This window comes from Schistocerca serialis, chromosome 7 (assembly GCF_023864345.2).
Source record: "Schistocerca serialis cubense isolate TAMUIC-IGC-003099 chromosome 7, iqSchSeri2.2, whole genome shotgun sequence".
In the NCBI taxonomy this organism is placed as follows: Eukaryota; Metazoa; Arthropoda; class Insecta; order Orthoptera; family Acrididae; genus Schistocerca; species Schistocerca serialis.
The window spans coordinates 355,895,640-356,007,033 of record NC_064644.1 but is presented as its reverse complement, the minus strand read 5'-3'; the positions used below and the strand labels follow the sequence as shown (position 1 = coordinate 356,007,033).

Below are 111,394 nucleotides of genomic sequence, written 5' to 3'. Positions count from 1 at the left end.
TTACAAAAAGATCTTTAGGGTGCAGACTATTAATTTTTTATCGTATTTAACGACATGATGATACGTAGAGTACTTGTGAGCAACGATGGTCGGTGTAATAACAGCTAGCAGTTTTGCTTAGTACTGGGGCCAACGACATATACTGGCTCCGCAACGAACTTGTGACGTCACACTAGCAGCCTTTTCCGGCACAGTTTGGGAACGCTCAGGCCCATGGAGCGTCCACAAGAAAACAATATTTAATTGAAAAAGTACCGATAAAATATCTTAATTCTGTTTCTGTGCAATCGAGAACTTGTATCTATTTAAACGCGCAGTCAACTGTTACTAAAATTCTCTGAAACAGTTGGTCGCTCTCCGCCGTGGACGGCTGCTGACACTCGTAAGACCTGCAGTGTCACGTGGTGTGACGTACCCGCCGTGGCCTGTCTTTCTCGAGGGCCTCGCCCAATGTGTGAGAGCGTTCGGTTGGACCGAACATACCTGCAAGGCAGCGGCTTGGCCACCTCGCTGGTTAGTGTTTGACTGTCGGCTACTCTACCAGTAAAGCAGGCGAGCTTTCTCGGGAAACTGTTGCTTACCTGTTGTGGACTACATGGTGAAGCCTTTTGTAATGGGCAGGAATTTTGTTCTTCATTCACTACTTCTGTAAGTAGGCTGTTTTGGTTTTTATGTTGGTAACGCCACGTAGCGCTCTACATGAAAATCACTGACTGTGCTGTGTGAAGTCTGTGACTGGTTTGCATTGTTGGAATATTTGCTATTGTAGTGTTGGGCAGCTGGATGTGAAAAGCATGTAGCGTTGGGCACTTGGAGGTGAGCTGCCAGCAGTGGTGGACGTGGGGAGAGAGTTGGCGGAATTTTGAGAGCGGACGATCTGGACGTGTTTCCATCAGAAAGAGTAAATTTGTAATACTGCATACCATGAACATATATATATATATATATATATATATATATATATATATATATATATATATATATATATGACGACTTTTGAATATTATTAAGGTAAATACATTGTTTGTTCTCTATCAAAATCTTTCATTTGCTAACTATGCCTATCAGTAGTTAGTGCCTTCAATAGTTAGAATCTTTTATTTAGCTGGCAGTATTGGCGCTCGCTGTATTGCAGTAGTTTGAGTAACGAAGATTTTTGTGAGGTAAGTGATTCATGAAAGGTATAGGTTATTGTTAGTCAGGCCCATTATTTTCTAGGGATTATTGAAAGTCAGATTGCGTTGCGCTAAAAATATTGTGTATCAGTTTAGCGTTGATCAGAATAAGTAAAGAGAGAAATGTTTGAGTTCGTTCAGTTTTGCTCAGCTGTTTGAAAATCAAATAACGTAAGAGGTTTATCAGCACAGTAATTCACTAATTATTCAAAGGGGATGTTTCACTTCTTGATTCGTTTCTGGTCTAGGTGGTATTTGTGGTCATTACTCTGATTTATGCTGTAAGCGAAGGCGCTCGTTGTATTTTTCTGCCCGCATCTCGTGGTCGTGCGGTAGCGTTCTCGCTTCCCACGCCCGGGTTCCCGGGTTCGATTCCCGGCGGGGTCAGGGATTTTCTCTGCCTCGTGATGGCTGGGTGTTGTGTGCTGTCCTTAGGTTAGTTAGGTTTAAGTAGTTCTAAGTTCTAGGGGACTTATGACCACAGCAGTTGAGTCCCATAGTGCTCAGAGCCATTTGAACCATTTTTTGTATTTTTCTGTAAGGCTGCGTTTAGCCAGTTTCCTGGACATGTGTGAGCGATTCGTGGTTAGCGTGGATTACAGGTTTGTTTTTTCGCTTATTGCCCATGTTACTAGATTCTGTGGCTTGGTTGTCTGTGTACTCAAGCCCGCGCTTTCTGTCAGCTTTTTTTGTAAAGTCAACTCAAAACTATTTGACTAACGTGTTTCCTATTTAGCTATCGCAAGCTTTGTTATAATCATTGGTGTTTAGTGTTTTATTAGAATTGTGTTCAATGCAATCAGTGCTTGCCTAACTCGTTACATTCATTGGTGTTTTGTATTTTATTAGAATAGAGTTTAAGGGGCTCCGGAACGCCCTATACTTGCAATGTTAAAATAACGCTTATAAATTACATCTTTCCTCACAAAGTATTTGAGGTAGGAAGTTGAACTTTTTACAGATTATTTATTGGAATATGGGCTACAACTTAACACAGGGATTTTACAAAATTTTAGTTCAGTTATTAAAGATGATTTTTTTTCAATTGTAATGAAAATTCACAACATTTTTTTGCAATTTTTTATTTATATATTCAAAAATATACAGTTTTTTGGAAAAAGGCTGTGTTAAATTATGCAGAAGGTACTGTGTAACATTTACTGAAAGTTTGAAACAAATATGTTTGGAAGATCCTTAGAAAACATGTAATTAGTATGAGAAAATAAAAGTTTTGGGAATCGAGCGACAAAGATTGATTAACTTTTTAGTGCATTCCAGGTCCATAGGATGGATTATCTTCATCCTCTGCAAACTCCTCCTCCAGCTTCCTCTTGTTCCTCCTCCTGTTTACTCTTGCTTGTATTTCTAGACTCTTTACAGCCCTGTCTGCAGCCCGAAGACGTTCCTTGTCTAAAGCAAGCATCGCTCGTTGTTGTGTTTCTAGATTTTGCTACCATTTTCTTCAGTTGCAGTTACTGCAACACTGTTCCAAAAGGTGGTCATGTATGAACACTTATCACATTTCAGTTGTATTTCACTAGCAAGTCCTACGTGCTTTATTATGGAGAGTTCCAGACCAACTTCACTACAATGAATACATCTTACACAGTTTGAAAAAATTCCTTTGAGAACCGACATATCAAATATTTCATTCACATCCGATTCGCCCTTAAAACATTCATAGTCTTCACTCATTGAACCAAGCTTCTTCTGTGAAGTATTTTCTTTCCCACTTTGACTGCTATGGGCAGGTGTACTTGAGAGGTTAGGCTCACTCACTTGGTTATCGTCTTTATTGTTTACAGTAATAACACATACCTTTGGCTTTCCAACATTTCTCCTTTTCTTAAAAGCCTTCAGAGGATTTCTAATAACTTTACTTTTACTCATTATTATACTTCAACAAAACAGAGACTCAAGAAACAGAATTAATTACGAATATTTTCGAGATAACGACAGAGTAAATAAACATGAAACAATCGACAATCACACCAGCGATGTATATTGAACCATCACAGGTTAGCCACAACACATACTTTATCTCACATCACTAAAATGTACCTGATGAACACGGACGTTAATAATAACACCATTTGACAGCAGTTTAACAGCGCCACAGTGGGTCACGCCCATGTAGAACACATTTCAAAAAAAATTTAAAAATAGTTGTAGTCTTCGGAATTGAATAAATTATATATCTATTAAAAGGTAATAGTCTGCAGATTCAGAAAACGCAAAAAAGTAAAAATTGAACTTTTCATGATTTTGAGCCTTTCCAGAGCCCCTTAACTCATTCTGTGCTCGCCAAACTTTGTTTTATTCATGAGGTTTTTTTTTTAATAGGTTTGTAGTGTTTGCTCACATATGTGCGTTCCAGGGCACTCTAGCCTTATTAATTTAATTCAGGAGCGAACCCGAAAGGTGTCCTCACTTTATCTATTGGCTGCTGTTGTGGTATTACCAATTCACTTTTAATATAAGCTCCTCATACGTATGTGGAAAAGGGATTATTTTGGTAAAACAGTCGGCCACCTGGTTCTAGTATATCCAAATTACTTGTTATTAACTGTTTTCCGAACTAGCGGCCTGTGTGGTAATTATCTTGACATTTGCTTATTTATCGCTTCTGCCCGCTGGGCTTAGCTGATTCCTTCTGTACATTTAGTCAGCTACTGCTGTTGTGTAATTAACTGTAACCGCTGAGTTAAACCGTTGCCTTACTTTGATAGTCTGTGCCACAACTGTGTATGGTACCGATAAGGGGAGCTTTATACACACATCAAAAAAAATTTTGCGTCACCCTCGTTCCCAGAACTCCTGAAGATAGACGTTGACCGCGGATATTACATCACAGACACAGTCCCTTTGACTTTTCAGAGATGTCACTGAACCCGTCCGAAGATGTAAACAACCATGCACGAGCAGCGCCTATTAGACCGAGGGGTCTGACAGCCGATCAGTTCCAGCCATCCCGCCAGGAAGGAGGTAAAAGCCTCCTGTTGTCTGCAGTTCACCCATGCCTAGACGTTCAATACCGCGGTTCGATGGCGTCCGCATTGTTACTTTGTGCCAGGAAGGGCTCTTAACAACGGAAGTGTCAGGCGTCTCGGAGTGAACCAAAGCGATGTTTTTCGGACATGGAAGAAATACAGAGAGACAGGAACTGTCGATGACATGCCTCGTTCAGCCCGCCCAAGAGCTGCTACTGCAGTGGATGACCGCTACCTATGGATTGTGGCTCGAAGGAACCCTGGCAGCAACGCCACTATGTTGAATAATGCTTTTCGTGCGGTCACAGGACGTCGTGTTACGACTCAAACTGTGCGCAATGGGCTGCATGATGCGCAACTTCACTCCCGACGTCCATGGCGAGGTCCATCTTTGCAACCACGACACCATGCAGTGCGGTATAGATGGGCCCAACAACATGTCGAATGGACCGCTCAGGATTGGCATCCCGTTCTGTTCACTGATGAGTATCGCATATGCCTTCAACCAGACAATCGTCGGAGACGTGTTTGGAGGCAACCTGGTCAGGCGAAACGCCTTATACGCACTGTCCAGCGAGTGCAGCCAGGTGGAGGTTCCCTGCTGTTTTGGGATGGCATTATGTTGGGCCGACGTACGCCACTAGTGGTCATAGAAGGCGCGGCAACGGCTGTACGATACGTGAATGCCATCGTCCGATCGACAGTGCAACCACGTCGACAGCATATTGGCGAGGCATTCGTCTTCGTGGACGACAATTCGCGCCCCCATCGTGCATATCTTGTGAATGACTTCCTTCAGGTTAACGACATCGCTCGACTCGAGTAGCCAGCACGTTCTCCCGGCATGAACCCTATCAACATGTGTGGGATGGATTCAAAAGTGTGTTTATGGACGACGTAATCCAACAACGAGTTTGAATCGCCGTTGATGAGTCGGACAATCTGGAATTGGTATTAGAGGTACTGGTGTGTACAGCAATCTGGAATACCACATCTGAAGATCTCGCTGTGTCGTGGTACAACATGCGATGTGTGGTTTTCATGAGCAATAAAAAGAGTGGAACTGATGTTTATGTTGATCTCTATTCCAATTTTCTGTACAGCTTCCGAAACTCTCGGAACCGACGTGATGCAAAACTTTTTTTGATGTGTGTATTCCTCTAGATTTAATGGAACTGATTTCTCTCTCACACATGAAATTTATGCTTTGAAGATAGTGTTCTGATTAGTCATTGGGCCGTGAAGTTCACTGTTTTTATAAGCTTGGTAACCTACCTGTACGTGGAGCCATGTTCACACTAAACTTAAGTTCCATCAAAAATAGTTACTAATGACTTTACGGTACTTTAATCAACTTTCATGTAAATCCTGAAGCAACTTCACTACTTTTAAAGCTTTTTTTTTACATTGCCGCCGGTCTTTCGTCGCCTTCTACGATAGCCCATTAACGCCAAATTTCGCCGCACTGTCCTAAATGATGCGTTTGTCGTACGTTTCACATTCGTTTCTGCTGTTATTTCACTCATTTTTTCTTGTCTGTTAGCGCTGACAACACTACGCAAACACCGCTGCTCTCGGTCGTTGTCCATGGTGAGAGGTTATGTGGTATTGTCAGCTCGCTCTCACCGCTATGGATCCGGGAATTTGAATGCCCTAACGATTTCCGAAATGGAATGTTCCATGCCTCTAGCCCCAACAACCATTCCGCGTTCAAAGTCTGTTAGTCCCCATCGAGCGGCCATAATCACGATGGAAACGTTTTCACATGAATCACCTAAGTATAAATGACAGCCCTGCCAAACCACTGCCCTTTTATACCTTGTATACACGATAGTACTGCTACTTGTGACTTTTGTCACTACAGTGTGTAAGTTATTACTACAACACATTCATTGAAATGTTAACTCTCTAAGTTGTCTTGGTAGACGTAACAAAAGACCTGAAGGAACAAATCTTCTAAGTTAAAATAAATGCATAAATGAAAGTAAATACTGTATGTGTCATGGACACGCGACGTCCTTGGCACTTAGTAACCAGTTGTATCTGCCCTGTGTGTCTCTCTGTCCGCTGCTACGATACCGGAAGGGTGCTTGCTAGAGAGCGTGTGAGAGTTGAACGGTGATATATGGACATGTTCGGCAAGCAGTGGGGAAGTGACTCCCTGGCAGCGGTGCGGAGAGTTAGAGGTCTACTCTTCCCTAGGAAATGCGGGTGCTCTGTTGCGCCGAACGTAGCTACAAGGGGGACACTTGGCCTGTGTTCTTGGTGCCAACATACCGGTGGGAGTTTAGCTGTCAGCTAGTCAGCCGTTGAAGGAAGCGAACCTGCTCGGAGAACCATTGCTACCCATGTTATGGACTACATGGCGAGGTGTTTTGTAATTGGCAGTAATTCTGTTATTGACTCACTGCTACTTGGTTCGTTCCACGCCTAGGTGGGGCGTGTGGTCGTTACTCTGATTTTCTGTTGTGAGCGAAGGTGATCGTTTGTATTTTTCTACCGGGCTATGTTATCTGGTTTTCTGGACATGTACGAGCGATTTTTGGTGAACGTGGATTATAGTTTCATGTTTACGCGAACTGCCCACGTTGCTGTGTACTGTGGCTTGGTTGTTGTGTACTCAGGCCGCGCTTTCTGTCGGTTTCTTCTGTACAGTCAACTCTAAACTTTTCGTCTCGCCTATTACCTATTTAGTGCTCTAGGTTGCCTTTTCTAGTTATCATCTTACATTTGTGCATTTCAAGACTTGCATTTATTAATGTGGCGGGCCTTGACTTTAACTGCCTTATTCATGTCACCACTGTTCCCGCTATTAAATTGTGTATTTTCCATCTGTAAAGAATTTACTTGCTCTTATAGTAAGCTCCTCTTCAAGTATATAATTTTGTAATCCCAGTACCTTATCAGTCCCGAAACAGCTCCCTACGGCTTCAGTATCACGGGACGGGGTTGGGAGGTCAGCGTGATGTATACTTGTGTACTTGTAAACTGAAGTATGGTCAGCCACCCTTAGTGCAAAGGCGTCGAATCCATTTACGAAATCAGTGGACGGAAATTGCATACGTTTCTTCTTGTTCGTCCTGCCTCTACTGCCCTTCATTGGCCTTGACATACTGTAGGACATCATTCCATTCGTCCCTGACCAACACGTTGCATATCCACCGTCTGACACCGATAATTTTTTACAGATTCTTGTATGTGATCCAAGTATCGAACTGTTGGTCGCCCTCTACTTCTTCGTCCGACGAAGTTTTGTAGCAGTGCTATTTTTGTTGGTTATGCGAATAACATATGGAACCTCCCTTTAGAAAAAATTTATGAATTACTGTGCTGATAAACCTCTTACGTTATTTGATTTTCAAACAGCTGAGCAGAACTGACCGTACGCAGACATTTCTCTCTTTACTTATTCTGATCAACGCTGAACTGACACACAATATTTTTAGCGCAACGCAATCTGACTTTCAATAATCCCTACAAAAGAACTGCCCTGACTAACAATAACCTATACCTATCATGAATCACTTACCTCACAAAAATCTTCGTTACTCGAACTACTGCAATACAGCGAGCGCCAATACTGCCTGCTAAATAAAAGATTCTAACTACTGAAGGCACTAACTACTGATAGGCACAGTTAGCAAATGAAAGATTTTGATAGAGAACAAACAATGTATTTACCTTAATAGTGTTCAAAAGTCATCCAGTCTTACAAATTTACTGTCTCTGTCCAGATCATCCACTCTCAAAACTCCGCCATCTCATCACTCTCCACATCCACCACTGTTGGCGGCTCACCTCCAACTGCGCAACGCTACGCGCTGTTCACATCCAACTGCCCAACACTACAATAGCGAATATTCCAAAAATGCCAACCAGCCACAGACTGCACACAGCACAGCCAGTGATTTTCATACAGAGCGCTGCGTGCCATTACCAACACAAAAACCTAAACAGCCTGCTTACAAAGCCCCCATGCTCCCCATAAAAATTTTACAAATTCTTTTGGGCAGTGGCCAATACAGATTTGAAAATTTTTTTATAATTACAATAACAAAGATATCAAATGCACACATTTATACACTGTTGTTCAAAAGCAAAGATTTTCTCACAGTCCATAAAGACAGCCCTGATCATCCATCACAGTAGTAATTGCAGGTTTTTTTCTCAAAGTCTGAGCAGCAAAAGAAATCAAATAACGTAAGGGATTTACCAGCACAGTAATTCATAAATTTTTCTAAGGGGAGGTTTCATATGTCGACCCTTACCCGAGGATACCTCACTGGAATCTTCTGATGTTTTCTTGGAATTTTTTTTAATTAGTGTAGCTATTGTTTATTGCTAGAGCGTAATTGTAGAGAGAATTTCCTTTGCAGTTGTTGTTTTTCATTGTTGTACAGTAAAACAGTTGTGGCATGCATGTAGATTTGAACCAAGTATTTCGCAGCTGCGCTTGCAATTAACTAGATATTATTTTCAGTGCTATGTTAATGTGTTTTTTTTATTTTTTGTCTTCAAACTGTGCTTTTCGTGTCATCGTGTGAAATACGTGATAATTATGGCGTGTGAAAAACGTAACACTAGGCTCCAAAGTACACTGAGAAATGATAGTGACGACGAGCGTAGCTTATCAGCACCGCCGTGTAATGAATTAACAGACATTCATAGTAGTAATTTGGTAATTGTGCATAGAGAAATGGAGAGGGCGGCAAATAATGGTGTACACAGTGAAACAATTAGTGAACAAGGAAGCATTATCGATCGATCGGTCGTCAACAGCTCGCCTTAGGATTCCGAAATGACAGGACACAATCTTGCAAATACTGTAGATTCAGGTTTTGCGTCCTCACCGTTTTCTCAAATAAGTCAAGACACATTTTCTGCTTTTCAAAATGCGAATGTTGCCGGTGCAAATGCACTGCCGAATAGCACTGAGGAACACGTTTCAGACACCAGAGCGTTGTTGTTACAATTAAATCAACAAATGGGGCAAAAGCTTCAAATGTTAGACACAATGGAAAAAAATCTTCGAAAGTTAGACACAATGGAACAACATCAGAGACGAACACAGCAACAGCTTCAAAAGTTAGACACCACGCTTGAACAAACACGTGAAGGCTTAACTGGTTCAAATGGCTCTGAGCACTATGGGACTCAACTTCTGAGGTCATCAGTCCCCTAGAACTTAGAACTACTTAAACCTAACTAACCTAATGACTTCACACACATCCCTGCCAGAGGCAGGATTCGAACTTGCGACCGTAACGGTCTCGCGGTTCCAGACTGTAGCGCCTAGAACCGCACGGCCACTCCAACCGGCGAAGGCTTAACTGCTGAGTTACTTAAAATCGAATCGAAATGTCAAAAAGTCTGTAATGACGTAAAAACACAAATTTGTGAGCATTTCCAGCCTATTTTTTCGCGTCATGAAAACGCATTACAGAATCACGAACCAGCCATAAAGGAACTGTAAACTACTGTTCATGGAAATCACGTCACCTTGCAAGCTAAAATTGACTCAGTTGCATCTACCGATTCGGTTACGCAACTTGCAAAAACTCAGGAAAACTTAAAGGACACAGTAGATACGTTTTCAACACAAATGGACACTCTGAAACTTGGTTCAGAAAAACACACTGAGGAAATCAGTTCATTATTGGAGAAAGTAGCCCAACTTTCGGATTAGTTCACTAACTTATCTACAAAGGTAGATGATGATCTGAATGACAAGACCGGTACCCTTCACTGACACAGAAGAGTATGAACAAATTAAGAAATTTAAACAAAATCAAATTAATACGTAACACAAAAGAGAAATCCGAGAAGTACAAGATCAGTTGGCACAAGTAATACAAGATTTACATATTTCAGAGGACACTCGCACTCCAACACGGGAAGAGGGACTTAGAAATACGGAAAAGCCACAAAATAATAACACAGGGCATTTCGGAAATTATGGAAGAAATTGGCAAGGTGCACCGAATTTTGAGATGGACCCACCGATACGACGTAATAATGACCAATATGCGACTCGCCGACATGATGACTTTGACTATAAGCTGTTCATTATTACACGTAAATTCAAAACATTTAAGAATCCTGGCAGGGTCGCCATATGAAACCTCCCCTTAGAAAAAATTTATGAATTACTGTGGGTCGCCATATGAAACCTCCCCTTAGAAAAAATTTATGAATTACTGTGCTGATAAACCTCTTACATTATCTGATTTTCAAACACGTGAGCAGAACTGAACGTACTCAGACATTTCTCTCTTTACTTATTCTGACCAACACTAAACCGACATACAATATTTTTAGCGCAACGCAATCTGACTTTCAATAATCCCTACAAAAGAATTGCCCTGACTAACAATAACCTATACCTTTCATGAATCACTTACCTCACAAAAATCTTCGTTACTCGAACTACTGCGATACAGCGAGCACCAATACTGCCAGCTAAATAAAAGATTCTAACTACTGAAGGCACTAACTACTGATAGACATAGTTAGCAAATGAAAGATTTTAATAGAGAACAAACAATGTATTTACCTTAATAATGTTCAAAAGTCATCATATGTATATCACTTCATGATATCCAGTATTACAAACTACCCTTTCTAAAGGACACACGTCCAGGTCGGCCGCTCTCAAAATTCTGCCATCTCTCTCCCCACATCCACCACTGCTGGCGGCTCACTTCCAACTGTGCAACGCTACACGCTGTTCACATCCAACTGCCCAACACTACAGTAGCGAATACTCCAACAATGCCAACCAGCCACAAACTGCACACAGCACAGTCAGCGATTTTCATACAGAGCGCTACGTGACGTTACCAACATAAAAACCTAAGCAGCCTACTTACACATGGCCGACCTGTTTCAGACGGTTTCTTTCAATGAACTTTGTGATTTCAAGATATTTTTATAATCTGTAAACGTCAGAATTATATCATCTGCTACACGCTCCACATTCATTAGTTGCACTATAGATTTTGCGTAAGACCTTCCGTTGAGAACATCCTACTATCTCTTCACACTGTTGTGTAAGTGTCCAGGTTTCTCAGCCATATGTTAATACAGGATATATTAAAATTTTATATTGTTGAACGTTTTGTTTTCCTGGATAGATTTCTGGACATAAATTGTGCGGCCAGCACGTAATAGCTTTTAATAGCTAGATTGATGCCTCGCTTTATTTCCATATTAGTATCGTTCTATGGTTTTACGAGTGTTCATAGACAAACAAATTCAGTAAGAGATTCTATTCACGCCTGGTCAATTTTTAGCACTGTATATAGTTCTGGTTGTATTGCTCTCTTGTATTTCGTTTTATTGATGCTCACTTTCAGTCCCATTTCTATTGCTGCCACCACGAGTGCTCTATATGTTCCTTTAGCATCTATTTCTGTTCTTCCAATGATAGCAACTTCACATGCATAAGCCCGAAACTGCAACATTCTATTGTATATTGTGCCTGTTGTGCTGATTTTTACTGTCATTACACTGAGCGACTAAAGTTGTGGGAAAGCGACATGCAGATATAAAGATGGCGGTAGTATCAGGCACACATTCGTCATTTGGACTCGTGTGATTCATGTGAAATGATTTCCGACGTGATTACGGCCGGACGATGGTACTTACAAGACTTTGAACGTGGAGTGGTAGTTGGAGCTGGACGCATGGGAGATTCCATTACGGAAATATTTAGGCAATTCAGTATTCTGAGACGCACAGTGTCGAGAGTGTGCCGAGAATACCAAATTTCATGCATTACCTCTCACCAGGAACAACGCGGTGGCCGACAGCCTTCACTTAAAGACTGAGAAGCAATGGCGTTTGCGTAGAGTTGTCAGCGCTAACAGACAAGCAACAGTGCGTGAAATAACCGCAGGAATCAATATGGGACGTACGACGAAAGTATTCGTTTGGACAGTGCGGCGAAATTCGGCGTTAACAGGCTATAGTAGCATACGACCGATGCAAGAACATTTGCTAACAGCACCACATAGCATTCAGCGCCGGTTCTGGGCTCGTGACCATATCGGTTGGACCATAAATGCCTGTAAAACCGTGACATGGTCAGATGAAACCCGATTTCAGTTGGTAAGAGTTGACAGTAGGGTGTGGCGCAGATCCCATGAAGCCATGGACCCAAGTTGTGAAAAAGGCACTGTGCAAGGTGATGTTGGCTCTATAATGGTGTGAGTGGGGTTTACATGGAATGGACTGGATCTTTTGGTCTAACTGAACTGATCACTGAAAGGAAATGGTTATGTTCGGCTACTTGGTCCATTTTCAGCCATCTGTACCGGAATTTTTATGAATGGCAATACACCATGTCACTGGAACACAACTGTTCGCCATTATATTGAAAAACATCCTGGACAATTCGGCAATTTAGTTGGCCACCCAGATCGCTCGACATTAATCCCTTCGAATACTTACGGGACATAATCGAGACGTCAGTTCGTGCACAAAATCCTGCACCGACAACACTTCCGTAATTATGGATGGCTACAGAGGCGGCATGGCTCAGTATTTCCGTAGGGACTTCAACTAATGTTGAGTCCATGCCCTGTCGAGCTGCTGCACTACGCCGGGCAGAAGGACATCCGTCATGATATTAGGAGGCATCCAATGACTTTTGTCACCTCAGTGTATTAACTTCTTTAGTGCTTTGTTAAAACGCTTACATGAGAATATATCGGCTTGCTTCAGTCCATAGTCAGTTTAAAAACTTGCCTTTAAAATTCCTTGTAACCCTGCTTTCCATACTGCTATATCGAGTTCATTCATGGCTTCATTTACCTTACTTTGTTTTATTGGGTCATATGCCGCTTTAGAATCAACAAATACAAGAGGTGTTCCATATTTTGAACCCTCTCTGTAATGTATCTACCTCAGGGTAGATGTTTGGTCAATAGTTGTAACAAAGAAGTCTGTGTTTGGAAACTGAAATGAACAGTCGGTCAGCCTCAGTGAAAAGACGTTCTATCCAGTTACGACATCAGTGGACAGGAAATGCATATAGAAACTTACAAAAAAAAAAAGAAAAAAAAAGAATTGAAGCGCTGAGAAGGGCAGGAAGGAACGAAATTATCTCACAAGTTGAGAGGGTGTGTGATGTTAACCCAGTGAATCCAAAATCGAGTCAGATTTGCGAAGAACTCGGCAGTATGAGCGCACTTATTGGTGTGACGTTGCACTCCGTCCAGGCTGGAGTGATGCACTGATTCAGTTGGGATGCGTGTGATAAACGTGTTGTATCCTCTTCTGAGCAAACTGTCTCACGACTACTGTAATTGGTCCTTGATATTCTGCATACTGGAACTGGGACAGAGATGTCCGAAATGATATCACACCTGTATTGCTGGGGAAATATCTTGGGATTTCGCTGGCCACCAGAGTACATCACCAGAGACACGTGCCACGTGTGGGTTAGCATTGTCCTATTGAAAAATATAGCAGCGTTACTGTCACACAAGAGGTAACAAATGAAGCTCCCAAATGTTAATGACATACCGTTGTGCCGCCACTGTTCCCTCAGTCAAGACCAGCAGTGACCTGAAGTCGTACTCGATGGTTCTCTACAGTGTGGCACCAGGAGGAACACCGCTGTGCCTCTCCTAAACTTTTGAAATAAAGGAGCTCTCCTCAGGTCGCCTCCAGACTTGCCAACGACAGTCATCCAGGGTCGTGCAAATCCGCGAATCATCGCTAAACACATCTACATCTACATCTACATCTATACTCCGCGAGCCACCTTACGGTGTGTGGCGGAGGGTACTTATTGTACCACTATCTGATCCCCCCTTCCCTGTTCCATTCACGAATTGTGCGTGGGAAGAACGACTGCTTGTAAGTCTCCGTATTTGCTCTAATTTCTCGGATCTTTTCGTTGTGATCATTACGCGAGTTATATGTGGGCGGTAGTAATATGTTGCCCATCTCTTCCCGGAATGTGCTCTCTCGTAATTTCGATAATAAACCTCTCCGTATTGCGTAACGCCTTTCTTGAAGTGTCCGCCACTGGAGCTTGTTCAGCATCTCCGTAACGCTCTCGCGCTGACTAAATGTCCCCATGACGAATCGCGCTGCTTTTCGCTGGATCATGTCTATCTCTTCTATTAATCCAACCTGGTAAGGGTCCCATACTGATGAGCAATACTCAAGAATCGGACGAACAAGCGTTTTGTAAGCTACTTCTTTCGTCGATGAGTCACATTTTCTTAGAATTCTTCCTGTGAATCTCAACCTGGCGCCTGCTTTTCCCACTATTTGTTTTATGTGATCATTCCACTTCAGATCGCTCCGGATAGTAACTCCTAAGTATTTTACGGTCGTTACCGCTTCCAATGATTTACCACCTATGGCATAATCGTACTGGAATGGATTTCTGCCCCTATGTATGCGCATTATATTACATTTATCTACGTTACGTTTTGCGTTGTGGCATCAACGGCATCCCGAGCATGTGACGTTAGTTTCCGAGGCTCGCTGCTGCTAGTCTCCGAGCAATGGTGCGAGGTAAGGCACAATGTCGCAGGGAGTCCATCATTTATTCTCAAATGGCAGGCGTAGACGTGAGTGGGCTACGATGTACTTCATACACTGCACGCCGCTCCTCCCTTCTGGTCGTCATACGCCGTAGACTGGAAGCTTGACGACGGGCATTCCTGCCCTCAAGGTGCCAAGCAGTCCAGCATTGGGCCACCACAAATCAACGTACTGCACGATTCGGTCAGCCGTCCAAATACAGACGCACAGATTGTCAGGTACTGATCTATCCCACACGATTACGTGGTATCTCTATGTCCTTCCCAGTGATTGCTTGACATCTGTCACTGTTTATGCCCCTTATACACGCTACCATGCTTGGTACCAAATTGATCACCAACAACACTAATTCGCTCTGGTGCTCCTTCTACCTGTCACAGAGGATTACGAGTCTAAACATTCATATACCCTCCGATGGTGTTGGCGAGTAAGAACTTAAGTTATCATCCAAGCAGGCCTTCTGTATGCTTCCTAGTTTACAAGATCAGACAAACGAAATCTGTAGGGAATTAAACGGATGATACCGGTGCAAGTACAGGATTCCCGACGTGGAAGAGTGTGCTTGCTAGCTTGGTTGAGGGACTTTCAGTCAACACTCGAGTCAACACTCGATTAGTTCCACAGGAAATTGGTGCCACGCAGCTCCACGAGGAACAGTAGTGAGCCGTGCTGACCCTGGCTTATGCGTTGCTTTAAAACTTGGCTGTTACTCTGCGTTTGCTTTCCCGTGATTATTGTGGTTATGCCTTGGTTCTTCCTCTTTTTACGTGTGGCAGCAGCGGTTACAATCGATATTTGTACCGTATACCATCTTTGATCTGGTGCTTATACTCGTAGTTCCGGCTTGGCGGTAAGCAGCCAGTCGGTCGGTTGGAGCGGATCAGCAAGCAAGTCTCCACGCGGAGGAGTCGGCCGCGTCCGCTGGGGGCTGTCGGAGCGTGTGGGGGGCTGTTCCGAGTACTACGAGGTTCGTTGCCCACCGACTCAGGACATGAAAGTTCAGTGGTGATTTTATTACCGAAGCCACGTCTGTTCATGTTGTCCCCTTGGTTGGTGGTTCTCTGTTGGCGGTATTCCTGGGAGCAACAGCGAGTGTTCGAGTTCGTGAAGATTTAGCCGCCGTGTGGTGGAATTAGCTATATTTCTCGGTTTGAAATTCAAGTGTACCAGTGGAATTTTCTGCCTTGTCGCCGTTAGTGTTCCGGTTCACTGCCCTGGTCGATGGTAAATTCAGGCAGTGTCCTTTCCTCACCTGTTGTCGCTGTCCAACATGGTGTGTAGTTTTTAAGAGCTGAATGTATTTTTGGTTGTGGACGGCTAAGTCTGTAACGTTTTGGCTTTGGAATCCTCGTATACTGGTCGGTGGTTAGCAAGTCGTCTTGTCGGTGGGTCCCTGAATGTCTCTTGGTTCTGTTATCGGCGGATCGAGTATAGCTGGGCCGACTTCTAGTCTCACCCAAGCGAACGTTAAGATTTCAAGGGCAGACCGAGCCCCCTGGAAACTTCTGAGCGCCGTTCTTATTAGCGTTTAATTGTGTATTTTAATGGCTCATAGCCGACGGTTGGATTTGGTATGCTTGTAATTGTGGTTTTAAAACAAAGGCCTTCAGCCGTTTTAGAAGTACGTTTTTCTAAACTGGCCATGTTTTACGTTGTCCGAAGATGAAGCTTGGGCCTTCTGCCTGTTGAAAATTTATTGTATTGCTTTTAAAAGCATCGGCCTTCAGCCGCTTTAAGTTTTAAGGATCTTACTTATCAAGTATTACAACTTGGAAGATATAGCTTGGGCTTTCTGCCTGTTGAAAATTTATTGAAGTGTATTTTTATAAAAGCATGGGCCTTCAGCGGCTTAAAGTTTTCAGGATCCTACTTATCAAGTATTATACATTTCTTCAGGTCAGTAAATAAAATCTTGTTGACGATGCAGCTAATACTAAATTTTTATTTGTTACTGAGTTGTAAAATAATCAGAAGTTTTAGAGTGGTTGATAATTACTACGTTGAACACACATCATATGTGGATAAACGATTTAAAATATTAAAAGATGTAATATTCCTCGACATACTCCTTGAGAACGAAAGCATGACACGGCATCAGAACAGAAAGTGGAATATTTATTTTTAACGTATATCGAAATTTTTCTTGTAAGGAACTTTAAATTCACACTATAACACGTCTGAATACATAAGCCAATACAACTGGAAATTACTCTTCTTGGAAATTAAACAAAATATTATGTCTGATAAACGTGTGCGTAGGCATCCTTATTGCGTCTGCTTTTGAATGTAGACGCTTGCGTCCCTCATCAGCGAAGTAATTTACAAATATCTATACATGAGGCTAATGACTTTGTCGTAGAGTAGTTCCTTAGCGTGGATGGCCCATAGATAGTCGAGGTGGTTGAATGAATCCAGTGATATGAGGAAGCGGCCTATGCAATTTGGTAGCTTGTCGTAAAGTCTGTCCGCATCCTGCAACAATAAACAGAAATTGTCTGAATGCACATCCAAAAAAATTCAATAACTCGAAAGTAAAACTTTTAAGTAATGGTCGTTAATGACACACATTCATACTACACAATTGGTAAAGAGAAGAGTGTCAGGTAGTCTCTACATCGACGTGAACAACCCGCAACCAACGCCGAAGTTGTTCAGGCTCTCGAAAGCGTGCATTTCGATTGTATTGACAAAAAGGATTCAAAGATGTTTTACAACACCTGTCTGAATTTTATGAGAGGCACTCAAATGAAAACCGAACATTCGCCAAAACGGAACAACTGAGTGGCTCCATTCAAAAGTAATCACCACACACTTTAAGGCATTTATCCCACTGGGAGAAGATACAATCAATTACTGTTTCGTAGAGAGCGGTCGTCCGCCGACGGATCCACAACCATGCCCTGTCTTGCACTTCCTGGTTCGACTGAAAGCGACTTCCATGCATGTCTTTCTTCGGCTCACCAAAGACGTGAAAGTAACACGCTGAAAAACTGAGCACATAGTCAGATTAGACAGTAATGGAGAAGAGAATTGGCGTTGTCCTTTTCAAAGAACCGATGTAGCCTTAACTACTTTCGGAAAAGTGCGCAAAATCTAAATTTGACCCTTGACCCGAAAAAGAATTGATTCTTCCATAATTTTTGATATTTGAATTGCTGCCTCAAACTTGATGACTTTGTTTTTCTAAACATTCTGTGCACCTTACAGCTGAAATTAAAAGAACTGCTTGTCTCCCCCTTGCTAAACCTTAATTTGTTACACTTGTGCTCCTCAGGTCAGTATGACACGGAGGGCGTAAAGATTCAGACTGTAAAAAAACAATTTTTTTGAAATATCGTCTTCTGACTGAATTTATGAGCCAAAAATTCCTTTCCTGTGCCAACCTCTTAATCTCACAGTAGCACTTTCAACCAACGTTCTCAATTTTTTCTTGATGTATTCCAATTTCTGTCTTCCTCTACAGTTTTTACCCTATACAGCTCTCTCTAGTACCATGGAAGTTATTCGCTGTCTTAACGGATGTCCTATCACCGTGTCCATTCCTCTTGTCAGTGTTTTCCACAAATTACTTTCCCCTCCCATTCTGAGTAGAACCTCCTCATTTTTTAGCTTATCAGTCCACCTAATTTTCAACATTCGGCTGCAGCACCACATCTCAAAGTCGTTGATTGCGTTCAAATTATTATAACGCACTCTCGTTAACAGTTAAATTTTATCAATTGTTGTGTGCAAAGGCAGTTCATGTTCCTATCGTAGTAATTTATCACGAAAAACGAGTACTTTCCGATGAGCAATTGGAACCATTAGTAAATGCATTTCACAGCGAGGAGGATATTTCCGAAGATGAAAACCACACCAGCGGTGACAACATGCATCCTTCATCTGCTTCAGAAGACATTCCAGATATTGATACTTCAAATAACAATGTGGAAACTGTTCAACTGATTCAGTCTAAGGACATAAAAATCACTTGGAGCTTAGAATCTTTCCCGCAAACTGGAACAGTATCTAGTTCAAAGATTTTATAAAACTGACTCCTGGTCCGACAAGATACGCTATCGCCAGAGCATATGATATAAAACGATCTTTTCAAGTTATGATGAACGATAATATGCAGAGTATTGTGGTGGAAATTATTAATATTGAGGGTCGGAGAGTTTATGGGGATAGCTCTGAAGCATTAGGTGAAACTACACTTGAAGCCTGTAATGCCCTTTTATTACTGGCTGGTATGTATAAATCATTTGGTGAAGCAACAAAGAGTCTGTGGGACCCAGAAACAGGTAGAGCCATCTCCTGCCGGAATGTCGTTGAAACCGTTCTGTTGTATCTCATGTGTGTTTCGTTTCTATGACAAGATTGATCGAAGAGCACGAATAGTAAATGCCCAGTAGTCTCCTATAGGAGTTCTCTGTGGTACGAGGGTGGAAATACTTTCAAAACTATATAATTCTCGCAGAAATGTAACCGTAGATAAACAATTGGCTGCTTTTCGAGGATTTTGTCAATTCTAACAATATATACCGAGCAAACCCTCAAATTATGGGGTAAAAATATAGACACTGTCCGATAGTACTACTTCTCACATTTTGAAGACACAAATCTATACAGGAAAATTACCTGCATAAGCACCTGCCAAAATTAAGGTGAGAGGGTGGTCGTGAAGAAAAGGACATAATGTTAGATGTGACAACTTTCTTCACATCATATTCATTACGTCAAGGACACCTCACAAGATATCTCACATTGCTGAGGTCGGTGAGAAAAAAAATAAACCTTAACTCCCTAATAATATATCAAACAAAGATGATGTTCACACTCAAAGTTATTTTTTGCTACGAATACCACGGTCACATCTTACGTTCCACGGAAGGACAAAGAGGTTGTCGTTATGAGCACAATGCATGACAGTGAGAAAATAACCAATAGAGAAGTCAAGAAACCGAAAATGATATTGCACTGTAATGCAAGCAAGGGAACAGTTGACACATTGGATAAGCTTATTGGCACCGAGAAGTGCAAGGGGAAAACCAACCGCTGGCCAATAATCATCTTCCACAATATTACAGATAATTCTGCCTACAATGCTGTGGAGGGAACTAAATCCAGGGTGGAAAAAATGTTGTTTACAAAAGAAGAATATTTCTCAAAGAATTGTGGGGAACACTAGTTACTCCTTACGTTGAACCTAAAAAAAAATGATGTCACGAAATGAGGAGTCAGCGGCCATGGTTAGAAAGATACAAGCAGGAAGTCCGTCACCAGCAAGCTCCTGTGACGGCAACCAAAACTGCAAACGTGCCAGATGCAAACTATGTCCATCGGTTTGTGACAACAAGACACCAACGAAATGTTCAAACTGTAACAAATGTACTTGCAAAGCTCACTTAGATACCTCTGTCCAAATTGTGGAATTCTAAGCAAAACTCTATGCTAATGGTTTCCGGGAGTGACAGTTTATACGCTAAGTAAAAAGCTAAAGCGCAACAGCTCACTGAGGGCCAGAACTTACATCATTGTTGAGTTTTTTGGTACGTAATACTGTAATATTTGTTTAAATTGTAACAAACCTAAATTTAAAATTATAATAATTTTTGACAGTTTATAATCATCATGTCCTTTAAATACAACACTTGATAAGTATGATCCGAAAGGGCATAAGTGTGTAGCTTTTTTAAGCATGATAGCAGGGTTAAGTGACTAGAGTGAAATTTGGAGACCTATACCGTAACCAACGTGCCACCTCGCTCGGTGATAGTCAGTTACTGTCTGCTGATGGAACTTTCTTCTGAAAACCATTTAACAGCATCCACCAGAATTGCGGTAACACAAAAAAGCCGCACGAGAGCAGCAGAGATGTACGAGGTTACCTTCACAGCCGCTAGCCAGTCGTTGTTGCTGTAAAAGAGCGCCACTTTGGCGGCGATTTTGCTCAGGTCGTAGTCTGGCGGCCAGAAGCTGCCGTACTTCTCCAGGTTGCCGAACATTCCATGGTCGTACTGGCGGAAGTGACCTGGAACAGTAAACACGCGTACCGTAAAGCGGCAAGCACTGTCAGACTGAGTAAGAGAACATAATCTCTATAATGTGGCTGTAACTAAATTTCTTGCAAGAGCAGCTTCGACATTTTAGCGAAAACTTGTGTTCCACACAAATCAGACGATGTAACTTTGAATCCGTCTTGATTGCAAAATGTTTATTCAAATGACCGGATTCGGTTCCTTTAGAACCATCTTCAGATGTGATATTTCGGTTACAGGAGTAACCCGTCCAAATACTGCAACTTTCTCAAGCTGCTGCAGGAAGGTCGTCAGGTTCCGGTTATCTAAAGTTATGGTAAAATTAATATTCTGACTCTGAAACTCCTGCTACCCATCCTCCATACCGCCTGACGTCTCTGTCTCTCTCTCCCTCCCTCCCTCCCACCCTTCCTCCCCTCCTCTCTCTCTCGCCCATATACCGTGGAGCAGGTAATATAAAATGTTGGACACTCCTGGTGTAGTCGAAATGGAAATCAAAAATTCTGCATGATAAGCAACAATACTCGGATAGAGATCTGTTCCACCTTAACCCGCACAAATGGTTCAAATGGCTCTGAGCACTATGGGACTTAACATCTTAGGTCATCAGTCCCCTAGAACTTAGAACTACTTAAACCTAACTAACCTAAGGACATCACACACACCCATGCCCGAGGCAGGATTCGAACCTGCGACCGTAGCAGTCCCGCGGTTCCAGACTGCAGCGCCAGATAACCCGCACAGGCAAGTAACAACATATGAAATGGATAGCTGAGTTTCCGGTGTTGTCAGGGTGTGTACTTATTCCAGTTCTACTAGTCCATCTCCTCTTCCGCCACACCTGCGACCATCTCTTCCTTCTCCTTCACCCTCTCTGTTTGTCCACCTCATCCTCCTCCTCCTCCTTCCCTTCCACCCAGCTCTCTCCACATTATCGCCCCATCCCAGTAGTAGGAGGTTGCTGCGTGTTAACCCCAACGTGTTTCTTTCCATGAATTAAGTAATATATCTACCAAGTTTGGTTGAAATCAGTCTAGGGGTTCAGGAAGAGCCTTTTACTCACATCTTTGTAAAAATACGCACATATAACATGTATTTCGCATACACTGGAGGAAAAAATCGCAACAACAAAAAATCATTAACGTTGAGTAATGAAATTTAGGGAATACTTTTTCTAGGGAACATATTTATGTGATTAACACTGAAAGTTCAAACGTTAATGTAAAGGCTACATGAGCACTTGCATATGTGAAATGCTGGTACGTTGATGAACGGTGTAATCGCCAGAATCTTGAGTGCTAGCATGCAAAGGTGCATGCATTGTGTTGTGCAGGTGGCGGATGTCAGTTTGTGACACCGAGTTTCGCGCTAGTACACCTGGTTGGTCAATAAACGACGCTGGAAGTATCCTCCGATGATGTCCCCTATGTGCTCGGTTAGGGACAGATCTGGTGATCGAGCAGGCCAAGGAAACATATCGACACTCTGTAGACCATATTGGACTACAACAGTGGTACTTGGGGGAGCGTTATCCTGTTGGAAAACACCCACAAGAATGCTGTTCATGAATGGCAACACAACGGGTCGAATCAAATTTGTAGTCAGGTTACGTGGAATAACGGTGAGAGTGCTCCTGCTGTCATACGAAACAGCACCTCAGACCGTAACACCAGGTGCAGATTCAGTATGTCTAACACGCAAAAGGTTGGTTGCAAACCCTAAACTGACCTCCTTGCAACCAACACACAGCCGTCGCTGACATCGAGGCAGAAACAGCTTTCATCAGAAAACATAACACAGCTCACCCCTGCCCTCCAGTGAGCTCTCGTTTGACACCACTGAAGTCGCAAACGGCGTTGGTTTCGGGGTTAGTGTAATGCTCCCTATACGGCGTCTGGCTCTGAGCTGTCCTTGAAGAAACCGATTTGTACCAGTTGACTGTGTCACCGTGGTGCGAACTGCTGCTCAGCTGCTGCTGCAGATGCTGTACGATGCGCCAGAGCCATACGCCGAACGCGATGATCCTCTCTCTCGGTAGTACCATGCGGCCATCCGGAGCCTGGTCTTCCTGCGACTGAGCACTCCTGTGACCACCGCTGCGATCAGTCATGTACAGTGACTACATTCATGCCAGAATCACGTACAGTGGCTACATTCCTGGCAAGTCTTTCAGCAATTTCGCAAACGGAGCATTCAGCTTCTCGTGGACCTCTCTCAAACTCAGTCAAGTGTTGATAATGGTGTCTTTGTCGCCTTAAAGGCATTCTTGACTAACATCAGTTCACCACGTATAATATCAAATGTAAGTACCTATCACGACCGTTACAGTGTGTATTTAAAGGAAAACAAGGTTTACATCCTCTTAGTGGCGCTACTAGCGGCACTCTTATGCTGCTATCGCAAAATGTGAATGGACACCATCTGTCAGATGTAGAAACACGCCTGCCAATTTTTGTTTATGTCACACAATTTATAGGTGCTACAATTTTTTCTTTCATCACTGTATATTTAACATATTTAATTGATATTTGTACACATATTTCACCTGTATCTCTAGGGAATTTGACACTGCAGATTTGTTTTTACGCAGCTCAATGTTTATTACGTCACGTGAACAATTTGTCGCATAACGATATACAGTATTTTTGAAAGTAGTGCAAAACGTGTAGCGAATAGAATTATTGATAAAAGTACAATAAATTAAAAATCCATGCCCGATACGGCAGTTGCTATACGAACAGAGCAAAAATGTATTAAGGGATAATTTTTTTTTCCTTTCACCATTTTCTGGGGGGGGGGGGGGGGGGGGAGGGGAGGGGGGGGGGGCGAGTGTGAGCAAGAAAAAGTCTCTTAAAGGTTTGAAGTTATACATACATCGGAAAAAGCTTAGCGTCACCTCGGTTCCGAAACCAGTACTGAAAATTAAAATAGAGATCAACATAATCATCATTCCCGCCCTTTTTATTGCTCATGAAAACCACACATTGCATGTCGTATCACCATACACCGAGATCTTCAGAGGTGGTGGTCCAGATTGCTGTACACACCGGTACATCTAAAACCCAGTAGCCCGTCCTCTTGCATTGATGCATGCCTGTATTCGTCGTGGCATACTTTCCACAAGTTCATCAAGGCACTATTGGTCCAGACTGTCCCACTCCTCAACGGCGATTCGGCGTAGATCCCTCAGAGTGATTGGTGGATCACGTCGTCCATAAACAGCCCTCTTCAATCTATCCCAGGCATGTTCGATAGGGTTCATGTCTGGAGAACATGCTGGCCACTCTAGTCGAGCGAAGTCCTTATCGCCGGCCGGTGTGGCCGCGCGGTTCTAGGCGCTTCAGTCTGGAACCGCGTGACCGCTGCGGTCGCAGGTTCGAATCCTGCCTCGGGCATGGATGTGTGTGATGTCCTTAGGTTAGTTAGGTTTAAGTAGTCCTAAGTTCTAGGGGACTGATGACCACAGATGTTAAGTCCCATAGTGCTCAGAGCCATTTGAACCATTTTTTGAAGTCCTTATCCTGAAGGAAATCATTCAAAAGATGTGCACGATGGGGGTGTGAATTGTCGTCCATGAAGACGAATGCCTCGGTCAATATGCTGCCGATATGGTTGCACTATCGGTCGGAAGATGGCATTCACGTGTCGTACAGCCGTTACGGCACCTTCCAAGACCACCAGCGGCGTATGTCGGCCCCACATAATGCCACCCCCAAAAAAACAGCGAACCTCCACCTTGCTGCACTCGCTGGACAATGTGTCTAAGACGTTCATCCCGACTGGGTTGCCTCCAAACACGTCTCCGACGATTGTCTGGTTGAAGGCATATGCGACACTCATTATTCAACATGGTGACGTTGCTGTCATGGTACCTCCGAGCCATAATCCGTAGGTAGCGGTCATCCACTGCAGTAGTAGCCCTTGGGCGGCCTGAGCAAGTCATGTCATTGACAGTTCGTGCCTCTCTGTATCTCGTCCATGTCCGAACAACATCGCTTTGGTTCACTCCGAGACGCCTGGACATTTCCCTTGCTGAGAGCCCTTCCTGGCACAAAGTAACAATGCGGACGTGATCGAACCGCGGTATTGATCGTCTAGGCATGGTTGAACTACAGACAACACGAGCCGTGTGCCTCCTCCCTGGTGGAATGATTGGAACTGATCGGCTGTTGGACCCCCTCCGTCTAATAGCCGCTTCTCATGCATGGTTGTTTACATCTTTGGGCGGGTTTAGTGACACCTCTGAACAATCAAAAGAACTATGTCTGTGATACAATATCCACAGTCAACGTCTATCTTCAGGAGTTCTCGGAACTGGGGTGATGCAAAACTTTTTTGATGTGTATACTAAAATGCTAGATGAACAAACTTACATTATATGTACACCATTGGCCATTAAAATTGCTACACCAAGAAGAAATGCAGATGATAAACGGGTATTCATTGGACAAATACAATAGCCTAGAACTGACGTGTGATTACATTTTCACGCAATTTGGGTGCATAGATCCTGAGAAATCAGTACCCAGAACAACCACCTCTGGCCGTAATAACGGCCTTGATACGTCTGGGCATTGAGTCAAACAGAGCTTGGATGGCGTGTACAGGTACAGCTTCCCATGCAGCTTCAACACGATACCATAGTTCATCATGAGTAGTGACTGGCGTATTGTGACGAGCCAGCTGTTCCGCTACCACTGACCAGGCGTTTTCAATTGGTGAGAAATCTGGAGAATGTGCTGGCCAGGGCAGCAGTCGAACATTTTCTGTATCCAGAAAGGCCCGTACAGGAGCTGCATCATGCGGTCGTGCATTATCCTGCTGAAACGTAGGGTTTCGCAGGGATCGAATGAAGGGTAGAGCCACGGGTCGTAACACATCTGAAATGTAAAATGTAACGTCCACTGTTCAAAGTGCCGTCAATGCGAACAAGAGGTGACCGAGACATGTAACCAATGGCACCCCATACCATCACGCCGGATGATACGCCAGTATGGCGATGACGAATACTCGCTTAAAAATGTGCGTTCCCCGCGATGTCTCCAAACACGGATGCGACCATCATGATGCTGTAAACAGAACCTGGATTCATCCGAAAAAATGACGTTTTGCCATTCGTGCACCCAGGTTCGTCGTTGAGTACACCATCGCAGGCGTTCCTGTCCGTGATGCAGCGTCAAGGTCTCCGAGCTGATAGTCCATCCTGCTGCAAACCTCGTCAAACTGTTCGTGCAGATGGTTATTGTCTTGCAAACGTCCCCATCTGTTGACTCAGGGATCGAGACGTGGCTGCACGATCCGTTACAGCCATGCGGATAAGATGCCTGTCACCGCAATCGCGGTAGGCTACAATCCGACCTTTCTCAAAGTCGAAAACGTGATGGTACGCATTTCTCCTCCTTACATGAGGCATCACAACAACGTTTCGCCAGGCAACGCCGGTCAACTGCTGTTTGTGTATGAAAAATCGGTTCGAAACTTTCCTCACGTCAGCACGTTGTAGGTGTCGCCACCGGCGCCAACCTTGTGTGAATACTATGAAAAGCTTATCATTTGCATATCATAGCATCCTCTTCCTGTCGGTGAAATTTCGCGTCTGTAACACGTCATCTTCGTGGTGTAGCAATTTTAATGGCCAGTAGTGTATATACGAACTATTGTGTAAATTTCACTCGGATGAGGGAACAATAACTTCGCTTAATATCTATACACACGTTGTGCGCCCTAGTTCGAAGAGAATTACAGAAAAGACGTATTTTAGTGTGTTGTTGTTGTGGTCTTCAGTCCTGAGACTGGTTTAATGCAGCTCTCCATGCTACTCTATCCTGTGCAAGCTTCTTCATCTCCCAGTACCTACTGCAACCTACATCCTTCTGAATCTGCTTAGTGTATTCATCTCTTGGTCTCCCTCTACGATTTTTACCCTCCACGCTGCCCTCCAATGCAAAATTTGTGATCCCTTGATGCCTCAAAACATGTCCTACCAACCGATCCCTTCTTCTAGTCAAGTTGTGCCACAAACTTCTCTTCTCCCCAATTCTATTCAATACCTCCTCATTAGTTACGTGATCTACCCACCTTATCTTCAGCATTCTTCTGTAGCACCACATTTCGAAAGCTTCTATTCTCTTCTTGTCCAAACTGGTTATCGTCCATGTTTCACTTCCATACATGGCTACACTCCATACAAATACTTTCAGAAACGACTTCCTGACACTTAAATCTATACTCGATGTTTACATTTTATATCCTCTCTACTTCGACCATCATCAGTTATTTTACTCCCTAAATAGCAAAACTCCTTTACTACTTTAAGTGTCTCATTTCCTAATCTAATCCCCTCAGCATCACCCGACTTAATTAGACTACATTCCATTATCCTTGTTTTGCTTTTGTTGATGTTCATCTTATATCCTCCTTTCAAGACACTATCCATTCCGTTCAACTGCTCTTCCAAGTCCTTTGCTGTCTCTGACAGAATTACAATGTCATCGGCAAACCTCAAAGTTTTTACTTCTTCTCCATGAATTTTAATACCTACTCCGAATTTTTCTTTTGTTTCCTTTACTGCTTGCTCAATATACAGATTGAATAACATCGGGGAGAGGCTACAACCCTGTCTCACTCCTTTCCCAACCACTCCTTCCCTTTCATGCCCCTCGACTCTTTATAACTGCCATCTGGTTTCTGTACAAATTGTAAATAGCCTTTCGCTCCCTGTATTTTACCTCTGCCACCTTCAGAATTTGAAAGAGAGTATTCCAGTTAACGTTGTCAAAAGCTTTCTCTAAGTCTACAAATGCTAGAAACGTAGGTTTGCCTTTTCTTAATCTTTCTTCTAAGATAAGTCGTAAGGTTAGTATTGCCTCACGTGTTCCAACATTATTTTAGTGTATCCGTTGATAAAATTCTCTCGACATTCAAGCTGCGTCAAGTGATTTAAAATCCGTGTGATTTCGGCTGAGTGCTCGTCAATCATTGTCAACTGGTGACTGTTTTTACGTTGCCTCCACCGTTCTTATAAAGCAGCGCTGTCTTCTGTGGCGTCACTGGTTCCCCCTCCAACGTCCGCTTCAACCTATCGATGACCGAGTCCCGCGAGCCATGCTTACCTATAAACAGCCGACTTTATTGGGGGTGTTATCACAAAGTTGTGACAACACCCTTATGAAGCCAGCCTACAACTAAGCAGGACTTGGGACTCGGCCATCGGAAGGTTGAAGCGGGTGCGGTGGGCGTGCAACGAAAACATTACCTTTTATGGCGTTGGAGTGGCTACCAGTGGCGTCACAGAAGGCAGCATGGCTATATAAGGACGATAGCAGGACATCATATAACGCCGGCCGAGGAGTATTCGGCCGAAAGCTAGTGGATTTTAAACTACTCTATGCAGCTGGAAGCTGCGAAACCATGCGTTCATATATTAACTGTATAATCACAAATTACAACCCGCTGTCGAATTATTGGGTTTTCTATGGGTAAATGAAATTTCTTAACAGACTTCAGTCTTAAAAATTACGTAACCATTGCACTCCTAGGTTGATTTTATGATCATATAATACCAGAATTCGGCTTAAATTGAGGTAACCTCTTCAGTTACGCTGACTTTACGTACCATCATTTTTTTTCCATTTGCTTGTGGAAATACACTGCTTTTTACAAAATAGGGAAAACGATGAAGACATCAGAAAGCTGAGAGAACACAAGCTGGCATGAAAGCATACTATAATTTATCACAGTAGTGTTTCACGAAATTACATGTTATGCTGCTAATCCTCTCGCTGTACAGCAAATATATCTGTATCCACTGGGTTTATTTAAGCCTTTGAACTCTTGTTCTCTGTTTCAGGACGTAACACTAAGCCACTACAGTCTCACCTCTCATGATCTTATGCAAAATTTCTGATCACGGTTAATCAGTGTTAAAGTGTCTAGGATAGAATAAGCCCAGTCGCACACGGCCTTGAGTAAGTGCATGTGTTACAATTCTTGGGCTGTATGCTCCTGACTTCGGATCTTCTCTAATATCAGAAAGTGCATTGTTCATAGGAGTACCAAATATATTTTATTTTTTCTAATCCATCCGACATTGATCTTTTGCGTGTTATTAGAACAACTAAAACGGTCCAGCGACCAAGTAGGTTACACGAAAACTGACCTCGACATCCGATTCAACCACAAGCAATGTGTCTCTTATTCTTCAGTTTCGTCCCTGACATGACAAATTTGTGACAAAATATAATCCTTAACCGTTGAGCCTGCTGTAACGTGTGTCCATAATGATGGGCACAGTAAGGACTTCAAACTCGCAGCGACAATTTGTTCGGAATGTTTGGAATCGCGTAGCTCATTTATTACTCCTCATTTTCCAACCGTTCTTTAATAAATCACTTTATTTCAATTGCATTGTAATTCTTGACTTCCATAGTGAACTGTCTGCTACACAACAATATTATTGGGAGGATGAAGTTTTGATTCGCTACCGTCGGATTGAAAGTTCCAGTGAATTATTTTGCCGTGACATTTACCGGTAATGCGACATAAGTAACTTACTTTCCAGTTTTGCCCTTATCATATACACAAATGTATCATTTTTAACTGCCTACGTGTTTTCCATTACTGCTAAGATTAGGATTCTTCTCAACTCTGTGATGCAGGTCTACTGAAACGTTCGCTCTGTTTCTAAATCAAAGATCGTTTGCAAGCCCTGATATACACTTAGTCGTTTGTTCGGAAGGGAGCCTAAATTTCTGCTTAATGAAAGCTGGATCTGATCTGACATGACAGGCAATTTCTATACTGCATAAAATTGCTTGGTATAGCCCGTCTCTTCGCATATCCAATGTTTTGCAAATATTTACTTTGTCGGTTTTTTTGTGTGATTCACGTTTCCGCATTTGGTTTCTCTTTTATGAATTATTTCCAGAGTTACTAAATGTATGGGAAGTCAAAACCACCTCCTCTTCGCAGCGTCAGAAGAGGTTTGTGGGAGATAACTCCTAGAAAGTAACACTGCAATTCCTGATGCGAGAGCACTGCTTAACTTGCTTCCCGACACTTTCTTTAAATGACATTCTGAAGCAACTAAATAACAGCCGATGACCAAATCGAAATATCTCAATGCAGGTAATTTGTTTGATAAAAATTCGGCGTTTTAACTAATATTAGTTACTCTCAATATCCGCAATTTGAACTTTAATAGTTTCTCATTTACTTTCACCTTACAGTGGTTCACTATGGTATGATTTATTTAGGACCCATCCACCGTATTGGAAACTGGCTGTTTTATTCCACAACGTACTGCCTTTTAGCGATGTTTTGTTTTGACGGACAACGAATGTTAGTTTCGAAGTTCTGAGTATTTTTGCTCTAATGTTTTAGTTGCGTGAGTACAATATTTTAATATAGTCGTGTAAAAGTTGTTAATAGTTTCTTAATTTTTTTTAAAAATCAGGAAACAATTTTAGAAAATTTATCATATCAATGAATGGCTCAGGGTTGTTATTCCTTCTGTATTTATTGTTATACAGAAGTTCACCTAAAGATGTGCCTTTTAGTGGTACGAAACCGGTAGTGATCTGAAAATAAAGGGCTAGACACAGCTGAAGCGGTTTATTAATATCCAAGATCTTTCAAAGCAGTCACCAGCTTTGTGTATAATCCATTGCCAGTGACATGGTACTCGCAGGATAAACTCAGCAGTGTCAGTTGTGTTCTTAGTTCGAGTGGACCGGTCTATTGCCTGACGAATCTCTTTAACAGTTCTGAAGCGAATGCCACGAAGTGCTTCCTTGACCTCAGACTTCAAATCGAAATCACAGTGTGTGGTGTGGCACTTTCCAGCCCAACAGATCGAACATATCAGTCATAACTTACGCCCTGTAGTGTAATAAATATGTAATGTACTGAATCGACTGTGAGAAAGCTAAGTGGCAAAGACATTATCTGAGAGACTCTATGATAATTATATCGTTGACTCGGAATATTACTTTCTCTGTGGTTTACTCGTAACTAAGGGTAACTATGGTTTTTCTGTTCACTTCTTTTGATGTTATGTGGAGAATTGTACAAGAGACACAATAAACCGTTATTATTTCATGAGAACAAAGGTGAGCGTCACGACCTTTATTAGTATTTTTGGAAGTACTGAAATAGCAGAATTGTTTCAGATTCAATGCGACGTGTACGGGAAGAGACGTGGACAACAGCACTCGAACCTGCAATCTCATGTTTGAATAGTTGCTGAAAATTTTCAGCCGACTCTCCCTAGACTCTTCATACGCGCAACAAACAGTAATTCTTTTAACAGCACTATCAGAGACAATTTTATCACGTTGTTACGACCTTTTACTGCGAGCATAATACATCGATAACAGACAAACAAAAAATAGACAAACACATAAAATAATCTACCACAGTTGGCGACAGATGATCAGGACACCATACATGAGCACACACACGGTTGTCATAGCAACAAAAGTTTGTATGTGTATTGTGATTAATATTGTATGATGTTAATTGTATTTTCTTTTTCATGTAACCATTTGTGACACAACGAGAGAACAAAGTTACAACAAAGGAGATAAATAGCGGAGATATGCCAGTCTATATCGCAGTTATCTACAAGCAGTATGTGTACGTTGTCATATTCTATTCTGCTGATTCGTCTATGGGTGGTAGCAAAGAGTTAAGTGTAGATAGGCACATACTTCCTTAGTAGATTAGCGGTAGTTTGTGTTACAAATTGTGTGTCAGTTCAATACGACTATTTGTCACAAAACGGTCAACTGCATAACCATTGGCACGACATTAGCTACTAAGTAAACAGTATATGTTACACACGTTTTTAACGGATCATTTAGTATTAATTATTGTGTGATTATATGGTTAAGACACGATCTCAGACCAAGACGGCTCAGTCGGGTGAAACTTTGTGCCTCAAACTAATGTGCAGGAGGTAGTCTCATAACGAACTACAGTCTGCTCGGCAAAAACAAATAGCAGAATCACAGTCGATATTTAAATCAGAGATTAATATAATGAAAACAGCTTTACAAATGCAGATTGTAAATACGCAAGAGGATCTTAAAACTAAAATAGAACAAGTTTCTCTTACGCAGACCCCTTTAATAACAAAGTTTGAAATTTTTCGGGATGACACAAGCACCTACCCGAAGCGGTTAACAATGTTCAGTTAGAATTTGATAAAGCGTCACAAAAGCAAGAGCAGCTATCGGCCACAGTTACAGAACTGTCACAGGAATTACATAACGTTACATTAGGGCAAGCTAACGTGGGTAAGCAACAGTTTACACATGAGATGGAACAGTTTTCCGATGTTTTTAATCAGTGGCTCGGTGAGCGTGATCCGCAATAAGCGGACGCTGTTGAGCAGAAAGTTCAGTCTGCAGTCACCGAAGCTATAATTGACAGAGATTCTCAGAAAGAATTATCAAACGACTTATTGAAAATTCGGAAACAATTCAAAGAAGTATTGACAGACACAGAGCTTGCATACCAAGAATTTTTCCAAGGTCTGCAAGAGGTGCGTAAATAAATTGACGATATGCGTCAGTCTGACCAAGATTATCAGTCAGTAGTCTCCGAGAACATCTACACAAGCGAGAGAGTTAATCCATCTCGCATCCAGCAAAATGCTGGTGTACATGAACATCGACATACTGACAATTCCCCATACAGCAGCGGCATGCAGGATCGTGTATCAGATTGTGCAACACTTCATATGGAGGAAAAACTTATTAAATGTAGACAATTTCCAACTTTCAATCCAGAAAAGAAAACTATTCATCCCATCGTGTTTATAAAATCGTTTAAAGTAGTTTTACCCAGGATTTGGACAGAATGACAGAAAATGAGTTATGTAAGTGGGCATATGGTAGGAACGGACCTATGTGGAGTAGTGAGGCAATAGACACTTATCTTATGTACTCAGATTTTGAGCAGGCTTTTATCGACAAATATTGGTCTCCTGCAATACAGGAAAGGATAAGAAAGCAAATATATAACCCAGAACCATATAATTCAAGACTTGGAACACTCAGGAAATATTTTGAGCGATATCTCAATAAAACAAAATATATGTCTGAACCAATTTCTTCCAAAGACTTGATTAGAGTATTAAAATCCAGATTTCCGATTGAAATACAAACAAAATTGCTGCATGTCAACGACAATAACCTGAAAGAATTCTTGACAGCAGTCGATGCAGTTGATATGCTATTAGAGGATATTAAAGCTAGGTCCTACAATCCATATGAGATCAATGGTTTAAATGAAAGGAACTATAGCAATAGTAATCACAACAACAGCAGGTAACAACACTCAAATAGCGATAATGGGCAACAAGGACAGAGTTACGGATCAAATAGTAATTCTCGTCAGGATAATGGTAACAACCAGGGTTACAAATCCCATAACAACAGGAAACAGGGAAGAAGATATAATCCTGGATATCGTCAAAATCCCAGAATATCAGGTTGGAACCAGTCACACAATAACAACAATACTCCACACAATCACAACAATAACAGCAATAATTGGAGAGATTATTCCCCAATAATTACTGATGTTAGTGATGGACACAACTTGCCTAACAATGGACAGGAAAACTAAAATCGACCAACTTAAGCCCCGAAAGGCTGGTCGGAACTTGTGAATGGGGTCATGACAATAAAATAAAATTGATTAGATACAACCTAGCTGATATCAGGAAAGAATTGCTTGAAGGTGATAAAACTTGTAACTTGAAGCCACGAAGGTTGCCACAAGGGGCTATAGAAGTTAATATTGAGGGTTTTAAATTCACAGCAATATTAGATACAGGCGCAAGTGTAAATGCTATCTCCACAGCTCTCATGAAGAGGTTACAGGAACGAGCAAATATACCGACCTTACCCGTTGCTAACTGCAAAATATTAGGTGCTGTAGGAGGACGCTCCAAGTCAGTGAAGCTACAGACAAGAATTAAAATGAATTTAGGTAATGGAGCCATTGATTGCACGTGCCTAATTGTCCCAAATCTTGTCGTAGGCTTAATTTTAGGACATGAATTACTGAGAGAGTTAAATGTAATTATTGATTTCGCCTCCAGTAAACTCATGTTGACTGTTGATGGTGTGCCTCTGACAGTTGATTTAATTCAAAAGCAGGCACTGCATGAACGCTACTGCCGTAGGATCGAAATTAAGCTGATAAAGAGAAGTTTCAGCAGGAAGATTTCTAACCCTCTAACCGAAAAATCAGTGTTAACTATAGGAGAACAGATTGATGTTAAAGTAACTGCAGCAAATGCCCTGATAGCTCAACAGAAGCATGAGTTGAAACAATTGTTGAGCAATTACACCATGGTATTTGATAAGAAACCGGGTGTTATCAAAAATTATGTGTGCCATTTAAATATTAGGCCACACAAAACTTATGTCACCGATATTACTCCATTCCATGGGCATTAAGATCTGCTGTTTAGTTATGGAACACAGTCTACAACCAGTTTAGGGAAAGAAGCGACGACATTTTCTGCTGCAATGCCCATCATTTTGGAGGACAACTCTCGGGCGCAATGGCGTACGTTTTATCTGATTTGTTCCATCGATGGGGCTGGATCGTGCAGTATCGCTCATCACACTCCCCGGATTTAAGCCCTTTTGACTTCAACTTGATTCCTAAGGTGAAGGAAGCACTTTAAGACACTCGATTCAGAACGGTTTCAAAGATACGTTCTACAGCCTTGATATTTGGCGAGCTCCGCCGTTACTGATAGCGTACCATCTCCTTCCCCTCGAGAGTAGCATATGTAAACTAGCAGTTGACTCACAGCTCTTGATCTCCTGTCCGTAGTGGATGAACTGCCTGCTACCGGCGCCTGCTGGAGCGTGGGCGAGAATCACGGGCAGCATCGTCTGTAAAAGAATACGGACACATATCAGATAAAATGCAGGCGAACACCTTGAGTTGCAACACTGAACTTTGCCCTAAGGGAGTTGGACAACTATCAGAGACAAATTAAATAAAATTTGTATTGCCTTGTATTGGCACGGAGAAGGAAAAGTTCGTCTACGTTCTTGTGGCGACGAACACGCTGAAGTCGTTTCTTGTTAGGTGGCAGGGAACCCTCCGTGCACACACCTTTGAGTACCCCAACTTGTGGGCGAGTGTGTGAGGACTACCAGCGGAGACGTCCAGTTGTGCAGCGAGCTGTTTGACTAAGTGTGTTCGCATGTTCCAATATTGCGGGAGTCACAGCTGTGTGCGGCCAGTCGGTAAGCAGGAGATCGGACAGCTTTGCGCGACCTCGTCGATGTGATGACAGACACCACGCCCAACGTCACAACGTGCTTTTGTTCACTGCCGGATCTCCGTAGACTTTCAGTAACAGCTTCTCAATATCTGCGATGCTGTGGTTTTCCATCAATAGAAACTCAATGACAGCTATCTGCTTGGAACACAACTCTGTCACAGATGTCATTTTGAAGGCTACGTACAGCACTGCCACGTATCGGAAATTCATGAAACTATAGGAGCTGAAGCGTGAATATTCTACGAAGTCCCACTACAAATTCCATATTTTTCAATCGAAATTGGCCAAGGAAAAAAATGTGTTTCATTAATCATGTTGGGGTTGAAGCTCTTTTGTCCGTGTTTGCACTAAAAATACTTATATTTTTGGATGGGGTCCGCCTTTAGCAAAACACCATTTGCTTTTTTACCCCAAACATGTTTCACTGCGATTGCACTGATGATGCAGAAACCGCAATGAAACATGTTTGGGATAAAAAACAAAATTGTGTTTTGCTAAAGGCTGACCTCATTCATAACATATGTATTGTGTTTCATTACTTATTTGACGTCCCTCATAGATAAACTGCATAAAAACCGTTTTCTACTTGTAAGCGATAGTGGGGTGAATATTTCCAGAGTTAATTAGACTAATGGAAAGTGACTCTGTTTACCTGACATAATTGAATCGTTGCGCTCCAAAATAATGAACTGGGATTGGTTCTTGCTTCCTGCTTTCAACTTCCAGCATAACTAGTTGCATAGCAGTTAACACTGGTATCAGACAAGGTGACTCTGAATTAACACTGTTTTTCGGTATAGTCTTGGATTAGGTGACAAAGAAGGTATTGTTTGGTAGTGGTTACGGAATTGGGGATGAAGAAATAGAAATCATTTGGTATGCAAACGATGCAGTCCTGCTGGCAAATAGTGGAGATTACCTTTATAAGCTTTTACATATATTTATCGTGGCAGTTAAAAACCTAAATGCCGTCATATCAGCTCAAAATATATGACCACACTTATGGAAACGATTAGACGCATGCTGGAGATGGAAGGAAAACTTATTCAACCGGTAATGAAATCTTTCAAACTCAACCGTCCAGCAGTTTAAATGTAAAAAAAGAAGTTAGAGAGCATGTAGCAAAAGCAAACAATGTAGCAGGATGTTTAGATGGCACTATACGGACGGAAAAAAGGCAATATCAAGAACGAGTTGTGCTACATAACTGAAAGTTGGTAGGCGTCTTTCTACTTCTGCAAGATGATGGCTATTGAAATTTCGCGGCAGTCGCATATGAGTAGCGCTAGTAGCACCACGAAGTGGATGCAAATCAAGTTTTCTTTAAATACACGCTGTAACGGTCGTGAACGTTTTTTGCCTTTGAGATAGGACGTGGTGAGCTAATGTTAGTCAAGAATGCTTTTAAGGCGACATGTCCGAAAGAACAGATACCATCTTAGTAAATATATAGTTAAGGCTCACCGGCCACTTGACCATCTTCTTCTTCTGTGCGAATGTACACACAGTGCCCGAACTCTTACGGGAATCGGCAACGCGCCGCGAGTAATGAGTGTAATGGGCGGGGGCACTACGAATGTAGTGCGGGACAGTATGTTGAGAATGTGGGTTTCGTGGGAGGCGTGCCACAGATAAATCCCTGCAGTCGCGCTATCCTCTGTGTCCTCGGTGGCTCAGACGGATAGAGCTTCTGCCATGTAAGCAGGAGATCCCGGGTCCGAGTCCCGGTCGGGGCACACTTTTTCATCTGTCCCCGTTGACGTATGTCAACGCCTATAAGCAGCTAAGGGGGTTCATTTCATTGTAATTTAATTTATTCCTTCTGCGACACTGCTGAAACACCTGACAGGTATATAACCACTGCACATGGATTGCTGGCAATGGTGGTCACGATAATCTAAGGTTGCAATAAGACTGGGCTCTGGACCGCCATGTGGCACCATCGAGAGAGACAATCATCGTGTTCGGCGTGGAGCTTTGGCACATAGTACTGCGTCTGCTGCAGCAATTTGAGCTGCAGCAGTTGGAACCACAGTGACGCAACGAACTGTTAAAAATCGATTATTTCAAGGGCCGATCCAGACGCCCTGTACCATGTATTCCATTGACCCCATTGCCATTTGCACCTTCAGTCGCATCAAGCAAGAGGTCATTGTAGGGCAGGCTGGAGGTCTTTTGCACTTTCTGATTAAAGCTGGTTCTGCATTGATGCCAGTGAGGGCCTTCTGTTGGTTACAAGGAGATTAGTTGAGGACATGTGACGAACCTGTCTGCTTCCTACACTTGATTGACACTTGGAGCTACAGTCTGTGGTGCGAATTCGAGTGACCGCAGAAGAACTCTTGTGGTTATTCCACCCACCCTGAATGCAAATTTGTTCGTCTTTCTGGTGACTCGACCTGTTGTGCTGCAATTCAGTAACAGAATTCCATGGGGTGTTTTCCAACAGGATAACGCTGTCGTAATCCAACATGCTCTACAGAGTGTCGAAGCGTTTCCTTGGCCTACTTGATCGGCAGATCTGTCTCGAGCATGTACGGTACATCATCAGAGCAACGAAGTGTACTAGAATGGAACTCGATACCACAAATTGACATCTGGCACCTTTGCAACGTAATACATTTACGTTTGCATGTTTCTATTCAACATTCTTGTGGTTAACCGGTTATTAATGTACAAGCATTTCTCATTTGCAATGGCTAATGTTGAACTTACATTTACCAGTGATCTCGCAGTGTTACTCACTGAAATAGGGAGAAGTGCTCCCGAGATTTCATTACTCAACATTAATTTTTTTTGGTGTTGACGTTTTTTCCGTCAGGTATTTGGAAAAACAAACATATAGGAAAATATGCAAAGGCACGAACGTACAAAACAATAGTGAGGCCAGTTTTGACATACACAGCTGAGACAAGACCTGAGCGATCAAAAACTACAATAGTTTTGAAAACATGGAAATGAAACTTCTGCGAAAGCTTACAGGGAACACAATGAGAGGTAGAGAGAGAAGTTTAAGCATTAGAAAAGGATGAGTGGACTCCTTTAACGAACGATTACATAAGAGAAAGCGCGAGTGGAACGAACACATAGTCAGTGTGAATGAATGGAACATTCCTAAAAGAAATACTGGCCGTTCAAGGGAAAGATGGAGTGACAACCTCACAGTAGACTGAATAATACTGAAGGAAACATGTTCTAGCCAAAGAAGAATGGAAGAAGAAGATGAAGGCGAAGAAGAGTTTGATACCTACGAAATTAAAAAAGAAACAGAATTAACTCAGTTTATTACATTACAGAGAATTATAGGTATTTTGACAAATGTTGAGCAATGGTAAACTAATACCTTGCCAAGCCTGTACTTAGGATTTGGAATTTGATTTAAACAAATGCGAATCAGCAGAAAACAGTTGTATTTCCGGAGGTCGTACTTTCATTGTCGAAAAGTTGGTGTTTAAAGACAGAAATCGCTACAGAAGGGTATGCATTTGCATCTATGGGCGGAGTTGAAACAATTTTGGTCCTTAAACTGGAAGCAAGTTTTCAGAATGAAGCTTGAAATTACTGAATCTCAGTAAAAATGACTCTACTGTTCGTGTCGCTTTTGATCTCGCAATTTTAATTTACATGTGAAGAGTGAAGTAACTGCAAAATTGGTTTCGTATCAAACCTCACATCTACGTCGAAGTTCGAATCAGCCGAAAAATTGTCTAAGTCCTAGGTCGCAGGCAGTAACGCCCCCGGATATCAAATCCCTTACGGTGTTCACATTGGCGGGTGAGCGGCGGCGGCACGTCGAGAGCACCACGAAAGAAGAAAATCAGAAGATGTGATGTACATGTACAGCCAACAAATGGTTACAATTTCGGAAAAAACGGACGATTTATTCAAGAGAAAGAGCTCCACAAACTGAGCAAGTCATTAACGCTTTGGTCCATCTGTAGCTCTCATGCAAGCAGTTATTCGGCTTCACATTGATTGATGAATTGTTGGATATCCAATTGAAGCATTAGATAGTCAAAATCTCGAGCTTGTTTGAGGGCCTTGCCCTTGATGCTGCAAGCTTTCTAAAATGGGGAGAAATGGGGAGACGTCCAGTGACCCTGCCGGTCCGGGCAAGCACGAAGATACTAATTGCACACCACACTCCTGTTTTCACTCACTGCAGAAGATCTTGATGTAACTGTTGAGAATTTTCGGATATCCACCGTCGGTTGTTCGGTGAGTTTATGTACCCTGATAAATGCAGCTGTGCATCATGAGCTAAGTGCTCTCTTCAGCAACGTCCTCACCATTTATAGACCACCACAGCTATTAGCAGTACTGATAGGGTCGACCAATAGTAACGTAATAAGACAGTCGATGCACTACCGTTACTCTGTGGGCCTTCACTTTAAGTCTGTGCATAGCTCTGTCAAAGTTGTTACTGCCAGCAGTCTGAAGTGCTAAATGACGAAACCATTTTCTTCGAGTCCTTTTCAGACTGCTTCGAACTCTTCTATTTATTCTCAGTTAAAGGCGATATTCCCTCCGCCAAACTGTCGAAGCGCAATGTGGTAACTGCAGTCTACCTAAGGATGTGTTAGACCCCACGGAACGCTGAGACAGCGGTTGTTCGTGGATACCCTGCATCTTATGTTCCGGTTGCGAAATGTAGTGCAAGTAAACGATTCTTTTCTGTGGGGATATAATACCTCTCAGTGTAGCTCGTAGGATACCATATCGGTATCCTCACCGAGTCCGATATTAGAAGCTCGTTTCCAGTGGCTGTGAAATCGTACAATTAAGCGACAACAGTCTGGGTGAGCGAGACATTGAAGTGAGGCACTCGGTGGCGAGTGGCCAGGTGACACGGTCAGGCTGCAGCCCAGAAGCGCAGAAAACATGTAATTTTGAAGTACAAAGGGTTTGACAATGTTGACTGGAATACTCTCTTTCAAATTCTAAAGGTGGCTGGGGTAAAATACAGGGAGCGAAAGGCTATTTGCAATTTGTAGAGAAACCAGATGGCAGTTATAAGAGTCGAGGGACATGAAAGGGAAGCAGTGGTTTGGAAGGGAGGGACACAGGGTTGTAGCCTCTCCCCGATGTTATTCAATCTGTATATTGCGCAAGCAGTAAAGGAAACAAAAGAAAAATTCGGAGTAGGTATTAAAATCCATGGAGAAGAAATCAAAATTTCGAGGTTTGCCGATGACATTGTAATTCTGTCAGAGACAGCAAAGGACATGGAAGATCAGTTGCACGGAATGGACAGTGTCTCGAAAGGAGGATATAAGATGAACATCAACAAAAGCAAAACGAGGATAATGGAATATAGTCAATCGAATTAAGTCGGGTGATGCTGAGGGAAGTAGATTAGGAAATGAGACGCTTAATGTAGTAAAGGAGTTTTGCTATTTGGGGAGCAAAATAACTGATGATGGTCGAAGTAGAGAGGATATATAAAATGTAGACTGGCAATGGGAAGGAAGCGTTCCTGAAAAAGAGAAATTTGTTAACACCAAGTATAGATTTAAGAGTAAGGAAGTCGTTTCTGAAAGTATTTGTATGGAGTACAGACATGTATGGAAGTGAAACATGGGCGATAAATAGTTTGGACAAGAAGAGAATAGAAGCTTTCGAAATGTGGTGCTACAGAAGAATGCTGAAGATTAGATCGGTAGATCATATAACTAATGAGGAGGTATTGAACAGGATTGGGGAGAAGAGGAGTTTATGGCACAACTTGATTAGAAGAAGGGATCGGTTTGTACGACATGTTCTGAGACATCAAGGTGCCCCCATTTAGTATTGGAGGGCAGCGTGAAGGGTAAAAATCATAGAGGGAGACCAAGAGATGAATACACTAAACAGATTCAGAAGGATGTAGGTTGCAGTAGGTACTGGGAGATGAAGAAGCTTGCAGAGGATAGAGTAGCATGGAGCTCTGCACCAAACCAGTCTCAGAACAGAAGACCACAACAACAACAAAGCGTTTGAAAGTACTGAGATGTTTTTGAGTCATATTCGTGATTGAATATTTATGTCAAGTAATTTTGTGAAGCAAAACTGCGTGGACTCATGGTTTTGAATAGTTTAAACATCATGGAATGTTCCGGCATACACTAGTAGACATGGCAAACTAATTTCTTGTACGTTGGTTTACAAAAGTTGAATATCAGAAATAGCCTTGAACAATTTCAGATGAAGCAACTAAATAACTGAAATATTCGTAGCGTGAAATAACTTAATGCAATGGACATATGGCTAAGCACGAACAGTGATATTGAACGTAGAAAGAATGATCATGGGCCACAAACTTGCTTTAAGTGTAGAAAGGTGCTATGGTTAGTTTCATGGATTTTATTAATTTAGAACAATCATTAAAATTAGGTCCCTACCTATATGCACTGTCCAGTCACGTTAATGTGACCACCTGTCAAAGTTGTGCCATCTGTCAAAAGCCCGAAAAACCCCTTTGCAGGTACCGACAGGGATGTGGAGTCTGGGCGACTCCAGTGTCGTGCCCAGCAGCGCTAGATTGATCTCTCTGTTGAGCATCCATGGCGCGAACAGGCCGAGCGAGGTTGTCCCACTGAATCTAAGTTGGATTTTAAGTCCAGGGAGTTTGGTGGCAATGTGTTCTTCGAACGAAATACGTTCGCTTTGAGCTATGTGACACGTGGCATTGTCCTATAGTAGATGATATCACTCTGAGGAAAACCAAACTGCATGTAGTGGTGAACATGGTCCCCAGAGGTAGATGTGTGCTCATGTTGATCCACTGTGCCTTCCAGACTGATGAGATCACCCAGGGAATGGCTGAAAACATTCCTCAGACCATAACGCTCCCTCCTCCGGACTAAACCGCTCGGACGATTGTTGTAGGGCGTTTTCTTTGTCCGATGGATCGTAAAACGTGATTCACCTGTAAAGGTCACATGTCTGACCTCCAGGTTGCGCTACTGACGTGCAAATTCCACCCTTTGTCATTGACGAACGGCAGTCAGCACGAGCGCATGAACCAGGCGCCTGCTACAGATGTCCGTACACAGCAGTGTTCACTGTTGCTCGACCCTTGGTTCATCTGGGCGATCGGTTATTCAACAACTGCACATCTAGAATGAGATTTTCACTCTGCAGCGGTGTGTCCGCTGATATCCTTTCTTCCAGGAGTGCTAGTTCTGAAAGATTCGCAGAAGAGCTTCTGTGAAGTTTGGAAGGTAGGAGACTAGGTACTGGCAGAATTGAAGCTGTGAGGAAGGGTCGTAAGTTGTGCTTGGGTACCTCAGATGGTAGAGTATTTGCCCGCGAAAGGCAAAGGTCCCGAGTTCGAGTCTCAGTCCGGCACACAGTTTTAATCTGCCAGGAAGTTTCATATCAGCGCACACTCCGTTGCAGAGCGAAAATTTCATTCTGGAAACATCCCCTAGGCTGTGGCTAAGCCATGTCTCTGCAATATCCTTTCTTTCAGGAGTGCTAGTTCTGCAAGGTTCGTAGGAGGGTTTCTGTAAAGTTTGGAAAGTAGGAGGTACTGGCCGAATTAAAGCTGTGGGGACGGGGCGTGAGTCGTGCTTAGGTAGCTCAGATCGTAGAGCACTTGCCTGCGAAAGGTAAAGCTCCCGAGATCGAGTCTCGGTCCGGAACACAGTTTTAATCTGCCAGGGAGTTTCAATTGCAGATCTATTAGCCCGTACACAACTCAGCAACCATCGTTTACCTTTATCATCTGTGACCCGTGGTACACCACGATTTCCTCGGCACCAGTTTCTGGTAGCGCCATTTTGCCATGAAGTATAGTTTAACAATGGCGGAATGCCTACAGCATAGAGACTTAGCCGTTTCGGAACTGCTTCCACCCCTGGCCCCGAAGGCAATGATCATGTCCCTTTGGGCTTCAGATATATCGCTTCCGCCGCGCAATACGATTACTACGCTGTTGTGAGCGTTCAACCAACATGTTCTATGTACCCTCCACTGCTGGTGGTGCCACCCGCCGGCTGTGAGGGGTTAGCGCACATTGAAGTCGAATATAGGCGATGGTCACATTAATGTGGCTGGCAGTGTATATAGGATTCAGTGCACATGTCAATTTAGATACACAGTTCAGTTAACAGCTGTCAGCATATCTGATATCTTTCTTCATCCATTTGCCAGAAATTTAAGTAAAGGCTTTACTTACTCACAGACGTATATTGGGCGGGGGGGGGGGGGGGAGGGGTAGTTTACAAACTATATTTTTCTTGTTATTGATACAGCCTCCATATCTAATAACAAGGAAGGTCACAGTTCACTTGTTAATGATATCTACCTAATGTCCTTTGAATGGCGCGTATCTCGAACTTTTTACCTTATCAAGAAATTTAACGCTACTGATAACTTGTATGCTTACCTTGATCAGTTCTGCTTCGTTGAAGCCACCAATTATGAACATGATATTGGCGCATATATCCTGCGTGAAAGCTTCGTCATTGCACGTGAGCTCCCCTACGAGTTGCATGAACTCACTGTTCGGGTTGAACTCATTCATTCCTATCATCTGAAGAAGCACCTGCAAAAAACGGGTTACTCGTTTAGTCATAACTGTGGTGTCACCGCCAGACACCACACTTGCTAGGTGGTAGCCTTTAAATCGGCCGCGGTCCGGTAGTATACGTCGGACCCGCGTGTCGCCACTATCAGTGATTGCAGACCGAGCGCCGCCACACGGCAGGTCTAGAGAGACTTCCTAGCACTCTCCAGTTGTACAGCCGACTTTGCTAGCGATGGTTCACTGACAAATTACGCTCTCATTTGCCGAGACGATAGTTAGCATAGCCTTCAGCTACGTCATTTGCTACGACCTAGCAAGGCGCCATTATCATTTGCTATTTATCTTGTGATGCATGTACTGTCAGACCGATGTTCACCAATTATGGATTAAAGTAAGTATTCCAACAGATACGTACTATTTTTGCTAGTCTCATATCCCTGACCTGTTCCAGACCTCACGCCAGCCTGCGTGAGCTTGAACGCGTGCCTTTCGGCTCCCTCCTAGTGGATTGGCTGTCTTGCCAGTCCACAACAATAATCTCATGGATTTAACACTTCGCTTCTGCGATTACTCTTGACAGCAGTAACTTCGACAACAGAGAACCGAGACCTACAGAGTGGGAACGATCGATCTCATTATGATGCACAAATCTTTTACACACGTTCTTGCCAGGTATCAATGCCTTTAAAGAAGTACTGTCCGAAGATAAAGGTGTACTTATCTTCGTGTTATTACACGTGATGTTTATTAAGAGTCATGTGACATTATTCCAGGATTTCAGGCTGACATCCCTCATTAAAGAGGTAATAGTTATTGTGCATAAGTATTTCAGCACTGACTTATAGGTAAGCAATATAAATATGAACTCTTAGGTTTTTTAACTGAAAAACAAAAGTCTATTGTTAGTTTTACGGAAAAACCATCTGCATACCTACCTGTAAGATACTTATGTGACTGCATAGTCCATGGCGGAAGATACCGACTCCCTGTACTGTTCCGTTCTCGTATGGATAACTCCGATTTCTGTCGGAAAAGATATTCATCACGGACTGCTTCATTACCGTGCTTCGACGGCGCGGCGCATGTTTGAAACAGCCGTACGCCTATTTGACGGTATATCTGGACCCGACCATAGACCTGATATAACGTGATTCAGTGACAAGGTGACATGTTTCCATTAATCCACGCTGCAGTCTCGATTATCCTTACGATCGTAATTCACGATGCCGTTGGGTCAACAAGTGAACACGTATGGATCTTCTACTGCTGCGTCTCGCGTTCAACAGTATGTACTGAGCGGTGTACACTAGACAACTTGTGCCTGTACCAGTATATTTGCCACAGATCGCCCGCTATGCACAGTTATAGAGCGGAAAATCTACCGACCTCGATGTCCTGTGATGGGGCGTGGATGTCCAACTCCTTGTCGTGCAGTCGTGGATTAATCGTCATTCAACCATTTTACATACACTGAGGTGACAAAAGTCAAGGAATATCTCTCAGCATCACGTCAATATTGGACCATGCTGCGTCTATAGCCGTCCTTAACCGCGAAAGTGTTGCCGGTGCAGGATTTTGTGCATAAACTGGCCTCTCGACTATGTCCCATAGATGTTCGATGGGATTCACGTCGGGCGATCCGGGTGGCCAAATCATTCGCTTGAGTTGTCCAGGATGTTCTTCAAAAATCGCAAACATTTGTGATACGGCGTATTGTCATCAATAACAATTTCATCGTCGTTTTGGATGGCTGCAAATGGTCTCCAAGTAGCCGAATATTACCATTTCCAGTCAATGATCGCTTCAGTTGGACCAGAGGACCAGTTCATTCCATGTAAACACAGCCCACACAATTACTGACCAACCACAAGCTTGCACGTTGCCTTGTTGACATTTGGCTCCATAGATTGATGGTGTCTGCGCCACACTTGAACCCCAACATCTGCTTTTACCAACTGAAGTCGGGACTCATCTGACCAGACCATGGTTTTCCAATCGTCTAGTGCGAAATCGATGTCGTCACAAGCCCAAGAAAGGCGCTGCAGGCGATGTCGTGCTATTAGGAAAGGTATCACATCTGTCTGTTGTCATAGCCCAATAACGTCAAACTGTCCTAAGGGATACGTTTTCCACATTGTTTTCTGCGATTATTTCACGCACTGTTGCTCGTCTGTTAGCACTGACAGCTCAACGCAAATGCCGCTGCTCTCGATAGTTAAGTGAAGGCAGTCGGTCACTGTGTTTTCCATGGTGAAAGATTGTCTGAAATTTGGTATCCTAGGCACACTTTTGACATTGTGGATCTGGGCACATTAAATTCCTCAACATTTCTGAAATGGAATGACCCTTGCGTGTAGCTCCAACTACCATTCCGGGTTCAAAGTCTGTTAATTCCTGTCGTAATACCATAAGCAAGTTGGAAGACTTTCCAATTGAATCACGTGAGTACAAATGACAGCTCCGCCAATGCACTCCCCTTCTATATCTTGTGTAAGCGATATTACCGCCATCTGTACATGTAAGCATCGCTATCCCATTAACTTCGTCAGCTTAGTGTAGATATTCACGACAGTAGCACACTTACAAGCTTAGCTGTTTCCGAGATGTTCTTTACCAGGAAATGGACCGTAACAATTTCCCTTTTGTCAAAATAGCTTGTTTCCGTATATTTCCTCATTTTCTGGAATAACATCGCTGGAATAATTTCCGATTCGTCTTTGCTTCCCTTACATACTTTCCTTACCCCATCATGCATCCGCAGGACCACCAGATGGTATTCATACTCGTGATGGGCAATTGTCACGATGTCTTGGCTAGCGAGCTGAGAAATTCGTACTAGCGATAAATGTGAATTTATTAGGTGATTATAATTAAAGTGCAGTTACTCACGGAGGTCCAGTGAAGGCTGTAATTATCGTATGGCGGCGATGGCTTGGTTGATATGCCAATGCGTTAATGTGGAACCGATTTACGCTGGAAACAAAACAGTTACAATTTTGGCCACCAGGTGCAAATCTGGGGATGTACAGCCTCAGTTCGACGCCTTCGGTGCTCATATTGAACAACTTTAGGAAACGGTTAAGAGTACAAGCGAATTATACCTTCCTTAGCTCTCTGACTTTCTCTGCCAGCGTTCCATTCCTTATCCATTGCACATGAAAACATTTGCATAAGTCTTTCTTGTAGTCAGAGCGCCTGATCTGCAGCTGCTGGCCAAAATTGAACCTAAATGTTTTCCAGCATAAATCGGTTCTGTGTCAACGCGTTAGAATATCTACCACGTTTAGCTGTCATACAGTAATTACAGCCCACACTGGACCTCTGTAAGTAGCACTCCGTCTTCAGGCCACGAGTGGCCTGCTGGGACCATCCGACTGCCGTGTCATCCGCAGAGGAGGATGCGGATAGGAGGGGTGTGGGGTCAGCACACCGCTCTCCCGGTCGTTATGATGGTATGCTTGACCGAAGCCGCTACTAGTCGGTCGAGTAGCTCCTCAATTGGCATCACGAGGCTGAGTGCACTCCGAAAACGCAACAGCGCATGGCGGCCTGGATGGTGACCTATCCAAGTGCCGACCACGGAAAGCGGTGTATCCACTGCGGCAAGGCCGTTGCCTACCTCTGTAAGTAGCTGAACCATAATTATAGCCATCCGTTAGTCGTAAATTCTTCCTCAAGAGCGAAAACTCGAATTTATCCAATAAATGCTGTTCCACAGGAAATTTTATCCGGTGAACTATTTTACCATAGATAGCTTGAAACAACCTTATTTTCTACGAATAAATATCTAAAATACTCGTATAAGCAATTTTCGATTTCTGGTATTGCGCATCATCTGGGAAGCCCAGTTGGAAAAGATGACGTGCGTAACAACGTTTTTGCGGAATAAAAAGTAACTAACGCAAAGTCGCATCTGTGCACTCGATGCTCTGGTGCCACACCAGTTATGAGCGGTCAACGATCCGTAAAGGCACTCGCCGCGTAAACCTATGACTCCGTTGTGATACTACCATCTTAGATGAAAGATGCGGGTACGTTTGTCTGCTAGTTAAACTGCGGTTGCGTCATGTATAGGTAGGGGTCGGGCCTGAACTGCGAGTGCCTCATTTACGACACTGACAATATCAACAAGTCATTGCGCGGTAACCATTACCCAATGCTTTCTGCTGTGTGATCCTCATTGTTTTCTTATTTTTGTAATTCTACTTTGTTAGCGCTCGCGGCGTAATGAAAACTTATAGTGTCCGAACTGTCCGCCATAGCGATCGGGAAAGAAAACCTGTCAACGTATTTCGATCTCACAGAGAGTCTTCCCCAACGTCCGAATAGAGTTTTTTTCGGTTTTATTTCTACACCACTTACACTGTCGATTATAGAGGGTGACAATAATTGAACTATATGAAAATAAAACGTAAATTAGTTACAAACTACTGCGTGCACACACTTTATTCAACACGTCACTACAGGTGTTGGGATTTCAGTAACGAAATGTTTGGTATGCCTGCCATCATTGGCAATGATGTGGCGCAAACGAATAGCGAAATTCTGCATGACTCGCATGTGTCGGAACATCGATTCTGTGATGACCTCCTGAATAGCTGTTTTCAGGTCAGCAATGGTTTTGGGGTTATTGCTGTACACGTTGTCTCTAGTACATCAGCACAAAAAGGAGTCACATGTGTTCAGATCCTGAGAATATGGCAGCCAATCAAGTCCCATGCCAGTGGTCTCTGGGCACCTCAGAGCCAAAATGTGGTCCCAAAAATGCTCCCCCGTCACAAACACTGTTTCGATGGGGCCGAGCTCCGCCTTGCATGAACCACATCTTGTCGAAATCAGGATCACTTTGGATGATGCGGACGAAATCATCTTCCAAAACCTTCATGAGCCGTTCAGTAGTCACGGTGTCTTCAAGGAAAATCGCACCGATTATTCCGTGACTAGAGGCTGCACACGGTCACCCGTTGAGGGTGAAGTGACTTCTCGATCGCGAAATGCGCATTCTCAGTCCCACAAATCCGCCAATATTGACGAACCTATACTAATGAAAGTGGGCTTCGTCGCTAAATCATGCCCCGCGGCTAACCGTGAAGTTTGAACGTCCAACAGAAAACCGTTCAGAAATTATTACGATTTTATTTCATATAGTTCAATTATTTTCACCCTGTTTCTGCAGCGTTGTCACATATGGATCGCACGTTTATGAATGCCCACAGAAGAGCGAAATCAATATTCTGCAGATTTTGTGATTATCGAATTGAGCCGGAAAAGAAAAACGACGTCGAGAAACAACTTAAATCAGGGAAGGACTCGGTTCACCAGCAAGAAAATACTGCTTGTCAACAGAAATAGTCATGCATTGAAAGCTTAAATAGAGCCAAAAGAAGGAAAACGAGCGAAGATCACTTTACAAAAAACAAATTTCGCAAAGGCAAAGGTAATCATACCGGTCAAATGTTCTTCAGTCACTCACTTTTTCTAACAGTCAATTTCAAAGCACTAAGGTTTCGTTTGAGGCATGTGGCGTGACTATCTTTCTAATTTGTACGTCTTAATCATTTACAAACTAAAATAATTTAGATGCGAATTTCGCCAAAAATAGACACGAATTTGGCCAAAAATATATGCTATATTTTCAGATCCCTAGTTAGGGCTCATCAGAGAATCTGTTTCGTAGGATTAAAGGACATGTAACTTTCAGACCATTTCATATGCTACTTTCAGTGATGCTTCCTTGAGCTAGTTAACATTAAAGTAAGAAGACTTCAGTTAATACTACAACATACAGGACAAACCTTTTGTTGGTACCAAGCAATAAATGTAGAACGACCACCAAAGGTGAAATGTGATACCTACCTCCACTTGATCTATGAACTGCGACACGATTTGCGAGAGTGGATTGAACATGTGGTCCATGAAGGCGACGGGAGCCAGGCTGAACATGACGCGGATCTTGTCGTTGTACTCGGGTCGCATTGTCGTCATCACGTAGAAGGAAGTGGTGCCCTGGGAGTGGCCAGCGTAGTACAGGTCGCTCTGGCCCGTCTTGGCCAGGATGTAGTCGATCTTGGCCGGGAGGTCGTAGTAGCTGATCTCGTGCCAACTGCACAAGGAAAACAGTGCTCCACATGGTTTGTTTGATGAGGAATATCAGTTAACTTTGTTACTTTAGTTTACTTTATGGGTGTCTCAAGGATCATATTCCGGGCAACTCGGCATGAAGTAGAATGTGTCACTAATTCCACAAGTAAGATACACTTTCTCTGTGAAAATGCTTAAGTGCTGGCAGGACCGACTGCGGACCTTTGTTGCAGAACCGAGTAGAGCGTCTGAATCAGAGGGTCAGACGGTTCTGCGAACTTGTAGGTTGCAGATTCCTCGACTTAAGCTATAGTGTGGTTGGGTTTCGGGTTTCGCTGAATAGGTCAGGTGCCCACTAACGCATAGGCGGTTACACGGACAGAATGAGCAGAGCGGTGTGGACTGGACGGTTTTTTAAATTAGAAGGTCTCAGGAAAACACAAAATAGCTTCAGTCTCAAAGAGAGCAGGCCGAACCCAGGAAGAAAGTAGATACAGGAACCATCGGTATAACAGCTGTAAAGTGTCATAGATGTGTTGGGAAAATACCAGAGCTCCAAGCGTTAATAGAAAGCATTGATGCTTAAATCGTTACAGGCACTGAAAGCTAGCTAAAGCCGGAGATAAGTTCAGCCGAAATTATTGCGATGAGCCTAACGTTGATCCGAAAGGATAGGCTTGCACAGTTGGCGGTGATGCTTTTGTTGCTGTTAGTAGTTTAGCTTGTTGCGAAACTGAAGTAGATAGATCCTGTGAGTTAGTATGGGCAGAGGTCACTCTTGGCAACCGGAACAAAATAATAATTAGATCCTTTCACTGACCTGCCAGTTCAGATGAATTAATTACTGAAAGGTTCGAAGAAAATTTTAGTTTAATTTCGAACAAGTACCGGACTCATAGCATTATAGTTGGTGGTGACTCTAATTTACCCTCTATATGTTGGCGATAATACATGTTTAAATCCGGAAGTACGCATGAAACATTATTCGGAATTGTTCTGGAGGCAGTCTCTGAAAATTAATTTGACCAGTTAATTCATGAGTCCACGCGAATAGTAAATGGTTGCGAAAACACGCTTGACCTCTTGTCAACAAACAATCCTGAGATAATAACGAGCATCAAAACGGATACAGGAATTAGTGAACACAGTGAAGTTGAATACTGTAATCCCAAATCTTTGAAAAATGAACGAGAAATATACCTATTCAGAGGAACAGAAAAAAATTCACTTTACGCCTTCCTGAGAGACAATCTCCACCCCTTCCAAATTAACAATGTAAGTGTAAACTAGATGTGGCTTAAATTCAAAGAAATCGTCCAAATAAATTAACAAACAACGGAACTGATCTCCCTTGGTACCAAAACGGGTCAAAACACTGTTTCAGGAGGAATGAAAAAAGCATGCCATATTTAAGCGAACGCTAAATCTCAAGATAAGTGATCTATTGCAGAAGCCCGTAATTTTACGCGGACATCAATGCGAGATGCTTACAATAGTTTTCACAACGAAACTTTATCTCGAAACCTGGCAGAAAATCCAATGAAGTACTGGTCGTATGTAAAGTACGCTAGCAGCAAGACACAGACAATGCCTCGTCTGCGAGATAGCAATGGAAATATTATCGACGACAGTGCTGCCAAAGCAGAGTTACTAAACACGGCCTTTTCAATTCCTTCACCCAAGAAGGCGCAGGAAAATATTCCAGAAGTCGAATCAAGAACAGGTGCCAACATGAGACATTTAGAAGTAGATATCCTCTGAGTAGTGAAGCAACTTAAATCACTTAATAAAAGGAACTCCTCCGCTCAGGACTGTACATCAGTCAAGTTCCTTTCAGAGTATGCTGATACAATAGCTCCATACTTAACAATCATATACAACCGTTCGCTCGACGAAAGATCCGCACCCCAGACAAAAGTGGCATGGTTCACGCCAATATTCAAGAAAGGTAGTAAGAGTAATCCACTAAATTGTAGGCCCGTATCATTAACGTCGATACGCAGCAGGATTTTGCAATATACACTCCTGGAAATGGAAAAAAGAACACATTGACACCGGTGTGTCAGACCCACCATACTTGCTCCGGACACTGCGAGAGGGCTGTACAAGCAATGATCACACGCACGGCACAGCGGACACACCAGGAACCGCGGTGTTGGCCGTCGAATGGCGCTAGCTGCGCAGCATTTGAGCACCGCCGCCGTCAGTGTCAGCCAGTTTGCCGTGGCATACGGAGCTCCATCGCAGTCTTTAACACTGGTAGCATGCCGCGACAGCGTGGACGTGAACCGTATGTGCAGTTGACGGACTTTGAACGAGGGCGTATAGTGGGCATGCGGGAGGCCGGGTGGACGTACCGCCGAATTGCTCAACACGTGGGGCGTGAGGTCTCCACAGTACATCGATGTTGTCGCCAGTGGTTGGCGGAAGGTGCACGTGCCCGTCGACCTGGGACCGGACCGCAGCGACGCACGGATGCACGCCAAGACCGTAGGATCCTACGCAGTGCCGTAGGGGACCGCACCGCCACTTCCCAGCAAATTAGGGACACTGTTGCTCCTGGGGTATCGGCGAGGACCATTCGCAACCGTCTCCATGAAGCTGGGCTACGACCCCGCACACCGTTAGGCCGTCTTCCGCTCATGCCCCAACATCGTGCAGCCCGCCTCCAGTGGTGTCGCGACAGGCGTGAATGGAGGGACGAATGGAGACGTGTCGTCTTCAGCGATGAGAGTCGCTTCTGCCTTGGTGCCAATGATGGTCGTATGCGTGTTTGGCGCCGTGCAGGTGAGCGCCACAATCAGGACTGCATACGACCGAGGCACACAGGGCCAACACCCGGCATCATGGTGTGGGGAGCGATCTCCTACACTGGCCGTACACCACTGGTGATCGTCGAGGGGACACTGAATAGTGCACGGTACATCCAAACCGTCATCGAACCCATCGCTCTACCATTCCTAGACCGGCAAGGGAACTTGCTGTTCCAACAGGACAATGCACGTCCGCATGTATCCCGTGCCACCCAACGTGCTCTAGAAGGTGTAAGTCAACTACCCTGGCCAGCAAGATCTCCGGATCTGTCCCCATTGAGGATGTTTGGGACTGGATGAAGCGTCGTCTCACGCGGTCTGCACGTCCAGCACGAACGCTGGTCTAACTGAGGCGCCAGGTGGAAATGGCATGGCAAGCCGTTCCACAGGACTACATCCAGCATCTCTACGATCGTCTCCATGGGAGAATAGCAGCCTGCATTGCTGCGAAAGGTGGATATACACTGTACTAGTGCCGACATTGTGCATGCTCAGTTGCCTGTGTCTATGTGCCTGTGGTTCTGTCAGTGTGATCATGTGATGTATCTGACCCCAGGAATGTGTCAATAAAGTTTCCCCTTCCTGGGACAATGAATTCACGGTGTTCTTATTTCAATTTCCAGGAGTGTATATTGTGTTCAAACATTATAAATTATCTAGAAGAAAACGGTCTATTGACATACAGTCAACATGGATTTAGAAAACATCGTTCTTGTGAAACACAACAAGCTCTTTACTCGCACGAAGTGTTGAGCGCTATTGACAAAGGATTTCAAATTGATTCCGTATTTCTTGATTTTCATAAGGCTTTTGACACTGTACCATACTAGCAGCTTGTAGTGAAATTCTTGCTTATGTACTATCGTCTCAGTTATGTGACTGGTTTTGTGATTTGCTGTCAGAGAGGTCACAGTTCGTAGAAATGACGGAAAGTCATCGAGTAATACAGAAGTGATTTCTGACGTCCTCCAAGGTAGTGTTATAGGCTCTTTGCTGTTCCTCTTCTATATAAACCATTTAGGAGTCAATCTGTGCAGTCGCCTTAGGTTGTTTTCTGATGACGCTGTCGTTTATCGACTAGTAAAGTCATCAGAAGATCAAAGAAAAACGATTAAGAAAAGCTATCTGTGTGGTGCAAAAATTGGCAATTGATCTAAATAACGAAACGTGTGAGGTCGTCCACATGAATGCTAAAAGAAGCCTGTTAAACTTCGGTTACATAATAAATCAGTCAAATCTAAAGGCCGTAAATTCAACTAAATACCTAGGAATTACAATTACGAACAACTTAAATTTGAAGGAGCACAGAGAAAATGTTGTTGGGAAGGCTAACCAAAGACTGCGGTTTATTGGCACAACACTTAGAAAGTGTAACAGATCTACTAATAAGAATGCCTACAGTAGCCTGTCCGTCCTCTTTCGGAATACTGCTACGCGGTGTGGGATCCCTACCAGATGGGGAACTGAAGAAGTACATCGAGAAAGTTCAAATAAGGGCAGCCTTTTTTGTATTATCGCGAAATAGGGGAGAGAGTGTAACTGAAATGTTGCAGGATTTGGGGTGGACAACATTAAAACAAAGAGGTTATTTTGCGGCGGAATCGTCCCACTAAATTTTAATCACCAACTTTCTGCCCGAATGCGAGAACATTTTGTTGACGCCGACCTACATCGGGAGAAGCGACCACCATAATAAAATAAGGGAAATCAGAGCTCGCACCGAAAGATATAGGTGTTCGTTTCTTCCATGTGCTGTGCGAGATTGGGATAATAGAGAAATTTTATGGGGGTGGTTCGATGAAACCTCTGCCAGGCACTTAAATGTGATATGCAGAGTATCGATGTAGATGTAGATGTAGATGTAGATTTGCGTAACGGGTTTTCGTTTTAAACTTGATCTACGACCAAATATTGTAAACGTAACCAACTACATACACACTATCTACTCAAATTTAGCAGTGGAGTGGAGGGACTTGTCAAGTACCAACAATTTCAATTTGATTTAAAAACATTAAGCATCTGACAACACCTATAACTCTGAGAAAAAATTAAATAACAGTTGTGGCAGAACGGACTAATCTACAGATATTAACCAAGTGAGTGAGTTCATTATGATACTTAAACTTTGCTGTCTAATTAGAATATAAATTCTCTATGCATCATATGATTTTCTGAATATATCACTATATTTGAGAAATCTCGTACGTAAGCAACGTTGTACTCTATCAAAGTTTTAATAACTACTTAGTTAACACAGAATTGGGTACGACAAAGTAAAGGAAGAAGCAAAGAAATTTTAATAGCTAGGAACAAGCTTACACAGAATGGTCAGACAGAGGAAAATGTCAAAAGCTGATTGCCGTAGGTGAAGGAAGACTTCTTCAACAAAAGACTTCTATTACTGAATAATAATAACCACAGCGTGTAAGATATCACGTAGTTTCTTCCGATGCTGTTGAATCTAGACATCGAAGAAACTATGACAGAAATGAAGCAAAGAGCCGAGAATGCTACTAAAATTTAGGGTGAAAGGGTATCGGTGGTAGGATTTGCTGATGACATATCTGTCCTCAGTGAACGTAAGGAAGAATTACAGAATATTCTGAATGGAATGAACAGTTTAATGAGTGTAAAATACGGACAGAGAGTAATCCAAAGGAAGATTAAAGTAATGAGGAGCAGCAGAAATGAGGTTACTGATAAATTTGCAGTGAAAATTGGTAACCACGAAGTAGATGAAATGAATGGATTGTGCTGCCTAGGAAGTAAAATAAAGTATGACAGACGGAGCAAGGAGGACATTGAAAGCAGAATAGTACAGATGAAGACGGTAAGAAATTTCTGAAAATGTCCTTTTAGAGCACATGGGTTGTGGGAAAACCGGAAGAGAAAAGAATCTAGACGTTTGCGACGTGGCGCAGTAGAAGGATGCTGAAAATCAGGTGGACTGATAAGGTATGGAATGACAAGATCCACCACATAATTGACGAGGAGATAAACGAGTGTAAGAGGACAAGGTCTTAGTATGATAGGACATGTGTTAAGACATCAAGGAATAATTTCCATGGCACTTGAGCGAGCTGTAGAGCATAAAAAATCTAGAGGAAGACAGAGATTGGAACATACCCAACAAATAACTAAGTACGTTGGAAGTGCAAGTGTCATTCTGAGATGAAAAGGTTGGCACACAAAACCAGTCAGAAGTAGGGAAAAGAACAGATGCATACAACGTTCAGGGTAACTCAAAACTTAAGGATCTAGAACTACTACTACTTAAATCTACAGATTTGGCTTCAAATCTGTGAAAAATTCGGTTTACAAAATAAGTCGGATGACTAAATAAATTAACAGCAATACACCACGAAAACCAAAGTTCATATGGCCAGTCTCAAATGAAAAGTATTAAGCGATTTAATACCTGAGCTAACAAGGGAACCTCCCCATCGCACCCCCCTCAGATTTAGTTATAAGTTGACACAGGGATAGGCCTTGAAAAACTGAACACAGATCAATCGAGAAAACAGGAAGAAGTTGTGTGGAACCATGAAAAAAATAAGCAAAATATACAAACTGAGTAGTCCATGTGCAAGGTAGGCAACATCAAGGAGAGTGTCGGTTTACGAGCCCCGTGGTCCCGTGGTTAGCGTGAGCAGCTGCGGAACGAGAGGTCCTTGGTTCAAATCTTCTCTCGAATGAGAAGATTAATTTTTTATTTTCAGATAATTATCAAAGTTCAGTCACTCACACATAATCAACTTCGCTCTCCAAAATTCCAGGACATGTTCAGATTTGCTTGGACATATACAGGATTTGACGGTCTACGCACGGAAACAATTGAAAACGTAAAAAACATATGTTTTGGCAGAGCACAGGGAAAACTGTGCGACTGTGAAGCTGTTGCATTCATTTGTTGCAGTTTATGTGAGAAACTCTTATGTTTTCAACAATTTTTTGGGAGTGATTATCACATCCACAAGAAAACCTAAATCGGGCAAGGTAGAAGAATCTTTTTACCCATTCGCCAAGTGTGCAAGTTAGGTGGGTCGACAACATATTCCTGTCATGTGACGCACATGCCGTCACCAGTGTAGTAAAGAATATATCAGACGTGTTTTCGTGTGGAGGAATCGGTTGACTTATGACCTTGAGATCAAATGTTTTCGGTTCCTATTGGAGAGGCACGTCCTTTCGTCTACTAATCGCACGGTTTTGCGGTGCGGTCACAAAACACAGACACTAAACTTATTACAGTGGATAGAGACGTCAATGAATGAACGGACAGATCGTAACTTTGCGAAAATAAAGAAAGTAAAATTTTCACTCGCGGGAGGACTCGAACCAAGGACCTCTCGTTCGGCAGTTGCTCACTCTAACCACGGGACCACGGCGCTCATCAGCTGCCATTGTCCTTGATGTTGCTTATCTTGCACATGAACTACTCAGTTTGTATAATTTGCTTATTTTTTCGTAGTTCCACACAACTTCTTCCTGTTTTCTCGATTGATCTGTGTTCAGTTTTTCAAGGCCTATCCATTGTGTCAATTTATAACAAAGTTTGAGGGGGGTGCAATGGGGAGGTTCCCTTGTAAGTAGGGAAAGACGGGCAACATACAATCTATACAGGGCGAGTATAAATGATACATTCGTTTTAAAAACTTTGTATATTCCGAAGTAGTGCATGTACAAATATAAGTAACGCATGAATAGAACAGAAAAGCCACCAAGTTTGCATTTTGCAGTATATAAATCTTCGATGAGTGCCTTTCTGATCACACGACACACGCCCAAGTGGTAGCCTAGTTCGTTCCATACCTTAACTTAGCAAACATCCTTTCTCTGGTATCCCGGTCCGTGAACCTGAAAGCCCGACGGAAGGCATGGACCTCGATGACGGCCGCTAGGGGGCACTGGCGTATTCTACGAGCCTTGTTGTAGCCACTGCAGCGCTGTCTATGGAGACAAGCTCCTCTTACCGACCATAAGGACCTGGCGGCCGCTCTGTAAAGCCAGCAGCGCAGACGCTCAGTGTGTCGTGATTTCGCCGTGCTACTGTATTGATCTCGCTACACATCGTTGATTGGTTCTGAATTCTCTACGTTGTAGGTTTGATCTTGGTTTATTCTCTGGGCTTGTTCTTCTGCCCTGTCGTCGCCGTTTCTTGTCTTCCCCTCCCGATGCCTTTTTGTTTGCTTTCAGCGGCTCGCTGTCGACGCTCTCGGCCGACCGGACAGACTGCTTTGCGATTTATTCCTCGTCTTTTCCGACTCGTGTCACTATAAGTGCCGGCCGGAATGGCCGAGCGGTTCTAGGCGCTACAGTCTGGAACCGCGCGACGCTACGGTCGCAGGTTCGAATCCTGCCTCGGGCATGGATGTGTGTGATGTCCTTAGGTTTAAGTAGTTCTAAGTTCTAGGGGACTGATGACCACAGCAGTTGAGTCCCATAGTGCTCAAAGCCATTTGAACCATTTGAACCACAATAAGTGGGGACGAGGTAAAAGGTTAGGAACGTCACATGGAAGCTCATGCGGTAGCAATTGCATTAGCAATTCCATCACCAATTTCAACAACGGACTGAACTGCTCCGTCTCCTGACAAATGATCAGGGAAGTGAGTGTACTATTCGAATGTTCCACGTGTTTTATGTTATACTTTGTGAAATGTTTCACACACATGAGAACCATCTCATTTTCGTTTCTATGGAATGGGGTACTTACATACGATCCCTAATGTAACTCCAGAGGAAAAAGTCACAAGGTTTTAGGTCAGGCAATCTGGGATGCCAAGGGATCAGAGCCACATGATCATTATCACTAAGCTCAATACAGCGATGCACAAGTTCGCCGTTTAGGTAGAGACGAACACCGATGCTCCAACTTCTTCGGATTAGCTGTCAGCTGCGGAAACAACCGCAACTGCAATAAACCAAGGCTTCACAGTCTTGTCGCAGAAGAAAAACGACCCATACAGTTTGATTGTGACACTGCACAGAAAACATTAACGTACTGCAAATCTCGTTAATGCGCCACAGCTTCAGGAGGACTTTCATTGTCCCACGCTCTCATATAGTGGCGATTAACCTTTCTAGATAAAGGGAAGGTTGCTTCGTTGCTGAAAATCAGCTCGGATGCGAAATGTTCATCTTCAAGTGCTTCGCCGGTGTTTCGCCGGCCGGTGTGCCCGAGCGGTTCCAGGCGCTACAGTCTAGAACCGCGCGACCTCTACGGTCGCAGGTTCGAATCCTGCCTCGGGCATGGGTGTGTGTGATGTCCTTATGTTAGTTAGGTTTAAGTAGTTCTACGTTCTAGGGGACTGATGACCTCAGCAGTTAAGTCCCATAGTGCTCAGAGCCATTTGAGCCAACCAAGTGCTTCCTGCATTGAGATGCAAAATTGAAGATGGCGGCCATAATCTTCCGCTTTTGATTGTTAAACGAGCTGCAGACGATACGTTCTGGAATGTATCCGCCATCGCAAAATTTTCTACACAGTTTACTGCGGTATTCCAAGTTCCTGGCTTGTGTGGACCTTGTAGTCTTTTGGACTCCGTACGAAACTTTCCCTCACTCTCTCCATGGTTGCGTCTAGAACACTTGGTCGACCGGTACTTTTCTGTTTATAGAGACAATCAGCGTCCCTAAACTGTGGATACCAATGCTTAATGCTCTGTTTACATGCGGATTCTTCTCCTTGGTTCCTCCTTAATTTAAGCTGCACTACTGTAACAGATAAACATTTCGCATATTCCAGTATACAAAATCTCTTTTCTTGCTTCGTCGCCATTTTGTCATGACGCGGCACTCTTAACGGCAGCTGGTGGACACAATAACAAGTTCAGACATCAATCACATTTGTACACCTATTACAATGGAAAATATAGAATTTGAAATCAAATAAATATTGATGGTAGCCTTATACAAGCACATTGAGGGGTGGGAGCTCGGATAACAAAGGGCGTAAAGCAGTTATTTAATCTTCCTCCTCTTTTGTTTATATCGAAAAATAAACAATGGAAGTAAAGAAAGGTTTAAAAAATTGTGTTAAAGTTCAGTTAAATGATATCAGTCGTATCATGAGGACGGTATTGATATCCTCGATGAAACTGAGGAAGAATTGCATGACAACGTGAATGGAGTAGACAATCTGCTGAGCGCAGAATATGGACTCAAGGTGAACCATTTAAAGACGAAAATATCTAGGAGCAGCAAGAATAAGTTTAGCAAAAAATGAGCATGGAAGCTGGAGATCACTTAGTAGACGAGGAGGAGGAATTCTGCTACCTTTGTGGAAAAATAACACATGACAGGCGAAGTAAGAATAATATAAGAAGACTAGTACTCTAGTTGCATCATTTAACAACTAGAAAAGGCGGCATACAGCATCAGTATAAAAACTGACTGACCGGCGGTTTATAATGCTGTCGGATGACGCTACTGCAATGGAAACACCCTTACGTAATTTACTTGACATCAGTCGAGAGTCGAGTGTGTGTCGCATCTCTTTCTGTTTCCTGCCCCTTTCCTCTACCTTTTGGTAATATTTAAATATTATTTATCAAAACTAATGTTTTGACTAATGTTTGCATACTAAAGTAACATTAATATGCACACATCAAAAAAAGTTCAGACATCACCCCGGTTCCCATAAATCCTGAAGATAGACGTTGATTGTGGATGTTGTATCATAGACACAGTCCCTTTGACTCTTCAGAGATGTCACTAAACCCGCGTAAAGATGTAAACAGCCATGCATGTGCAGCGCATATTAGACGGAGGGGGTCCGGCAGCCGATCAGTTCCAGTCATTCCACCAGGAAGGAGGTACGCGGCTCGAGCTGTGTGCAGTTCAACCATGCCTAGACGGTCAATACTGCGGTTCGATCGCGTCCGCATTGTTACTTTGTGCCAGGAAAGGCTCTCAACAAGGGCAGTGTCCAAGCGTCTCTGAGTGTTATTCGAACATGGAGGGGATACAGAGAGACAGGAACTGTTGACATGCCTCGCTCAGGCCGCCCAAGGGCTGCTACGGTGTGTACATTACACCTCAAATTTCTTCAGTTTCTCACTAGTTCATTTTTTCGAGATGAGGATGAAAAGTAAAGCCTCGGAATTTTTACGTGAAAACTCTTCAAACTTTTTACGTAAAACAAACATTTACACTCTACATCTTATGCCTTCATTTTTACATATTTATTTCTCAACATAGTCATCCTGGCGACGAACACATTTCTCCCAACGAGAGACCAGATGGTTGACACCGTCAGTGTAGAATGTTTGACTTCGTTGACGGAGCCACAATCTCACTTCTCCTTGCATCGCATCTTCACCATAAAAGTATAGTCTTCGAAGGTGTTCTTTAAGTTTCAGAAACAGCTGAAAATCGGATGGGTCAGTCGGGACTGTATGGATGTTGATTCGTGACCGTATATCCAAGGCGCTGGATTGTTGCAGATGTCGCAGCGCTCGTGTGAAGTATGACATTGTCATGGTGAAGGAGAGTGTGCTCCATGTGTGGACAAACTCTCAGAATTCGAAACAGCATTCTGTTTCTCACGTACCGACATAGTTACGTTACACACTACGATGTTCCATGCTAGGGCTGCAAATGTGTAGGCATGAAGAAAAAGATGTAGAATATTAAAAGCTTTTTTATTTAAAAAGCCTTAAAAATTTACGTAAAAATTCAGTGGCTTTCATTTCAGCACCCTCTCGTTAAAAGCGTACCTGGTACTGCTCACACTATTATTATACACTCAAATGGCAATGTATATTCTAACTATGATTGCATGTCATGATTTTATATGATGTCGTTATCGACAACAAGAGTGTCGATTTGTGTCGTATTTAATAGAATGAAAAACCAGCCAGTATCTACATGGCGGGCCAAAAAAATCTTGGAAAACATTAATAACGAAGAAATAATAAAGTATATCTTCATCTATACAGGTAAATGCATTTTTGTATAGAGAGGAATAGTAGAACACCCTACAGTGAATCTTACAGAGTTCAACAAATCTGCTTGAACGAAATGACACTTAAAATAAAACTGTGTGGACGCAATGTAGTCATGATCTGCGAAAACTGAAGGGGTCATATACTTGCTAAACTATAAAACACAAATAGATTACTACATTTTCTCAACGTCCCAAACAAGGTAAAATCTTGAAATCATCAAGGACAATGACAACTGTTTGAGTAACTGGTGCACTTAGCAGTTCACAACGCGAATCATACTTTTCTCTACCATTGTAATACAAATTTCTTTTCTGTCGCATCATAGTGATTAAATCCTAGACAGCAAAAAATGTCGTACTTTTTTTGTCTGTGCTCAATGCAGTCGAATACTGGGACGCCAACTAACACGTGGAACACATTAACATTGTTTATTTAGATGGTTATTGTTTGAATGATTTCTGCAACCAAAGTGGAACAAATTAGTTCATCTGTCTTCCAGATTATTAATTTGAATATATGGGTACATGCAGTATCAATTCAGATGTGTATACACAATAGTGACACATACTTTAGTTTAATAACTGTTGAAGACAATGAATTGCCTAGAATAAACTTTTTCGGTTTACTTTTAAATTTTAGCGACATGTAATGAAAGTCATTCTTCATTTTAGTTCTGTAATTATGACCATTACTATTCCTTTTTACTAGTAATGAATAATACGTTCAAAAATTGTGTCATCGTCAGCATAAAAGATAGTAGTGATCCAGGAAAGTTGAAAGGATTCTTTAAGCCGTTTTTTAATCATACTTGTTGCGAATAAGCACTGAAGACACCAAGGCAGTACATGTATTGCCCTTGTTAAGTACTGGTGAGGCAGACGAAAGTCGTAGAACGTAACAATACACCTCAGTTTACAGCTTACCTGAATTGCCAGAACTCGCTGTCGTCCGGGTTAATGATAGTATGGTTCCTGGAGTACTTGTTGCCACGTGCGTTTCCAAGCCATACGTCGAAGCCAGCGTCTGACAGAATGTATGCTGCAAGCAAATACAACGTTATACAAACTACTACAAAACACCTGTTTAAAGAATACAGGTAGTAGATTAACTGTTTTCACTCTGTAAACAGGAATTTATTTGATATTCTGATTTTTACGATGAATTCCAATAAATTATTCATCTAAAAGTTTTCAGTGATTATTTTTAAATTTAACTAGAATACTTAGTAAAATGTAATCCCTAGTTTAATTAGCATTTAGAATATGCAGTCATTCTCAACTACCTTATTCCAGGCGTATACTAAGCCTGCACCGTAAATTTCCAGTTTAACCCTCTGAGTTCCAGTGGTTTCTGCCCGAAACCACACCAGTGGTGTCTGCCTGAAACCAGGTCTTTATTAATTTGATTTGACGTACGAGTTTCTTTAGCCTGAAACTACAGATGTTGATACAAGACATCAAAAAAAAAATGGTTCAAATGGCTCTGAGCACTATGGGACTCAACATCTTAGGTCATAAGTCCCCTAGAACTTAGAACTACTTAAACCTAACTAACCTAAGGACATCACACACACCCATGCCCGAGGCAGGATTCGAACCTGCGGCCGTAGCAGCCTCGCGGTTCCGGACTGCAGCGCCAGAACCGCATGGCCACCGCGGCCGGCCAAGGCATCAAGTGGTAAACTCTGGTAGCGCTAAGAATGTTTTATGTTGAAGCAACCACTTTTAGCATTCAGAGGAACATCAAAGGAACAGTCGGCGCGGAGATTGTGCTATGTGTTGTAGTATGTTGTGACATGCAGTTATTTTTACAGTGATCCTATTGAGGAGGTCACCGAAAGTGAAAGTAAGTATATCTCAAGTTATTTTAAAATGAATCTCAGATCGTACTACCGCTTTAAAGGGTGATTTCAAATGAAACATCTGGATAGTATACAGTTTTGATGTAAAATTTATTACAGTTTAGGCCCATTTTCGCTTGTTACTTGGGATTATAATGGAGAGGATCAGAAGCAAAATGGCACAAGTACACTTCTTGTGGTTTTGAGAACTATCTTGAGATCGTAAAATGAACATTCCAACGTTTGTGTGTATTAGACACAAAAATACTTTGTAGCATTATCTGATCGCATGCTGGAATAACAGGTTAATACAAATGATAAGTTTTATATCACAATTCGTGATCTCTTTGCAGAAGAATACTGTGAATTAAGAAGAATGTGATTTATGTTTCCTATATAACTATTGGTTATTGTTAATTCAATTATCATAAAATTTAGAGCTATCAAAACATTTATGTACAGTGGGTAACAATAGCGAAACTTAAGAAGAAATAATATTGTTTAATGCATTATTTCACTACTGAAAATATATCACACCACTTGGATAGCTTCCCTTTTCTCTCACGTATCATAAAATGTCATTTAGATAGTGTAGGCCTACAACATTAAAATCAGCCTCACCCTGCATGAACATAACTGTTTCGTTACATCTTGTAACTACTTTCCTATTAGAATACCATAGAGCAACACAAAGTGAGATTTCAGTTCCATCCTTTTGCTACAAAAATTTTACCTGCCTCCTCATGCTTTAGTACGTACATCTGTGAGCTATTTTAGACGTAGAACATTACGTTTAAATTTTTCATTACTGAAACAAGAATATTAAAGCGTAGTTTTTGTAAAGTAGCTCATAGCTATCTACACCGCACAAGAACAGATGGAAGACATCATTTCTACAAAATTCGTACGTGACAGAGGCCAATTATAGTAAGAGAACTAGAGAGCCACTAACCATAATTTGAATCACCCAGATCTTCGAGCAGCGCCCGACGTTCTGTTTAGCCTTTTTGACGGTAGCAACTTATGGTGTGGACTGCACAAAAATACCAGAAGCGATGGGGCACCATGTCAGGACCGTTCAATCCTCGCAGGCTGACCTACAGTTACATCAATATTTGTCCTCCTAGAGCTATCAAAGTCAACGGTCTTGCCGCAGAGGTAACATCGGTTCCTGTCATATCCCCGAAGTCAAGCTTGTCGAGCGCATTTCCGAATGAACAGATGCCATCTTCATATCGTTTAAGGCTAACCGGCTGATGACCTTCAGTTCGGATGCACACGATTTGCCTGAACAGTTATGGGACTCGGTGGTCTGTCTGCCGCAAGTAATGGGTATAATGGCAGGGGCACTACGAATGTAGCGTGTGAACTATAAGTGGAGAATGTGGCTCTCACGGGGAGCGTGACGGCGATAAATCCCTGCAGTCGCACTATCCTCTGTGTCCCCGGTGGCTCAGATGGATAGAGCGTCTGCCATATAAGCAGGAGATCCCGGGTTCGAGTCCCGATCGGGGCACACACTTTCAGGTGTCCCCGTTGATGTATATCAACGCCCGTCAGCTGCTAATGGTGTTGATTTAATTGTAATTTCATATCTGTGCAATTCCCTCAATACGTTCCAAGTGTCAGCTGTAGTCAAAACAGTGTTTTGTGCTGTTGTGAGTGCGTGATGTCGGAGACAAGTGTAACCAAGGTAGTCGAAGTATTTGCTGCTTCAAAGGGGCACAGTATACAAGATTTATACCGCAGAAAGGAAAAGTGGAAAAACAGCATCCCCTAACTCACAACGCGCACAAAATATCTACTGAGCGATTGTGACAGGCGGTCACTGAATAGGATTCTAGAATGAAATTTTCACTCTACAGCGGAGTGTACGCTGATATGAAACTTCCTGGCAGATTAAAACTGTGTGCCGGACCGAGACTCGAGTCTCGTTTCATATCAGCGCACACTCCGCTGTAGAGTGAAAATTTCATTCTAGAAACAACGTCCAGGCTGTGGCTAAGCCATGTATCCGCAATATCCTTCCTTCCACGAGTGCTAGTTCTGCAAGGCTCGCAGAAGAGCTTCTGTGAAGTTTGGAAGGTAGGAGACGAGGTACTGGCGGAATTAAAGCTGTGAGGACGGGGCGTGAGTCGTGCTTGGGTAGGTCGGTTGGTAGAGCACTTGCCCGCGAAAGGCAAAGTCCCGAGTTCGAGTATCTGTCCAGCACACAGTTTTAATCTGCCAGGAAGTTTCACTGAATAGGATTGTTACGAAAAATAGAGAGGACGAGAACTCAGAATCAATGCAGGTTTGCATGTCGCAACTTCGAACTCTGTCACCATTAAAACAACCCGAAGGGACCTCCAGAAGAGCGGATGTTCAGGACGAGCTGGAATCGCAAAACGATCCATTAGGGATGGAAATGCCCGAAACAGTAAAACGTAGTGTGGAAGCCATAAAACCTGGATTATGTAGCAATGGTGTAGGCAGCCACAAAACGCGCGGTAAATTCTGCGCTGCCTCGCTCTTTGTACAGTCCACATGAATGCATACACTACACTGCGAGACGCAGTTTCAGCGTGCGCGCTGCTTGGCGGTCACGGCCAGTCTCCCCTGTCCCGGCCAGTTCCGGGTGTGCATTGTGCGGACGGCCGGGCAGAAAAAATTATTACATGCAACGTGTGTCCGGTCGCTGCTGCGCCCTTGTGGCACGTTGCACCAATACAGAACAAATTTATTTATTTATTTATCGTACGGCTTTACCAGTGCAAGTGCGGTATTGACATCGTAAATTTACATAACATAACATATAAATACAAATATACATATACACACATACATAATAATATAAACAGAACAAACACCAGTCATTATTAAATCTGAGCAAAGTTGAAATATAATCACAGCTACAGTTCGTCAAAAAGTTATGTCCAAAAGTGACAGCCATTTACTGGCAGCAGGCCTGGCCTCCACGAAGTCTCTCCAGTCACCACAAAATCTTCGCAGTGGGCAGTCTTGCACTAGATGTTGTAATGTTTGTTCATCAGTCTCACAGTCACACATTGGGTTATCATTGGCGCCCCATTTGTTCAGCACGGATTTAGTTCTCGCGTGTCCAGTTCTCACACGGTTAAGCTGGCACCAGGTTTTACGAGGAAGCTGCATTCCTGGGAGTTGTTGGCTAGGGTCCTCTATATTGTGTCGGTTAATGTCACTATTGTTCCACTTGGTTTTTCAGGATTTGTGGCAGTCATAGGTATTTCCTTGGGCAAGTGTTCTGTCGTCCCTTATTGGCGCTCTTGATTTAAGGCGATATCGACAGCGGTCATCTAGTACTTGGTGTATCGGTAGTGCTCTTGCCTTATCTGCATGATTTATTTTTTCCCATTCCTGAATTGTTGCCTTCTCTCTACGGATTTCAGGCGGAGTGATGTCTGAGAGGACATGAAGCCATTCTAGAGGTGTTGACTTTAGTGTCCCTGTAATTGTCCTCATGGCTTCATTGATCTGGGCGTCAATCTTGTTTACATGGGCACTCCTACTCCACACAGGGGCACAGTACTCTGCCACGGAATAGACGTGTGATATTGCTGCAACACGTAGTGTATTTGCATTCGCTCCCCATGTGGTACCCGCTAATCTCTGGATGACGTTATTTCGGGTTTTCAATTTCTGTCTAGTTAGTACCAGGTGTTTCTTGAAGGTAAGTGGCCTGTCAAGAGTTATGCCTAAATATTTGGGAAATTTGTTATGTTTCATTCGTTTTCCGCAGAAAGTAAAGTGTATAAACAACCTCCAAGATGGTGTCTCCCTGGCAAAGGGCTGCGTCAGCAACACGGCATAAAGTTTACACAAACGGCGACCGAACTGCACGGAGAGTCCCTCATGGTCAACAGCAGCAAGTACACCCTCAGCGAAGAAACAGAACAAATGGAAGAACGTCATTTGGTGGCACAAGTCTTGTTTCACACTACGTCCAACTTCTGGGCGGATTTAAGTCCCAAAGTGAAACCTGGCAGGGGCTCAGTGTTGATTTGGGCAGGCATATTGTGGTGAGCCGTGCGTGGCTCGTGTCCGTGCCATATCTCATTTGACATCCAGTTTTTACTGTACAACGACCTCGTTATGTTAATTTCAATTACTGGAGTCACTGAGTTGCCGCCTTGCCGGCCCGTCAGAGGCAGCAGCGGCGTTTATCGATATAAGCCCTGGCGTATCATCTTTGCTGACTGATATTACTTCCCGGTTGTCGTGTGTTGCTAGTTTGGCTCTGCCAGTCAGCTGGAAAGCGCTAGCAGTGGAGTTCGGACCTGGCAGTGTTTGACTTAGGACGCGGCAGAATTTCAGTCGGGGCGCGGTTGCAGTGAGGTCCGGACAGCCATGAGTCGCCCGACTTTTGCCGATACATGTCACTTGAGTGCGGACCACCTTGGTTGGTCGTCGGTCGGTCGTCTTGTCGGACGACGTGTATGTTGGCCGGCGATCGCTTGTGGGTTGCCTGTGTGTGCCGGCTCGTGATTCGTCCTTGTTATTGCACAGTCGCTGCCGTTAGTATTGTCTAGTCCTTCGTCCAAGTATTCGTGAAACTGTCTGTAGATTGTGATGTCGACCGCTCAGTTGTTTTAGTGCTGTCTCCGTGCTGATGTGTGGCAGTCGGTCGGTTGGTGTGGATCAGCCAGTAAATCTCCGTGGGGCGCAGCGGGCCGGGCCCGCTGGCAGTCTCTACGCAGTGTCGGAGTGTGTGGGAGCTGTTTCGATTGCTACGAGCTTCGTGGCTCACCGAACCAGGACATCAAAGTTGAGTGGTGATTTAATTACCGAAGCCAGACCGTTCACATTTTGCCGTTGGTTTTCAAGGTTGGATGTTGAGGGTATTCCCGTGAGCAACAGCGAGTGTTCGAGTTAGCGAAGGTTTGGCCACTATCCGGTGCAGTTTAACTGTATTTTGGTTATTTGAAGTCCAAGTGCACCAGCGGAATTTTCTGCCTTGTGGCCGTTAGCGTTCCGGTTACGTGTCCTGGCCGCTGACGTAAAATTAAGGCAGTGTCCTTTCCTCACCGTGTTGTCGCTGTCCAACATGGGTGTGTAGTTTTGACAGCTTATGCATACTCGGTTGTGGGCGGCTACGCCTTTTACCTTTTGGCTTTGGAGTTCCTTGTGTACTGGTCGGGTGGAAAGCAAGTCGTCTTGTCGGTGGGTCCGTTGACTGTCTCTTGGTTGGGTTGCCGACAGATCGGATGTATCCCCTAAGCGAACGTTAATATTTCAAGTGCAGACCTACCCCCGGAACCTTGTCAGCGCCGCTGTCCATACTGTCTTTTATTATTGGTGTTTGATTGTTTATTTTAATGGCTTATAGCCGATGGTTTCAATTTGTATGCTTTTATATGGGTTTCAAATAATGGACTTTCAGCCGCTTCAAAACTGAAAGTTCCTTAATTGTCAAGTCTTGCATTGTTTGGGCCTTCAGCCTCATATAATTTTTTTTTTTTTTTTTTTTGTAAAGCTTTGGGCCTTCTGCCTTTTGAAAATTTATTGTAGTTGTGTTTCTCAATAATTGGCCTTCAGCCACTTTTAAATTTAAATTCCTTAATTGTTAAATCTTACATTGTTTGGCCCTTCTGCATTTGTAAAATATTGTTTAAAGATAAAGCTTTGGGCCTTTTGCCTAACAAAAATTATTTTAGTTGTTTTAAGAAATCGGCCTTAAGCCGTTTTGAAACTAAAGTTCATGTCTTTCAAGTATCAGACTGTGTGGCGCCTTAGCCTAATTGAAGATGAAGCCTTCTGCCTTGTGTGTGTGTGTGTGTGTGTTTTTTTTTTTTTGTTTTTTTTTTTGTTTGTTTGTTTTCAATTAATTTTACCTGCAGTTTTAAATCATGGGCCTTCAGCCGTCTTTAAATTAAACTTGTTTGCTTCTCGAGTGTTAGAGTTGTTGGGCCTTCAGCCAAGTTATAGAACTTACTTATGTGAGGCCTTCTGCCTTCTAAATGTTCTGTTTTGAGTCTGTGTTTTAAGTTAATGGCTTTCAGCCGTTTTTAAATTTAAGTGCTTAAGGTTGGTTGGTTGGTTTGGGGAAGGAGACCAGACAGCGTGGTCATCGGTCTCATCGGATTAGGGAAGGATTGGGAAGGAAGTCGGCCGTGCCCTTTCAGAGGAACCATCCCGGCATTTGCCTGGAGTGATTTAGGGAAATCACGGAAAACCTAAATCAGGATGGCCGGACGCGGGATTGAACCGTCGTCCTCCCGAATGCTAAGTGCTTAAGGCATAAGGTAGTGTGGTCTATTCAGCCAATAACTAGGTTCAAAAATTTTTGCTGTATTGTTTGGACAACTGAATAAAGTTATATGTGTTTAAGTGTAACTGACAGCCCCTTTATGGCACCGTTCCACAATTCCAACCGCCGGCTGGAGTGCCCGTGCGGTTCTAGGCGCTACAGTCTGGAGCCGAGCGACCGCTACGGTCGCAGGTTCGAATCCTGCCTCGGGCATGGATGTGTGTGGTGTCCTTAGGTTAGTTAGGTTTAATTAATTCTAAGTTCTAGGCGACTGATGACCTCTGAAGTTAAGTCGCATAGTACTCAGAGCCATTTGAACCATTTTTGAACAATTCCAACTACCTCTTCTGTCCCACGGACTTAAGCAGGGCCCATGGTTACTGCCAAGGATTATGTGACCATTTTGGCTGATCAGATCCGTGCCATGGTACAGTGTTTATTCCCCAATGGTGATGCTGTGTTCCAAGACAAGACTAACTGTCCATCGTCTAGTACTGGATTCGTAGAACGAGGATGAACCACTGGATCTCCCTTGGCTACCACACTCGCCAGATCTGCATGCTGTTGAGCATTTGTCGTCTTCTTTGAGGAGAACGGTGCGTGGTGGCTATCGACATCCAGCATCGTTACCTGAATTTGGCATCATTCTTCAGGAATAATGGTATAAGATACCCTTGTAAATCACAAGGCTCCTCTATTTCTTTATTTCGAGTCGAAGCTCTTTGAATGCCAACGGATTCCCTACACCCTATTATGGGCGATAATGTGTTTTTCGTCCTTGCTTATTTTTGTCCACCTCCTGTATAATTTAGAGGTATAGTTTCTTTGTACCCTCGATTGATGCTGAGCAAAAAGAATTTCGAATGAAACGGTTTACATTTACAGAACAATTGTGTTTATGTGACTCTTTTGTGAGAAGCAGTTAACCAAACAATGTAGACTGTAAGCCGACAGGTCTGCGCGTTGTTGATGATGCGGCGCCTTACCAAAAGCCTTGTCAGGCCCCATGACCACCCAGTCTGCGGCGCTGGACTCGAGGCCGTGGACGAGCAGGATGGGGTAGCCGGACGGGTTCTTTGCCTTGGGGCTGGAGGGGTCCGGTACATGCGCAGAATGTAGCCGTCAGCCGTCGTCGCGAAGTGCTCCTCCACTGGGTAGCCGTACTTCCGGATCAGCTCGGGCTGCAACCAACGACGTACAGGGTCCTTAGGTCACAGGAGAAGGTCAAAATCGCAGTGGTGTCATCGCTCTGATTCATTGCTGATGCCGTTCAACCTTAGCTGAGAAAATAACACCAATCAGTATAGAGCTGTTGGTGGGCAAGTGTCGTTGCACGTTGCTAACACAATAGACTGTTCACATTTCGCGGGGTGCTGGTTGCCGCCGTGGTAGCTCGGCGTGTTCTCTCAGGAGCCTAGCCACTCTATGTAGTGAGAAAAAAAAAGAAAAAAGCTGGGTGAAGTTCTCAACGATTTGATTTGAAAGGTGTCATGCGACATCAGCACAGAACCATTGACAAAAGGAAGACGAAGAGACAAACCGAAAGAAATAAGACGTAAAAGGTCTCGCTGCGTCTAGATCCAGGTCGGAGATTCGCTTCTATCGAGGACTAGGTGTTTGTCTTTCAGTAATCCTCTCTCATCTTCATCGCGATGATGTGCAAGTTGCCGAAGTGGTGTCAAATAGAAAGATTTACACCAGCCGACTGAACAACCCCAGAGAACAGCCCCATGCGAACATTTCGCCACAATAGAGTGGCCGCCTGAAGCTGTGGTCATGAAACAACATTAACAGTCAATAAAAGGAAAAGCATTTTCGCGAGACGTGAAGACAACGTATGAGATCTCCTGGTCACCAGTAGTATCGAAGTTTTTAACAGGGAATCACTAGTAACAACCCCGGTACAGCATCACTCAGTACGAATGTTGATAGTAATGCAGATACAGGAAGATATTTATACTTGGTACGAGCGACAAACAACGCATTTCAGATTTACAAATAGTTTTATGCTGCGGGCATCTGCAGCTGAAGTGATCCATATTTGATACACAAACCGCTTCCAGCTGCACATGAACCTTTGTTTACGGGAACACGAACGGTTTCGTGATATTAAATCACATCGCTATGTGCTGTTACCCTCAACAGAAGGGTGGAACGTTGACTGGACGGCGAACGGTTGGGGGGATGCCTTCCGCCGCTTCCTGATACGATGTTAATGCTGTTTTAACACGTCAATTTTCCCAATTGATGAATTTGATTCGTGACCCCCTGCTTGTTGCGGATAACATCATTTTATTTAACGAAGATTGATTTCTGTCCTCCACTTTCTAGGGGTTGCTGTTTTAGCGACGTTTGTATACTTGAGGATGTCCAGTCTAAGAACCCCATCGGGAATGGGTACCAAACTGACCAGCACTATTCGAAAATCGGTCGAACGAAGGTTTTGTATGCTCGTCATAAATTGAACCATTAAGAAGTTTCCGAAAGAATGGCAGCTTTACGATAATGATTCGCCACATACTGATGAACCGAAATCTGGAAACGAATTTTAGTTGCTGTCGTTATGAGAGGAGTTAATAATTTACTGAAGATGGCTTCAATGGTTAAAAACATGCACAGGTTAAGCGAACGTCTTTCCCTCGTGGGTGGCAAAAAATACAGCAGAACAGCCATTTCGACGGTAGGGGCTGTGCCGAAACAGGAAACTAGTGCGTCAGAAATAATATGGATACTTACTACGGCGCAGCTGATAGGCCTCATGCTCGGCGTGAGGATTTCGGTAACGGTACGACTTGTCGGGTATTCGAGAAGTACTTTGGCTATTGTCTTCAACACGTGGCGAAACCAATGTGAAACCACATACAGACACCGTAGGGTCAGGCGGCCACCCCTCAACCCGTCATTACAGATGTCGGACATCGTAATCTGGGAAGATTGGTTAAGCAGGACAGACGGCGAACTGTGGCGGAACTAACATCAGACTTTCATGCTAGGCAGAGAATAAGTGTGTCTGAATACACAGTGCACTGAACACTCCTAAAGACGGACCACCGCAGCCGACGACCCTTGGATGTGCCAACATTAACACCACGACGTGAGCAACTACGACTGAAATGGGCAAGTAACCATTAGCACTGGACGTTGGCTAAGTGGCAGAGCATTGCATGGTCTGATGAATCCCGATACCTTCTTCATCTTGCCGATAGGAGTGCGCGAATCATTCGTCTTCCAGGGAAATGGCTATTTCTCACGTGTAATGCGGGACGAAGACAAGCTGGTGGCAACTTCATTATGCTGTGGGGAACATTTACACGAGCATCCATGAGTCCAGTGGAGTTAGTGCAAGGCACCATGACGGCCAAGGAGTACTCTACAATAGTTGGAGACAACGTACGCCCCTTCACGACGACCGTGTTTCTCGATGGCAATGGCGTTTTTCAACAAGATAATGCTCCATGTCACAAAGCCAGGAGTGTGATAGAGTGGTTCGAGTGACCCAGTGGTGAGTGTCAGCTGATGCGCTGGCAACCCTACTCACCAGATCTGAAACCTATCGAACACATGTGGAATGTGATTGAACGTGGCGTCAGAACTCATCGCCCCCTCCACGGAATTTACGAGAATTAGATGACTAGTGCTGCAGATGGGGTCCCAACCACCCCCACCCCCCACCCCCCCACCCCAGCGACCTTCTAGGCCTCATTGCTTCCATAAAACGACGCGTCGCCACTGTTATTCGTGCCGAATGTGGTTCAAATGGCTCTTAGCACTATGGGACTTAACGGCTAAGGTCATCAGTCCCCTAGAACTTATAACTACTTAAACCTAACTAACCTAAGGACATCACACACATCCATGCCAGAGGCAGGATTCGAACCTGCGACCGTAGCGATCACGTGGTTCCAAACTGTAGCGACTAGAACCGCTCGGCCACGCCGGCCGGCGCTGAATGTGGGCATACCGGCTATTAGGTAGCTGGTCATAACGTTCTGTCTGATCGGTGAATGAGGGTGAAACACAGAAATGTTATGGAGTAGATTATTCAAAGTATTGGAATATATCGGTCTAGACAAGCCTTTTTCATTCGATCTGTTCCTAGTGCAGCAAGTTTATTTATTTGGAAAGTTAAGGGCTTAAAAACCACTTGAAGATCTCAAGGAAAGAGAGAATTAATTTATCTTCATATGCTGTATACCTCTTTTATTGACAGATATTTATTTTAACACCAAATAAAGTACGTGGGAGGTTTAGGTTTCCTAGATATTTAGTAGCTTAGCCAGCATCATAAACTTGAATATGAAACCACAGTGTGCAATACTCTTGATCTAATTTAGAAACTAACTGAAGTGATGTTATAAATTAAAATCAACTGTAATTTTGAAGATTATCGATTTTTTTATTTTGTTTTTAGTTTATGGCAACGGTCTTGCCGCAGTGGATACACCGGTTCCCGTGAGATAACCGAAATTAAGCGCTGTCGGGCGTGATCGGTACTTGGATGAGTGACCATCCAGGCCGCCATGCGCTGTTGCCATTTTTCGGGGTGCATTCAGCCTCGTGATGTCAATTGAGGAGCTACTCGACCGAATCGTAGCGGCTTCGGTGAAGAATACCATCATAACGACTGGGAGAGCGGTGTGCTGACCCCACGCCCCTCCTATCCGCATCCTCCACTGACGATGACACGGCGGTTGGATCGTCCCGGTAGGCCACTCGTGGCCTGAAGACGGAGTTTTTAGTTTATGAAACGGGGAACAGCGTTTTGAATATATCAGGAAAGCAAAATTATTTTTCCATGTCTTCTACTAGATACCTCAACCGTTCGTTGATAGAATAAAAACTGAAATTTATGGCGATAAAATTGAACAAATCACGTTCTAATCTCGAATTACGTGTTAATTCAAAATAAACAGGAGATGGCGATACAGTGATTTCATATTTATTTCGCAGCTTGAGAATTGGCTTCTGACATAACGCCCATTTACTTTCCTTTTTGACGTGATTCAACCCAAGTAGACGTGTAATATTTCTGGCCTGAATAATCATTACAGTTCATTGTCGAGTTTTAGAAAGTGCTACAAGTGCGACACACCCCCTCTTGTTATGTTATTTTATCGCATGAGCAGATGTAGAGATTATGGTTTATACTTTTATCTATACATACATCTCTGTGCCCTCCTGTCTTGTGAGAATATTAAGTTGAAGATAATATAGAGATTATGGCTGTCTTGTCTTGCGTGGAAAATTCCTCCAACCGCGTTAGATTTTACAGTGATAACATTCATCGCACACTAATTGCTGTTTTCATATAAGAAGTTATCTGCCGTTGGGTTTTCCGAAGACAGTGATTACAGGAAATGCCAGACATAATTACAGGAAGGAAATTCAAGTAAAAGGACGTGTTTATGCACCAAGAATTGATAAAACAAAAGATTCTGGTGTGGTGTCAACAGACGTTCCCGAGGTATCTACAAATAAAAATGGAAACAACAACTCTTAGTACTTCAAGAGTTTCTAGCGTAGTACTTTTCACTCTATTCGAAGCCATTAAACAACCACGATCAACTTACTTCTAGCAGCGAAATGGATCAAGTTTCCTGTCAGACTCAAATAATACCTCTGTGCTTACACTCACAAACATATTACACCAACGATCAGGATTTGAACTGCAGTGCTGGCCGTAAGACACACTCTCTTATCTCATTAGTAAGAGAAAAGCAGCTGGAGGCTGTCCTGAGAATATAGACAAATTAAAAAGGAGTATTGCTATTTCCTGTCCATTTACTGAAACAGAGGATATGATTCGCTTAAAGCTGTATTTGCTGTGCGGGGAAAGAAAAACTCACGTTTCTCCTACATTAGAGGAAATCATTTGTGTGTAGAAGAAATCAGTTGTGTGTAGTTATTTTATCTTTTGACTCAGTTTAAAAAAGTATAATAATACTGCTTGTTTTCCTTTTTCCACCTCTCTTCTTTCAGAATAACTTTTTAATTCTTCCTATTCTTCTTTGTAAATACCGTCGTATTCTCCTGGCAACTGTAATTACTCTTAGTTTAGTTTCTGACAGTTGTACGCATTTTATACAGCTGACAAATTATTTTAATTAAAAATTAGTCATCGACGTCCTGCCTGTCTCAGCCAAACTACAACGACGACAGCTTCTAAATTACATTTGTTTCCTTGACCAGAAATGTTTCACAATACCGTGAAGCTATTTGCATCTGTGGGTATACCTACATTACAAAAATAACTTTTAGTGCATGCCACAAACATTCTTCGTTGTGTGTATGCGAAGATTTATACATAAGCCCCGAGAGAATCAATAACTATTTGCCTATTTGCATGTAAACTATAGACCGAACTACCAGCAGTATTATTTAATTATTTTTGGCATGCTGAAGACAAAATAAAGTTTCTGTTTGGTACAAGTCGTCGGCATACGGGTAGATGCAAACAGTTTCACAGGTTTTCGACACAAAGGTTGCTGCGTAATCATTACCTCTTTAATTTCATAGTCGGAAAAAGCCATTGACACACATATGCTGATCTAAGTTTTGTGCCCTGATAGCAACCTTTGCTCAAATATCTTCCTGAAAAAAAACAACGTAGAACTCCGACAGTTTCGACGTCAAACAATTTCTTTTAAACAGGAATTACATTGCAGATGGATCAGATCCATCTCCACACGCACAGGGACTATTTCAACTGAATCAGCAAACATTGATGAAAACTGTCAGAAAACCGATGGAAGATTGACAGTGTTCTCAAAACGTCTAGAAAACTATCCTTGTAATTCTTTGAAACTAAATCTTCAAAATTCGCCTTTTCTTTGACACCAGTGAGTTTATGTAAAAAGACTGTGTTTTTGTCATAATGGGTTCACTTCACAATGCGATTTTCTTTTTAAATGTATCCCCTTTACATCACAAATAAGTTACTTCTCACCTTGCAACGTATTACTGTGGGCAATGTGCAGTCATGTCGACTTACAATTCGAGTTCTGCAATCCATTCTCCATATTCTAATTTTCGTTCCTTCTTTCCATTTTCCCTCAGAAATCTAAAACTTGTTCCATGTATGGCCCTTGACTTAACCAGCGTACGTTGCAGTAATATACACTAAAGCCCCAAAGAAACTTGTATAGGCATGCGTACGCAAATACTGATATGTAAAGATTTAAGTGAGTTTGAACGTGGTGTTATAGTCGGCGCACGAGGGATGAGACCCAGCATCTCCGAGGTAGCGTTGAAGTGGGGATTTTCCCGTACTACCATTTCACGAGTCTACCGTGAATATCAGGAATCCAACAAAACATCATATTTCTGACATCACTGCTGCCCAAAAAAGATCCTGCAAGAACGGGTCCAACGACAACTGAAGAGGGTGACAGAAGTGCCACTCTTTCTCAAATTGCTGCAGATTTTAATGCAGGGCCATAAACAAGTGTCAGCATGCGAACCATTCAACAGAACATTATCGATATGGGATGTCGGAGCCGAAGGCCCACCCTTGTACCCTTGATTATTGCACGACGCAAAGCTTTACGCCTCGCCTGGGTCCGTCTACACCGACATTGGACTGTTGATGACTGGAAACATGTTGCCTGGTCGGACGAGTCTCGTTTCAAATTGTATTTAGCGGATGAACGTGTGTGGGTTTGGGGATAACCTCATGAATCCATTGACCCTGCATGTCAGCAGGGGACCATACAAGCTGGTGGAGGCTCCGTAATGGTGTGGGGCGTGTGCAGTTGGTGTGAAGCTCTTGTTAGAGCAAAATGTCTGCTGACGCTTCCTGGCGATGCTTGTCGTTTGAGACTGGTTCTGCCCCTGAGAGTCATCTGAAAGTAGGCACTCTGTGGCGTTCGTATGTAATGTATGTTGCCTATCATCCAGTAACATGCTCTGCATGCAAAACAGGTGAAAAGAGGTAGGCCGAGGAAAACTGAAGTTCCTGATTCTGTTCAAAAATAACTTTCTCCGCTTAGAGACACTCATCGATATGGTTTTCTTGTTGAAACTCACTCTGTCAATTTGTTAGGGTACTATGGCTACGTCTACATCATACTCTGCAAGCTACCTAGCTTCGTGTGGCAGAGGGTACTTCTGGTGCCACAAAATGACTCCCCCCCCCCCCCTCCCCCATGCCCTGTTCCACTCGCGAATGGCGCGTGGAAAGAATGGTTGTTAATAATTCTGTGTATTAGCTCAAATTTTTCGAATTTTCTCGTTGCGGTCTTTTCGTAAGGAAGTAGTATATGACCCAACTCTCCCCGGCAAGTGCTCTCTCGAAATTTAAGTAGTAACCCTCTCCGTGATGCACTGCGCCTCTTTTGTAGCGTCTGCTAATGGAGCTTGTTGAGCAATCTCTGTAACGATCTCGACCGACTAAACGACCGAGCGAGCTTGCGCTGTGCTTAGCTCACTGGACTCGCATTCGGGAGGACAACGGTTCAATCCCGCGTCCGGCCATCCTGATTTAGGTTTTCCGTGATTTACCTAAATCGCTTGAGAAAAATGCCGGGATGGTTCCTGTGATAGGGCACGGCCAATGTCCTTCCCCATCCTTCCCTAATCCGAGCTTGTGCTCCTCTCTGATACCTCGTTGTCGATGGGACGTTTAAATCCTCCTCCTCCTCCGACTAAACGAACCCGTGGCGGAACGCACCGCTCTTCGATGGATCTTCCCTAGGTTTTCTACCAGTCCTACCTGGTAAAGATACTAGACATGAACAATCGGTCGAACTAGCACATTATAATCCACTCCATTCATGGATGAATTACGTTTCCTTAACATTCTTGCTATGAATCCGTCTGGCACATGCTTTTCCTATTATATGTTTTATGTGATCATTCTACTTAAGGTCACATTGGATAATTACTCGTAGATGTTTTGCGGGAGTGTGCTGCACACCTGGTAGGTAGACTCCGCTAGTTCGGTTAAATCTCGCCGTCTCAGGGACGACAAGCACTAAAGGAGGCCTAGCGTCGTTGGTAAGCATCAGTCAACATTTTCTCTATCACAAAAATTGTCCTCTATGACGGGGTCTATCACCACTAGACGTTTGTCGCCAAGACTTTGAAACATCTTGTATAAAGAATGTCATGTGCTTCAGATGCTGAGCAGCAGCATTGTAACCGGATACTTCAGATTCTTTATTTTATGAGCATTCTTCCACTTATTCATTTTGAAAGAAAGCTGCGTTTTGTGTGGAAGATTTCTTTAATTCTTCCTACATTTCCTTGCGATCGGACGATGACGATGCTTTCTTATAGATCGCAGAAGTATCACCAAACACTTTGATAATAGGGGAGAATGTTCTACCTTGAGGATAGTGCACCTAGGAACAAATGATGCTTCCTGATCAGTGTTTTAATCAGGTGACCGTTTTCAGAATCACATGAAGAAACAAGCATTAGAGACAACCATAAGCAGTTTCAGGCATTTTCTATAGTTTTTGTTGTTTTGATACATGTTGTGTTTTGTGCATCATTTGCAAATTTTTCAGTTCTACGCACTCAAGTATTGTATAATACGTTAGACCTATTTGGAATATATTATTGAGTCACAGAACATTGTGTTGAGTAAAATTCAGTTTATTTTTAAAACTAGATGGAGTATGTAACGTGTGGACGATTAATACCATGGGAAATTGTGACACTTGCAACCGAAATGAGTTGCTTTCATCTCTTAACAACTTTATGTGTCTTGAAACTGAAAGTTTGTGGTATTTTCCCGTAGCTTCTGCACTGACGAGACAAAACTTTATGACCACTGACCACCGCGACGTTTGTTGCCCCCTGGGGGCGTTGTGTGCACGTGACGCGGTAACAAAAGTATGTAAGCTGAGAAGACACCGACAGGGTATCACCCTAGCGAAGATATGGGCTACAAATGAGGAAAACCATTGAGATAAATGACTTTCACAAAGGACGGATTATTATTACGCAGAACGAGCATCCCGAAAATGGCGAAGCTGCTTGAATGTGCACATGCTACAGTCGTGAGCATCTATGGAAAGAGGTAGGACAATGAAACTACCACTACGTGCTAGATGGTTGGACGACCACGACTCTTCACAGAAGAAGGCCGGAGTGGCCGAGCGGCTCTAGGCGCTACAGTCTGGAACCGCGCGACCGCAACGGTCGCAGGTTCGAATCCTGTCTCGGGCATGGATGTGTGTAATGTCCTTAGGTTAGTTAGATTTAAGTAGTTCTAAGTTCTAGGGGACTGATGACCTCAGAAGTTAAGTCCCATAGTGCTCAGAGCCATTTGAACCATTTTTCTTCACAGAATGTGAGGTTGAGAGGTTCGTCTGCTCTGACATGTAGGATAGATAGTGATACGTGGCATCTCTGCCGAAAGAGCACAACGCCGGTGCACGTACAAGTGTTTCTGAGTACATCGTTCTTCCTACATTGTTGAATATGGAGCTCCGTAGCAGACCACCCCTATGTGTACACTTGTTGACCCAGGGACGTCGTCAACTACGATTGCAGTGTTCATGGGACCATCGACCAATGGAAACGTGTCGGCTCTTCGTATGAATCACATTTTTGCTACACTACGTCGCTGATTGTCTCCACAAACGCCGTCATCGAGGTGAACGGCAGCTCGAAACGTACAAAACCGGAAATTTCTGGTAAGTTCCTATGGAACCAAACTGCTGAGGTCATCGGCCCCAAGCTTACACACTACTTAATATAACTTAAACTAACTTACGCTAAGGACAACGCATACACTCATGCCCGAGGGAGGACTCGAACCTCCGATGGAGGCAACCGCGGGAAGGTCAAAACAAATAATTTTCCCTAATGTCATTTTTTCCTATGAGGATTATTTAAACCGGTGGAGGCCGTATTACGCTCTTCAGCTGTTAGAGGCCGTATTACGATCTTCAGTTGTAGGCAAGTGCTGTCCATCTGTGTAGTAGTGCACTGTCTCTGTTTACTAATGGAGCGTTGCACCTGGAGTGAGTACACCGTTATGGTTGGTGCGTACTACGTAGCGCACCACAACGGACGAGCTGCACAGCGGGTTTATCAACAACAATATCCTAATCGCCGTATCCCGCATCATACGACCTTTGCTGCTGTGTACCAACGTCTGCGTGAGACCGGGTCATTTAGCAGATTACCTGGACAGGGACGCCGTCGCACGGCAAGAGCGCTCCAATTTGAGGAATCTGTCTAGCAGCATGTGGAACGGGATCCGCGGCTCGAGACGTCAAGCACGCCACAGACGCAGGCTGGTGGGAGCAGTGTTATTCTACTGAAACATTCTCCTTGCGTGGGACCTGTGGTAGTTCTGGAAGACACAATGACAGCTGCGAACCACCTGCATCCCTCCACGCTTGATGTCTTTTCCCTCGACGAGGTCATCTTTCACCAGCATAACTGTCCGTGTCTCGGAGCCAGAACCGTGCTACAATTGTTTTAGGAGCATTACGTTGATGTCTCTGTGTCTATATTCGCCTGACGTAAATTTTATAGAACCCATGCGAGTCGCTATAGGGCGCCATCACCGTGTACGCAAATCAGCGTGCCGCCATTTTCGCAGATTACGAGACCTGTGTTAGACACCTAGCGCCACTTACCTGCACAAACTGTCGGATCCCTGATACACAAAATCAGTGATGTATTTCGTTCTATAGACGGACAACCAGGCTATGAGGCAGGTGGTCATAATGTTTGGCTCATGAGTGTATTTCAAAATGTATTTGGCTGGTAGTTAGTTTCTGTAATAGTTCTAGTTAATTTGCTATCACTTACTTAGTACTGGTGTATATTAGAGTAATAATGTAACAGATAAACTATTAAATACATTACTGACAAATTTTTCTCGACTGCAACACTTTTAAATTTCAGTAGAATATTTCTTCCTAGGTACAATATCACACTGTACCTTGGAACATAATTCCTTACCTGGAACAACATTGCTTTTCCGCAGCGACTTTCGTAATTTCAGAAAAAGTCTTCCCCAAACAAAAAGTGTATGCCACCATCTACACTCATGCTCATAAATTAAGGATAATGCTGATACATGGTGAAACGACGCTCTGGTGGGCGGTTTGCGGGTTTAAATCACCTCGGGGTATGACCATGCGGTGCACTTGACCTGCGGTCGTCGCACAGTGGTGCTGGCAGCAGTCCACATACGCAGAGGTGCGTTGGTGCATGTCAGAGTACGGTGCAGCGAGTAAGTGTGCAGACGTTTTCGGACGTGCTAATGGTGACTGTGTGTTGAAAATGGCTCAAAGAACACATACTGATGACGTTATTAGGGGTAGAATACTAGGACGACTGGAGGCTGATCAAACACAGCAGGTCGTCGCACGGGCCCTCCGTGTGCCACGAAGTGTGATCTCAAGATCCAGCAGACAGGAAATGTGTCCAGGCGCTACAGTACGCGACGTCCACAGTGTACAACACTACAAGAAGACCGATATCTCACCATCAGTGCCCGCAGACGGCCACGGAGTACTGCAGGTAGCCTTTCTCGGGACCTTACAGCAGCCACTGGACCAGTTTTCTCCAGACACACAGTCTACAGACGACTGAACAGACATGGTTTATTCGCCTGGAGACTTGCAAGGTGCATTTCACTGACTAATGGTCACAGGAGAGCCCGTAAATCCTGGAGTCAAGAACGCAGCACATGGTCATTGGAACAATGGTCGCAGGTTATGTTCACGGACGAGTCCAGGTATAGTCTGAACAGTGATTCTGGCCGGGTTTTCATCTGGCGTGAACCAGGAACCAGATACCATCCCCTTAATGTCCTTGAAAGGGACCTGTATGGAGGTCGTGTTTTGATGGTGTCGGGTGGGATTATGATTGGTGCACGTACACCCCTGCATGTCTTTGACAGAGGAACTGTAACAGGTCAGGTGTATGGGGACGTCATTTTACGCTAGTATGACCGCCTTTTCAAGGGTGCAGTGGGTCCCACCTTCCTCCTGATGGATGATAACGCACGGCCCCACCGAGTTGCCACCGTGGAGGAGTACCTTGAAACAGAAGATATGAGGCGAATGGAGTGGTCTGCCTGTTCTCCAGACCTAAACTTCATCTAGTGCGTCTTGGATGCTCTCGGCCGACGTATGGCTGCACGTCTTCAAACCCCTACGACACTTCAGGAGCTCCGACAAGCACTGGTGCAAGAATAGGAGGCTATACCCCAGCAGCTGCTCGACCACCTGATCCAGAGTATGCCAACCCGTTGTGCGGCCTGTGTACGTGTGCATGGTGATCATATCCCATATTGATGTCGGAGTACATGCGCAGGAAACAGTGGCGTTTTGTAGCACATGTGTTTCGGGAGGGTTTTCTCAACTTCTCACCAATACCGTGGACTTACAGATCTGTGTCGTGTGTGTTCCCTATGTGCCTATGTTATTAGCGCCAGTTTTGTGTAGTGCCACGTTGTGTGGCACCACATTCTGCAGTTATCCTAAATTTATGAGCGTGAATGTAGGAAAGGGATAAGAAAGTAGAAACGGGATAAGAAAGTATATTAAACCTCTATTAAAGGGCTGGCTGGAGGAGAAAGCTCGAAATGTGTTCCAAGCCCTATGTCTCCCCTACTACTGAGCCAATCTAATAGTAATCCTGTTACGACACCATGGGACACTCGTTTCTTTTCCTCACCGACAAGTATTACGTACTGCTTTCTGTTCGTAAAACATTCACCTAGCCAGTCACATGGCCGTTTGTTGCTTAATAAAAAAGGGGAATTCCAAGATGGAGTAACAACAGTATTATGGAAAGGATAGATTGCTTCTCACCGTATGGAGGAGACGATGAGTAGTAGACAAGCACAACGAAAAGGCTGCTATAGAGTTAAGCTTTCGGTAAAAGGCCTTCTTCCGAAGTAGAAAACACACACAAGCACAACCTACACACACATGACCACTGTCTCTGGATACTGTGGTTTTCAATAGACAAGCAGTACAGTATCGAGCTTCTTCCGGGGAGCTGTCACATTAGGAGACCATATACTCGAACACCCACTGCATTCACTTGTTACCAACAGTTGTTACCTAGTCTCGTGCTTCGCGAAGCTCTTGATGTAATCACATATACCTTGTAGCTCGCAATGAAAAAAAATAAAGGAGTGGTGGTAGTATCGTGAGCAATTGTACTCTTAGATAACAGGGACTCGCTAACCAATATTTTATTGCAAAGCTACAGTGCAACAACATATTTCCAATTACTGTTGTCGAGAGTATCACCTGTGTCGATCCAGCTTAAGTGCTACTCACCGTATCCAAGTCAGCATCCTCATTGTATTCGAGCGTCTCCACAAGAGGTCGACGGTAAGGCACCGCCCCCTTCCGCAGCTATCACAAGGACCAGCACCAGTAAAGCGGCAGTCTTCATGGTCTCTGATCCCGTGCCACCTCTGCCTCTGTGCCCGCCCCGCTCCCCATATTTAAGTACTTGCTGCTTTATCTGCCATCTGATAGCGAATGATCCCTGAAACGGTTCTCATAAACAACGGCTATGATTGCAGTATTAGAGAGGTGATCGAGGTCGATTAATAGCAATCTTCAGATGACAACAACATCATTCATATAGTTTTCAAATATACAAGGTGATTAAATTTCAGCTACTATATAGGTTCAGTGTGGAGTGTAATTATTATATGACAGCAAATCTTGGTAGATATTCTGATACGTTAATGGTTGAACAGTTTACGCTGAGAAATATTAAGTTCCAGTTTTGGCCACAAAGTGCAAATCTGTCGCTGTGAATAGAAGAAAGACATATAGAAACGTTGCCACTTGTAATGGATTAGGTACGGGACCTAAGCAGAAAAGGTCTCACAAGTGAGAAAGGCATAATGTTGATTTCATTAATAACTACCACTTACGCAATTTGTTCCATATGAGCACCGGAGACGTTGAAAGGTATGTGCCAAGGTCTGATCAGGTTAATAGTCGGTGGTTGCCAACCGCAAGGTGGAACGAGTATAATATCTTTGAGTAGGAGGATCTTTGATGGTTAAGAGAGCCGGACACGTGCAGTAAAAAACCGAGGAGTCGCAGGTAGGTGCCCGGAGGAAGCAGACGTGTGCAGACAGCTTTAAGGGAGGAGTAGCAGCTAGGTGCGCAGACGAAGTAGACGTGTGGTGACAACGTTAAGGTAGGTCGCTGCCCCTGACCGAACTTTAGCATGTAAATGAGAGAAGATAAATAATCATTTCAAATTGGTTTTTTGTTAGATAATGTTCAGAGTGAGGATTTGTATGTCCAAGGTTTGACGCTGTAAGCGTTTTGTAAAATTTTTTGTAAGAGTGATTCGTGCTACGAAAATGTTTGAAATAGTAGATTTTGTGTATGACTTACAATTTTAACAATATATATATTGAGATCAACATTGTGTTTGAATCTAACAGCCTGAATCATAATCCACGTCCTTTGCTTGTGTTGAATATGAAAATGAGTAGTAAACTAAAGTTACCCACCAATGAAAGAACCAAGTACACATCAGGGCCAAAGTTAATTTTCCAGTACCATCTTAATGCCATTGCACAAACGGCATTATTCTCTTAAACTTGATTGCTGAGTCAAATATATGTTGCATTTCTGGCTAAATGGAGGAGTGCAAGAAACAAGTTCACAGACGCAGTCAGATGCAGGTTTGCTGAATAATTAATTTAGAACGATCTTATTACTGATACTTTCACAGAATAAAAGGACACAATTTTGGTTAGATACTTTCACTTGGCGACATCTTCTGTCGTGACGTTCTTGGATATATTTTCTGTAACTGTGGACTTTGTTTCCGAGCATTCTTTTCAACACCACTGTTTTAGCTGTGCGCTGCATAGCTAGTTGCGTAATATTGCGTTTGCTGCTACACCACTGTTTCAGCTGTGCACTGCATCGCTAGTTGCGTAATATTGAGTTTGCTGCTACACTTGTGAATATTTATTTTTTTACTCTGCTTCTGCTTATACTGATTTTATGTGTGTATTCTAAATATTTTACCTTTTGTGTACGAATTACGATCATTTTGAGATTTTGTCCGCCATATTGTCTTCCTCATGTTGCCCAAAACAAATTGACAGGGTGATAAAGTACAATTACGAGTGGCCGTACGGTTCTAGGCGCTACAGTCTGGAACCGAGCAACTGCTCCGGTCGCAGGTTCGAATCCTGCCTCGGGCATTGATCTGTGTGATGTCCTTAGGTTAATTAGGTTTAATTAGTTCTAAGTTCTAGGTGACTGATGACCTCAGAAGTTAAGTCGCATAGTGCTCAGAGCCATTTGAACCATACAATTACGCAGATCCTCAAAATCGCGTAGGCAACAACGACCGGACAATGCTCTAGTTTTGTCACCTAAACCTCCTACTTCACAAAGTGATTAGGAATTTGACAACAATGTTGCGGCAAGTAATGACGCCACAGAGCCACAAAATTCCTTATCGGTTCCTCTTTTGCCTTCGGATTCTCAGAACGCAGGAAGACAAATAGAAACAGTTTCCCACGACTCGTTCATGTTAATTCAACCTTCAAAAAGCCATGTGGTTGATTCCGACAGCCAATTTCTCTTGCAATATTCTTCCACAGACGGAGAAATTGTTTCATCTGAGCATTCTCAAACAGTTGTTAGCAACCCTCCCCAGCAATATGAGTTGCAACACTCAAATCCCGAGGTGGCATCCCCTGCTCTAGCTGAAGATAAATTAGATTGTTTTCTTCGACTATTGAGCGAACGTGACGCAAATTGTGATGAATAACTCGTTAAACGTGATGAACAGAACGTAAAACGTGACGAATACCTCACCGGTAGCATTCAGAAATTAACTCAAACTATCGACACATTTCTAGAAATAACTGACAATAAATTACAGGATATCACTGAAACGCATAAGAACGACGTTACTGACCTTAGGGACAGAATCAATGCAGTACTTCCACCAGAATCTATTGAAAAGTTGCAACAAACTTCCGCTGCTCATTCTGAGCACCCTTTGCTTGTATTGAATATGAAAATGAGTAGTAAACTAAAGTTACCCACCAATGGAAGGACCAAGTAAACATCAGGGCCAAAAGTTAATTTCCAGTACCATCTTAATGCCATTGCACAAACGGCATTATTCTCTTAAACTTGATTGCTGAGTCAAATACATTTTGCATTTCTGGCAAAATGGAGGAGTGCAAGAAACAAGTTCACAGACGCAGTCAGATGCAGGTTTGCTGAATAATTAATTTTGAATAATCTTATCACTGATACTTTCACAGAATAAAAGGATACAATTTTGGTTAGATAATTTCAACGATGGCACATGCTGCATCCGACGTGATCGCTCAGTTCCAGTGGAATCTGAGCAACATGTTCCTCTATACTGACCTTCAGATCAGGTAGAGACCAACCGCGTTCTTTTAGATATCCCCAGAGCCTAACATCACTTGGATTCATATCAGGTAAACATGCAGGCCGAGCTCTGTAAAATCTTTGGAGATAACATGTTCGTGGAAGGTTGCATTATGCAAATGTTTCACTGGGCAAGAGGCATGAGGTACTGCCCCATCTTGCATAGAAGCAATGTTTTCCACACAGTTGTGCACTCCCAAAGCAGGACTCACAAGCTCTACAAGGAGGTCTCGATAACGTGCAGACGTCACACTACACCTGAGTGGCCTTCTGGGTGTATTCTCTTTAAAGAACGAACCGGGAATAAAGGTGTTTGTTAATCCCACTACACAGTCACACGCAGCGAATGCAATGGCTCTTCGAGCGCAACACGCTGTTTAACAGTACCCCACATTCGGTAGTTCTGTGTATTCCCTGTGTCCCGTAGTGTAATATTTGCATCGTCTCTCTTAAGAGTATTGTCAGGCCACATGTCTTCAACTTCGATCCGTGCCAGGAACCGAAGACGTTGATAAAGATCATGAGGTTTCAGTTACCGCACCATCTGGATCTTGTATGGATACCACCATAAAATACACCACAGAACTTTCCGTACTGTTGATCATGGGATGGACAGTTCTCTCGACATTGTACAAGCACTAGCACTACACGGGGCACGTTACAGCAACAGCAACCTTGTCAATAACTTCCACCGGGATAGGACGCCTTCCTCTTCCAGGTGCCACACCAAGCTCCAGTTTTCGAATTTCATTATTATCTTGCTTACTACTTCTTTATCTATCTTGTTTACTGCCTTTCAGTATGCGATACTCTCTCTATATAGCACTATAATTGCTGTCGTTCACATAAAACAATTTAACTAACAGCGCACAGTCTGTCTTCTCTATAGCCATACTGCTCACGCACGTTATTGCTTGTCAAATGGCAGTGCGGATTCTGTACCATCATACAATGTACAGTGCCAGATTTGCACTTGGTGGCCACAACTGGAACTAATTTGTTTTCTAGTGTAAATCGGTTCCTCACTAACGGATTAGCGTATCTACCAAGTTTCGCTACCATACGGTAATTGCAGCCCACCCTGAACCGTCTCAAGTAGCTGCACTTTAATTTTAACCACCAGCTCAATAGCATCGGTCGATCTTATCTATGTCCCACCTCATTCGTATGCAACCCGCATAACATGACTGTCTTGCAGGTCTTCTTGATGGTACAGCCTTATGGCTGTGAAAAATGGTTACTTCACTGCCTGAAAAAAAGTGCACCTGGAGAGACGACGTCGATTTTGATCCGACGACGACATGTGCCACCTGGCGGTTGTAAATGTACTGATAATGGTTCCAACGTCGTCCGCTAATAGTGGCATAGCTGCAAGAGCCGCATCTGTGTCTATGCTTTAATAGGGAGTGCTCCCAGCGTGATGGCTCAATGTGACGCAAACATGTGAAACAAGCTGGCAACCATGCCACGGAGATGAACTCGTGCATCCTACAGCCAATTGGACGGGTCTGAAAGGAATCAGATTGTGGCCTTCCGGGTGGCGGGATACTACTTTCGGAAAATTGTCACACAAGTTGAGCCTGCTGCATCAATTGTGGAAGGTTGCTGGTATCAGTGGTCACGCGAACATTCTCACACCCGTAGGCGACGTTCGGAACGTCAATGCTGCACAGAGGCGCTCCAGGATTGTCGTATTGTAAAAGCCACAGTGGCAGATCGTACAGCAACCACAGCACCACAGGTAAGAGGCCTTGTGAGCCCAGACAAGTCAACATGAACTGCCGAGAACCACTTATTAGCAGCGGGACTATGGGCATGCCCTATAACTCATCTTCCAATCTCGCCAGAGCACCGACGTGCACCGCTGGACTGGTGCCTTCAGAGGCTCACTTGCAAGATGGAATGGCGCACCGTGGTCTTCAACAACGAAAGTAGATTCTGCCTGCATGTACAACATAGACCTGGTGAGTTCTGTCTCGTACAGTGCATTCGTCCAAGACACACTGAACCCAAACCAAGCCTTATGGTCTGGGGTGCGATAAACTACAACACTCGTTCACCTTTTGTGTTTCTAGAGGGGACGCTAATCAGTGCTCAGTATGTTCAGAGTGTTGTTAGACCCATCCTTTTGTCGTTCTTGCAATAGAAAGGTGATATATTCTTCCAACAGGATAATGCTCGCCCACACACTCGACGTGCTCCGCTGGTGTGCACCATCTTCTCTGAAAAGCCCGATCTCCTGACTGGTCTCCAATCGAACACATGTGGGATGTGATGGAATAGGAAGTGACTCGTGTGACTCGTCATCCTTAGAGAACTACGTGAACAGGTCGAGCAGGTGTGGAATAACGTATCCCAGGTCAGTATTCGCCATCCGTACGATCGACTGGATGCCCGAGTCAACGCCTGCATTGTCGCCTGTGAAGGCGACAACACGTACATAAAGTGTGTTTCAACAAGGGTTGATACCTGGTATCTCAGGACCGCTTCTCCTCTTGATCTGTAGTCACTTCATATACTCTACATGCACTGTTGCAACAATAAATCGTCCGCAGCTCGTGGTCGTGCGGTAGCGTTCTCGCTTCCCGCGCCCGGGTTCCCGGGTTCGATTCCCGGCGGGGTCATGGATTTTCTCTGCCTCGTGATGACTGGGTGTTGTGTGATGTCCTTAGGTTAGTTAGGTTTAAGTAGTTCTAAGTTCTAGGGGACTTATGACTATAGATGTTAAGTCCCATAGTCCTCAGAGCCATTATCCAACAATAAATCTTCAGTGAATTGGAAACCTCTGAAAGGGTGCACTAATTTTTTGCCGGTAATGTATAAGAAACAGTTAGAAAAAAACTGCTCTGAATGGTAATCAGTCCTTAGGCAAATTAGTACTACGATAATTAAAACATCAGAAAACATGTTGTTAGAAATGACTGAGCCGCGGTAAAATTTGCTGTTTTGAAGAGCGCGCCGCAGCGCGTTATGTGAAGCAGTCGCCCTTCGTTTCTGGCGGTGGCGCCGCTGTGGCAATCGCAGCTTTGGTGTCTCCCTGTGGTGGGAAAGGGGACAGGTTGCCTGTTCACGTGCATTTAGGGGGCGCTATCAGTTCGGCAGGGGGTCAGTCCAGTCGAGACTGCGTCAGTCTCGCGTCACCAGTTGCTGGTCTGTCTCTCGTTCGCATTTGTGCGGCAGTGAGTGTCTGTCTGTCGTCGGAGTGTTCGTATGGCTGTCGTTTGGATCAACTTTAAAGACAGAAAATAAGAGTCTTTCCACTCCGCCAGTAACAGAACTCAGCCAGTGGTCGACCGGTCGGGGCTGTGTTCCTGCATCTGAGTCTGCGCGTTAGGCCGCCAGTCTGCTCGAGTTGTTCGGGCAACGGTCATTGGCGGTTGAATCGGTCGGTTGGTCGGTCGCGTACTGAGACACAAGATGACTGGTCCGCCTTGAGCGTCGGCGCTTGTGAGGCCCCCACGTGAGTCCAGTGGGCCGCGCCGTGTAGAGAGGGGTAGTGGCTTTGCGGTCGACACGAGAGCAACAGGAGTCAAACCACGACATCGGGCTGGCCGGGGCGACCTGCGACGCCGTGAGACGGGAGATCGGCGCGCCTTCCTGCGTCCGTTGAAGTGGCTGGCAGCAGACGGTTCGGAAGAGTGTTGGAAGTGCTGTGCCAGGTCTTCGCCGGAAATCGCAGTTTATTAGAAGTTAAGTTGGGTCAAATGGCTCTGAGCACTATGGGACTCAACTGCTGTGGTCATCAGTCCCCTAGAACTTAGAACTACTTAAACCTAACTAACCTAAGGATATCACACACATCCATGCCCGAGGCAGGATTCGAACCTGCAACCGTAGCAGTAGCACGGTTCCTGACTGCGCGCTTAGAACCTCGAGACCACCGCGGCCGGCTAGAAGTTAAGTGATTGGAGATATGTTGTTTCATTTACTTGTTAAATTCTACTTGTTTTCTTGGTGAGGTCACCAGCCGCTTTGTTTTGGGGTCGTCCCACCATTCTTCTCCGTTTGCCCACCCGCGGGAAGGTGGTTATACATGAATTGGGTGGTCTGTTCCCTTGTGGAGTTAGGGCGGATTAGAGCAATCTGCGGTTCGGGTTGTTCAGTAATCCCCCAGTCAAGCTGTCATACGTTAATAGCTCCCTCTGTCATGTTTGTCGGAATCGATGTTAACGAATTTATTGCTTAAGGTGTAAAGGCCGAATTCCTGAAATATGTTTTTATCTTGCCTATCATCTTGCGAGGTGGTATATGTGTAATGTAGAGCATGTTGGTACATTTTACGTAAAACTGCATTTCATGGATTTTATTTAAATGCTCTTTTTAGTATATAAAGTTGCCACCCTTCCACCGTAAGAGTTCTTTTAAAAACGAGTTGCACTTTCGGTGGCAAATAATTTTTAATGTGAGTGTTTTGTACCATTTCCATCCCTCTTACAGGGTGCATAGTTTATGTGTTTGTGTGAGTTGTTAAAATTTTTAGTTTAAAGTAATCCGGTGTGTTGCAGATTTGCACCAGTGTAGTCTTTCAGAGGTTGTTATGAGCGGTCGTGACTACGGCCGTGTTAAAAGGGAGCGGCAAGGTTCTCAGCCCGAAAGCTCATACTATCAAAAAAAAATTATTATTTCTGCCTCTGACTAAATTGTAACTTGATATTTACAGGCTGCTGATTATAATTTTAAATATGTTTAAAAAAAAAAGGGCTTTTAGGAATAAAATTTCCATTTATTAAAAGAAAATTTAATTTGTTCATCAGTTACCCATTGGGAACTACTTCCACGCTCACATAGTGTCATTAAATGTGTTAATGTTCTTGATGAATCGCTAGTAAATAAAGTAAATTCTTAAGAAAAGGTTTTGAAAGTAAATTCACGTTTCAATGACACAGTCTTCAACACTTGCAAGCTCGATTTATTATACGAGGCGATCAAAAAGTTTCGGTTTGAGGACGTTGCTGCAGCTTATATGCAACCCAGAGCGAATTCCATGCAGGCATGTAACCATCAGCATTTAGGCAAAGAGTTGGTGTGGCCATTGAAGGAAAACTTTTTCATTGCCTCTTACACAATAAATGACATTTCAAAAAGTAAGTTTCAACTTGAAATTATATGGCGAAAATTTTAGTACTTGACCGCGACCAGGAAATCCAGTGCAACAACTATTTCGCATGTTAACTAACCATAAAATACCTTAAATATGGTTTCAATCACAACTAACAAATATTATGCGTGTTTAAACGTGTAATTACCTGGCGAAAAGTTTGGTGTTGGACAGGGATTCGAACCCACCATGTAACCTGACTGTCGATTAAGCAACTAAATTCTAAACACAACAGCATAAAATGCGCAATGGAATTTGGAGGAAACAGCACAAACTTCTTGCATCTAACCACAGACATCACTGATCATGTTCATACTCTCTAGATTTTATAGGAAACCTATCACCACAGATATTGTAATACCTGGAAATTCTCAACGCCCAGTGATCCGTAAACATGCTGCCTTTCATTCAACAATACATCGGCTAATATCTATCCATAACCGAACACACCTTCCAAATCTAATCAAACAGCATAAAACAAGGACTACCTTCATACCTTAGTGAAATCCATAATGCACAAAAAGCAGAAACAACAGGTGTACCCTCTTCTTTACCTGCTCTTGACCGGCTATCTCAAGATGCAATAAGTGGTGCACGACTCCATGTTTAGCAGAAGTCTCACTGAATGTAGCCAGAAAGTTCAAATCCAGGAACTTAGGAACGTCATTTTTTGTCCGCAGAAACTGTTGGACACTTTTTGTCCAATGGTAAAGACCGCGCTTCGGCTTTGGAAATGACTGAAGTATATAAAATACTTGTAACTGTGGCAAATTCTATATAGATCAGACTGACAGAGCAATACGCAGCTGCTTGAAGGAACACCACAGTAATTGTAAATTAAAAAAGAAGACTCTACTTTTGCAGACCACCCGCCTAGAGAAGGCCTTAGTTACAAAGTACAACATGGAATATTACATTAAATCCATAAAGAAAGGAAGATGAACTGTCTTGAAATAGTGGAAACTAATGAACATGTGTCCAGCTGCCCAAGCTTGGTACTGAATGACCAGACGCATTTCCCTTACTCACCACTTCAACTACAGATACTACTCACAATCATATCGAGGACATGTAAGTTACTCTCTTACTCACACGCTCTATTCTCGTTTATTTACCTGCTTAATCTCATATATATTTTCTGTTTGTTATTTAGGCCTAAGAAGGACAAAATTAATTTGTTCGGTTATATCCTCGGAACATGTCACCGAAGTTCATTGTTCAATTTATTTTCGTCTACGGACAATTGTAATTTGTTTTGAGTTCAGTAGTTAATGTGTCTCATATTTTATCTTAGTTAAATAATCTTACATCGCATTTAAACTGAAGTAATTACTCTTGTTTCATCCGTAAATTTAACATTTACTCTTTTCATCTCTGGAAATGGAGATAGTCTATAGATGCAGTAGCTTAAAATCTTTGATGCTAAAAATTTCACAGAACCACATATTTATCTTTGTACCTGATGATGATATAACAGCCAAAACCGGTTTTTGAAAGACATAATAAATGTTGTAGAGTATTACGCCAAGGCTGTATTTTCATTCATAAGCACAGTCACATATCTGGATATTTTCTTGCCACAAATAGATATTAAATATCAGTCTATTTCACCAGTAGCGAGATGTGCAAATGTCTAAATTGAAAATAACGTGACGAGAAGTTCTGTGCTGACTGGGAATCAAACCCTGCACATATTATCGTAATTGCCTACACATGAAGAGACTTTAACTATCGAATTCTTTTCCACCAGCAACTAGGAGTGGCATGTTTGAACCTGAAATGATGAAAAGTTCTGTGTCTAACTGGTAATGGAAATCGGTACCGATCGATATCGTTGACAACGCCTGGAGAGACATTAAGCCGTAATTTGGTGTTCATATGCAACAACCTGAAATGATGTAATGAACATTTTTATAGCGGACCATGATTCGGACGCACAACACACGCCTTCCGTGGACATCTCGAGGAGTCTGGACTGCCACGCGGAGTGACCGCGCGGTTTGAGGCGCCATGCATAGATTGCGGCCCCCCTCCTCTCCTCCCCCCCCCCCCCCCACCCGATGTTCGAGTTTAAGTAGTGTGTAAGTCTAGGGACCGATGACCTTAGCAGTTTGGTCGCTTGGGAATTCACATACATTTTGTTTTACTTTGGACTGCTGAGAAAACAATGAAATGATAGACCTATATCATCCCCTAGGAGTCAAATCCGGCAAAATGAGGGAACTGCGTTTTAATCCCAGTACGGCACCAATATTTTCAACAACCGAAGTACATGTATAATAAGAAATATGTGGCTTGTGACCTTACACCATGAGTGGCTCATTCATAAAACAAAACTTCTGTTGTAAGAATGCTTAGTGCTGACAGAGTTTCAACTTGCCGTGACTTCCACGTCTACAATGGAAAAACCTACACTGGCTATTCTCCAATAGGTATAGACAGGAATCACCTTTAATGTATATTTGGAACCACGTTGCAGCCCTACGCTGTTCTACTGGCGGTGCCAGAGGTGCACGTTTAAAATTGTTGCCCGATATCTGAACCGAACCCAGAATTTAAGTTTAAAATTATTCGAGCAGACCATCTTTTTATACCCTTATCTTCGTTTATTATTTTCTTCGATGAAATAGGGTCTGTGCGGTCGTCGCAGGACGTATCCCAAACTCTATCGATGAAAAATTAACCCAGTTTGTTTTCGTTACAGAGGATGCCCAGTCACGTGACCCAAAGCAGTGAACTACAGACAGCATAATTTAGTCGTAGCGAACTATACACTGGATGAGAATGCAGCTTTCCTGGAGGTCCATTAAAGCCTGTTCAAAACATTCATTTGCTTGTTGGTCTGCATCCATATTCATTAGTTCCCTTGGCTACTCATTGTGTGCATTGGACCTGATTTTGTAACAACAAGTAAAATCATACGTCGGCCAGCTGCACGAACTGCCAACGCGTCTGGATGCGGAAATTTTTGCAGAAAGTGTTGCTTTCCTCATAAGCTTCTGTGATGTTGTACTTAATCATGGCAGAGGTCTGCAAATTGGGCGTTTTGCTCGCTCACATTCTGCGGTGGGGCATGACTTGCCCGAGCACGAATGCTTGAAGCGGGCAGGCTGTGGTCGCACGAGGCGCCATGTGAAGGGCAGAGGCCGCCCGGTCTGGCGCGCTCGTCGTGCTTCTGCCGTGACATTTACAGGAGTAGCTCTTTGTGTCTGCAGGCTAGTATCGCTTCTGACACACACTTTTGACATACTCCCACCTGCTGATGGAATTACAGTCAGATCAATTTACGCTGAAGAGCCAAAGAAAATGGTATACCTACCTAATATCGTGTGGGACCGATGGTTTTTGTAGGCTGGTCCCTTCAATCCCCACAAACCAACCAACCAACCAACCTAATATCGTGTAGGGCCCCTGCGAGCACGCAAAAGTGCCGCAACACGACGTGACAGGGACTCGACTAATGTCTGAAGTAAACGAGAGTGAACTGAGCTTTCTTCCAGTCGCTAGCTACCTTTCGTTGCTCCAGCCATCTAGGATAAACTGCTGCTGGAAGGGGAGCAAGTTCTTTCGCAAAATCTGTATAGAATCTTATAGGTATCTTAACTGGTCCTGATGCCTTGTTGCTTCTATATTCCACGATGGTTATCTCAGTATCTGCCATTTCGACGTTCGTGTGATGATTGAAAGCAGGGACTATGTTATGATCTTCCATGGTGAAACAGTTCGACCTTCTCTCTGTTATCTTCCGTTTCATGTTAGTATAGTAACTGACCGAATGAATGGAGAATTTCTAACCGCTTACCCTTTTAGGTTAAGACCAAAACCTTTTTTACTCAGATCGGCTGACAAAATACTACTTTCAGAGTCATTGAACGCTTCTCACATTGCTCTGTTTACGCTTCTTTTCTCTTCGTTCGGCTTTTGTTCGTCAGCTAGGTTTTGACTTTCTTTGAATCTGTGATGATGTTATCTTTGTTTGCATACCAGTTTGCTGACACACACACACACACACACACACACATATATATATATATATATATATATATATATATATATATATATATATATATATATATATATATATATACTGGGGAGAGAGTTCAGAACCTGATCTGTGGGATTTCATTGTAGTATTCGTTACTGAGAACAGCTTGAAACTTCCTGGCAGATTGAAACTGGGTGCCGGACAGAGACTCGAACTAGGGACCTTTACCTTTCGCGGGCAAGTGCTTGCCCGCTGCAGAGTGAAAATCTCATTCTGTATACGACAGCTTGCTGGCTGCCAGTCCACACCAGCTATGGGAGCAGAACATGACGGCTGGAGCCATGAGAATCGACAGCAGCTTCTGGAGTGTGGACAAAACGGAGACTCGACGCCAGAACTAAGCTATTGTAAAATATACGCGTGTGAAAGAGCAGTAAAATGATGTACTAAAATGTTAACTAATATAACTGACTGAACATTTGAGGACAATTTCAACCTTACTGACAAAAGTAAATTTTACCCATATTCTCTTGTAATGACAGTTTACAAGCGAAAGACGCATAATTTAACGCCATTTTAATATGTTTCTGTATATTTCACCACTTACGTATATTTATTTGACAATTAATTAACATATCATTTGTTTCTTTAATTTTCTTAGTGCTTATTTAGTCTTTATATTTATAATTTTTATTTCATGTCCTAGCAAATAACCTCACGCTGCTTCATCACGACCTCAAAGTAATTTACACCACTGATGTGACGCGAATGTAGAATACGTTTAGTTTTAAGCATGGCAAAATTGGTGCTTAGAAAGGTCCGTAAATGCCTCATTAAATGGAGATATTGTAACATAACGCAAACGCTCGAGAAATCAGCCTCAGAGAAGTTTTAAAATATATCATGACAGTGGGGTCTGGCTGCAGGGAACTTCCGGATGCGCCATGGGCATCGATAAAGGACTGGCCAGCACGGGACGATAGCAGGGTTTTCCACTATTAGTAGCGAGCAACCAGAGGACCTCCACGCTGGGCTACATTGCTTGACTGGTACAATGGCGGCTTTTTCAACAATATGGAAGATAGCCATATTGAAATACCTCATAATTCTATAATAATTCAGTTTCACAATACCACAAATCCAAACACATCAGCATGCTTCCTGCACTAAGGCGCACTTATTAAGACTTTCATATTATAAATATCATAAAAGCTGTAAAAGTTAGGTGAACACGGGTGACAACTATACTTACAATAGCCACTGCCAATTAATAACTGCTGAAATTTCTAAGCAGTTATTATAAACGAAGTATTGGATGATAGCTCTGAACTCTAGCTACCATCTCTGAAAAGCACACATTGAAACAAATGTTTTTGATTATTTTTTTATCTTTTTAAAGTGTGAATACGATGGGTCATAGTATCCTCCCCTATAAGTGCGGGGAGAGGGGGAGATTGTTGCGTCTCGGTTATGTCGACAAGGTACAGGAGGTCCAGTTGCCAGTACTTATCAAGTGGGCGTCCAGGGCTGACGTTAAATGGTAAGACAGGAAATTTGGTGCAATAGAGGGGAAGATACCAAGCATAGGCCAGTCTAAAAGGACGAACAAACTAAAGAAGCGGGCAACAGGAGGCGAGGCGGTTCATGTTAATTTCTGTGCATGGCTGGTGATGGGGCGCAGAGCCAGAGGTTCCGCCCTCCGAGAAAGACGTCTGTTCTGCGTTAGGCCCGGATCACAAGAGAGCAAAGCAGCTGTGTTCCGCCCTGCAGAACCCTCCAAAGTCCACACCCCTGACCTGCCTTCCACACACGACATTGCCTAAAACTGACCGCGTGAATTCGCTAGCAGTTTCAGCAGAGGGCTGAAGGCGTCTCTTGTCAGCAGGTTTAACCCGACAGAACTGCCTTGGCCCTGAAAGGCAGGTAACTTGCGTCATAAAAGCACAGTAGAAACTGCTCTGCGAGAAAATTTGTAAGGATTTGACTGGGGCCTATCAAATAAATGTTTTAATCCAATTCCCTCAATATTCCCTGACTGGCTGCCACCTTGTACATTCCTTCCCCCTACCAGAGGAGTTGCGACTCACATTATTTACTATTGGCTATCATCCACTCCCTCGAAAGGCGGTTTTCCCCAGTAGGCACCGTAAAAATTATGGGAGGGGTCTGTTAAAAAATTTCATTTACTGTAAGTGGGAGGGGACCTACATGTAGGAGATAAGTTCATCAAATTTCATGAGATAAGTAAAAAGCAAAATATTAAATGTTCAAATTCTATGGAAGGACATAATATTCTTAGTAAATTAGGTAGCCAGATTAGTAAATAAATGATAAGTGTACAATAACGGAATAAATTTTGATGAATAAAAAAAGTTCTTTTAGTTGTTTATGGTTTAAAGGGCTAAAATCAGTTTAGTAGGCGAGTAGATACTGACCGAACTTAATCAATACTGATCTTTTATCGGTTTTCAGGTGCCCTCTAGAAATATGTAGGTGTTTGCATTGTCTGTAAAATATTAATCTCGTTGCTACATGATGGAACCATCACCAAAATGAAACTGCGTCATCAACATAACAAAATATTAATTTCACTAAAAATTAGCGTATGTGGACGTCAGACATAATAAATCAAAGTGATATAAATGTTTACACCTGACTTGGGTTAGAACTGGATTAAGTACATTTAGAAACGAGTAAAGACAAATGTGAAATCTTGCTATATCCTCCATGTGTTAATTATGGGCAATGGTTGAGGAAAGTTACACAGGCTACAAAATATTAACACAGTTTCAATAAAATGCACAACGCACTTAGTAAGTCGAGCAGATGGTGTACCATAAAACATATGAAAACTGCAACTGCATTATCCCATGTTGGAACAGGAACGTAGAAAATATTTTCTTATTTTACGTAGCACATCACCATTCAGAGTAATGGAAGTACTTCTAGTTGCTGCATACAAGCAGGTGGTTTATTCACTTAGAACGCCAGAATAGCAGCGAAGTACAATAAATAGAAATTTATGAGATATAAGTAGGCCTTTCCACTTGAAGGGGTAGTACTTGTATTAAGCTTAAAAAGAGGGCGCAAAAATAGATTCCAAGGTAAACACAATTAAAAATGGTAATTTTAGCTGCCTAAGGAACGTGAATAAAAGTAAAATGCATCTCATAAAAGCAATTGTTAAAATATTTAATCTCTATGTTGAGTCCATTACTATGGATCAGTTTAAAAGACAATACACTGACAAAATAATGAAGTTATGGATAAAATTACGAGACACCAAAGCTACACAATAAAATCTGCAAATCTGTAATATTAAAATTTTGCTCACTTTAAAATATTTTCTATCACAACATAGAGTAACAGTTCTTCAAAACATGGCGTATTCAAATAGTTAGGATTTTTTTTAGGCATCAGTCTTCTGATTGGTTTGATGCAGCCCACAAAGAATTCCTCTCCTCCAACCTCTTCATCTCAGAGTAGAAATTGCAACCTATGTCCTCAATTATTCGCTGGATGTATTCCAAACTCTGTCTTCCTCTACAGTTTTTACCCTCTACAGCTCCCTTTACTACCAGGCAAATCGATCGCCGATGTCTTATCAGATGTCCTACCATCCTCTCCCTTCTCCTTGTCAGTGTTTTCCATATATTCTTTTCCCCTCCGATTCAGTGCGGAACTTCCTCATTTCTTACCTTATCAGTCCACCTTATTTTCAACATTCATCTGTAGCACCACATTTTAAATGCTTCGATTCTCTTCTCTTCCGGTTTTCCCACAGTCCATGTTTCACTACCATACAATGCTGTGCTCCAAATGTACATTCTCAGAAATTTCTTCCTCCAACTAAGACCTATGAAAGATACTAGTATACTTACCCTGGTCAAGAATGCCCTCTTCGCTAGTGCTAGTCTGATGTGCTCCTTTATTCCGTCCCTCATTGGTTATTTTGCTGCCTAATGGCAGAATTCCTTAACTTCATCTACTTCGTAGATTCTTATGTTACGTTTCTCGCTCTTCTCTTGTCCGTTACGTCTCATTACATTAGTCTTTCTCCGATTTACTCTCAATCTATATTCTGTACTCGTTAGATGTTCATTCCATTCAGCAGATCTTGTAATCACTGAGGATAGCAATGTTATCAGCGAATCGTATCATTGATATCCTTACCCTTTGAATTTTTAGTGCCACTCCGGAACCTTTCTTTTGTTTCCATCATTACTTCTTCGATGTACAGATTGAATAGTACGGGTGAAAGACTACATCCCTGTCTTATAGCGTTTTTAATCCGACACTTCGTTTTTGGTAGTCCACTGTTATTATCCACTCTTGGCTCTTGCACATGTTGTATATTATACGTCTCTACCTATAGCTTACTTCTGTTATTCTCAGAATTTTGAACATCTTATACCATTTTACACTGTCGAAAGCTTTTTCCTGGTCAACAAGTGCTATGAAGATATCTAGATTTTTCCTTAGTCTTGCTTTCATTATCAACCACAACATCAGAACTGCCTCTCTGGTGCCTTTACCTTTCCTAAAGCCAAACTGATCGTCATCCAACTTATCCTCAATTTTCTTTTCCATTCTTCAGTATATTATTCTTGACAGCAACTTGGATGTATGAGCTGTTAGCTGATTGTGCAATAATTCTCGCACTTGTCGGCTCTTGCAGTCTTTGGAATTGTGTGGATGATGTTTTTCAGAAAGTCGGAAAAAATACTTCAGCTGGTCAATGAAAGAACAAAGTACAAAAATGTTCAGGGAAAACCGGGAATACAGAAATAAAAGTCACTGAGAAATAAAATAAATCGGAAGTGCAGAGAAGCTAAGACGAAATAGAAATAGCTGCATGGAAACTGTGAAGAGATTGAAAAAGAAATTATTGAAGGAAAGACTGACTCAGCATATAGGAAAGTGGTGGTAACATTACGAGTGCAACAGGAATTCGATTACTAAACACAGAGGAGAGAGCGGATAGGAGGAGAGCACATCGAAGGCCTCTATGAGGGGGAAGATAAACATGCATAAACTTCTTTGTTTCCGCTGAATTTTTTTTTTTTTAGGTTTTTCCTTAGTCTTGACCAATGCTAGTTCACCAGTGCTAAAACTGGTGGTGGAAGCTTTTGCGTCATGCCTTCTTTTTCTACCAAAGGTTCTTTTATGTATATTTGCCCTAGCTTTGCCTTCTTTTCGTCTAAAGAGCTCTGAGTTAGGACTGGAAAATCAACCGTGTTTGAAATGAAGTTATGGGGCTCCTGATTAACATTAGTTAACACGGAGGAAAGCCTGTGGCATCGTGTTTAAGATTATTGACGATTTCTTCAAAATTTTTAATTTGATCGGCCCAATTCGAATGCTTCCTGGCACTGTCTGTTTAATTCACGCGTAACTCTCTGGCTCATATTCCCCTGCGGAAAATACTCCTCGATTCTTATATGGCGAATTCCGGCCTTTTCAAGACACGCCTCAAATTTTTCAGATACAAATTGAGGACCATTATCTGATAGGAGATTCTTTGGGTTGCCAATCTTTACAAAATAGTCCTTTTCTAGCTTGTCTACAAGCGTTTCGGCATTAGCGCTCTTTATTGGATATAGTTTGACGTATTTGCCAAAACCGTCGATCACCACAAAAACACGAGTACATCCTCCTACCGACGTCGGGAGAGGCCCAAAAAGGTCGGCTGCACGTAATTCCATGGGTTCACTTGGTTCCGTATGGTGCATATCTCCCTGCAATACACTATTTACCGCACGTCCCTCATGACAAATAACACTGGATGCTAGTCTTCTTGCTACTCTACGAGGAATGTTATCGGAAATGACTTTCTCACTTAATTTGGCAGTGCCTTTCTTGGCCCAATAATGGCCATATCGTAGATGCACGTAATCTATCAGCAGATTCACAGTTGTGAAATAAAACATATTTTCCATTCTGCTGAATCAAACTTTCTTCTTCACAATAAAACTCCTTTATGTAAACAGTAATATTGTGCTACTTTTGGATAATTAGGGACTCCTAAACGGCTTTTGACTAACCTCAACTGCTCATCATCATTATGCTCCACTCTTAAGTTTTTAAATATTTTCTTCAAGGCACTCTCCTCCCTGAGCTCATGTATGGCCAACATGCTTACTTCATTCCTATCTGCTAGCGGAATTTCTGATTCCTTGCATAACTCGGCACTTCTTGATAGCCCACCTGCTACCAGATTGTTCTTCCCCTGTATGTAACTAATTTCAATGTCGAACTGCTGAAGGTACATAGTCCACCTGGTTAGTCTTGGATGTCTCGATTTGCACGTTTTTAAAAACGTAAGAGCCATGTGATCACTATTGATTATCACCTTGTGCCCTAACAAATAATGCGCAAACTTCTGCATACCAAACACGATGGCCAGTGCATCTAATTCAGAAGTTCCATATTTCGCTCAGTAAGTTGCAGTGAACGACTAGCAAAAGCGATAGTTTTATGAACCTATTGGTCGCCTTCCGTTTCCAAATGAAACATCTCTACTGCAATCCTATAACCACTTGCGTCAAGTGAAATGCCAAAAAGTTTTGAAAAATCTGGGAGGTGTAAAAGTGGACTACTTATCAAATAGTTTTTTAATTCTTCAAAAGCAGACTGGCACTCTTGCGGTCGAATCCATGGGGTATTCTTCTTCAACAAGCTGAGTAAACAAGGTGCAGTAAACAAGTGATTTGTAACAAAACATCGGTAGAATCCGAATAAACCGATCACTGACCTGAGTTGCTTTTAATTTCGGGGCTCTTCAAATTTTTCAGTCACTGATAATTTGGAGGGATCGGGTAATGTACCACTCCTGCTAATTTCAAGGCCCAAGAATTTTATTTTGTCCCTTACACATTCAGTCTTCTCTAACTTCAATTTCAAACCTTCTTTTTCTATAGCTTCTAGCACCATGTCCAGTAGACTGATATATTCTTCCCATGTGGGAGTTACCAACAGTATACCAACTACATAAATAGTTACCTGATCTAATCATTCCTGCCCCAGTACATGAGCCACTACTCTCACAAAGGCACACACAGAACTATTTAATCCAAATGGGACTAGTTTTACTGGTAGAACACTAGCCGAGTAGTCTAAGGCGCTGCAGTCATGGACTGTACGGCAGTTCCCGGCGGAGGTTCGAGTCCTCCCTCGGGCATGGGTGGGTGTGTTTGTTCTTAGGATAATTTAAGCTTAGGGACTGATGACCTTAGCAGTTGTCCCATAAGATTTCACATACATTTGAACATTTTTTGGTAGCACACTCCTTCATACAAAAAGTCTGTATATTTACGTGATTCATTCGCCAGGGGCAAATTCCAGTAGCCACAAGTTATGTAAATAGATGTAAGGTACCTAACTCCTCAGGATTTTTAATTAGCTCGTCCATATTCTTGGGACGGTCACTCTCTCTTATTACAGTTTTACTTAACCAGCGCGCATCCAGTACTAACTTCCGTCACGCTTATTCACAACAACGATAGGATTATTATATTCATTAACTGCTTGCTCAATGACACCCCATGCCAACATACGTTGAATTTCTTTCTTAACCGCTTGTTTTCTTGAAACATGTATTCTTGAAAAATGCCTCCCCAGGCTTTATATTCAAGCGGCATTCATACCCTTTAACTTCACCAGGTGTATTCCAGAATAAGTTGCGATGCTTGGTTAATACTTTCCTTAATTCTGCTCTTTGTTTATCAGAAATTTATTTGTTGTATGTACCTTTGCCTCTATTTGTTCTAGGATATAGCTCTATTCTGCATTACCATCGTGCACATTATTACTGAATTCAGAATCTTCAGTAAGTATCCTTTATTCCTCGTCAACCTAATAGGCACTTCCCGGGTTTCATTATTTCCGCCTATATAACTTCCTATAAAAGGCTCTTTTACTACCTGAGAATCAGGCAAGGCTAAAACTAAGTTGTTCTGGTCAGAATCAATCCTCCCCTGATACTTTGTTAATAAATCTGTACTTGTTAATATATCAACACTTAAACGGAGCACGATTAAACAAAGGCGATCTATTATCACGTCACCTATACCAATGGCTATCAAAGCTTCGTGCAGTACTGGTCTAGAAACGTTTCCAGTAGTACCTATTATTTTCAGACCACTTACCTTCATGACAGTTAATTCACTCTTATTAGGAATAGAATCAAAAACGCTTGGGACAAAGCACTTGCTTCACTGCCACTGTCAAGAAGATAACGTACTTTCACTCCTGAGATGTTATTTTTTTATAGTAGGGTGAGTTATTTTACTCTGAACAGGTTTCTCATAAACATCTTCTAATAAAGCTTTCTCAATTTGTTCCCAGCTAATGTAGTTTTGTTCATTTGTAAGTACATTAACACTTAGATTCTGGGGTTCATCAAACTCTACATTTTAGCTGCCTTTTCCAACCTGTCCACCAATTTTAAATCATATCACTTGACGACTCCCACTACTTCCGTTTGCTCCACATCAGCTAAACTATTCTCTACCTCTGAGCACCTGAAACCCTGCGCAACATTACTACCTATATTACTGTCGTCAGCTTTTGCAGTTTGCGTCAAGTCAATACAGCTATCAGGTTCTTTAAGTTATTATTATTGCTACCCCCTTCATTCATCAATTCCTCCACTTTAAAACTTTGCAAAACTATTTCCTCTACCGCAACTTTGCCCTTCAGATTGCCATCATTGTCGAAGATGTAAACTTTTATCTCATCTTCGTCCATATCAGACTCAAACCCGTTAATTTCTTCCCCCCTATTATCTATAGCGTTTTCTTGCTCTCCTTTGACCTATTTTTCCGAATTATCCAAAATGCTGCAACTGTATTATGAGAGTGGTTTAACACATCACTGGTACTATATGTCCCTATTTCATCATCCCTGTTTTCTGTTTGCTTATGTTGGCTGACTGTGGTCTGTGATTTTGTTACTGGCTGTGCTACTATCACCTTCTTGTGAGCGCCAGTTTCCCCATAGACGGGATTTAGTTTCCCACACGTGGCCTGTTATGATCAATTGATACAGTATCAAATAGAGTAGCATTTTGCTCTCCATCTTGTCTCAATGGTGCAGTATTTACATTTCTGCTTTCGTCATAATAACTGTTGCGAAAGCAGGGTGACTGTCTACCGCCTCTTCCTCTACCACGCACTTGATTATGATAATTAGACCTTGTATTCCGATCCTTCTAATATTCACGTTCCCACTGTCAATGTTTATGTTGTTGAAAGAACTATCATTGTTTTGCATCTACTCCTCAGCAGCAGCTACTCTTTCTACTCGCTCTAAATATTCAGTGAACTTATCCCCATTATCTCTAGGTGAGGAAATGATTCTTTTCTGCCAGTACCAAGGCAGCTTACCTTCTAGTCCCATGATAATCATTTTCGGTTTCATCTCTTCTGTCAGATGTGATAGCCGTGAAACCCAGTTTCTAGAGAACTCTTTTACTGACTCCCATCCTGGAGTAAATTTTTACCACTCCAAAACTCTCTCAAGACAACGTTTTGTTTGTTGTGAGACCAGTACTCGTTAAGAAATGCAGATTTAAATTCAGAAAGATTTTTGCATATTAGGATTAAGTCAACAGACCAGCGCAAAGCATCTCCTGACAAATGACTTCTTATAAAAGAAACTTTCTCTCGCTCAGACCACGCATCAGGCAAAACATCCTCAAAATCATTCCAGAACTCTAATGGGTGAATTTGTTTGTCTGGATCAAAACGTAAAAACCGACGACATCCGATGAAAGCGGCGTCAACTGAAGCCATATGATATACAATACTATTACTAGCACTACCAGAGGTTACTCTATTTTCTATGTTAGTAATACTAGCACTTAGTTCTTCTGTTTGTATTTCTACTGCTTCCACTCTATCAGAACATCTTTTGTTCACATCCTCACATAATTTCTCACAATTAGATTTTACTTTCTTTATATCTTTTCGACAAGCATTTATTGTACTAGATTACCTCTTCAAATCGATTAAAGGAAAGTTTGGATTCGTTGTCCATTCTTTCTGACAACCTCCCTTCCAGAAGTTCATCTGCGTCTTTCAGATCTTTCCGAACTTCGTCAATTTCGCTTCTGAAAGTACTATGCAGTTTATTTAACTGTTGCCCTACTTTGATTTGCTGATCATGATGATTAGCATCAATTTTATAATTTAAACTATTCATTTTTGAGGTCGTTTCATCCCTTAATGCTTTATCCTAGACTCAATCTTACCTTTCAGTTCTTTATTACAATCCTTTAACTCTTTACTACTGGATTTAATCTTACTGTTCTGTTCTTTATTACTACCCAATTTGGAGCCTCTATATTGCCACCTGGCATTTTCACTGTTTTTTGAAGGAGTTTCTCGCATATCCTAACCTGGCTGAATTTCGGACATATTGAGCTCTATTTCATGATCTGATAATGTTATTAATTCTACCTTCTTCTTTTTGACCTCTGTTTCAATTACTTCGTAGCGAGAAAATGGTTCTAACTTTGCAGTATCATTGGAATTTAAATCGGATTCTACTTTAGACAAATCACACTCCGATTTTCGATTTATTGGTTCGACGAAACCATCCTTATTAAAGTCAGTTTCTGAGTCTGAGGATTCATTGTCAGTGACTGGTTCCGTCTTAGCCTTCACATAGGTCTCCATTTTTGGTAGACTGTTAGCAGCAGCTAACAAGTACTTTAAATAATCTTGACTTAATTTAATTACTTGACCTCGACAAATGGTGCCGGCGCGGTGTACCAGCAAACGTGAAGCGACGCGTCGCGACGTAATGCAGGCACCAGCAGCAGCTGTGGTGGTGAGGATGGCGACGGGTATCGCTTACTGCAGTAGCTCCAGGAGGGGGGGGCTGGCCACCGGTGAGCGCGCGCAATAGCTTGCAGGTGTCTCGCAGGTCCACGCAGCTTCGTGATGGCGTACCGTCTTCTTCTAACCTCAGCGCAGGTGGCAGCCGCGATCTAGCATAGTCTTCTCCCCTCCTTCCGTCACGATGAAGGTTACTGTGGCTAACATTCACTGTTTACTCACCACACTCGCGAGTAAATCTTAGCACTGTACACGCACTCGTTTCTGCCTATTTCACTTCGGTATCCTGTTTGTGCCTACCGAGTTCATTGTTAACTACCGATCACTTTCACTATTCACTTTGCCCGGACGATACGCACTAAATGTAGGGCGGCGAATTGATTAATAATAATAGTGATAATTATAAGTCATAGGAGGAAATTGGAATTGTTGTAAATATTGTTCGCCATCTTTTACGAGAGCCTGGCAACTATTTCTGTGGTCAGCCAGAGAGCGATGGAGAACATATTGACCATAGTTCCCAGTCTGCAATCCACATTCTTGTCCAGCCCACTGAAAGAAATGTTTCTATTCTCTATATTTTGCTCAGCGGGATCAGGGCTATGATTACAAATGAAAATTTTGAGTTCTAATTGATACATATATTTGGTAAAGTTTCACACGCACAACATTGTAGTATTCATTATGTTCACACTGATAGTAAATCTCTCTATCCTAAACAGCATTATGAGTAGTTCAGAGGCGACCTCTACAGTAAGTTCCTACTAAATTGTCGTTCACCCTGACTACTGATAATCAAAATAAACGCTCGCCACAAAAGTGGAAAATAACTGTCAACGCTTGGCACGCGGATTTGTTAACATTACCGGCGGCACACTAACAGTTACTTATGCGAAATCTAAGCGATCCAGGACGGTGTACAGTCCTCGCGAGTTCACTGTCTGTTATTACTGAAAATGAGCGTTTTGTAACAGCCTGTCTCTGACGTCATCCGAGGCAGCGCGCACTCCGGCGTTTGACTGACGTGGATCTTACGATGGCTGGGTGTGAAGTGAAGCCTAGTCTTGCCTCTCGGGCTGTATTTATATAAGTGGCGCAGCGGACGGCCAAGGTAACAACTGCTGTCATCCGCTCCATGCCCATGGTAGCAGTCTCTAAACGGCCGCTTTCTCGGACACACAATATTTAATAACAATGTTATGAATCAATATAGAATCTTTGTAATTTTTGTTTGCATGTAGGTAAGTTGGTTAAAATTACAGAAAACGTTGTAGCTCGCCTGCATTAAAGCTTTGCCTTCTAGAATTTTTAGAACGGAACTGACAGTAGAACATGACCTCTGAACTACAACTTTAGAGACCATGTATTGGTTGTTATTAACATCAAGGTCCTAAAACTTGTTGTAGGTGTGTTGTTTAATAGGTTTCATTGCGCGCTATAACCAAAACTTTCTAGCATTAATATAACAGATACTTAATCTACTGCCGGAAGGTGTGACCGAGCGGTTCTAGGCGCTTCAGTCCAGAACCGCGCTGCTGCTACGGTCGCGGGTTCGAATACTGCCTCGGGAATGGACGTGTGTGACGTCCTTAGGTTTAAGTAGTTCTAAGTCTAGGGGACTGATGACCTCAGATGTTAAGTCCCATAGTGCTCAGAGCCATTTGAACCAAATTTTGAACTTAATCTACCTCAAATAAGAACGTTTTTGTTCCAAATTTAGTTTTCAGTAAATTACTCGAAAACTATTAGAGGTAGCTTAATCTGGTCACGTAGTTATTCTTTTTATGTTGAACTGTAGTGTCATTTAAATATTCGCATTTCTAAGTCCAATACTTAGCGCTTTATATTTTTCTTAACAACGTGGATGTTGACCAAATTGTTGCTTTAATCATGTTGAGACTTGTACCAGTTAATTTTGACATACATCTGCGCATTATGACCAATTTCTGGCTTCCTAGCTTTATTATTTAGCGGCACTTATTTTTTCTTAAAATGATCTATTTAAGTAAAATATTGACCTAATCTATGTGATTCTTAACAGTTGAAACATTACTACACTAAAGCATATGTTGACAAAGTTTGAAACAGTAAGTTTAACTTTTAATTTCATTCTTAATTATGATGCAATGCTCGTGTGCAACGCACATACGCGTTATGGTTACTTGGCGCTACTAGCAGTGAACTGGGGTAAGTCCCGGCATCCACTCGCTCGCCTCTGTACCTCTCATCTCTCCAAATTCCAAGTTTCAGTGCTCAGCGGTTTGGGCTGGGCGATGACGAGTCAGTGAATCAATCTAGGCTTATCCCATCCCCTTAGGGGCTGAATTTCCAAAAACAGTTAAAAACGTATTTTTTTTCATTTCTAACCGAGAATCCAAACCAATTGTCGTAGATATACCTTAAAAATGCTTTTACAATGAAATATTGTCATAAAACATTTCAATCCGTGTTTCACCCCCTCAGGGGTTGAGTATCCAAAAACTAGAAAACGTATATTTTTTTATTTCTGACAGAGAAGCCAAATACAATTTTTATAGATTTATCTTCACATATGCTTTCTTAATGAAATATTTCAAAGCCATCCCCGTAGGGTTTGAATTTCCAAAAGCAATGAAACACACATTTTTTTTTATTTCTAATCGAGAAATCGAGTACCAGTTTTCATAGATGTAGCTTTAAAAATGCTTTATTATTTCTTTAATTACGATTAAATTCCGGAAAAATTTTCACCCACTGATGATGATCGTATGGCATTGTTGGACGGGAGGCCCCATGCGGGGAAGTTCGGCCGCCGGATTGCAAGTCCTTTCTAGTTGACGCCACTTCGGCGACTTGCGAGTCAATGATGATGATGATGAAGGACACACAACACTCAGTCATCACGAGGCAATTTTTCTCCTACAGGGGTTTAATTTCAAAAAATGATGAAACACGTATTTCTTTATTTTTGATCGAGAAACCAAATCCCGATTTTCGTAGGTCTAGCTTCAAAACTACCTTAATAGCGACATCATTTCAAGAAATTTCCATACCCTGTTTCCCTCCTTGAGGCGGAATTTCGAAAAATCCCTTCCTAGACGACGTCTACAGTATAAGATCAACAGCCTCTCCAAATTTCAAGTTTCTATTCTTAGTGGTTTGAGTATGTAACTGAGTGAGTCAGTCAGTCGGTATGCTGCATTTTATATACAGGGTGTTACAAAAAGCTACGGCCAAACTTTTAGGACACATTCCTTACACACAAATAAAGAAAAGATGTTATGTGGACATGCGTCCGGAAACGCTTAATTTCCATGTTAGAGCTCATATTAGTTTCGTCACTATGTACTGTACTTCCTCGATTCAGCGCCAGTTGGCCCAATTGAAGGAAGGTAATGTTGACTTTGGTGCTTGTGTTGACATGCGGCTCATTGCTCTACAGTACTAGCATCAAGCACATCAGTACGTAGTATCAACAGGTTAGTGTTCGTCACGAACGTGGTTTTGCAGTCAGTGCAATGTTTGCAAATGCGGAGTTGGCAAATGCCCATTTGATGTATGGATTAGCACGGGGCAATAGCCGTGGCGCGGTACGTTTGTATCGAGACAGATTTCCAGAACGAAGGTGTCCCGACAGGAAGATGTTCGAAGCAATTGATCGGCGTCTTAGGGAGCACGGAACATTCCAGCCTATGACTCGCGACTGGGGAAGACCTAGAACGACGAGGACACCTGCAATGGACGAGGCAATTCTTCGTGCAGTTGAATAACCCTAATGTCAGCATCAGAGAAGTTGCTGCTGTACAAGGTAACATTGACCACGTCACTGTATGGAGAGTGCTACGGGAGAACCAGTTGTTTCCGTACCATGTACAGCGTGTGCAGGCACTATCAGCAGCTGATTGGCCTCCACGGGTACACTTCTGCGAATGGTTCATCCAACAATGTGTCAATCCTCATTTCAGTGCAAATGTTCTCTTTACGGATGAGGCTTCATTCCAACGCGATCAAATTGTAAATTTTGACAATCAACATGTGTGGGCTGACGAGAATCCGCACGCAATTGTGCGATCACGTCATCAACACAGATTTTCTGTGAACGTTTGGGCAGGCATTGTTGATGATGTCTTGATTGGGCCCCATGTTCTTCCACCTACGCTCAATGGAGCACGTTACCATGATTTCACACGGGATACTCTACCTGTGCTGCTAGAACATGTGCCTTTATAAGTACGACACAACATGTGGTTCATGCGCGATGGAGCTCCTGCACATTTCAGTCGAAGTGTTCGTACGCTTCTCAACAACAGATTCGGTGACCGATGGATTGGTAGAGGCGGACCAATTCCGTGGCCTCCACGCTTTCCTGACCTCAACCCTCTTGACTTTCATTTATGGGGGCATTTGAAAGCTCTTGTCTACGCAACCTCGGTACCAAATGTAGAGGCTCTTCGTGCTCGCATTGTGGACGGCTTTGATACAATACGCCATTCTCCAGGGCTGCATCAGCGCATCAGGGATTCCATGCGACGGAGGGTGGATGCATGTATCCGCGCTAACGGAGGACATTTGGAACA

The 111,394-nt window shown here is 42.9% G+C and overlaps 1 non-coding gene and 1 pseudogene across 1 annotated transcript; one reads left to right on the top strand and one right to left on the bottom strand.

The window, feature by feature from the left end:
- Positions 1 to 17,047: 17,047 nt before the first annotated feature.
- Positions 17,048 to 95,199, bottom strand: LOC126413080 (lipase 3-like; annotated as a pseudogene).
- Positions 64,705 to 64,778, top strand: Trnai-uau (transfer RNA isoleucine (anticodon UAU)). Its single transcript has one exon. It is a non-coding gene; the product is annotated as a tRNA-Ile (tRNA).
- Positions 95,200 to 111,394: the final 16,195 nt, after the last annotated feature.